The sequence below is a fragment of the Microtus pennsylvanicus genome, chromosome 4, assembly GCF_037038515.1.
Source record: "Microtus pennsylvanicus isolate mMicPen1 chromosome 4, mMicPen1.hap1, whole genome shotgun sequence".
Taxonomy (NCBI): Eukaryota; Metazoa; Chordata; class Mammalia; order Rodentia; family Cricetidae; genus Microtus; species Microtus pennsylvanicus.
This window is the reverse complement of record NC_134582.1, coordinates 121,889,233-122,019,999: the sequence shown is the minus strand read 5'-3', so window position 1 is coordinate 122,019,999 and position 130,767 is coordinate 121,889,233. Positions and strand designations below refer to the sequence as shown.

Genomic DNA, 130,767 nt, shown 5'->3' with positions numbered 1-130,767 from the left:
GTCAAGATGTAGGACTTTTTTTTTTGACTCTTTCTTTATCACCATATCTACCTGCATGCCACCATATCTACCTGCATGACACCATGTCTGCTAGCATGCTACCATGTCTGCCTGCATGACACCATGTCTACCTGCATGCCACCATATCTACCTGCACGCCACCATATCTACCTGCATGACACCATGTCTACCTGCATGACACCATGTCTACCTGCATGACACCATGTCTACCTGCATGACACCATATCTACCTGCACGCCACCATGTCTGCCTGCATGACACCATGTCTACCTGCATGACACCATATCTACCTGCATGACACCATATCTACCTGCATGCCACCATATCTACCTGCATGCCACCATATCTACCTGCATGACACCATATCTACCTGCATGACACCATATCTACCTGCATGACACCATGTCTACCTGCATGACACCATATCTACCTGCACGCCACCATATCTACCTGCATGACACCATGTCTACCTGCATGCCACCATATCTACCTGCATGACACCATATCTACCTGCATGACACCATGTCTACCTGCATGACACCATGTCTACCTGCATGACACCATATCTACCTGCACGCCACCATATCTACCTGCATGACACCATATCTACCTGCACGCCACCATGTCTGCCTGCATGACACCATGTCTACCTGCATGACACCATATCTACCTGCATGACACCATGTCTGCCAGCATGACACCATATCTACCTGCATGACACCATATCTACCTGCATGACACCATGTCTGCCTGCATGACACCATATCTACCTGCATGACACCATATCTACCTGCATGACACCATGTCTGCCTGCACGCCACCATATCTACCTGCATGACACCATGTCTGCCTGCACGCCACCATATCTACCTGCATGACACCATATCTACCTGCATGACACCATGTCTGCCTGCACGCCACCATGTCTGCCTGCACGCCACCATATCTACCTGCATGACACCATGTCTGCCTGCACGCCACCATGTCTGCCTGCACGCCACCATATCTACCTGCATGACACCATGTCTGCCTGCACGCCACCATATCTACCTGCATGACACCATGTCTGCCTGCACGCCACCATGTCTGCCTGCATGCCACCATATCTACCTGCACGCCACCATGTCTGCCTGCACGCCACCATGTCTGCCTGCACGCCACCATATCTACCTGCACGCCACCATATCTACCTGCACGCCACCATATCTACCTGCACGCCACCATGTCTGCCTGCACGCCACCATATCTACCTGCACGCCACCATATCTACCTGCACGCCACCATGTCTGCCTGCACGCCACCATGTCTGCCTGCACGCCACCATATCTACCTGCACGCCACCATGTCTGCCTGCACGCCACCATGTCTGCCAGCATGACACCATGTCTACCTGCATGACACCATATCTACCTGCATGACACCATATCTACCTGCATGACACCATATCTACCTGCATGACACCATGTCTACCTGCATGACACCATGTCTACCTGCATGACACCATGTCTGCCAGCACGCCACCATGTCTGCCTGCATGACACCATATCTACCTGCACGCCACCATATCTACCTGCACGCCACCATGTCTGCCTGCATGACACCATATCTACCTGCATGACACCATATCTACCTGCATGACACCATATCTACCTGCATGACACCATATCTACCTGCATGACACCATATCTACCTGTATGCCACCATATCTACCTGCATGACACCATATCTACCTGCATGACACCATATCTACCTGCATGCCACCATATCTACCTGCATGACACCATATCTACCTGCACGCCACCATATCTACCTGCACGACACCATATCTACCTGCATGACACTATATCTACCTGCACGCCACCATGTCTGCCTGCATGACACCATATCTACCTGCATGACACCATGTCTGCCTGCACGCCACCATGTCTGCCTGCACGCCACCATATCTACCTGCATGACACCATGTCTGCCTGCACGCCACCATATCTACCTGCATGACACCATGTCTGCCTGCACGCCACCATGTCTGCCTGCATGCCACCATATCTACCTGCACGCCACCATGTCTGCCTGCACGCCACCATGTCTGCCTGCACGCCACCATATCTACCTGCACGCCACCATATCTACCTGCACGCCACCATATCTACCTGCACGCCACCATGTCTGCCTGCACGCCACCATATCTACCTGCACGCCACCATATCTACCTGCACGCCACCATGTCTGCCTGCACGCCACCATGTCTGCCTGCACGCCACCATATCTACCTGCACGCCACCATATCTACCTGCACGCCACCATATCTACCTGCACGCCACCATGTCTGCCTGCACGCCACCATATCTACCTGCACGCCACCATATCTACCTGCACGCCACCATGTCTGCCTGCACGCCACCATGTCTGCCTGCACGCCACCATATCTACCTGCACGCCACCATATCTACCTGCACGCCACCATATCTACCTGCACGCCACCATGTCTGCCTGCACGCCACCATGTCTGCCTGCACGCCACCATATCTACCTGCACGCCACCATGTCTGCCTGCACGCCACCATGTCTGCCAGCATGACACCATGTCTACCTGCATGACACCATGTCTACCTGCATGACACCATATCTACCTGCATGACACCATATCTACCTGCATGACACCATATCTACCTGCATGACACCATGTCTACCTGCATGACACCATGTCTACCTGCATGACACCATGTCTGCCAGCACGCCACCATGTCTGCCTGCATGACACCATATCTACCTGCACGCCACCATATCTACCTGCACGCCACCATGTCTGCCTGCATGACACCATATCTACCTGCATGACACCATATCTACCTGCATGACACCATATCTACCTGCATGACACCATATCTACCTGTATGCCACCATATCTACCTGCATGACACCATATCTACCTGCACGCCACCATATCTACCTGCACGACACCATATCTACCTGCATGACACCATATCTACCTGCACGCCACCATGTCTGCCTGCACGCCACCATGTCTGCCTGCACGCCACCATGTCTGCCTGCACGCCACCATATCTACCTGCATGACACCATATCTACCTGCACGCCACCATATCTACCTGCATGACACCATATCTACCTGCATGCCACCATATCTACCTGCATGACACCATATCTACCTGCACGCCACCATATCTACCTGCACGACACCATATCTACCTGCATGACACCATATCTACCTGCACGCCACCATGTCTGCCTGCATGACACCATATCTACCTGCATGACACCATATCTACCTGCATGACACCATATCTACCTGCATGACACCATATCTACCTGCATGCCACCATATCTACCTGCATGACACCATATCTACCTGCACGCCACCATATCTACCTGCATGACACCATATCTACCTGCATGACACCATGTCTGCCAGCATGCCACCATGTCTGCCTGCACGCCACCATGTCTGCCTGCACGCCACCATGTCTGCCTGCACGCCACCATGTCTGCCTGCACGCCACCATGTCTGCCTGCACATCATGATGATAATGGATTAAATCTTTTTAAAATGTAAACCACCCCAATTAAATGTTTTTCCTTTATCAGAGTTGCTGTGGTCATGGTGTCTACTCACAGCAATAGAAACCCTAACTAGGATTAACTCTGTTATATTGTTATTACTGGTCACTTTTATACAGATCTATAGTAAAAAGAAGCAAGCAGAGAAAGAAAGATTACAAAACAAACAACTTGTGGAGAAAGGGAGCACCAGGAGTGGGATGGAGCTAAATGTTTAGCATTTTCACAATTACCACACTTAGTGGGCTAGCCAGTTTCTCAAGGCTGTGACAAAATATATAATAAAAGCAATGTAAGAGGAAGATTCATTTTAGGTCCATAGTCTCTTGGTTCTTCTGCTTTTGTTTTGGAATGTGATGAGGCAGAGCATCATGGCTACTGGGAGTACGCAAGAGAGGCAACTGATCACCATATGGCCCTCAGAAAGTAGAGAGAGGTTGAGAGGGGATAGGAATAAATAACTTGAAAGGAGTAAGATTTATTTTGGTTCATGACTTAAGAGATTTAAACCCATAGTTGCTTGGTCCTTTTGTCTCATGGTAAGGAATAACATCATGGAACATGTAACAGAGGAACATTAATCACCTCATAACATCCAGAAAATGGAGAAAGAGCTTGATTTTATATATATCAAAAACTCCCTCCCCTAAATACATTAAAGTATGAATCCATACATGAATTAATCTTCACACGAGGGCAGAGCTCTCGTTATCCAGTTACTGCCTGTTACAGTTTCATGCCTCTTGCTGTGCTAAAACACCCTGACCAAAAGCAACATAGGGAGGAAAGGATTTACTCATCTTATAATTCCAAGTCCTGATCCACCATTGAGAAATCAAGGAAGGCACCTGAAGGCAGTTTGCTTCCTATTTCACACAGTATTATCTCTGACGAAGAACTTACTTCACAGTCAATAAGAACAGCAAGAACCGTGGAAGATGCTTGTACTTCGATAGCTTTCTTACACAGTTCAAGATTTCTTGCTTATGGGATGGTGCCACCAACAGTAAGCTGTATCCTAATACATCAGTTAACAATCAAGACAATCCCCCACAGACATACCCACAGGTCCATCTAATCTAGGCAATATATTCTTCCTTTGCCCCAAATCAACAAAAGTAAAGAGTGTGGTTTCAATATAGAAAACATTCAGAGTCTTAAATAGATATGATGAGAAAAAAAACTTCTCCGTGTCACACTAGCATTAAAATACCAAGAGTACGGGGCAAATGAAGACTATATTATATAAAGCTACAAGAGAGAAGTAGCAACTTACTTATAAAGTCAGGCTTATCATAATCACATCAGACCTCTAAGCAGAAACCCTAAAATCAAGGAAAGTATGGAATTGTATACTTCAATTCCAGAAAAAAACTGGAAGTAAAAATAAAGACCTTTGAAGATAAGCACAAACTAAAACAATTCATGATCGCTTGACTAATATTGAAGAAGATCATTAAAACTTCCATACATAAATAAAAGAAAGAAAGTCGCAATCCTGAGAGCTCAAAAAAAAAAACTTCACAAGAGATGGATGAACAAATGAGCATTAGGAAAAAAATGGATCATATTCAATTCAGTAAACCAATAATTCTAGAAAATGGGTAAGGGAGAAGGAACAAATCAACCAGGAAAAACATTACAGGAATCAGTGCATACCTCTCAGTGATAACTATGAAATAAATGGCTTCAACTTTTTAATTTAAAATCATGCATAAAAGACATTACACCTATAATCCCAGAATTTGGAGGCTGACCCAGGAGAACTGCTATGAGTTTGAAGTCATCTCAGCTATACAATGAGTTCCAGGTCAACTTGAGCTGCAAAGTGAGACTCTGTAGTTAAAAGGGAAAAAAAATGAAATAGACTGGCTGGTTGTTGTCTGTAAGAAACAAATCTCATTGTCAAAGATACACATAGGCTAAAAAGGAAAAGATGGCTAGAGCAGGTATATAGGTGTCTGACAAAGTGGACTGTAAGTCCAAGTTGGTCAGTCAAAATGAAGGTCAACACATACAATTAACAGGAAAGGTAATAATACATTAAACCATAAAGAGTATAGATAGCTCATGGCCAGAACTGCAGCCAGAATGGTGGCCAGGCACCAGACCAAGTTGTCAAAGGATTTGGTATACTTGAAGCTCATAAAAAAAAAGGCCTGAACTTTGAAACCAAGAACCAACTAGAAGAGGAAGAAAAGATCACTCTTGAAAAGCACTGAAACTTAGATTTTCTAGATGTTAATGAAAAAGAGTTTGATCATGAAAGAGCAAAGTTTCCTATTAGGTGAAGATCTTCTCTGTGGAAGAATGCTATTCTAGTTTGGTTTCTGTTGCTGTGATAAACACCATGATTGAGAACAACTTGGGGAAGAAAGGGTTTATTGAGTCTTAAAGCTTATAGTTCACCATGAAGGGAAGTCAGAGCAAGGACTCAAGGCAAGAACTGATGGAAAGACCATGGATAAGGCTGCTTACCAGTTTGCTCCCCATGGATCTATCAGCCTAGTTTCTTACAGCACCCAGGACTACCTGTGTGGGATGCTGCTGCTGCTCACAGTGAGCTGGGCCCTCCCACATCAATCATCAATCAAGAGAATGCTTCACAGACTGTCGCTTCTTCACAGACTGAATCTTACTAAATGATTCCAGCTTGTGTCAAACTGACACAGAAAAGAACTAGCACAAAGTTATTCAGATAATATTAGACCTTGGTGAGAACAATAGGAAAATAGTTTGCTAAGCAGGTGACATTGCCAATTATGAAGAAGAAAATGGAAACAAAATTAATTTGAGCAAGGACATTCTGAAGGCTCCATGATTAAGAGAGATGTCTTAATATGTGGTTTGAAGATGCCTTCAAGTACAGCACAATTCGGAACTCATCCTGATAGTGCCTCAGTAGTAGCTTATACTCTTCTTATTTGTAAAGAAATGTATAATTTTAAAAAATACCACTGACTCATGGGTAGCCTCTCAGGACTCATATCCCTTAAAGAGGGGACAGAGGTGGGACTTCATGAGCTCCCATCCATGCTGGTATTGTGGCTGCCTTGATTTTTCACAGGACTTGTGCATTCAGTTTCTGCAATTGTGAGTTCATGTGTGCAACTGTACTATCATGTCCATGAAATACTGTTTCTCTGCAGATGTCTAGTCCCTCTAGCTCTTAAAACAATTCCATCTTCCCTTCTCTGATGATCCCTGAGCCTTGGGGGAGAGGTGTGATGAAGATGCCCCATTTAGAACTGAGCACTATATAATAGTCTCTTATTCTCTGCACATTGGCCAATTGTGAACTCTGTATTAATTGCTACCTACTGCAAAAAGAAACTTCTCTGACGAGGGTTGAAAAATGCTCTAATCTCCATGTATAAAGAATAGAACTTAGAAGATGGTCTATTACTATGTACATTTATCAGAATAAGTACTAGATTCTCCCCCCAGGTCCTATGATCAAACCAAACTATGAATTTTGGCCCGTAAATGGTACCAAGCATGGATTTCATATTGTGGAGTAGGCTTTAAATCCAATCAGAAAATAGTTGATTGCTTCTATAACATTTATGCTGTTTTTACACCAGTGGGCTTTGGGACTATTATATCCAGAAAAACTATCTATTAAAATTGAAGGAGAAATAAAAAGTTCCAATTATAAAAAACATTAAATAAATTTAAGACCACCAATCCAGCCTTACAGAGAATACTGGAAGGAATACTTTGGTCTGAAGATGAAAGTAAACACACTCAAGAGATCACAGGTAATAAAGGATTTCAGAACAGTTAATCAAAAGAGGTCAAAAAAGAGGCATGTAGCTGAGCAAGATGCCCTGGGCCATGGATCACTGATACCTTGTGTGGACTAGCTGGGGCCTCTCCATCTTCCCTGTGTGGATCCCTACCTATCCTACTCTTCCATTCAGGCCCCTATGTAACACCTATGCAAAGAAACACATTGAAAGTAACAATAAAACTAATTGTACCCACAGTATGTGTCTTCCAAGCCACTTGCTACTCTCTTGTTTGCACCCAGCGGCCAGAATCAGGGATGAGTTAAGAAGTTGAAAGACTACAGCACCATCTAAACCTACCAGCAAGACAAGCGGATCTGCTCCCACATTATCTTTAGTGGAACTGGAGCAAGGAGACTATTTTAAAATGTAAGCCATTGTTTGCCTCTGATTTTCTAAGCAGACCAAGTGAGCAGCTTAGATTCCATGAAACAAATAAAAGTCCTTGTAAAATGGAAAAGAAGGTATAAGCAAACACCACAAAAATAACAATATGACACAAATTAATATGCAGTGTTTGATCACTTAGCATTCTTTAAGTCACTGTCTACTCCTACCGAAAGTCAACTGTAGGACAAACAAACACACACACACACACCTTTCTAACTTCCTTTCCTGGCCCTCCTTCTGTCCTATAATGATCCAGCTTGCTAGTGAACTGTGAGCCCTGGTTCCTACAAAGACTGTCTCTGTAGCTTTTCTTCCAAAGAAAACCTGGCTCTGTCTTATGTCACCCATTCCCCTTCCTGCCTGTCCCTCTCACCGACCTTTTACAAACACAAAATATCTTTATCTGTACAGGCAGAGGGGTGGTCACTGATAAAAGACCAAAATATGAAACTGGTTCCCATGAGGAATTTACACAAGCTAGGATCAAGAGTCTCAGCCTGTTAGCCCTGGAATGCTGTACCCTGGCATCACAGAGTTGTAGCCCTATACCCCGTTGACAACTACCGGTCCACTAGGACCTGCCCTTACTGTGTGACTCAGGTCTGCATGGCAGAGAGTGCACGGAATTATAGTCACCCACACAAACCTTTCAGAAGTGCACATCATCCACCCAGAACTGTATCTGCAGGTGGTGCTTGCCATTCCCTTACAATGTATTCAATAAACCTCTTTCCTTACTGTGATCTAAAGGACACTTTTATGCATTATCTATCAGCTACTAACATCGATTTTTGTTTTTGTTTTGTGACAAGGTTTCTGTGTATTTCAGCTCTGGCTGTCCTAGAAATCACTTTGTAGACCAGGCTGGCCTGGTACTCATCAAGATCCACCTGCCGCTGCCTCCTCCCGAGTGCTGGGATTACAGGTGTGTACCGCTACTGTTGGGCTCAACTTTTTCTTAGTTCTCCAGTGAATGAGTTTGATTGACTCCTATTAATAAATGATGTTTTTTAGATTATTCTTATATTTACTTATATTGTAGTTCAAGTTATAAAGTTATAAAATCATGTCAGGCCATGTTTGCTAAAATAATTTAGTATGTGTGTCTTAGGGTTTCTATTGCTGTAAAGAGACACCATGATCATGGCAACTCTTATAAAGGGAAGCATTTAATTGAGGATGCCTTACAGTTCAGAGATTTAATACATTATTATCATGGCTGAAATCCTGGTGGTATGCAAGCAGAAACTGGAGAAGGAAGGGAGAGTTCTACATTTAGATAGGCAGGCAGCAGGAAGAGAGAGACCCTGGGCCTGGATTGAGCACTTGAAACTTCAAAGTCCACCCCTGTTGCACTCTTCCTCCCACAAGGCCACACCTCCTCCCATAAGGCCACACCTCTTCCCACAAGACCACACCTTCTAATAGTTCCACTGCCTCTGAGCCTATGGGGGCCATTTTCATTCAAACCACCACACTTTGTAAATTAATAAAAAACGAGCCTGTTTTCTTCGATCTGAAGTATTTGCATGCTGCCAGGTCATTGGCAGTTTATAGCAGCATGGGATTTTTATTTGCTTGTTAAAGGTGGTTACTTTGCGCTTTCTTTTTAATGCTTTACAATAAACATTTGTTTTCATGTAAAAAGGTCCAGTGATTGTAAATACACATGGTCCGAACATTCGTGCATCCAAGTATAAAATCAACACTACTGGACGTAAAGGAACAGATAGCGCCAGATACTACAGGAATAGTAAATTTTAATACCCTACTCTTTTTGGCATATTATCTAGACATAAAACTAGTGAATAAACATCAGGACTAAACTACATCATAGAGCAAACGGGCTTCACTGACATCTGCACAATATTCTATCTAGAAGCCATCATCTTAGACACCTCTGGAACTTTTTCTAAGCTAGATCACGTTTTGGGTCATACAACAAGTCAACAAATACACAAAGAAAATATAATAAAGTAATAATTTGTATCTCATCAGATTATAACGAACTAAAACCAAAATCAAATACCCAAGAAATTATGCAGACATTTCGAGCCAGAGCGATATACTTTTGAGTGATTCTCAAGTCATTGAAGAAATTGGGGATTAATTTGTTTGTATGCTTGTTTGTTCCAGCAGTACAGGGGATAGAATCCGGGCTCTTGCGTGTGCTAGTGAAGTGTTCTACCGCTGGTCTATAGTCTTCAGCCCAAAGGCCAAGTTCAATAAATTTAAATGTTTGTGGACTTGCTCACAACTGTACTCTGCCCACTGGGATCTACAGAAGAAAATTAAGTCTAAACAACCTTAAATTCATGATGGTGGTTTGTACAAAGACACTTATTAAGGGTTTTGTGTGTGTGTGTGTGTGTGTGTGTGTGTGTGTGTGTGTGTGTGTGTGTGCATACGCATGCGTGCTTGCATCTGCTTGTGTGCATGTGTCAGAGGTTGACACTGGGATGTCCTCTCTCAATCTCTCTTCCATTTTATTTATTTGAGATAGGGTCCCTCACGGACCTAGAACTCACCATTTCAGCTAGACAAGCTTGTCAGCCTGCCCCTGAGATCCATCTCTCTCTCTGTTTCCCAGTGCTGGCTTTGCAGGCATGTCCCATCATGCCTAGCTGTTACCTGGGCTCTAGGGATCTGAACACTGGTCCCCATGCTTGTGTACCAAGCACATGACCCAGTGAGCTGTCTCCCTAGTCCTAATGTATTATTTTTAATGATGAAATGACGGAAAAGTGGCAATTAAACCATGATAACTCAGTCCTACTAAACCTTGATTTTGGACTTTTCGTCTCTAAAACAGAAGCAATATGTTTCTCTTGCTTTAAGCCATGAAATATTTCAAACCTGAGAGCCCAATATACATACAAGAGCATGGAATTTACAAAGCGTTTGTCACAATACTCAGGACTTAAGTCACAGTAACAGGCTTCTAGTCACTGGGGAGGGACTTCCCTTTCAAAGTAAAATTTCAGGCTCTTAAGGAAGTTTAAGGAGTAGTATAGGGGCTGGAGAGATGGCTCAGCGGTTAAGGTCCTGAGCTCAATTCCCAGCAACCACATGGTGGCTCACAACCACCTATAATAAGATCTGGTGCCCTCTTCTGGCCTACAAGCAGGATACTGTATAAATAAATAAATTAATTTTAAAAAAAGTAGTATAAAAAGTCAGGCAGTGGTGGCAAACGCCTTTAATCCCAGCACTTGGGAGGAGGAGGCAGGCAGATCTCAGTGAGTTCGAGGCCAGCCTGGTCTACAAAGTGAGTTCTAGGACAGCCAGGGCTGTCACACACACACAAAAAAATTCTGTCTCATAAAAACAACAACAAAAATACCCAGAAAACAGAAAACACCAACAAGGAAAGTAGTCTAAAGCTGCATGTCACCACGGTGGTCTCTGATCATTGCTCACATTCACCCTCTGAGTGTGTGTCTCTTCCTCTTTGCCCATTGTCTGCTCTCACCCTGCGAGAGTGCTTTTCTCCAAAAGTGTCTTTGGTAGCTGTCCACTCTTATCCTTGAGAGTCACTCATACTATTCTGTAATAATTCTACCTGATTTCTATACTGTGTTGTGTCTCCTCTGAATTCATATTCCACAAGTATCACAAAATTCTGAAAACAGTAATAGGAAAAATCTCTACTTCATAGACTATCGAAAGAAGACTTTTTGCATGATAGGATCTCGTGTATCCCACGTTTAGCCTCAAACTCACTACATAGCTGAGGCTGTGAACTCTGGCTTCTCCTGCCCCCATCCCCAAGTGCTAGAATTACAGGCACGTACCTCTACACTCAGCTCAGAGTGATTATATTTTTTTCTCATCCATTCAATAAAACCTGAATGTACTTGATATTACTAAGAAATACTGTTAATTTTTCATTTTACCTTTTCATCCCTACACACTTGCTTACACATTTAGGGAGGAAATGACATCCAGGTGGGCCTCAAAGGGAGGGGTTGCTCCTGCTGGGATGAAATAGTAGACTTCTGGGGATGGAGAGATGACTCAGTGGTTAGGAGCACTGACTTGTCTTCTGGGAGTCCTAAGTTCAATTTCCAGCAGCTATATGGTGGCTCATAACCATCCACAATGAGATCTGGTGCCCTCTCCTGGCCTTCATGTATACATGCAGATAGGATACTGTATACATAATAAATAGTTTTAAAGAAGAGAAATCATAGACTTCCTGTGGCCACCATCTGTATGGGCGATGAGTGGATGGGTTTAATTGTGGTACCCTGCTTGTTTTGTTTTGTCTCATGAAACCCAGGCTGGCCTCCAACTCTCGACGTAGCTGAAGATGACCTTGAACTCCTGATTCTCCCACCGCCTGTCCCCAGTGCTAAGACTGTGAGCATGTGCCACCATGCCAGGTTTATGCAGTATGGAGGACAGAAACTCAGGGACCCATCCATGTTAGGCAAGCGCTCATCCAACTGAACTACACCCTCTGCCTTTTTGTTTTGATTTTGGCTTTTAGATTCTTTTAGAAAGAGGTTTGAGAGACAGGCTAGAAAGACAAAAGAAAATTAGGGGACCATAAGAAGGAGAAGGTGCTCCTCACTGGTTAAAGCTTTTACCATCTAAGAAACATGAATTCCAACACAACTGATATTTTCTGTAAACGTTGCCAACATAGAAATATCATTCCTTTCGTGTTAGATATTTTATATTAAAAGAGCAGTGAACCTGGCTTAAAGCGTGAGTGTGTGTGATCTGGGCTCCGGTCTCATTCCTCCTGGACATGGCGGCAGAATCTCAGGAAGACTGTTGGCTTTGTGCAGCCAAGGTCTCCTGCCTTTCTAAACCTCTAGAATCTAAACCTCGACTTTTCAATAGGTTCCTCAGCTTCTCTTTGAAGAAAAAAGCTTCAACATCCAACACAAAATTCCCTGTGTGGCTACTGTAAAGACAGCTCCCTTTTAGAGAACCCCACACCTATGTTCTGGGGCGAGCTTTTTACCTTTCTGAGCACCTCTTTCTTTGAAACTCTGCACCATATTGCCCAGGCGCGGCACTCTTCTCTGCACTGAAGCCGCAGATCCCAGGTTGGTTCTAAAAGATTAAGGGTACTGATCAGGTTGCTGAGGGTGACACTAGGGTGTTCCTGTCCCCCCCATCACTAACAGACTCTCATGTGACCACCCAAGCTGGCAGTGAAGCTGCTGTGTGGTGAGGCTGGCTTCTGATCCTGCCTCCAGGTGTGCGTACCACGGTGCCTGGCTACTTCTTGCTTTTGATATTTGAAAATGCCCATCATAAAAGAAGTGTGTGTAAGTTTTGAAGCACATAAATGCCAGCATTCATTATACTTAAATTGTTTCATTTTATTCCATGTGCATGAGTGTTTCGACTATATGTACACATCTTGTGTATACAAGGCCTGGAGGCCAGGAGAGAGAACTGGATGCCCTGAGACTGTAATTACGGATAGTGGCAAGCCCCGTGTGGGTGCGGGAACTGAACTCAGGTCCTCTGGAAGATTCCAATACTCTTACTCACCCGAGCCAACTCTCCGACTCTTTCATTGGTTATAAGAGATTGGAAGGTGTGGTTTCTGATCCTCTTTCTGAATTTTTATTGAACATATTTCATACTTACTGTGCCAACCTTAAAACTTTGTAAGGAAGAGGGAGCAGGTTTAGAGTGTTCACCTTTTCCTATCATGCCTAGAAGATGGGTTACTTCAATCACACATCACTACATTTTTTTCAAACAAAATTTACATGCATTCTTTCAATTGCCTCAAATGGTGTCAGATTTTATTTAGGGACCTGCAGACTAAAACTCGGGTGTGTCTGTCTCCCTGACATCACATCTACATCTAGATAGGGGCATTTCTGACTGAGCTGCTCTCCCACGTGTGTTTCCCAGGGCCTGATCCGGACCTCCACAGCATGGGGCTTGACTTCAAATTCCAAGAAAGTTGTGAGTGCGCGCGCACGCACGTGTACACACACACACACACACACACACACACACACACACACACACACACACACAGGTTTTCTTAGTCTCTGAACAGTTGTCTATTGCCTAAAGAAATTGAATGTGAAATAGAAAGATGACTAACTTGCCTTCCTTGCTCCTTCTCCTCTCCCCTCCTCCTCCCTCTTCCTTCTTCTCTACACATTTCTTCCTCCTCCCTATTCGTCTCCCTTCCCCTTTCCTCCTCCTCCTTCTCCTTCTTTTCCTACCCCTTTTCCTCCTCCCTTTCCTTCTACGCTTCTTCTCCCAGCTCAAACACTTGGCATATTCTTGAGTTGGAATGGTGCAGCCGGAATAAGGCAAAGTGTCCCGGGCCTGGGCAGGCGTTAGTCACTGCCAGCGCCACAAGGCAGGTAGCCAGGACTGTGCTCCTTTCTTGGGGCCATAGGGCACCAGGAAAGTGACCTGGGTGTAGAATTCGCCGTCTGCCCAGAACCGCCGCACTGGGGCGACACCTCCGCAGTCGCCCAGAGAAGCAAAGCGCGGACAGTCAGTCTCGGGGCTACCTGGAGATTGACTTCTGAAAGTTGCAATCGGAATAACAGAGGGCCAGCAGCCAGGGCAAGTGACAAGCGGACAAGGTTGAAGTTAGGTGTGCGCAAAAAGCTGCAGAGCAGACCAGAAGAAGTTTGCCGGCGCAGTGAAGACAACATTAAGGAGAGAGAAGGGAGATCGCCGGCTTGTCCAGGTGAGGGCCCCGCGCTGCGGGGGACAGGAGCAGCCTCCCTGAGGAGGGGGTGTCACTGCGGGCCGCCGGGGCTTCTTCCAAAGCAGGGGTGGGGATGCTGAGTCACAGATCTGTCACCACTTCGCACCTCTTTGCAACCCCGGGGGCTAAAGCAAAAGCGAAAGCGAATGCTCCTGGCTGCCGGCTGGTCCTGGAGCTGAGCTCGCTACCTCCCAGAGACCCCAGCCTTGCGTCCCGGTGGGGCACCGCGAGGGACGTTCGGCCATGACTTCGCTGCAGCTCTCGGGCTGTGGAGTCCACGCCCTCCAGGTGTTGCTGCTGCTACTGCTGCTGCTGCTGCTCCCGCTGCGGGTGACACCGGGTAGGGAGCGTCTTGAGTCCACACAGGGGAATAGAGGGGGACCTGAACACCCGGCTGAATTTGACCCGTGGGGGTCACGACTTCACAGGACTCAAGTCCAGCTGGAGAGGATCACGGGAGGGGCGTGGGGGTTGTGGGGTTCAGGACACGTGGAGGCAGCCGCGGAGAGCGGAAAAAAAAAAAAAGATGAGAGCCCCTTGTCTTGCTCCAGGCTGGCTGCCGAGTCGCTTGTTCAAAGGAGTCGAGCGACCCCACTGACGATTCGGAGACTTAGGGAGGAGAGCAGGTCTGACAAGCTCGGCTAGAGCTTGGAACTTGGAGACGTGTGAGAGTGCCTCTGCCAGCCCACACGCGCTGCTATGGGGTGTCGCGCCGATGTGTGGGGTTCCAGGAGGGGCTCGAGGAAAAACTAACGATTTTCAGGTCAAAGTAAATTAGATGAAAGGCACCGGGCAAAGGGCTGCATTGCGGGTGGAAGAAAATGTGTGGGGTAGGTTGCATATCTGAACGCTGGGAAACAACTCCCCGTTCTCAAGTGTGCGGAAAGCTTGGGATGGTTGGAGAGGCGAGCAGACTGTGCTCCCAGGAAAGAGGGGGTGTTATATGTTCCAGAACGTGTCATCTAAGTCTAATCTCATCGGGAAAAAGGAGTGAGACCCTAGTTTTGTTCCTGTAAGTCTATAAGGAAAGAGAAAGAACAGATGGATCTAGTCATGTCCCATCACGGGACTCTTCATCTTCTTATAATCATGAAATTCTTAAGAGTCTGATAAAAATCTATGTACTCTCTGTACAGAAATGTACGTGAAAGCACATACTTGCAAAATGTGTGTCTGACTGGGGGGGGGGGGGGCGGGGGCGAGAACTCACTGAAGGTCATCCATGGACTTCCCAGTGAGTTAGCAACTACTTATCCCCAAGGGTGTTTTAAAGCGAGACTTCTTGGTTTGGGGCATCCAATCCAGTCTCCTTGGGGGGTCCACTCACACTTGCTCCTGGGGCTGGCTCTGTAGGGGTGTTATGGGGTTTCATTTTCCCAAGGCTATTATTCTAGGGTCCCCACCCTCCATCTGGGTTTTGTTGGTAAATTCCCTTGAACTGGATAGAAAGGAGTGATCCTGAATGGCCAGAAATAGCCTGCAGCTATTTCAGTCTGAAAGTGAATGTAGTTTTAGTCTTGCTCAGCCTGGCTCAGCCTAGAGGAAGCACCTCTCTGTTGCCTGAGGGAAGACTCAGGTGCTCTTTGACCTTAAGGCGCTTTTGCCATCAGCTGGCACCTGAATCTTGGTTTTAAGAATAGCCATATTGGGTCATAACTGACCATAGACTGCATATATTTATGCAAGATAAAAGTATACACTCTTTAAACCGTCACCATAATCAACACAGGGACATGGTCATTACTGCCAAGTTCCCTATGTCCTCACAATCCTTATCTCCTGCCCCACTGTGCAATGTCTTGTCCTTTTCCTGTAGATTTGTTGCACTTTCTAGAATTTTATATAAATGGAGTTATACTGCATGTACTCTTTCTTATGTGGCTTCTGTAGCTCACTAATTCTTCTGAGTCTTCATTCATGTTTTAATTTGAATCAATAGTAAATTCCCACCAAATCTGGTGGAGAATGCTTGCTTATAATCCCAGCACTCTGAGGCAGAAGGATCTCTAGTTTAAGGACAAGCTGTGTTATATGGCAAGATCCAAAACCAAAAATAAATAGAAGGGTAACCACTGAGGAGATGGCTTAGTGGGTAAAAACACTTGCCACCCAGATTGGAGGACCTGAACTCATATGAACAAGATGCATAGCACATAGAGTGGAATGAGAGGCAGGGATGGCAGAATCCCAGAAGATCAGAGGTGGGAGAACAAGGAGAGAGAGAGAGAGAGAGAGAGAGAGAGAGAGAGAGAGAGAGAGAGACTGAGACTCAAGCAAGGCGGAAGGTGAGGAATGACTCACTACACTCCTGTCTCAGCATCCAGGTGCTGGGATTGCAGGAGGGTGTGAGCAACCATACCCAGTTAAACAATTGTTCATTGTTAAAGATATGATTGAGCTTCAGTTGCCTCCTGATTGTTGGGTATTTAGGTTGCCTCAGCATGGGTAATGGTCTCTAAAAGCTCAAAAATAGCAATATCTGAGAGGTAAGATGTTGAGAAATACTATATTCTCTTTTTCTTCCTCTTCTTCTCCTTTCCTTGAGACAGGGTATGACTGTGTAGCACTGGCTGCTCTAGAACTCTCCAAGTAGACCAGGCTAGCCTTGCCAGAGATCTGCCTCCCGCGTGCTGGGATTAAAGTCATGTACCACAAAGCAGGCCTGGCTCTGGTGATTCCCTTTCTTCAAATGTGTCCTAGGAATCACTTTGGCTCCATTCATCACATATGGTGGTAGACGTTAGCGGACGCCTTTCTCGCAGGGGACTGCGGGGTCTGTGGAGGACAGGTGCTCTAAGAGGGTGGGAACAAACTGTAGTGAGAGCCTGGAGGCTGCAAGTGAGACTGGAGTTTCTGCAATAGTTCGGTGTGCGGTGAAGAAATCCTGAAACAGAGTGGTATCCATGAGATTGGAGCAAGTGACTTCCTCTTGAGTCCAAACTGTAAGGAACAGGTTTCAATCTACAACTGGTAGCCATCCTGGCTTCTAACCCTCGAAGGGGATTAGGGATCCTAGTTAAATGCAACTGAGGGACGAAGAAGAGCAGATGAGTTTGGGGCAATGAGCTGAGTACAGCCTGTACTTATTGCACCATGAGGAAGTATGCTGGGTTGGCTGGCACTTCAGACAGGAAGAAAAATAGGTTACTGGAAGCCTAGATGCCCTGACTGTTTGGGCACATCTGATTCAGAGTCAGCTTCCAGAGGGCAAGAGCCATGCTTTCATTTCATGGTGCCTCCGTGCCTGTCACAGGGACTAAGGGGAAGGAAATGCTGTGACGGATTCTGACCCCGCTTAAAGGATGGAAGACACAAGCTTACCTGACAACTCTTGAACTCCAGATACAAGAGTAGGTCAGGGCTCCTTGCCCATCTTAGACTCTGCAAACCAACTTGATAAAGAAGCCTGATCCACAGGTTCTGGGAACCAGAAAGAGGTGTAGTCCTTTGCTACAAATGCAAATGATCTTTAGGACTGACTGTGTGAGAACTTTGAAAGTAGCACAACTGTAAGTTAGCTCCGGGTTCCATAACTTCATCCACTGTAAGTATTCATAAGTTACCAACTTAAATACCTACCCTTATCGGGGTTTAGAAGTGGGAAAGGAGTTCCAGGGATCTGTGAAATACATGTACCATCTTCATGAAGCTTATGATCCAACAGACAAGATGAAACTTGCTTATAATGGATGTCTCCCATCCAAGTACCAACCAGACTTGACCCTGCTTAGCCTCCAAGACCAGACAAGTCCCATCAAGTTCAGTATGGTATGGCTGACATTGGATATCTAAGATATATATTGAGGGGGGGATTGTAGTATCATTGTAGTATTAAACTATGTAATTAAGGCTGAGGGAAATGAAAATTTATCATTACATTAAAATATATTGCTTCTAATGCAATTGAGAGACCATCTAGCTTTGTAAATTAAATAACTCACCGCCACTTGGCTGTTTGGCTGTTTGGGTTTGCTGCAGCATTTTGATATTCTTGTGCATTCAAAAATCAGCTATTCCTAGGTTTATCTCTGAGGACCATTCACCCGGAAAGACCCAAGATAGACTTCCTTTTTCAGAAAAAAAAAAAAAAGACAAAGTAGATAAGGCAAAGCGCTCTTGATACAAATACCCAGAAATTATTAGCGTTAAAGTCCTCTTTCAACTGATGGTTGGTAAAGGATAATTTTGTTGTACAAAGCAAAAGTAATAATTCATTGGTTATGGAAAAGTAAAATGCACAATGACGATAACACAAAGGTTGGGAATGATATATGGACAGTAATCTTTAAGGCTTTCTGGGGGTGGGGGAGAGGAGTAGTGTGCATGTGTTCACTAAAGGGGAACATTTCATGTCCTATTCTATAACTGTGCCTTATTCCTTTGTGATAGGATCTCTCACTGAGCCTGGAGCTAGGCTAGCAGAGATCCCTTGTCTCCCTGTCCCCAGCACATGCACAATCACATCTAACTTTCCTACTTGAGGACAGAGGATTTAAAATCAGATCTTCACACTTGGACATCAAGAGTTCTACTGTCTGAGCCATCTCTCCGGCCTTGTTGAAGGTTCTTATGTGTGAGGTGATACAATATCACTCAGAGATAAACACTGATATCCTAAATGAACCTCTAGAATAAAGCAATAGCGAAACTGGGTACAGTGGTTCATGATTGTAATCTCAGCAATTGCAAGACTGAGGAGGATAATTGCTGGGAGTCTGAGGGAAGGCTGGGCCACGTAGATAATTCTAGGATAGCCTGGGCTACATAGTGAGATCACGTCCAAAACTAAACCCCAATCAATAAAAAACTAATTAAAAATATAATGCAATAACTATTTCATTAGTAAGACAATAAAGGAGATGAAATAGAATTATGAAATAGTTCAAGTAAGTCATGGCCTGATCATGGCCAGAGGAAATCGCACAGGACCTAGAGAATGTTATTAAGATGAGTGAGTGACTTCAGAGAGATGGCACTATATATATATTTGCAATTAATATAGTTTTGTAAATAAACATGCAAAATGTTAACAAAAAACACTAAGAAATAAAAATTTAAATATATTATTTTCTTTGGCATCAAAAATACTCCAGAAGCCATGAGGCCCACCTGAAGCTGAATAGTCAGCAGCTAACAGCCATCAGGAGATGGAGACTCGCTTCTCTTCACTGGCACGGCCACTGGTAGGCTGTTCATTCTCCAGGAAAGAACCCCACACCCGTGTCCATGTAGGCACCTGTACAAAACTGTGTGTCATGGCTCAGCAGATAAAAGCACAGGCTGCTCTTCCAGAAGACTCAGGTTCACAACCACTGTAACCCCAGTTCTAGGGTATCTGGCACCCTCTTCTGTCCCAGCAGGCACTGGGCTTGCATGTGGTGAGCAGACATTCAAGCAAGCAAAACACCAGACACATCATCATCATCATCATCATCATCATCATCATAATAATAATAATAATAATAACACATACTTTTTTTAAAAAATTATGTATGTCTTAGTTAGTGTTACTATTGCTGTGATGAGACACCATGACCAAAAAGCGAGCTGGGTGGGGAGGAAAGGGTTTATTCATCTTATGCTTCCATATCATAGTTCATTATCAAAGGAAATCAGGACCAAATCTCAAGCAGGGCAGGAATCTTGAGGCAGGAACTGGTGCGGAGGCCATGGACGGGTACTGCTTACTGGTGTGCTCCTCATGGCTTGCTCTACCTGCTTTCTTATGGAACCCAGGCCCACCAAACCAGGGATGGCACCACCCACAATGGGCTGGGCCCACCCCCATCAATCATTAATTAAGAAAATGCCCTACAGTCTTGCCTCCAGCCTAATCTTGCGGAGGCATCTTCTCAACTGAGACCCCCTCCTCTCAGAGGACTCTAGCTTGTGTCGAGCTGACATCAAAGTAACCAGCCCAGTATGAACCTTAGAACAACATGGACATAAAAGGAAGTCTTGTTGGAAAGAAAAGATGGAGGGGGTATGACGGAGATAAGTGGAGAAATTGGGGAACAGATTATCAAAACATTATATATATGCAAGAAATTAACAAAGAATAAATTAAAAATATTTTTTTTAATTAATCCCTTAGTACATCTGACAAAGGATGCACAAGGCTGAAAAGCTCAAGGTGAGATCGCTCATCTGGGAGAGGTGCTTGGTGCTAAGTCTGATGACCTTTGACTCTCAAAATTCCCACAGTGGAGGGGAAGAACTCCTGCATGTTGTTTTCTGAGTTACACACACACACACACACACACACACTAAATACAATAGAAATTTTGAAGTACTATAAAACACTTTTTATAGAAATCACAAAAGTCTTTCAAGATCTCCTGAGTAAATTGGGAGCATGGGGACCTTGGGAGAGGGTTGAAGGGGGGAGCAGAGAAAAATGTAGAGCCCAATAAAAAATCAATAAAAAAAATATATGTTAAGAAATCACAAAAGTCTGAAATAAGGGGAGATACTGCGTTTGAGTTCGGGAAGACTTGGCATCCCTTAGCAAGCAATTGTTTCCTGAGCTGACCTACAGCCTTGCAGTGGAGATTGTGGCAGGAAACTGGTGTGCTGACTCCACAATTCGGGGGAGAGGGGGAAGGCACTGAATTGAAGAGCCTACTTTGAAATTAATTAACAAAGATTTACACACAGGTACATGGTTCAAGGCTTGTTATAAGGAGGGAATGACATTTGATAAACAGATGAAAGCAATAGAGTAACAGGTGGGAGCACACACAAGCACACACACATAGGTCCCAGGATCCTATGAAAATATCATTGGATAGCTACCCGTGCTGAGAAGGGGGAAAAAAACCCACTAAAGATACATGTGAGAGGTTAAAGGTCGAGGTGACAAAGCACACCCGATTTTGATCCCGAGGGCCCATGCGATGGAAGGACAGAACTGATTTCTGCAGGTTGTCCTCTGGCCACACAAATGCCATGGCATGAATGCAGATATATATCACTATAAAAAAACAAATAAATGAAAAAAATCTTTTTTAGCAAAAAAGAAGGATTGAAAATGTCGGTTTAGACTTAGGGAGGGATATATTGAGAAATAAATAGCACCTACTCAGGGAACTACAGTAGTGAGCTCTTGTGGGGGTAAATTGAGACAGTCCCATGTAGCCCAGGCCACCTTCCAAATGGCTATGTCGCTGAGGATGCCCTTGAATTTCTGGTTCTCCTCTTTCTTCCTCCTGAGTGCTGGCATCACAGGCATGCATCACCATACCCGGCTTTAATAGAGGACGTCCATAACGGGGGCAGAGGAAAGGATGCTGGAGCTTCATCAGACTTCGACGAGCAGACTCGCTCCGCCTTCACTCCTCTTCCTAGTAGCTGTTCTGTTTCCGTCACTCGCTCAGTTCTTTACCTTTTTAAAGATTTCTTTTTTATTTTTGTGCATGCATATGTCCGTGTGAGTGGCTGCCGTGTACTGTGAAGGTACCCAAGGGGGCCCGAGGATGTGGCAGATCCTCTGGCCCTGGAGGTGCAGGTAGTCGTGAGCCACCTAATGTGGGTGGGTGCTAGGAACTACACTCAGCAGTATGTTCTCTTAAACACTGAGCCGTCTTTTCAGGTCCAAGCATTTTTTTTTTAACTCCCAGCACATTGGGCAGGTCTTCAGAAGGTTCTCACAGCGGGAGGAGATGCCCCACTTGCCAGCAATGAGCGTGTTCTGCGGGGCCACAGTGACCCAGTCTTCTCCCAGGAACAACTGGAAAATGCACTGGTCCTTGTTGACGAGATGGGACCACTGGCCCTGCTTGTCCCTTACTCATCTGGCTCATCCTTGAACTTTTTCATGATGGCCTTTTTCAGCAGTTGCGATTAGACAGCAATGTCTATCAATCCCAGCTGTATCCATCTGGTTCATTTACCACACTCTGTACACCATGTTCCAGGAGCAGAAAGGCTCCAGATGTGAGGAAGGACCAAGCAGAACTTACAGCAGTATCAGCCTTTGGGAAAAGGGTGTTCCATGCCAAATCCGTTACCTCTGCGATTGCAAAGGCAGGAAACGTCCTGTGCAAGGCATGGGTTCTTAGACTCCTCTGCCCCCAAGGCTTCAGAATGACCCATGGTAGGGCCTGCCCGTTCTCTGGAGAGGAAAACAGACAATGTGATCTCATAGCCCAAGACAAGATAATGACATTAAGGAGAATACTTGAGGCAAATAAGAGAAGGGGTAGTTCAGCTAGATGCCTTTTCTCTGGCATTCTTCCCTGGGGACCTCTCAAGTCTCTGGAGATATCAATCTATGGCTGGAGACTGTCCATCCACAAATTATGTAATAGCTCTCCCAGAGGTCCAAAGGTCCCAGCATAGTTCAGGCTTTCTCAGAAGGAGGGAATATTTTACCAAAGATCAGGGCTAGTATTTTTTTTACTGAACTCTCCATTCTGATCTGCTGCCAAGTGTTCTAAAAGTTCTTTGAATTGGTTTTTATGATTGTTCCTTCCCACCCCACACCATTATTCCATCCCCAAGTACTTTCTGAGCAATGCAGTGTATAGCAGAGTACCACAGATGCAGATTTAAACATTTGGAAACATTGAGTTAAACACATGGAATTAACAAGTTTCTCTCTCTCTCTCTCTCTCTCTCTCTCTCTCTCTCTCTCTCTCACACACACACACACACACACACAGTGGGGTGTATACTTTAGAGATTGAAGTGAGAAAACAAGATCTACTTAAAAGCACAGCCATTGGGATAGATCAGTGGGTAAAGGCACTTGCTGGCACACCTGATGACGCGCCTCTCAGCACCCACTTCATAGAAAGAGACAACTGACTCTACACATGGGTGCTGTGGTATGAGTGTAACACATGCACGCAAGCATGCGCACGCGCGCACACACACACACACAATATAAAGGTTCATTTTTAATCAATGCCATGGTCTGAAAATGGTATGAGCTGGCTGCTGTTCACACCACTGGGTTGTAAACCAAGTGCCATCTGCTCTGCTGCACTTGTAGACAGAGCAGCAGTTCCCAAAGTATGGGTCCTGGACCTCCAGGACCTGTACCATCTGACACTTGAAATACAGACTCCTGGGCTTTGCCTCTGACCCACTAGCTCTGTAGCTCTGGGTTGGAGCCAGCTTGTTTTAACAAGCCCTTCAGGTGGGTCTAAGACACATAACTCCTAAGCAGCACTGCCAAAAAGGACCCGAGGTGACAAGAGGCAGAAAACAGCGGAGCAGCCATTCCACGTGGCAGAGGGGAGCTTGCCCTGGGAAACAAAGCTACAGCTAAAATACCAAATACAGAACGAGTGGAACGAACAGCACTGGACCCTGGTCATGGAAGAAGGAACTGTAAAGGTGTGAAGAGGTGGTTAATAAGAAAAGGGGGTGGCAAGCCAGCATTATGAAAACCACAACTAGAGAAATAGTTAAAGGAAAATGTTCTCACCAACTGATAATATTGGCTTGAACTATCATTGGCTCTTAGAGTTTGCTTCAAGAAGAATCCCTACACTTAACTATCATGAGCAAAGCCCTGAGTTTGACCCATAACACTAAAGAAGAGGAAGAAGAAGAGGAGGAAGAGGGTTAGGAGTCCTCAGAGGTCCTAGTCATTTTCTGTCACTATCATAGAACACCCGAGTCTCACTGGTTTATAGAGGGTCAAAATTTATTTAGTTTGTCATTCTGTAACCTGAAAAGTTCTGGCAAGGGCTATCACCACTTATCCTGAACTATATAATGCATTTGTAATTATCTGTGGGATAATTGTATAATGTTAAGTGGAATTATGATCTAGTTATTGTTTTCATTTGGAAATTAAGCTTGATGTAAGGGAATGTGATTGTGGGTCCAGTTGACAAGATGTGGGCTTGTGATGGGTAATCTTCATTATCAATTGATTATATCTGTAATCAACTAGAATCCAAGCAACTAAGCACACCCAGGAAGGATTTTCTTGATTGGATCATCTGAGCCACACCTGGTGGCAGTCCACACAAAACGACACGGAAGAAGGAAGCATTTGCTTTTTGTCTGTTTGCCCTCACTTTGACTGCCAAGTTTGTCTATTCTGTTCCTGGGGCATTCCTTTGCTTTGAACCCAGTTCTTCAGGATGCCAGTGTAGACTGAAGACCCGCAACTCTCCAGGACTTCCCTGGAACTCTCGCACTAGAATGGGATGCTGAGACAGTCTTTGTGGGTGAACAACTACCTTTCTGTCAGGAGACAGCCACTGATGACTACATTATAATTACTGCTAACCCGTTCTCCATTTTAAAGCCTCTGGAGTGATCAGTCCTAAATGTCTCGTCTCTGTGTGTGCAATGAATGTGAAGAGTTGAAAGAATCCTAGAGGAGAATACTTCAAGGCTTAGATGTGAAACAGCTTGTTGATAACAGTCCCCTGTCTGAAAAGAGCAGAGAAAGCAGTGGTCAAAAACAAACAAACAAACAAACTGGCAGATTCACAGTCAAGCCATTTCAAATTAAAATCACTTGAACTTAAGTAAAAAGTGTTCTAAAAGGAAGTTGGGCAACCACTGTGCCAACAGAGTCCAGGGGAGAGAAAGAGGGAAGGAAATACAAAATGGGGCTGGAACAATAATGGCTCAGCAGGTAGCAGCACTTGTTGCTCTTGGAGTAGACCCTGGTTCAGTTCCCAGCATCCATGGAGTGGCTCACAACCATCTCTAACAACTCCCAAGTTTCAGGGGATCCAACATCCTCTTCTGACCTTCATGGGCATAATGCACACATGTATTACACACAAAAACATTCAGGTAAAACATGTAAACACAGAAACCTAAATAAATAAGTCTAAAAAGAAAAACAGTACAAGAAATCAAACATATGGAGGTGGAGAAATGCCTCAGTGGTTAAGAACACTGGTTGCTTGTCTGTAGAACCTAGGTTTGATTCCCAGCTTCCACAGTGGTTAAAAACCATTGTAGCTCTAGTTCTAGGGGATCTGACAACCATCTCTGGACTCCCTGGGCACCAAGGACACATGTGGTTCACATATATTCAGGCAAAACACCCATATACATAAAATAATTTTTGAGACAGGGTTTGTACATAGTCCTGGCTGTCCTGGAGCTTGCTATGTGGACCAGGCTGGCCTTGAACTCAGAACTCCTTTTTCCTTCGCCTCCCAAGTGCTGGGATTAAAAAGAAGTCAAATGCAAGTATGAAATTCCCAACTAGAAATGGCCAACATTTTGGACCCTCCAATTGTTTCTAGGACCAGATATCATCTTCTAAAACCTTCATTTAGACAACACAGAACCCCCACCACAGCCAGTTTTAGCAGGAGCTTTGCAGTGTGAGTCCAGTTGCAGCTACCATGAGAGTAGACCCATCTGGAACTGTCTATCTTTGGAACAGTTTATCGTGTTCCAGTTTCTTCTGAAAATGGACTAGCAATCAGAGTGTATAGTAGCTGACTATACACTTAGAATTAAAACCAACTGAACTAAATTTCAGGAGGTCTGACTCCAGCTTGTTATTGAAAAAAAGTGTTTATCCACCACTCTTTTGTTTGTTTGTTTTAGACAAGAGTTCAGTGTGTAGCCTTAGCTGGCCTTGAACTCACTCTGTAGACTAGATTGGCCTCAAACTCACAGAGCTCTGCCTGCCTCTGTCTCCTAAATTCTGCCTCTGTACTAAACCTACTCATTATTCTTTAACCTGTACCTGAGCACCTAGTATTTCCAGGTACTGTACTAGGGACCAGGAATACAATGTTGAGCAAAGTAGACTTAGCCTCCACCCTCACATAGCTCAGACTGCAGATGGTGAGATACGCACTAATTCTATAACATCAACATTCTAAGTGCAAACTGCCCAGGAAGCTGTAGAGCGTAAAGAGAACGATCAAAGAACCTTAGGAAGCAGGTCACCAGCTAAGCAAATAAAGGCTTTTCTGGCAGGTAACATGGCAGTTGGCAAGAAAGGGTGGTGGGAGGTAGTCAGCTGCATGCGTGGTGCATTGTGAAGAAGGAGGGGCTATGGTGAGTGTCAAGAGGGGGAATCATCAAAGGGGAAGGCATTTGAAGGGCAGATAGGGCAGGTGCTGACGAGCCTTATAGACTTCTTCAGCATTTTGGGCTTTACTGCGAGAGTAGCCGGCTGCCTAGGAAGAGGAAAGTTGTTAAGGATGCACAGCTAACGATTAGGCTGGTTGCTTGCAGTGGGGCACAAGGACACCAATTAAGAGACTCTTCCTATTGATCAAAAACAACCATGTGACATCCCTCAAACAATCTTGATCGAGAACGGAGAAAGATGTGTCGGTGACTAGCGAGTATCTAGCTACACTGAGCAGCTGGCATTTAAAGGAGACTCCTGGAAGATTTCTGAATGATAGGTGTTCTTTCTCATCACATCTGTGTGCTTGGGTCTTGCATCTATCCTATGGGCCCTGGGAGAAGCTCAACCCTAGCTACAAAGCTGTTTCTTGTGCTCCCATGAAGACCCCCACAAATACACCCAGTCTTCTCATCTCTCTCCCCTCTCGTGCACTTTCCAGGTACCACATGTCCAACCCCCATATCTGTTGAGCATGCAGACATCCGGGTCAAGAACTACAGTGTGAATTCCAGGGAGAGGTATGTCTGCAATTCTGGTTTCAAACGGAAAGCCGGCACATCCACGCTGACCGAGTGTGTGATTAACAAGAACACAAACACTGCCCACTGGACAACTCCTAACCTCAAGTGCATCAGTAAGTAGCTGACCTCACACTGTTCCCCTGCCTCCTGCCAAGGCTGAACAGAGCATAAGGCTGAAGGATGGGAGCTGTGGGAGGCAAAAAAAAAAATCCGTGCTGTGGTCTGGGGCTAACTACGCCAGTGGGACACGAAGCAACCCCTCCTGGGATAGGAACGCATGGACAATGGGCTCTGTCACCCAATCTTGGTTCAAATCCTAGTTCTGCCACTTAGCTATTGTGTGTCCTTGGGCAAATCCCTTAGCTTCTTGCTTGGTGACCCAGAAAATGACCGTGATGTCAACTGTGGTTTGTAGAGATATGTGGAACCTGATAAATGTTAACTCTCATGTCCATCAGTGTTTGTTCTGGCAGAGGATGAGCTATGGTCTAGGGTGTGTACTCAAGCTGCCCAGAGAGCTTTATGGAGCTCTCACAAGGCAGAGGGCTTCAGGAAAACATACAGTGTTCTTGTTTTCCAGAACCTGAAAGTTGGGTAGAGCTACCAAACAGAAAATCCCTGTCTTACTCACCAGGGCAGTTAATGCTCAAGAGTGAAGATGAGGGCTGTGAAAACCAACTTTTTAAAAAAAAACTCAGCCACAGTTGGATGAAAGCCAACATTCTTGGAGTAGAAGCCACTTGGTGGTGCTTCCAGGAATACTAATCCCCATTCTGCTCCCTAAAAAAATAAATAAATAAAAACTGATCCATAGTCTCCCAGGAGAGAACTGTTTAAACAGGCACACTGCATATCTAGGACACGGATAGCCCCAGCTAGTGCCAGTCATTCGGAACTTACATGGAAATGCCCAGCTCCATCTTCTGGGAACTCCCGGGAGGGTTGGTACCACATATATCATTCCATGCAAGAACTACTTGATGACTGACCTGGGGAAAATTCTAGAAAATCAGTTTACAGTCTGTGCATTTGGGTTGGGAGACTGATATTCACTTCCTGTACTTCTAGCCTTGTCCAAGGAAGCCAGAAATGGATGTGCACTTGTAGCATAATTAATAAAAAACCTAGAGATAGATATTGGGGTTCAACATGAAGGTCAGAAAAGCAAGACAGCCAACCACTGGCTCTTTTCTCTACCTCAGTCTGAAATGGCAATCCTGTCTCCAGGAATCCTCAGAATGAGATTGTGTGTGAGAGCTGTCTCCTCCCATCTTACATTCCTCTCTAGGGCTGGGATTCAAGGCGTGCACCACTGTCGCCTGGTTTCTATGGCAAACTAGTGTGGTTATTGGGATTCAAGGTGTGTGTCACCACTGTCTGATCTGTAAGGCTGATCAGTGGGGCTGTTTTGTTTTTTTCTGACCTTCAGGCAAGCTTTATTTATTAAAATACAAATGAAATGTCGCTACATGCACTGGTGTATTGATTATTTTTATTTGTAACTAGTTCTTAAACCGCCCCAGATTCTGCCCTCAAAATCATAAATGCCATGTGACTCTCCTCTCTCTAGGAGACCCCTCCCTGGCTCACCAGAGTCCAGTGCTACCTTCCACAGTAGTGACGCCAAAGGTGACCCCACAGACAGAGAGCCCCTCCCCTCCCGAAAAAGGTAGGAATACTGGGAAAATATAAAGAACTATCATGTAGGATCCATTTCCCTCTCATAGATACCATGACCCCCTGCTGATGATCGCTGCAAACCCAGGCAACAGAACTTTATGTTGACGTCAAGATTCAGAACTTATAGTGGTTTAGGTTTTTCACAGTTATTTGATATCCAGAATTCACATGTACATGATTCATAGTGGCTTAGAATCTACCATTAACACATTAGACCATAGTTAGCTGGAAAAGTACATGATTCATAGTGGCTAACCATTAACATATTAAACCATAGTTAACTGGAGACATTAGCTGTAGACACCCTTATCAAGAGTTTCTCTGTGTAGCCTTGGCTGTCCTGGAACTCAGAGAGCCACCTGCCTCTGCCTCTGCCTCCCGAGTGCTGGGATTAAAGGCAGGCACCACCATCGCCTGGTTCTCACTTGTTTCTGAACCTGTATCAACATTATTAAAGGGCTTTCCCACGTGGCCCTGTGAAGCAGAAATATCAACTCATCATCTCTCAGGCCCATGGGGCAGCAGGCTAAGCCAGAATACACCCCTGTATGTGTAGCAGGCTGCACTGGGCCAAGGAAGCCTGGGCTCATAGAACCTGAATGTCTTATAATTGGCAACTAACATGCCTGGTCTTTGCTCCAGAGGTAGGTTCTGTCTATCTTCCAAAGCACTTGTTATTATACAGGTCCTTGGCAAGACAGTCCAAAGAAAGAGGGAAGATGGGCCCTCCTTTGGCAAAATGTAAAACAATGTGAGGGACTCATTGAAGACTTTTGCTTTGGCCGAGGTGGAGGTGGGGTGGGGGACATGGGGTGGGTTGAGGCAGGCCTCACTTTGTAGCTCTGACTGTCCCAGAACTCACTATATAGACCCGGGTGGCCTCAAAATCACAGGGATATGCCTACTTCTGTCTTTTGAGTGCTAGGATTAAAGGTGTGCGCCATTGCGCCCAGCTTCTCAGTCTTCATCATTAGCAATTTAGTTTGGATGTTTGTTCTAGTTTCTTTTCTGTTGCTGGGTTAGAAATTCCTAACACAAAGCACCTTAGGACCTTGAGATTTCAGTCCGGTGCTCCAATGTGGGTCTCTGTCTCTGTCTCCTTTCATCACCTGATGAAGGTTAATATTCAGGAGGATGCCTATATGTTTGTCTTTGGGTTCACCTTCTTATTTAGCTTCTCTAGGATTGCAAATTATAGGCTCAATGTCCTTTATTTATGGCTAGAAACCAAATATGAGTGAGTACATCCCATGTTCCTTCTTTTGGGTCTGGCTTACCTCACTCAGGATAGTGTTTTCTATTTCCATCCATTTGTATGCAAAATTCAGGAAGTCCTTGTTTTTTACTGCTGAGTAGTATTCTAATATGTATATATTCCATACTTTCTTCATCCATTCTTCCATTGAAGGGCATCTAGGTTGTTTTCAGGTTCTGGCTATTACAAACAATGCTGCTATGAACATAGTTGAGCATATACTTTTGTTGTATGATAGGGCCTCTCTTGGGTATATTCCCAAGAGTGGTATTGCTGGGTCCAGGGGTAGGTTGATCCCGAATTTCCTGAGAAACAAGGTCCAAATCAGGAGCAGATGGAGAGAGAGCACGAGCAAGGAACTCAGGACCGCGAGGGGTGCACCCACACACTGAGACAATAAGGATGTTCTATCGGGAACCCACCAAGGCCAGCTGGCCTGGGTCTGAAAAAGCATGGGATAAATCCGGACTTGCTGAACATAGTGGACAATGAGGACTACTGAGAACTCAAGAACAATGGCAATGGGTTTTTGATCCTACTGCACATACTGGCTTTGGGGGAGCCTAGGCAGTTTGGATGCTCACCTTACTAGACCTGGATGGAGGTGGGCGGTCCTTGGACTTCCCACACTTCAGGGAACCCTGATTGCTCTTCGAGCTGATGAGGGAGGGGGGCTTGCTCGGGGGAGGGGGAGGGAAATGGGAGGCGGTGGTGGGGAGGAAGCAGAAATCTTTAATAAATAAATAAATTTAAAAAAAAGCAACTTAGGGAACAAAGAGTTTCTTTTAGCTTACATTTCCAGGTTATGGCCATCACTGGGAAAGTCACGGTGGCAGGAGCTGGAAGCAGGCAGTCACATCACATCCACAGTCAAGAGCAGAGAGACAGGAATACATGCGTGTTCACTGGCATGTGCTCTGTTCAACACCTCCACTCTTAAGACAATACATTCCTTTGGAAAGGAGCTGCCCACGGTGGGATGAGTCTCCCACTTCAATTCATTTAATCAAGGCAACTCCTGACAGACATGCTCACAAGCCAACCCGGTGTAGACAATTCCTTACGGAGATTCCCTTTCCTCGTGTCAAGTTATAGCTAACCATCATAATACAGAAATATCGCATGAACGTCACCCTTCTCTCCATCCCTGCCTTCCTTCTTTCTTCCTTCCTTTCTGGCAGGGTCTCACTATACATCCTCGGCTGACTTCAGACTCACAGGCATCCTACCTTAGCCTTCAGAGGACTCGGTTTATAGGCCTGTGCCGCTGAACCCAACTCGGTGTTTTGTACTTCACTTGAGTGTTATGCAAATCTAGTTTAATGTCCTCAGCATTTGTCTCATTGCTAAGAACATTTGAAACCTATGCTCCCCACCTTTCTAGACTCTCATTTTCTAATAAGTTTTACTGTCACATCATCCAGCTTGTGGTTTCCCCTCGTTTCCTCCTTCCACTCCCAATTATGGCAATCTCTGTTTTCAATCATCCTGAATTGCTCAATTGGTCACAACTTCCAGTGTGCTGGGTCTTAGCCTTCCGATACACAAGGAACTTGCTGAAGAACTCCAGTTGGTCTGGGGATAGATACGAGAATCGACAGCTTTGGATACTTCCCGGATGGTTCTTAGGTATCCCAGGGTGGAGACTCCTCTCCTAAGGAGGAGAGAGGATTCTGAATTTCATGCCACTGTGTAGTGAATAGGGCTGGGGCTGTAACTCATTGGTAGAATGCTTGCCTAGCATGAATAAGGCTATAGGTTCAACTTCCAGTACTATTAGGGAAAAACAATAAAATAAGATAAAGGAGTGTCCCTTCTGGTGAATTCTGTAAACAGAAGAAAGTGGTAGGTACTTGACCCATTTAAGATAGAAGTGTTTCCCAAGTTCCTTTGGTATGACTCACACAGTATTTACTCAAGAGACAAGAAAGATCAACTAGTCTCTCTCAGCCTTGTCTCTGTGTCCCAAATGCTTGGTCAGATGTTCCTCATTGAGACAAAAATGTGCAGGCACAGCCTTGGACACTAACTGGTCATGGGTTATGGGTGTGAATGCTCTGTAAGGCTGGTAGTTTGCAGACGAAGGGATACATCCCAGTAATACCAGTGGACTGAAGGGTGCGGGCACATCTCTCATGGTGGATGGCTAAGAGAGCATGGGGCCAGGGCACCACACCATGCCTCAGAGCACCAAGATGTCCAGCCTCCCAGCATGCTTTCCTCAGCCTGCATTTCCCAGGCTTGCCACAGTGGAAGACTCATTTTCACCTGGAAGGGAACAGAGACTAGGGAACGGGTTGGCCACTTTAGAGTTTAGGAGCATCTGTCTACCAATGATGAACAAGGAAGACAGGAACTAAAACACAGGCATCCTCCATGCTAGCAGGAACTAAATCAGAATCCTCTCCTCAGAATCTGCCTAGGGCATTCTGGAGAGCTGGATGTAAGCTTCCTCTTATTTCAAAATGTCAGGACAACGTGTGAAAGCAATTCGGGGTGTGATGGTGGTACACACCTTTAGTCCCAACACTCAGAGAGGAGGCGGAGGCAGGGAGCTCTCTATGAGTTTGAGGTTAGCCTGGTCTACACAAGTTCCAGGCCAGCCAGGGATACATGCCAGACCCTGTCTCAAGAAAGAACAAAACTGAAAAGGAAAACTAGCATCGCAGCTGTCTTTCACAAACACAGCCCCGTTCCACTTGTGTTTTGGCATCAAGTCTTTGAGAATATAACACACTTTCTCCAGCAAGCAGGCCGATCTGCTCAATCTCTCGGGAATTTTGTTTTGTTTTGTTTTGAATGCTCATAATAACTATAGTCTTTAGAGTTATCAGGAGTCCCATAGAACAGTGGATAGCTATACCACCTACTTAGGAGTAGGCTGGCCAAGACAGGCTCCCTAAAGTGGGACCTTGGGTTCCAGACACTAGTCTGAATTTTTATGTCTCTGTCTTGGAATTTCCTGCAGAGCCAGAAGCTGTATCTCCCAAATCATCTGATATCACATTGACCACCCAGACAGCTATTGTGCCAGGCTCCGGGCTGACACCATCCCAACCAGCTTCTGCAGGAACTACAGGGACAGGCAGTCATGAGTCCTCCCGAGCCCCATCTCTTGCAACAACAACGACCTTGGAGCCTACTGCTTCCCCTTCCCTTGGGATACCAGGTCAGCCCTAGCTTTGAACAAAGACAGGCCAGTTCCCCACATACTGCTTCGGAGACCTAGATTGGGATCTTGCAGGAGGGTTGTCTGCATTAGCTTTGGACCACTTGGGGCTCAAGTCAGAACTGACTGAGTGGCCCAGTCGACTGCTGCCCACTATCATGCTTGAATGGTGTGTGCAGTCCCCACTGTAAGGATAGCCAGGAAGGAAACCCCACTTCTCAGATAGGACACGGCTTGCTGATGAGCACGTCAGAGAACGGAAAGAGCATTTGGTGTGGAACTGTGGTCTGCGGGTAGAGAAGCCACTGGCAATTGCTCCTGTTAGTGTTCAGGCATCTGTACTGGCCTGCTCTTGGGGTCCTGACAGGATACGTCCACAGCCGCAGCCACTAAGAGCACCTCCGGTGCACATTCGCTATGTTCCCTTTTAAAAGGCGGGCCACATCCCATCTCTTTCTCTCTCTCTTTCTTTTTCCCTCTTCCTCTCTCTTTCCTGCCACTCTTATCCCCAGGGACTGGTCTCTGCCCCCTCTGTTCTTCTCTTTGCCCCCTTTGTCCCCTTCTCTTGCCTCTTCTAATCAACCTCCATGTGAGCCCTGTTGTACAGCATGACTCTCCCTTCCCGCCATTTTCTTTTGTTTAATTACAACAGTTCCTCTCTGAGGCATAGCCAATGCTTAGGGGTAACCGAGCACCTCACCAAATTATCCTCTTCACTTTTGCTAAGACCAGTTTGGTTATGTCAGCTCCATGTCTCTTACGGTTTTAAGATGGTAGCTAACCTCTCCAGCTTGGCGAGAACTTAGTGCTCTTGGGACTCCAATCCTGACTCAGCTTTCCTCTCTCCTCTGCAGAGATTTCTCCAAACACCTCCAAAGTGACCAAAGGTGAGTATTTTCTTTTGTCTGATGTGTTTATAACCAGGGACTATAAAACAGGCACAGCGTGTTCATCAGCCTGGTCCAGTATTCCTTAGGTCGCCATCAGAGAATAACTTGGTAAAACCCTATTTATGGAGTTTGTCATTGGACATGATTACTTGTCTTAAGATCGGCAGCTTCTAACTGTCACACTTGTGGTGTACAAAGCAGGGAATTAGCACACCACAAAACAGCTTGATGGATGAGCTACTCACAGGTCAGCCCCATCAAGAGGTTCCACCTAGATCCAGAGCATGTTAGGAAAAGCAGGAGCCAGCAGCTGCCACTAAGAGAATGCCATTCTGCCGAGAGAGAGACAGAGAGAGAGAGAGAGAGAGAGAGAGAGAGAGAGAGAGAGAGAGAGAGACAGAGAGAGAGACAGAGAGACAGAGAGACAGAATAAGAGGGAGGGAGGGAGAGAGGAAGGAAGGAAGAGAGAGAGAGAGAGAGAGAGAGAGAGAGAGAGAGAGAGAGAGAGAGAGAGGAGGGAGAGAGAGGAGAGAATTCAGACTGCTCTGTCTAAATGTTTCTGTTGATGAAAGACCTGGAGCACTACAGTTAGAAGAAAAAGAAAGAGGTTATGCAATCAGCGCAGAAGGAAAACAGAAATGTGTTTGTGAAAAGGAGGAAGAGAGATCTTGGAGAAGAACGAAGAGAGCAGGAGAGAAGGGAGGGCAGGGGTGCAGCTCTGACCAAGAGCTCCCTTGTCAAGGCCAAGGCCCAGCTTGCTCTCCAGTACCATAAAAAAGGGTGTGGGGTGCAGAGAGTAGGAACCTTATACTTTAGTCTGACAAGCTCTAGAAGGAACAGAAGGCCCTAGAGGGATGGTGCAGTGGTAAAGTGCTCTTGCAGAGGGCCAGAGTTCAGTTCCCATCACCCCAGATGGGTAGCTCACAACCACTTGTAACTCCAGCTCCAGGGGATACAACATCCTTTTCTGGCCTGTGGGCACCTGCATACTTACGTGTATGTACATACAAGTGTATGTATACACACACACACACACACACACTCTCTCTCTCTCTCTCTCTCTCTCTCTCTCTCAAACACACACACACATAAATGTTTTTTAAAGGGATAAAATATTCTATCTCTTTTCTTTCTTTCTCTTTTTGTTTTTTTTTTTTTGGCTTTTTGTTTGTGTTTTTGTTTTTGTTTTTGAAACAGGGTTTCTCCATGTAACAGCCCTGGCTATTCTGGAACTCACAGAGATCCACCAGCCTCTGCCTCCCAAGTGCAGGGATGAAAGGTGTGTGCCAACACTGCCCGGCTCTATTTTCTATTCATAAGTTTTCCTGCTGGAGAATGACTCACTGGCTTTTGATCCTGTTTATCTGCACTAAGTGACATCAGGAAATCAGATGTCACTTTAGATATATTAGCAGTTTATTGGTTACAGTGGTTTTGTAAATGATCAAATGAAGACAGGCCTGGTGGTAAAGGTCTGTATTTTCAGCTACTTGGAAAGCTGAGGCAGGAGGATTGCAAGATCAAGGTCAGCCTGGACAACTCAGTGAAATCCTATAGCAAAATTAAATATATAAAGAGGACTGGGGATATAACAGTTCATTAGTAAAGTTCTTGCTCAATCCCCAGCTCTGCAAAAAGGAAAAAAGGAGATAGAAAGAGAGTAGATAGATAGGCAGATGGATAGATGAGTAGATAGATAGATAGATAGATAGATAGATAGATAGATAGATAGATGAAAGCAACACATTTAGGAAGGTTCTTTGAAGAATAATTTATTGAAAAACTCACTTAATGACAAGGGCATATAAACAAAAACATACTCATGATTTAAGAGAACAACATATAAGAATTAGGCAAGCTGTTTTTTCTCTATGACACATAGCACATTAATCTTTCCACATAGTTTTTAATTTTTTGTTTTTCAAATACTTAATGGTTTGCACATGGTCTGAAAATCAAAAATTAAATAGCATGGAAGCATATGTCTGTAATCCCAGCACTCAGAAGGCTAAGGCAGGAGGATTACTTTGAGTTTAAGATCTGCCTGGGTTACATAGTGAGTATCAAGGCCATTGTGATACATAGCAACACCACACCTCAAGAAATTAAAAAAAAAAATCAAAAGTCAGCAAGGAATAAACAGAATGAAAGTTTGCCTCTGACTTGTGCTCCTGGAGACAGAGAGCAATTTTCTTTGCCTCCTTCTGGTTGGCTGTGGAAACACAAGCACATGAATAGCTCAAAATAGCTATTTTGTGTCTTTTCACTGACCAGCTGGCCTGATTTCCTTTCTGTTGCTGTGATAAAACACTAAAATCAAAACACCTTGGGGAGGAAAGGACTTATTGACTTAGACATCCAGGTCACAGTCCATCCCTGAGGGAAGTCCGGCGGAAACTCTAGCAGGAGCTTGAAGCAGAAGCCAAGTAGGAGTGCTGCGTGCTCATTCACTCTCTGGCTCTGCTCAGCCAGCTTTCTTATATAGCCAGGACGACCTGGCCAGGGAATGGGGCTTTCCAAGTGGGCTGGACACGCTAAATCAGTTAACGATCAAAGAGATTCCCCCATAGACACGCAAACCGGCCAACCTGATCTAGAGAATTTCTCAATTGCGACTTCTCCTCTCAGATGACTCTAGGCTGGATCAAGTTGACAATGAGCGTTCCCCAAGGCACTGACATATCTTAGCAATCCTCCATATCCACACATGAAAGCCACCTTACTCTCTTTAATGGCTACAGCATATTCTACCCCCATATAGACCTGAGCACAATTTACTTAGCCAATCTCAGCTTTGGACATACGATTATTTACTGTCTTAAGTTATATTACCAACAATGACTACTTGGAAACTCTGGTGCAATCCTACTTAGTGGGTGACAATCTATTTGTAAAATTTTCTATATAGGGCTTCAAACAATTTAGGATCTAATACTCACTTTTCCAGTGCATGGCTTTTGTGACAAAGGTAATTCTGTGCAAGGGATTGTGGGAAGCATAAAGGCTTTTAAATTTTAAAAATTGCTTTATGTATAAATAAGGTGTTCTTCCTTAAATATAGACATGAAGATACCTAATTATGACAGAAGTCAAATTATTAGCAAAGAAATGAAAAGGCGACATTGGAAGTTTTTAGTGTCTGTTAATAAAGTGTAAATTGAAATTATAACCGGTCTAGTTTTGTAAAAGCGTTTGTGACAGTGTCTTTCGAAGTTTTGCACTTACGTGCCATCGGTCCCAGCCACCCAAGATCTGCAAGGACCCCACCAGCAGTTGCATACTGTAGATGTTCAGTTGCTCCTCGGACACGGGGTGAGGCAATCAGCTCAGCACGTCTCTGTAAGGCAATATTAACAATGTTCAACCACAGTCATTGCTTGGTCAGTTAACGGATGATCAATCTTCTGATATTTTGTTTTATTGTTTTTGTAGTTTTATGATAAGGATGGAACAAAGGGCATGCCAGACAAGTGCTCTTCACTGAGCTATAGCCTCAGTCTATAATGTTTAAAATAAGTTATGCACATGGTTCTCACTTTTATTTTCTTTTAAAAATGTTTGTGTTTATGTTATGTATGTATGTACCTGCATAGATGTATGGAAGAGCACTTGGTGCATACAGGGACCTGCAGAGGTCAAAAGAGGGCATCAGATCCCCCCTGGAGTGGATTTTAAAAGATATGGGGGTTGGGAAGATGACTCAACGGGTAAAGGCAATTGCCGTGCAAGCGTGAGGACCTGAACTGCTATGCGGGGTCTATGAACGGGACCCAGATCCTCGCTAGAGCAGTATGTACTCCCACCCACTCAGCACCTCTCCAACCCCGGTTATCACTATTTTTAAAAGTTGTTCTTATTTGTTTGTTTGTTTTTTGAGACAGGGTTTCTCTGACTAGTCTTGGCTGTCCTGGAACTTACTCTGTAGATCAGGCTGGCCTCAAACTTACATAGATACACCTACCTCTGCCCACAAGTGCTGGGATTAAAGGCGTGCACCACCACCGCCACATTAAAAGCTGTTCCTTTTCATTCAATAGAAAACAGCCAATAGCTGATGCTCAGTAAACGAGCACCAGAACTTAAAGACCTTAGCATTTTAATAGTAATAAAATATGGTTTCTATTTTCACTGTCTTGTTTATCAACTGGTTCACTTAACAGCCTTTCCTGCCAATAACTTATTCAGTTATCCCAGTATCTTCTCTCTGATCTTCAGCTAGGCTCCTACTGAAGACTCCTGAATTTATTTTTAAAAATCTTCATTATTGTGTGTGTGTGTGTGTGCGTGTGTGTGTGTCACTTGTAGGAGTGGGTTCTCTCCTTCCACCACGTAGTTTCCAGGTATTGAACACAGGCTGTTGGACTTGGGGGCAGGTACCTTTATCCAGTGAACTAGTTTACCAGTCCAAGACTCCTGATTTCAAAATCCAAGCCTAGCATGCCAACTGCAATAGCACATACGCTGCTGAACTTAGTTCACGAGAATGAAAAGGATCTTTTCCAGAGTGGTGCTGTGCCTTGCGTCTCTTCCACATGTGATGTGAGTCTGTTGTAGTCGATGTGTTCTGCATTTGATGGGGACTGCCCCCACCATGTCTGTCATTCATCTACTTGACCGGTGAAAACTGAAATCTTTACCAGGGAGAGTCCTAAGTGGCCATGAAATACTGATTTCTGATCTTAAAAGATATCAGGATTGGGAAGATGGCCCAGTGAGTAAAAACAGTTGCCATGCATGTGTGAGGGCCCAGGTTCAATTCTTAGAACCCTTGCAAAAGTGGGGATGGCAGCTCATGTCTGTGATCCCAGTGCTCCTAAGGGGGATTAGGAGGCAGGGATGAGAGACCCCCTACAAGATCTTGAGCCCGCCAGCCTGATTTCCCAGTAGAGAACAACAAAGAGACCCTGTCTCCAAAAATGGTGGACAGAGGGCCTGAATTTGGTGTGGGAGAATTGTCTGTATTCTGTCAATCATGTTTTAAATAAACGCTGATTGCCCAGGCAGGAAGTATAGGTGGGAAAACCAGACAGGAAGTAGAAATGATACAAGGAGAATAGGAGAATTCTGGGAAGGAGGAAGTTGATTCCGTCCAGTCCTGTGCAGACCATTGAGGAAGCAGGATGTGATCTGCCAGCTGAAAAAGGTACTGAGCCATATGGCAAAAATAGATCAGAAAAATGGGTTAATATAAGCTACAAGAGCTAATAGGAAGAATGAGCTAATGAGCCAATCAGCCTTATAACTTATAGAGATCTCTGTGTGATTTTCTTTGGGGCTTGCCAGCTGCGGGGTACTGGGTGGGACAGAAACTCCAACAAGCCAGCCCCATTCATGTTACATGAGTTGTATTCTGACCTCTTCACATGTGCCCTCTGGCCTCTCACTGTGGTCCAACCATGCCCATGTTCAAAAGAATGTATACACACACACACACACACACACACACAGAGAGAGAGAGAGAGAGAGAGAGAGAGAGAGAGAGAGAGAGAGAATCACCTTAAATTTAATTTATGAAATTTTAAAAGCTGAGATAAAGCAATCATTTTTTGAATATCTGGTTTGAATATAACATCTCTTTTATTTATTTAGTTTTTACTAGGATAGAACCTAGGGTCTCAGGGCATGGTAGACAAGTATTCTAACTACATCCTCTAGTACTGAGCTCAACTCTTCTTATGAACCTAGGGCTGTAAGAGACACAAAGAAACCCAGCCCAGGAGTAAGGAGAAGATGCTTTACCTTCAACACCCAATGCAGACTCACAGTTCTGTTTCCCTGCAGGGCTGGCTGGTTTGCCTGGGTCCTGCCAGGGAATCTGTTCCCTCTGTGTTCACACACAGCAACTTCATCCTCCCCCACGGATGCTGGCTCTCGCTGGCTCTGGCTGGCTCTCCTGCCTGCTCCATTCTAGTCCCGAGAGGAAGGGGGCCCAAGAAGAAGGGGGCAGTGGCTCTGGCGGCCTCCCGTACCATAGTCATCTGCTCTGCTCCATCATTCCTTCCTCCCTTCTCCTTCCTCATATCAAATCTCTTTCTTTCTTTTCCCTCCAGAAAGGGTGGAGAGCTTGCCAGATGATTTGCTAATTCCTTGTCTTTGGAAGTCTGGTTTCAATTTCTTGTCCAACCTGGCATGGGCATAGTTGAAAAGGAAACTGGAGTTAAGTCACTAGTTTTGTGACCTCACTAGGCTGGAGACTCCAAATCTGATGATCCTGCAGTAGCTTGTTCTCATTCAAAAGGCATCAGGAAGAACACGGTGAAAGTAAAACTAGCTCTTGCTACCACTAATTCCTCTTTTCCAGTAAGTCACTGCTTGGCAGTAAATGGGTGCTAATCCTACCAGCCAGTGTGGAGACAGTTTATGTGCAGCGCACACACACACACACACACGCACACACACACACACAGAGTTCAGTCTGAGGCTTCAAGACATCTTTCATTAATTGATCATGTTTCCTAACATTTTTGCAAAAAATTTGCCATGCTGGCTTTATTTACTCCCTGTACAGATGTCTTCTATCTGTGATTTTACTACGTCTTCAGACTACAGTGTCATTCCAAAACTCTGAGGGCAACAAAAAAAGAAATAATTCTAGTGAAAGGAGAGATTACCCATAGTCTCATCATGACTTGATACTTTGTACCCAGCAGCCATTAGACTCTAGAGTTCTCTATGTGCCTTTGAAACTACTTTGAGTGTATTTTCAGCCAGCTTTCCCTATAGTTTAGACTTTATAGATTTATTTTTGGTCGTTTCTAATGATATGGAGGGGAGCATGTGCACGTGAGTGCAGGTGCCCGCAGAAGCCAGAAGAGGGCCTTGAATCCCCTCCAGCTGGGGTTACAGGCAGATGTGAGCAGCCTGGTGTGGTTGGTGGGAGCCAAACTTCGTTCTTCTGTAAAAGCAGTATGTGCTCTTGATTGCTGAGCGTCCCTCCGGCCTCAAGAAGTGTTAATAATGGCAAGTGGGCTAGCAGGGCATCTGTCCTAGACGAGAATGGAAATTACCAAGTTTACTGATTCTTGACAACAAATGCCTTGGTAGGATTTCAAGTGGTTCCAGCTCAGCTCTGTTCTTTTTCAGTGGCTGTCTCCACATCGGTCCTGGTCCTCCTGGTTGGTGCAGGACTTGTGGTTTTTCTCGCCAGGTACATCAGATCAAGGTGAGTGGTACAGGACTGCAGGACCAAATTCTTCCTTTCCACCAGAAAAGCTTGACCATAAAGATTCCAAGAGGCCCTCTCAAAAGATGAGTCCCTTTCCTGACTATAAACCCTCAGCCCCTCTGCAGCAGCTAGAAGGAGCTGTGTAAGTCCAGGCTGGCCCCGCAGAAGGCTACCTGGTGAGAAAAATAGAAAGTTATTTTAAAGCATTTTCAAAATATTTCTATAACTGAGTAATTTTACCCTAATATCTTGAATTTAGAGTTATATTCTTGAGAGATAATAATTACTTAATGTGTGCAGAAATGTACATACTATGTTTTTAATGAATAAACATTATATTCTTAAATAAATTGGTAAATTTGGTGTATATATAGTCAATAAATAGTATAAGAAAACATCAGCATTAGTAACAATATTTTAAAATGCATCTAGGTGCATTTTAAAAGCAGTAATTATATTGACTTTGTCACCTGGTGAACCAATTTTTTCTATTAACTGATTTTTTTTTTAAAAAAAACTGGTTGATGGGTAGATTTGCCATTCAACAAATTGGCTTTTAGTAGGCTGACCTAGATTTCTTGATTTCTAGTTTCTGTCTCACACAAAACCGCCTATTTAGTTATGGCTTGAAAAGCTGTTTATCTTTAGAAGACATTATAAGAACCATGGAAGACAATACTGACCAAGGTACTTAAGGCCTAAAACTCAAGAGACCGCTAAGACAAGTAGACACACAGACTACAGAGCCTCTCTCTGCTCTTGCTAGCCACGAGCTCAACTGTATTTGTTTTTGTTTGCTTGCTTGCTTTGTTTGTTTTTTGTGACAGGATTTATCTGGTTAACAGCTCTAACTGTCCTAGAACTCACTCAGTAGACCAGGCTGGCCTTGAACTCACAGAGATCCATCTGCCTCTGCCTCTGCCTCCCGAGTGCTGGGATTAAAGGCGTATGCCACCACTGCCTGGCTCTTTATTTCTTTTCTTTTTTTTCCTCAACTGTATTTGTTTAATGGTGAATATTAGGACTGCTTTTAAGGCCTCGTGAATATCCAGCTACTTTCAGCAATGTCATCCATCAGGTCTGGTCTAGCCAAGGTCCGGTCTCCTGTCCCCCTTCCTTGTTATCTGTGCTGGGTTTTAGCAGAGGATTGGCAGCGTTAGGTATGAGGATGGCGTGGCATGATTTGTTCCAGCAACACTGGAAAACCTCTGGTGGATGGAGGGTGAGGTTGAAAATTCCCAAATAGGATTAAGTTCTTGCTATCTGCACATCTGGGCATTCTAAGTTTTCCTAATCCCTAAGCAACAGAAATCTCTGAGAGCCGGGCTGGTGTCTGCTAATGTAACCCACTCAGTACAGAGCATGCATGTTCATTAAGAAGTATGTTAACCCAAGAGCCACCCTGACCTCTTTTCAAAACCTGTGAATAAACTATTTTGCAGGCAAGCTTCTCAGCCACGTGATGTTGCAATGGAAACCATGGAATCAGTGCCAATGACTGGGGACGAGCAGCAATGAGGATGACACAGGAGCCTAACCTCACAACCGCCGAAACTCAAGGAAACCTGCCCAGCTGAGTCTAATGAGAAGATGTAAAGGCAGCTCCATGTTAGCTAAGGAGTACCAGGACACAGGGAGCTGGGCACCAGGAGGAAGTGCACCGTGGTAATACAAGGTCTCCAGAACAAGCCGCTTTACTGTGTCTGGATGTCTGGCATCTGGAAGGACACCACCCTTCTACCTGGCTCAGCAGAGAGACCGGCTTCCCACAGTGCCAGCAGCTTGAACTCTCCTGGGAGACTCTCATGGTCTCCATAAAAGCCACTGCTTTCACTCCTACATCGACTCAAAATAGCTTATTAGCTAGGCCAGTGGTTCTCAATCTATGGGTTGTGACCCCTTTGGGGGGGAGGGGCATCAAACAACCCTTTCACATGGGTCATATATCAGACGTCCTGCGTATCAGATATTTATATTATGATTCATAACAGTAGCAAGATTACAGTTATGAAGTTGTAACAAACAATTTTATGGTTGGGGGTCACCATAACATGAGGGATTACATTACAGGGACACAGCTTTTGGAAGGTTGAGAGCCGCTGTGCTAGACTCTCTTTTCTGTCCCTACCCTGATTTACAGTTTACAGGGCTTAGCCATACACCAGAGGCTCCCACTCCACTCCAAGGCTCCCCTGACACAGAGGAGTCTTGTCAAGAAGACAGCAGCACTTGAACTCCTGAAGACTTGGCTATTGCTGCTTTGCACCTATTGAAAAAGAGGAGAGGAAGGTGGAAGAGATATTGAGCCAATGAATCCTTTGCATAGGATTTATGACAAAAACTGAACTCAGTGACTTTTTACATATATATGTGTGTGTTTATATTTATGCTTCCTTTTCTATTATATCTACATGTAATGTATGATTTATATTTGAAGGTGCCTTGTATAGACAAAATAAAATATCTATTTTCAGTACAAAAACACATTAAAACTATCAACAAAGAGAAATGTTCCGCAAAAGAAAAGAGGAGAAAGAGGAGTAATAAGATATCAAATGTAATTAAACTCAGGTTTTCTTTCAAAAGAAGAGAGGAGAGAGAGAGAGAGAGAGAGAGAGAGAGAGAGAGAGAGAGAGAAATGGGGAAAGCCCTTGCTTAGAGCTGACACAGATCAATAGCGTTGCAGGATTTCTAAGCAAATCTCACGGTTAGTAGAATCAATATAAACAACTCTGAGCTCAACTAGCACAGGATACTGCATATTCCTGCTCTCCCCACTCTTCATCTATTTATTATTTTTTTATTAATTAGTATTATTATTATGAATCTATTGCAGAGCAATGGATAAAAAGAGGGCCTCATCCTTGTTAAGCAAGTACTCTACCACTGAGTCATATCACCAATTTCCTAACTCCTAAATTTGCGGATAAAAAAATATTGTAGCCTGGAGAAATTGACCTGCCCAAAGTCACTTAGTTCAGCTACTGCCACCACTTGGACAGAACTGGGGTGGGAAATGGATGGGAGAGGAGGCCTGGTTGTGAGGCAGCTGCTAACTGGTCCCCCTCCATCCCTCGGTAAAGGAGAACCACCAGAAACATTCAGGAGGTGGGTTAGGCACCTCACTGACTTCTGCCGTTCGTGAATTTATATGATTTTCTTCATCAGAACTTAAGGAAGGTTTGCCCCATTGCTCACTTGGGCTTCCTCGTAGCACGGTGGTCTCTGTCCCGTCGGGCTGTTTACATGGTGACCAAAATGAAACTGTCAGGCCCTTCAAGGAGGTAGTCCAGAAACAGACCTGTTTAACTTTTGCTACCTATCTATGACCTTTGCTATGTATTGGTCAAAGCAAATCACAAACCAGCCCAGATTCAAGGGCAAGGAAGTGACAAACAGGAAAGAAAGCATCCACAGAATCTATCTTTGGTAGCCAGGTGCCATACTTTTAAAGACAGTCAGGGAAGTATAATTTTCCTTGAGTTCTCAGCTCTCAGTTAATGCCAATAAGTACAAGAGGAACGGGTGAGACTATAATGATCTGGTATTGAGCTAAGCATTGAGACGTCCATTTTTTTGTTTGCTTGGTTTTGGGTTTTTTTGTTTGTTTGTTTGTTTTTTGAGACAGGGTTTCTCTGTGTAGCTTTGGCTGTCCTGGAGCTCCCTCTGTAGACCAGGCTGGTCTTGAATGCTCAAAGATCCACCTGCCTCTGCCTCCCAAGTGCTGGGATTAAAGGCGTGCACCACCACTGTCCAGCTGAGATGTTCATTTTTAATATTTAGTTTGGAATGGAAAGGTAGACAGAATTCTGAAGGACTTGAAAATTTTATAGCTATTATACAACCTTCACCCCGGGTGACCTTCGCTGGCTACAGATCTAATTTAAAGTTCCCTCTTCCCACATTACTTGCTCTCCACTGTATTAGCCATAAAAAAAAATTGATGTTTGACAGGACACGGGATGCCTTTCCAGCCACACCTCTCGCTGAGTGTGGACCCACAAACACCTAGCTCTTCCCTTCTTCACATGGCCCTATGCCCGCAGGAAGAAGCCAGACTTGAGTCAATGCCCCTTTTTCCTAAGAGAGCCTAAATGTTAGTCAAAATATCACCTCAGCTTCCTCTTATCCCTTATACAAACAGTCTGGAATGTAAGCTCCGGTCTTTGGTCTCCATCTTTGGAGGCCCCATCCCTATGCCCGCTAAGTCTTGACCCTCCTCCTTGGAGGAGAAAGTTTCCTCTTGATCTCTTTTCCTTCCCCCTGGTGGTCGTGTTAGCCACCTCCTGGTTCCCCCTCTGGGCCACCTGAGAGCACAGGAATCCCATCAAACCTGGATATTTTTTAATTTGGCTTGTTGTGATTTGGCCTAATTGGAATTTTACGTCGGCAGAGAGCTTGCGTTAGGAAAAAATCCTAACAATGTCCATCACTTCTATTTTACATTGATCTAAGAATTAAAGTCTTTTGTGTATTTTCTAGCTCCCTTTTAGATGCTACAGAGTAGTGAGAGCAAGAAACAAAAGACACACTATTTTAGATTTATTTTTATATGAATGAGTATTTTGTCTGTGTGTATTTCATACACCATATGTGTTCCTGGTAACAGAAATCAGAAGAGGGTATCAGATCCCTGAACTGGAATTACTGAGAGTTGTGAGCTGCCTTGTGTGTCCTGGGCATTGAATTCATCTCCTCTGCAAGAGCAGAGCTTTACTGCTGAGCCACCTCATCCACTCCACAAAAAATACATAAGGACTTCAGTGTTCTAATTGCCTATTCCACTTTTCCATTATGGATCTTTTATTATCACCTAAGATTGCCCTATTCTGGCCTGCAAATGTCAAAGAAAGTAGCTTAGATATTCGAGTCTATGTGTTTGCTGTTCCTCGGGTCTGTGCACCTTCAAGGCAGGAAAGGTTCAGTCCGAACCAACCTCTCACACTTCCTGGCCTGTGCAGAATTCATTGTGTACATACCGTTCTAATATTTTAACTCATACAGTGCTGTCTTTTGGAAGAATCTATTATGGGTCTGGGGTCATTCAGAGGTTCTCCAGTCTAACTATGAATATGTTTTAATAATGATGAGGCTTATATTCAGATACTGGTACCAGGGCTACCCCTGGGACTTGGGATTCCCAAATGTAGCACAGTGCCCCACTAGTCAGGGATTTAAAAAGGAAAAAAACAGCCAGGATGTGGTGGTATGTGCCTTAAATCCCAGCACTCAGGAGGCAGACACAGGTAACTCTCTGAGTTCAAGGCCAACCTCGTCTATAGAGTGAGTTTCAGGACAGTCAGGGCTATGTAGAGAAACCCTGTCTCAAAAAATATTAATTGGTTAATTGTTGTGATGAATGGCGGGCTGCATTCCACCACCCGGCTAGCTTTATACCCGAAATAATTACACGGAAACTGTATTCTTTTAAACACTGCCTGGCCCATTAGTTCCAGCCTCTTATTGGCTAGCTCTTACATATTGATCTAACCCATTTCTAGTAATCTGTGTAGCCCACGAGGTGGCTTACCAGGGAAGATCTTAACCTGCGTCTGTGTTGGGTGGGAGAATCATGGTGACTGACTGACTCGGCTTCTTTCTCCCTGCATTCTGTCTACTACACCTACCTAATTTTCTGTCCTATCAGGGCCAAAGCAGTCTCTTTATTTAACCAATAAAATTAACACAAAACAGAAGACTCTCCCCCATCATTTCCCCTTTTTCTGTTTAAACAAAAAAGGCTTACACTTTAACATAGTAAGATTACATATAACAAAACAGTTATCAAGCAAGAATTACAGTTACAATATTTATATCTATTTTATCTTTTATCATAACTAACGAAAACTATAACTACAACTAACCATTCTTCAACTCCATCAAAGACTCCAGAAGGATATAATATTACCTAAGCAAACAAAAAATAAGTAACTTCTAAAATTCTAGAAATGACAGAGACATCTTGCTGCCTGTACAGTCACCCAAAGTTCCTTTGTACCGTTGGGGCATCCATCTTCGGCCTACAGGCCCATAGTCATGAAGCATGGAATTCCAAAGACAGTTCAGTTACTGTCTGCTGTGTCCTGCAGAATGTCTCGCAGACTCTTTCATGAATCAGGAACCCCAAAAGACCATCTCACCTTTAGGAAAGTTCAGCAGTCCTCTCTCTGCGGGTTCTTTGTGTCCAGTTTATGCAACAGTCCAGGCAAGAACAGTTTCTTGCCCAAATGGCTATCAAACTCCATAAGGATCCTCTTCGATGCCCATCTTCCTCTCGAAGTAGATTGGTGCTGCCAGGAGCAGACGTGTCTCATTGTCATGAAAAGCCCTAAGTTATTAAAACATTTAAAATGCTATATTCTGTAGTCTTTGAAAGATATGAAGAATGTCTATCTAACAAATATATCTCTATATATCTAGAAAATCTAACTAACATGACTACAAGCTTGACTATTATTGATGATTATCCATCAACAACCTATATTTCCTAATTATACATTACATTTTAAAAATGAACTATACAATCACAATACCTTAATCAAGAGCAGAAATACATATACATATAACAAAATTGATCTTAAAATCCATACCAATGCAAATTATTCATATCTATATCAGATCCCCTTTTAAATGTAAAAGAACATTTATAAACTATATTTGGGAATATGGGCGTAGTTATTTCTCTCCAAACTGCTTCATGCTGAATGGGGGTGCTATTATTTAGGTCTTTCATGGTATAACCTGTTGCTAGGTTCATCTCAGTAGGCAGTTGAGCAAAGAAATTTTTTGAGGGTATTCACAGCAACCTTTCAGGAGGGCGTGGTCTATCATACCATATTGGGATAGAAACAATCCACAGGGTCTCATCCTCTGTGAAAACAAAACAAGAAACTCCTTTCCAAAGCATCATATCCTTAGACCCAAATTCTGAAGTCATAATACCCTTATGAAATCCATTCTGGCTCAGCTTGGCAGCCCACACAATAAAATGTCTCTCTGTACTTAGCTTCTTTACAGTCAAACGATTCAAAGAAAACACAATAATACAAAGAGTCCAGACACTCTGTGAATTTTCCATTTTTAAGTGGCTTATTTTTACTCTATCAGTTTACTTTTCTTTCTCTTTAAAGACTTTACCCTTTTAACTTTATTCTCTCTATATTTTTTCTCTCTCTCAAGTCTACGTACACTCATCCAACAGTGTGATCCATTTAGTGGTCTTCTATGTCTGAAATCTGTCCTATTGTGAATCTGTAATTTTTTACTATCCAGGAGCACTTTGTTTTGAGCTTTTAAATTGTTAAGCACTTAAGAATCTAAGCTGTGACATTCCTAGGTCAAAAACAGGTACTGCCTGCTTGCCCTGCCCGGTCCAACATGGCAGAGCCGCTTGTGCCTCTGATCCTTGCACATTACACCAGTAGCATGGTGGAACTGCTTGTGCCTCTGAGCCACAGCACACAATGACTTCCTTTTAGGCACACAGTGAGTCTAGTTGCCATCAAACAAATCATAGCACTTTACTCAAAATGCTCCATTCAAAGACTCTGTCTCCCGCAGGAGCCAAACAGAGATAGCAATGGTGGCACAGCCCAGAAAGCCGGCATTTTAAAACAGCCAGTTTTTTCCTGCTGCTGAGTCAGGACAATTTCTTTGCTGCAAGCCACCCACAAACAGCCAAAATCTGTGTTAAACTCTCTCTCTCCCTTTTTATTTTAAAGCCCTCTCAGGTTTTTAAGTGGATTTAGTCCATCACGTTGGAGCGCCACTCTGTTGTGATGAATGGCGGGCTGCATTCCGCCACCCAGCTAGCTTTACACCTGAAATAATTACACGGAAACTGTATTCTTTTTAAGATTAGTTCCAGCCTCTTATTGGCTAGCTCTTACATATTGATCTAACCCATTTCTAATAATCTGTGTAGCCCACAAGGTGGCTTACCAGGGAAGATCTTAACCTGCGTCTGTGCTGGGTGGGAGAATCATGGTGACTCGGCTTCTTTCTCCCGGCATTCTGTCTGTCTACTCCACCTACCTAATTTTCTGTCCTATCAGGGCCAGGGCAGTCTCTTTATTTAACCAATGAAATTAACACAAAACAGAAGACTCTCACTAATTTAATTAAAATATAAATAATAAAGGGAAAAACCCATAAGGTTATGTTCTATTTACATACAGGTGCACATCTTGCAATCAAGGGCTCAGTTTAGCAAACAGACATCTTGTAGGTGTCTTGTTTATCTCAAGCAAGCAAGCTTTGTTTACAGAAGCAGAGGCAGTAGTCCTGTGACCATTGTCTTGTACAAACAAGGACAGGCAATTACAAAAATGGCTCCCAGCATTCCAGGAAGTTATCTGTGCTTGGACAAGTGGGAATTACAGGTTAGAGGCAATTTTGTTTTATAGGCCTCTTAAGCACAGTTACTAAACTTAACACATAGTGTTAGCTGTCACAGAATCCACTTTACTCTTTCCTGAAGTGCCTGACTATAAATCCTCACCTTCTACTTGTGTTTACAGTCAAGACATAATACCCCCTCCTCACCAATTCTGGGTGAATTTGAGCAGCCCAGTAAAGAAAACAAAATTACTGCTCAGAGGATGAGAAAGGAAAAAGTTTATTCCAAATTGTCAAGGTTGTCTCTCAGAAAAGCATAGGGAAGCAAGAGGGGGAGGAATCTTGGGAGTTATAAGGAAAATGGATTTCTGTGTGAAAGGGAACCTATGAGCTAAAGGGGGAGCCTGGAGGCTAGCCTGGGCCGACTTGATATTGAGACAAGTACCATAGACATATATTAATAGGAGAGCCATAGGTATCAGAGATAAGGGAAATTACTTTTTTTCACATGGGTACCAATTTCACAGAATCCCAAAGAATGCTGGCTTTTACCTAACAGTCAGAAATCCTCCTCATATAGTCAAGGTTGAGATCACTTCTTGATATTTGAACTGCCTTTTTGAGTTTGAAGAATTGGAATTTCCTTTTTACCTGACACTGGGGAGCCTCCACATTGTTGAATACCTCATTGTCCACTAGCAGCCAGCTGCTCCCTGGTCTAGGGCATCTGGACTAGGCCCTATCAGAGCATCTCACCTAGTATCCTAGGTTATTGAATACGGAATGAATGAAAGATAGCAGAATATGTCCATCAAGGCCCTGCCACCAATGAATTGGCTGGGGCTGTTTCCCTCTATCCGATGTATGTGATTTCAATGACAATGACCCTTATAGGGCTATATATTTGAAGATAGTACCAAGAGTGGGATATTGCTGTGATACACCTAGCGATGTTTTTGTTGTTGTTGTTTGGTTTGTTTGGTTTGTTCATTGAGGAATGTGGGAGACTCTGGGACTTTGAACTAGGAGAGAACACTGTAAGTGGGGCTTCATGGGCCATTATAGAAGGATTTGAGAAGACAGTAGTACTGAAAACAACATCCATTTAGAAGTCCAGCTCAGGGTTACAGAGGGGCACAATATTAGCAACTGGGCTAGAACCCATTCTTGTGACGTTTTGGCAAAGAATGTGGTTGCTTTTTGCCCTTGTCCTATCAATATACCTGAGATTGAATTGAAGAGTTTTAGACTAATTTCATTGTCAGAGGAGATTTCTTTTAATATTGACTCTGTCACTGGGTTATTAGTAATCTCTCTTACGTAGCTCTACAATGAAAAGGAGCAAGCAGGAGAATAAAAGCACAAAATACAGCTTGAGGAGAAAAAGGAGTACCAGGAAATTCAGTGCTGGAGCCATGGCCTGTGCTGGAAGATGTAAGAAAAAGTGAGATAAAGGGTGTGGTGTCTTTAGGGTGAGTGCCCATTCAGCTAATCCTGCAATTTGGGGAAAGAATAGGCCTAAGGGATTACCTGTTTCTAAAGAGCAGGTAAAACAAAAACAACAAAAACCAAAGTTCATGCAAATGTATTTCAAGGGTGGGGACAGGCTCTAACTCAAGCAGGCATCAAAACCAGGCAGCCTTGGCTGTGTTTCAGAGTCAGGAAGAACAAAGGAGCAAAGGGGCTATGGAATCTTCTTCCAAGGTTAAGGAGACCTCTTGAGACCAGGCATGAAAGGCGGGGGGGGGGGGGGGGGGGGGGGGCATTTCACGAAGCTGTGAAAGTAAAACCTGAATTGTGTAGGAGACACCCATGATGTTGGAGGTGCCAGAGCTATGGGAAACCTACTAAGGAGAGCTGTAGACAGTGAGAGGAAGCAGCCCAGGTGAGAGAAGGGTGTTGCAGGCGGCAAAGCTGGGAAGGTGGAGCTACTTAAGCCCTTTAACAACACACAGGGAGTTGCAGGACTGATAGGTTTAGGTGGTGTTTTTGTCCAGTATTTCCTCACTACGTCTCCATTCCTCCCTTTTGAAATAGATGTCCATTCTGTGCTATTGTATGTTGGAAGTAAGTAACTTGCCTTTTGATTCTTACAAGGGATTACAATTAAGAGATTGCCTCAAGTCTCAGAAGGGACTCTGGACTTTGAAACTGTTAAGAATGTAAAAGGCTGTGGGGACTTATAAAGATGGACTCACTGTGTTTTGCACTATTACATGGCTACAAACCTATGGGGACTATAAAGTGAAATGTGGTGGCTTGAATGAGAATAGCCCCCAAATGCTCATGTATTTGAATAGTTGGTCCCTAGTTGATATAACTGATTGGGAAGGATTAGGAGGCATGGCTGTAATGGTCTATCCTGTCCCTTTAAGAGACAAGCCCCACTCACTCCCTTCCCCCCTCCTCTCCTATCCCATCCACAAGGCAAGGCTCTTCCTTCTGCTTCCAGCCTGAGCTCCTTCCTTTCAGCCTCTTTCCAGAGGATATAGCTTCTGCTCTCCCCCACTTTCTCTTTCTTTCTCTCTCTTGTCCCCCTTCTCCTTCCCTCTCCCCTCTCCCCTTTCCTTCCATAACCCACTAAATAAATATCCACTTTCTCTGCATAGTATACCTATCCACCTTGGGTCACCTGCTGTAGCTCCACTGCTGCAATCTCGGGTCACCCACAGGGGCCTGCTGTGTGCCACAGCTCCCCACCTGGGACTTGCAGCCCCTCGTGGCCTGCTGCAGGCCCTAGGGGAACTGTGCCCTGCCTGCTGCTTTATCTAAACCATTACAATGGCCTTGTTGGAGGAGGTGTGTCACTGGGGGTGGACTTTGAGGTTTCAAATGCTCAAGTCAGGCCCAGTGTGTCCCTCTTTCTTCCTGTTGCCAGTTGATCTGGACATAGAACTCCCAGCTTCTATTCTAGTACCATGTCTACTTGTGTGGCCACCATGCTTCCTACATGAAGACAACAGACTAAACCTCTGAACCTGAAAGCAAGCCCCAATTAAATGTTTTTCTTTCATAAGAGTTGCCATGGTCATGGTGTCTCTACACAGCAACAGAACATTGACTAAGACACCACCCCATTCCCAGCTGCTTCTCTCTCTGCCCTGTGTTTATGGATCAGATGTGAGCTCTCAGATACTGTTCCAACACCATGTCCACCTACCTGCTGCCATACTTCCCACCATTATGGTGATGGGCTCACTCTCTGAAACTGTAATCCCCAATAAATAATGTTTTCTAGAAGTTGCTTCGATCATGTTCTATTGCCTTCCAGCAATTGAAAAGTAAATACATCAAACTAGAGATCATGAGAGATAAGTAGAAACTTTTCCAGCACTGGGTTTTATGATTTTAAAAATACTGGTCTGCCCCTGGCGGGCTTGCAGAGCAGCCACTAGCCTGGCAGAGACGGTTGTGGGTCCCTGCAAGATCCCCGGGGGGTTTATGAGCAGTGGCCAATCCAGGGCGGGCGGCCCTGTCATGCAGCCCGGAGAGTCATCCAAGCAGGTGGGTGAGCAGGCAGTGGGTAAAAGGCTTACAAGACACAGTAAATAGGCATAAAACTGAACATTTATTACTTAGAGGAGAGAGAGAGAGAGAGAGAGAGAGAGAGAGAGAGAGAGAGAGAGAGAGAGAAAGAGAGAAGGAGAAGAGAAAGAAGAGAGATAGAGAGGGACAGAGTGACAGAGAGACACGCGTGCACACACCAAGAGGGGACAGCAAGAGAGATTCAAGATGATTCAAGAGGTCAGAAGTCACTGGGAGTGGGCGTGGCTTGTCCCTTAAAGGGACCAAAAGAATAACACTGGGAGTCCTGGGCTCTTGTGTGTCCAGAGCCTAGGAAATGGTCTATGCATACAAGCTCACAGCCAAAAGTTAGAAGCCAGAGTCTCATGGTTTTAGTACTCAGGGTGGAAGCTTATTGCTCTGGGCATTAACTAGCAGTGGTCCCTGAACGTGCAGCTATGAATCTTTGTCTTTCAGCAGCAGTGGGTAGTGGTATCAGACAGCAGCAAGAAACAGCAGGTGACACCTTCTGGAGCAGTGGTTTGTAACCTGTGCTTCACAACCGTCCCTTTGGGGTCACATATCAGATATCTGCATATCAGATATTGACATTATGATTTATAACTATAATAAAATCAAAGTTATGAAATAGCAACTTCACAATTTTATGGTTGGGAGTCACCACAACATGAGGAACTGTTAAAGGGCCACAGCATTCGGAAGGTTGAGAACTGCTGGTCTGGAGTTACAGCTCCTATCCAGGCCTTGGATTCTGTGAGTCTCAGCCCCTCAGCCACAAGTGTTCAAATTCTCAAACCTAGGGTGCCAGGATCCCTAACTTTTAACAGCATCTAGTGTTACAGGTCTCGGGATCAAAGTGTCAGAGTCCCTTGTAAATTAAAATCTCAGTAAGAATCTAGAGAGTGTGGAGCAGATACACCATTGCATATACCTGAAATGGTAACAAGGGAACATGCCTCTCACCAAAGAGGCATTTGGTTTTTGTTGTTGTTTTCTAATTGCTTTTATTGAGCAATTTTTATTTTTCTCCGGTCCCTTCCTTCCTCCCCTCTCTCCTTCTTCCCTCTTCTATGATCCCCACACTCCCAATTTACTCGGGAGATCTTGTCTTTTTCTACTTCCCATGTAGATTAGATCCATGCATGTCTCTCTTAGGGTCCTCTTTGTTGTCTAGGTCCAATGAGGCATTTGTAAACTCAGGTCACTCACGTGTCACACAGGTTTTAGAGTCTCTGTTGTGTGGCCAGCATATTTGTCACTGGTTTCTGAGATTCTCCATATCAGCACCTTCAGGGTCAGAGTGGTAAGATTGTATCTTAGAGCTCTTGCTGTTAGTCTAAAGGAGAAACTGCCAGGGTTTCTCAACACTGCGGCAAGGGTTTGGGTTTCAACTACTACTCAATCTGAAGTCAAAACAGTGAAATTCAAATTTTTACAGTCTGGCTTTTATTCATGGAGGTTACCTGATAAAAGTAATCCTCCACTGTGCTATTGAGTTGATGGAGGAGGGTCATCTGTCTATGTGTTACTCTCATTGGTTAATAAAGAAACTGCCTTGGCTTTTTGATAGGGCAGGATTTAGATAGGTGTAGACAGAACAGCATGCTAGGAGAAAGAAAGCATAGTAGGTCAGATGCCATGGAGCCAGCCGCCAGGTCAGACATGCTGAATCTTTCCCAGTAAGCCACCACCTCGTGGTGCTACACAGATTATTAGAAATGGGTTAATCAAGATATGAGAGTTAGCCAAGAAGAGGCTGGATATAATGGGCCAGGCAGTGTTTAAAAGAATACAATTTGTGTGTTGTTATTTCAGGGACTAAGCTAGCTGTGCGGGAGCCGGGCAGGATGAAAAGCAGGCCTGCTCACCTCATCACTACATTGAGTTGTGTTTATTTTTTCCATTTTAATCAGCTGCATTACTTGATTAAAACAATGTTAAATAAAATTACACCCCCCCCCCAAAAATAGGAGTAATGGAAGTGGTTCACACCTGTGCTCTCAGCACTGAGGGAGGAGAATTGAGAGCTCAAGGCCAATCTGGGCTACAAAAGAAGGCCTGTGTCGCACACACATACAATCAGGAACAGATAAAGCAGAAGTAGTCTGTGACTTAAGCTTCATTTTAGCAGGCTACTGGCACGATTGCTCAATAACTATTAAGTAAAACTGAAACAAAAGTCATAAAGGTCAAAGGTTTTGCAAGAACTATACACAATTAGCAGAACCTTGGGAACCCAGCCCCAAGTCTCTGGCTCCCTGTGGCCAGCTGCTCCCTCTGGTAGATGGCCTTACAATGAGCGTGGGTGCTTCTGGGTAATTTATCCATGTCTCTGGGCAAAAAGGTAAAGGCACTAATTACAAAACAAATATGCCATCTTCCAAACCCTCTTTAAAATAACCACCATGGATACTCAACTGTGCTAAGACAAAGTGGTTTCTGCATATGGCTGCTGGTGTTTTCGCTGTTCTAAGAAGTCTTAAAGATTATATAGGCAGAGATCCTGATGATCGTCCACACTGATTTCCATAGTGGCTACACTAGTTTACATTCCTATCATCCAGACTGTGATGGTTAATGTGAACTTGACAGGATTTACGATCACCTAGGAGACATCAGGCACATTTATAAGGGGTAATCTAGATCACCTCTGGGCATGCCTGTGAAGGATTATCTAGATCAGGATAGCCTCTGGGCATGCCTGTGGAGGATTATCTAGGTCAGGATAGCCTCTGGGCATGCCTGTAAAGGATCATCTAGAATCAGTTAACAATGGAAAGACTCCCTGGCCCCCCTCACACACTCCAGTCTTGGATCCTGCACTGCACAAAAGGAGAAAGCAAGGCCAGCACCATCAAGCATTCACTGAACTCTTCTTCCTGGCTGTAGATGCAACAAAACCAGGTGCTTCAAGCCCATGCCACTCTGACTTCCCTTCTGAGGAGGACTGTACCTCAACCTGTTTGCCTTCTTTCTGAAGTCACCTGGGTCAGGTATTTTGCCACAGCAAAGAGACCATTACTGAAGACAGGCACATAAAGGCTATGTCCCTCCACCATTTGTATGCCCAACAGTATTTGTTACTCTCTTAATGATAGCCATTCTCACTGAGATGAGATGGAAGCTTAATGTTTTATTTTTCATTTCCTAAATAGCTAAAGACGTTGCCTATCTGTAATTTGATAACTGTCTATTCTATTTATCTACCCATGAATTTCAGGGCATTGAAGATTCCTGGACTCACAAGCTCCAGGAAAGGTCATGATTGTAAGCAATTCCTCCTTGCTTGTGTTTGCTTCAGGAATGGGGAGGTGACCCAGGTCTGGTCAATGAGATGCAAGGTCACCTAAGGAAAGCTTCAGTAAAAGCTTTTGTTTGCCTGATATGGTCATGTCTGAACACAGTGCCTCAAACGCTGTAGCTGGTTACAGCCGGAAGGAAAGCTGGCATGAACAATGATGGGGAAAACCTTAAGACTTGTACTGGTGATGCAAATGGCCAGATGGGTGCCATTGCTCCCCATCCTCCTCTGCGCTCCTGAGTGAAACCGTCACATTTATGTCTGATGGTCTTGAGTTTGATTCTTGGTTAATCACAGAACACAATACCCTGATGTTGAATTTGGAATTGTTATAACAGATCCTGAGATGGATCTTCAGTGTCCCAAGTAGACAAAATGTTCAGTTCTCCAAGGCAGAAAGAGCTTCGGGAGCAGTCAGCAGAGCTGCAGACAGGACAGCGAAGATCAACAGATTCCTCGAGCTAAACGCCCACCCTTCACAGTGAAAAGGAACCCTGGGGAAGCTGGTAGAGGACAAAACTTGGTCCCTGCTTCTGCTGACCCTCAATTTTGAGGATTCTGACCTGCCTCAAGAACACAGACCACACACCACCCTCAAATGGAGAGCGCTTCCCACAATTCTCAGGAAAGAGGTCCTGACAGCTGCTGCAGCTGCCCCCTCCTCCAGCTTCAAGGAAGTCCTCTTTGCTTCTGTCTGATGCGGTCTCCTCCAGCACACTCCCAACCGCCGAGGTTGAATTGCAGTCTATCTGTTATAATAAAGATATTCAGGCTTCTTAACTCCTTCATGCTGTGTGTGTTGTATTAGTAAAGCAATTTTTATATGTAAAAGAAAAAATGTGGCGAGGGAAACAAACATTTTCAACCCCTTTCAGTGGCAATCCTAGCCTTGCTTCCTTTCTATCTTGTATCCTGGCCCCGCCCACTCGCCATCAGTCACTCTCCCTGTACCAGTCTGACCATTTTCACACAGTATGTAAACCTGCTGAATCGCTTGAATTTGAAAAGCAACAACTTCTTCCCAAGGTCCCATCCCTCCCTGTTTACCTTCTCTTCTCAGCCTTGTTTCTTGAGATGTAGAGGTGATGTTTCTTTGCTGCCCAGTCAGATTTGAACATAAAGTTACGTAGTTAGTCGTAATTAAGGCACCTTACAACAACAAATCACCCTACCTCCTCGCGACGTCTGCTCCAAACAAACTTTTTTAAGTTTTGTTGTTCTCGTTTTCTGTGACAGGGTTTCATGTTCCAGGCTGGCCTCAAACTTGCTATATAGCTGAGGCTAGCCTTAAACTCCTGATCCTTCTGCTTGCACCTGAAGAGAACATTTAAAAATCTTTTTGCTGCTTTTTTTTGTTTGTTTGTATTTTGTTTATTTTTGGCTATGTTTCTCCTCACATCTACATAAGCTCACATTGGCTTCTACTTCTGTTTTTTAGTTTTTAGACACTGTAACCAGCCTATTACAAAAACCAATTCAGTTCATTCTCTCCCAAGTTCATACATTCTCCACCTCCAGTACACATGGAGACAACTGTTAAGGTTCCAGAAACACGGCAGGTGGAGGGGGAGGAGCATGGTGGTGCAGCCAACAGTCTTAGTACTGGGGAAATGGAGGCAGGATCAGGAGTTCAAGGTCATCCTCAGTTGAGTTCAGGCTCAGACCATGACTCATGGGATCCCCTCACACAAACAAAGAAACCCACAAAGCCATTGTGATATAGAGCTGAGCTGTGTCACTTCTCTCCTGCATGATCTGGTGTCTTCCCAAGTATTAAGAACTGCTAAAGAGTCACCTGACGTGATTGCAGCCACCTTGGCTATAACAGCCATTTTGCTGACCAGGTGACTCCTAGCATGCTTCCTAAACTCCACTAGACACCAGTCATTAAAGCATGAGAGTCTGTCTAAGCCACTGGGCCCAGACTGCTTCTTAGCTGATCTTTGAACATATTAGTTTATGAGAAAGGCCAGGCAGTTTCCAGTTGGTCACCACCTACCTTTCCCCTGCTTGAGCAGATAACCATTTGTCTTCTGGTACTCAAGAATTGCTTCTGTTTGGAAGTCACCAACAAAGTGATCTTTATGTAGTCCTTGATTTCCCTGTCTGTTTTTGGGTTCACAGCACTGTGCTGGTTAGTCTTATGTCAGCTTGAACAAGCTAGAGTTACCTGAAAGGAGAGAACGTCAATTGAAAAGACCCAACCTTAGGGCATTTTTTAAATTAGTGATTGATGGGGGAGAACCCAGTCAATTGTGGATGATGCCATCCCTGTGCTGGTGGTCCTGGGTTCTATAAGAAAGCAGGCTGAGCAAGCCACAATGAGCAAGCCAGTAAGCAGCACCCCTCCATGGTCTCTGCATCAGCTCTTGACTCCAACGTCTTTCCCTGCTTGAGTTCCTGCCCTCACTGCTTTTGTTGGTGAACTGTTATGTGGAACTGTGAGTGAAATAATCCCTTTCCTCCCCAGGTTGCTTTTGGTCACGGTGTTTCATCACAGCAATAGTAGCCCTAGCTGTAATACAGTATTCTCCACCTTTGGTGGCTGTAGAGGTTTGAATGAGCAATGTTCCCCCACAGGCTCAGGTATTTGGACACTTGGTCCTGAGTTGGTGGTGCTGTTTGGGGAGGTTATGGAAGGTTTTAGGAGATGAAAGACTTGCTGGAGGAAGCCAATCCCTGGACTTTGAGAGTTTGTTTATATAGCCTTACTGCACTTCCAACTCACTCACTCTGTGTACTCAGTGTGGATGGAAATGTTTCCAGCCAGCTTTCTGCTGTAGCTGCCTGTTGCCATGCCTTCTCCACAATTATGGACTCTCCCTCTGGAACCAGAAGCCAATAAACTTCCTTCTATAAGTCACTTTTGGTCATGGTGTTTTATCACTGTGACAAAAAGTAACTAATACAGTGGCCTTATTCTGATACTCTGGGACCTGTCTTTTTGAAGCACTTGCCTCTTTAAAGACTGTTTCCCCAGACTCTAGCAATGTCTTCTTACTCTGTTTAAGAATGTCTGTAATCAAGAGGATGCCCCCTCACCCTGAGCCTTCTGACCTATTCCGAGGTGTCCTGGCACCCTTCTCCCATGCTGTACCTTGATACCCTCTCCTTTGTGTAAGTGTCCTAGGGGATGCTTTCCCCAACCCTGGCTTGTCCCTCACACAACTATATCTTCTATACTGTGAGGGTGATATGGGATTCCCCTTTGTATGCTGCATATTCAGTTGGTTAATTAATAAAACTGGCTTGGCCTGATAGGGCAAAACAATAGAGGTAGGCAGGAAAAACTAAACTGAATGCTGGGAGAAAGAAGGTAGAGTCAGAGAAGCCATGTAGCCCTGCTAAAGACAGATGCCAGAACTTTAGCCAGTAAGCCACAACCACGTGGCGATACACAGATTAATAGAAATGGGTTAAATTAACATGTAAAAGTTAGCCAGTAAAAAGCTAGAGCTAATGGGCCAAGCAGTGATTTAAATAATACAGTTTCTGTGTGATTATTTTGGGGCTGAGCAGCCAGGAACCAACAAGCAGCCTCCTGCTACAAATTGGCACCAACATGGTTGACTAAAATCCACTTAAAACCTGAGAGGGCTTAAAAAGGAATTTTAGACACAAAAATACAGAGTTTAACACGGCTTTTTGTTGTTTGCTGGCAGCATGCTGCAGCTCTTTTAAGAGAACCCAAAGTTCTTCTGTGACTGTTCAGGCAGCAAGATGTCTCTTAATTCTAGAGCTTTGGAAGTTGCTTACCATGAACTTCCTATTTACTTTGATAATATATCCTTCTGGAGTCTTTGATGAAGTTGAAGAATAGATAGTTATAATTATAGTTTTCCTTAGTTATGATAAAAGATAAAGAAGATATAAATATTGTAACTGTAATTCTTTCTTGATATCTGTTTTGTTATATGTAATTTTACTATGTTAAAGTTAAAACCTTCCTTTTTTTATTTAAACAGAAAACGGGAGATGATATGGAATTCCCCTTTGTATGCCGTGAATACGATTGGTTCATTAATAAAGAAAACTGGCTTGAACTAATAGGGCAAAAGAATAGAGGCAGGCAAGGAAAACTAAACTGAATGCTGCGAGAAAGGAGGTGGAGTCAGAGAGAAGCCATGTAGCCCTGCCGGAGACAGACGCCAGAACTTTAGCCAGTAAGCCAGTCACACGGCAATACACAGATTAATAGAAATGGGTTAACTAATATGTAAGAGTTAGTGAATAAGAAGCTAGAGCTAATGAACCAAGCAGTGATTTAATTAATATAGTTTCTATGTGATTATTCCAGGGCTGAGCAGCTGGGAACCAACAAATGGCCTCCTCCAACAGTAAGGGTGTTTATATAAACAATTTCTTTGCTAGCTTTGGAATACTATGGTCCCACTGTCATAGTTTCAGAAGACATTTAGGTTTTGGGCTCAGATAAATTTTTTCCTTTTTAGGAACCTGTGACCTGTCTCTGTTGTCCTGGAAATCTCACTATACACTCAGTTCTTTACATTGTGCACTCAAGAATTCCTGACACAACATACTCACAAATTTGCATATGGTAGGCTATTTGACACTATAACAATGGTTCTCAACCCGTGGGTTGTGAACCCTTTCACGGGGGTCACATATCAGATATTCTGCATTACAACAGTATCAAAATTAGTTATGAAGTAGCAATGAAATAATTTTATAGTGTGGGGGGTCACCACAATATGAGCGACAGTATTAAAGGGTCGCGGCACTAGGAAGACTGAAAACCACGGTTATGGAAACTAACATCCTCAATTCAGAGTTATTTTCATTTTTGACAGGGTTTCCTGTATCTCAGGCAGGTCTTGAATTCACTGATGGAGTGGTGGATGATCTTGAACTTCCGATTCTTCTGTCTCATCTCTGGAGTGCTGGGGTTGCAAGTGTGCATCAGCATTCCTGGTGCTGGGGACAAAAGCCCAGGCTTGGTTCATATTCAAGGCAAGCACTCTACAACTGAGCTACATTCTCAGGTCTAATTTCCTTTTTTAATTTCATAGCTTGTTTTCTATACTTCCTAAAAATCCCTTTCAAATTTGGTTTCCTGTTTTTTTAAATTTTTTTATTTACTTATTCTTTTTTTAAAATATTTATTTATTTATTTATTATGTATACAATATTCTGTGTGTATGTCTGCAGGCCAGAAGAGGGCACAAGACTTCATTACAGATGGTTGTGAGCTACCATGTGGTTGCCGGGAATTGAACTCAGGACCTTTGGAAGAACAGGCAATGCTCTTAACCACTGAGCCATCACTACTATCCTTTATTCTTCTAGTATTAAAGATACACAGACATTCTCTTTTCCCTACACAGACCCTCCAGGCTGACCCGTTTTGGCATTCAGTGTTCAGGGAGGTGCTCTTTGGTTCATGGCTCACAGGCATTGAAGCCCAGCGTGACCATTGGCACCTGGGTGGGGTTTTGTGCCTCCAGGTTTGTTCACTGGGTGATATGGCTGGTCTGCTTTCTACACTTTAACGTCCCTGTCCCCACTGAAGGTGGATGGACTCTGTAGAGAAGGAAACCATCAGTGTTCCCCCATGCGGTTATCTATTTTCTTTGCTATTATAGTCTGACGGGGAAAATCTTTCAGTCATCATTTTAGTATAGCTTTGGGGAGAAAACAAAGCAAACACATGTAATTCATCAAACCTCCAGAAGTTCCTCACGCACACTCTGGCCTACTGCAGTTTAGCTCCTAGCATGAAAAGCTACAGAGAAACCCTGTCTCAAAAAACAAAATAACAACAACAACAACAAAAGAATCTAAATTACACCTGAAATGACCCAAGATCTGATGCCAGAAGACCTCGGACACTGCTTGGCCTGACTTGAGGCTACCGTGGTAAATTCTGGGTGATGCCACATGTTTTTACCCACCATCCATTAGCATCAGAAAGCTGCTAACCGGCAAAATTCTCAAATACTAAGAATGATGTACATCGACAAGACACAGGCTTCATTTTTGCTGGTGGTTTCTGTAAGAACTGACGCTTTATCATGAGCCCCTCCACACCCATCTCTCCCTTATCGACTCCCTAGTCTCTCCACAGTGACTGCTGACCTTACGTTTCCTACAAGTGTGTTTGATCTCCAGCTGTGCCAGCCGGAAACTGGGGACGTCTACTACTGTCACCTTGTGCATGTCTTCTGAACATAATGCCACTTTCTTGTTTATCCCAAATGACAAAGACCCAGTACGGCTTACTCATGTGTCACTCCTCATCATGAAAACCATATGAACAGTGACAAGATACTGAAAGAGATAACGGGAAACAGACAGTAGGAAAAAGCTTAGAAATGACAATACTGAAGCTAGACTTCACGGTGGCATGCCAATGGGCAACGCCTATTTAATTGAAACCTTGTAATAAAAGTTTAAATACATAAAATGATTTTTTTTTATCAAAAGGACTTTCCCCACTCCCTGAACTGATGCATATAGAGGACAGGCAAGTGGGAACTGGCTATCTGTAAGGAATGGAGAAATGGCAGGTCCAACTCTAGTTGGTATCTTCTTCCTCAAAAATGCTCTGTGATTGAGCAGGAATGCAGTCCAGCATGGCTCCTTCAGTATGTGGAGTCAGCCTCAGAAGACAAGGAAGAGCAGGGCCTCGTGCCTGGGTAGTACTATGTCTTCCACGGTGCGTTCCATGGCGCGCACCTGCTCTGGGGAGGCTGTCAGGAAAGCCAAAGGCCCAATCCGCTGCTCCGCGCACGAGTGGCAGAGGTAGCCACCCTTGTTTTCCTTCCTGTTGCTCTATAGGGACAGATAAGGAAAAATGGTAAGGGGACCATCTAAGGACAAGAATTTTCCACCAAAAAGTACAGAATCACTGTCCCGGCTGCCACCATTCTAATGCACTATGGCTGTGACGTCCTCACTCCTGTGGACACCCAGAGATAATCCCAACACAGCATTTTCATCTAGATTCAACTCTATCAAAGCCCTTTAGAGGATCAGCCACACGTATCCAGTAAAGAGACAGAGAATAGGTCTAGCGCTGCTGCTGAGTGCTGGAATGCAGGATTAACATGTTCGACCCCATGGGTTCAATCTCTAGCACCAAAGAATTAAGAAAGTGACAAAGAACCAAGAAAAACTCAACCAGGCTCTCCAGGTAAATAGCTCTCCCCTGGAGTGTCTGGCCACAGCTGTACCTCCCAGACTGAAAGGCCTAGCACACCCAGACAGTGTCATTCAACTTGATTATCCCATCTCTGACATAAAGGCAGCCCTCACATCTGCCAGGCATCCATATCAAAGCTCTTAGAAAAGCATTACATAGATTTCTCTATTACCCCCCTCACCCAGAACCTAGACAGGTACCAAGCCCACAGGCAATTAGATGGGTGTGAGTGAATTAACCCGACAGCCAGTGAACGCACATAGGTGATGGGCAGTTTCTTCATGGTGAGGATGGTGTCCACGGGGATGGTGTTGCTGCACTGCCCCACACAGCAGTGGACCACTCCTGTTTTCAAGACGTTACTTGTCAGCTCTGCTTGCAAGAAATACTCCTGCAAAGGAGAAAGGCAGAAGAGATGCATGGCAGTACTGCTACCTTCTACTTGAAAACTCCAACAGCCAAGGACCTGCTTCACGCTTCAGACAGCCAGAAGCAGAGAGTCACTGTCTTGTTTTCTCATTTTCTAATGTTCCTAACTCCAGGGCTATTGCCAAGAAGGAACACTCAAGACAGTCCAATTGGTTCTTTTGGTAAAATTGTTAGATTTTTAAAAAACAGATGGATAAACCTAAATGTATCATTTAAATGACGTTTCAGGACTATTTATGGATTCAAAGTCCCTATCCCCAATTGCAAACAGTTATTAAACAGTTATTATTGTTGTCATCATCATCATCATTACTTTGAGAGTCCTGCTATACAGTCCAGAGTAGGCCTAAACTCTCAATCCTCCTGCCTCTGCCTTCCAAGGACTGAAACTGCAGGCACACTTACACTTGAGCCAGAGAATTACTGCATGAATTACAATCCAGGGAAGCTGAGACTCAGACCTGTGAGAAGCAGCGTCCCCAGTGGACACAGCTCAGTGACAGCACTTTCCTACTGAGTGCAGGGCTGGTTCAACCCACAGTACCACAGTCCAAACCGACCACACAGCCCTGCATAACTGACTCCCAGCTGCTCACTGTCCAGCAGGGAAGGCTCTTGCAAAATTTTGTTGTTATTTTTAAATTTTTTAGTTTTTCAAGACAAGGTTTCTCTGTGTGGCCATGGCTGTCCTGGAACTCTCTCTGTAGAGCAGGTTGGACTCAAACTCATGGAGATCTACCTGCCTCTGCCTCCCAAGTAGTGGGCCATGAGGCCCGGCTTCTTGTAGCCTTTTTTTTTTTTAAATCTGCATCCATTTCACATTGTCTTATAAAGCAAACACCACAGCACACTCTGGTATTAGTGCCTGGCACACAGCGAATAAGCACCCAAACAGAACTTTAAAGACCTCAACTATAGGGACCACTGGGTCAGGGCCCTTCACCTCAGCTCCTGAGGACTCTATACAATATGGACACTTTAGCAGGGTGCACGTATTTGCTGACTACTAAAGTATAACTTCACATTTGCTGGACAACAACTAGCTACTTACTGAATTTTTCACTATCTATATGACCCCTGTTTTGATTCATTTGGTAGCTATAGGAGCCCACATGTGACTTGGTTTCCATCTGGAATCAATCTTAAAACTTATTTGAGTTAAAGCTAGCCTGCTCTGCTTGCTCCAGTATCCTTGAGGACTGTGAAAAAGTTTTAATTAAGCCCAAGACAAAGAACATTTTGCCCACAAAAAAAAAAAACAAAAAGAACCCATTATCTATTAAGATGCAGGCTAGTAAATGCCAACCTTAGGCACATTGAGATAAAAATTAAAACTGCTTATGATTAGCAAGCACATAATAGACAGAAAACTGCTTACTCAAGGACAGAAGCAGTCTTGTGGTTAGACACTAACTGTCTATGCTGTGCTTTGTTCTGCTTTTATAGATAAGCAGGCTCTAAAATAATCTTGGGGCTGGTGACCTCCCAGATCTATCTTGTGTTTTCTGTCTCATTTTCAGGCTCCAACATGTAGCTGATTTCAAACTCCATAGGAAGACTACCTCAGAGGCTTCAAGGAAAATGCTAATGGGGAATAGAAGGTAAAAGTCTAAATAAAATGCAAGCTAATTGGTCCTGTGCCAGAGGGCTTTTGCATACCTGTTCTGCTGTTTCAGACAGGGTCTCACTATGCTCTCCAGGCTGATGCCAAGCATCCTCCTACTTCAGTTTTCTGAGCAGAGGAACTGCGGACAAACATTACTGCATCCAGCATAAAACTTTGTTGTGATGTCATATAAAAGATTTACTTGCGAAGGCTCTCCTTTTAAGATCTGACACTATCTTTCCCCAAACACATGAAAAGAATTCCTTTTCATTATTGTCCACCTCTTAATCTAGATGCAGAGTATGCACATAGGGATTTACCTTATGCACCAATGTAATTCTAGTCCTTAGAAGATGACTGACACATACGGGAGACACAGACACTATTCAACAATGAGTATCAAGGTCTTTCTCTCACTACTTAAGAACTCTAGGACATGGAATGTCCCTCACTAGAATCTAGTAACCGTCTCATCTAGTTTGAGCCTCTGCAGAATCAGACAACTATGTTGTCTCCTTGAGAAAAGACATGGTACAGGTACAGGTAAATGGCCTTTCTGTACAGTCTTACACTGTGCGATAGGTAAGTGTCCCAGTTAGTCTTATGCTAATTGGATACAATCTAGAGTCATTTTAAAAGACAGAACCTCAATTGAGAACATGCCTCTCCTAGGTGGGCTTTTGGTGCATTTTCTTCATTGATAATTGATGTGCAAAGGCACAGTTCGTTATGGGTGATGCCACCCCTGGGCAGAGTTCTGGATGCTATAAGCAGGAAGCCAGGAAGCAGCACTCCTCCATGGCCTCTGCATCAGCTCCTGCCTCCATGCTCCTGTCCTGACTTCCCTCCATGATGGACTGTACTGTGGGAGTAGGGGCTAAAATAAACAAACCTGTTCCACCCCAAATTGATTTTGGTCATGGTGTTTTATCACAGCAATCGAAAATCTGACTGAGACACTAAAGAAAGAAGCACTTCCATCAGTTTTTACATTTATGGTTTAGATTTTGGACTTAAGCAAATTTGGTTGCTTCAGGGAAAGAAGCACATTAGTGGCTGTTAATGCAAACTCAAGGCTGGTAAGACTAAACTGTTTACATCTATGCCTGTGAAAAAGCAGGACAGAAAGTGATAAGGCACGGATGGAGAGCAAGTCGTTTGTGGAGGGCGAAGGTTGAGAGCTGCAATAGAAGACTAAATATAAGTGAGCTCATTTTCTTGCATCTCCTCAGAAGAATTGGCCCAGATACCTAGAGACTCATGTCCCCTAGAAGCAGGTGCCATTTCTTTCTTTTTTTTTAAAAAAAACATATTTATTTATTATGTATACAATATTCTGTCTGTGTGTCTGCCTGCAGGCCAGGAGACGGCATTACAGATGGTTGTGAGCCACCATGTGGTTGCCGGGAATTGAACTCAGGACCTTTGGAAGAGCAGGCAATGCTCTAAAACTCTGAACCATCTCTCCAGCCCCAGCAGGTGCCATTTCAAAAGGAGCAGGCGGTGTGTGTGTGGGGGGGGGGGGGTTTACAAAACATGAATTTGCCAATTTTCCCCCAGGAAAGGTGAATTGGCTGAACAAATGCAGAATTAAGAAATATATAAAAAACCACTGATATTTTAAACAGACCTGTGCAGTCTGGCATGAATGCACTTGCTCATTTCATTGGTTAGAATACTACTGCTCTAGTGACCTTGTCTCTGTGCACTTATGAGGTTACCCTGCACCCTCATCTTAAGGCTCAGGCTGATCCCGCAAACAGTAGGAAAGTAACTCCAATTACCCACTTCCCTTACCCCAGCCAGAGTCAGAATGTTCTCCAGTGATTTGGTCATTATGAGGCGCTTCTTGGCACGAGTGACAGCAACATACAGCAAATTCCATTCATCCTCAGAAAATGACTCTAAGAAAGGAGAACAAACAATTCAAAAGCCTACCTGCAAAAACTCATTTTCTCATCTAAATGCTTGGAACTTCTCACTGATGCCTTACAAGCCTCTCAACATTTGCTAGTTATATATACACAAAATTTTCCTACAAATCCCACATGAAAACAAACAAAAACCTCAATAACTAATTACACAAAGTACTTATTTCTTTTTAGTCTTGCTACACAGTAAATCTTAGAACAAACTACTCAACATCTGCAATGAACCCACTGGATACTAATATGTACAATGGACCCAGCAGATACTAATGTGTGCAATGGACCCAGCGGATACTAATGTGTGCAATGGACCCAGCGGATACTAATGTGTGCAATGGACCCAGCGGATACTAATGTGTACAATGGACCCAGTGGATACTAATGTGTGCAATGGACCCAGCGGATACTAATGTGTGCAATGGACCCAGCAGATACTAATGTGTGCAATGGACCCAGAGGATACTAATGTGTGCAATGGACCCAGCAGATACTAATGTGTGCAATGGACCCAGCGGATACTAATGTGTACAATGGACCCAGCAGATACTAATGTGTGCAAAGGACTCAGTGGATACTAATGTGTGCAATGGACCCAGCAGATACTAATGTGTGCAATGGACCCAGCGGATACTAATGTGTGCAATGGACCCAGCAGATACTAATGTGTGCAATGGACTCAGTGGATACTAATGCGTGCAATGGACTCAGTGGATACTAATGTGTGCAATGGACCCAGCGGATACTAATGTGTGCAATGGACCCAGCAGATACTAATGTGTGCAATGGACTCAGTGGATACTAATGTATTTTGCCCCACTGTTTTTTGGTCAGTGAGGCAGGCAGTGAGACTGTGGTGTACAGAGGATACCTCATTCACAAATGAGCCTACCACTAATTAAGGGGCAGATATGAACCAAGGCCTGTGCTCCTCCCAGTTTCCTATAGTGTCTATCTGGATTAGTCCACTCTAATCTGGAACTGCCTCACATCATCACAAGGAAGATGACACACTTCTTTCTCTTTTTTTCTTTTTTTAAATTGCTGTTATTGAGCTATATATTTTTCTCTGCTACCCTCCTTCCTCTCCCTCCCCTTCTACCTTCTCCCATAATTTCCCACACTTCCAATTAGGAGATCTTGCCTTTTTCTGCTTCCCATGTAATTAGATCGATATATGGCTGTCTTAGGGTCCTCTTTGTTGTCTAGGTTCTCTGAAACTGTGAATTGCAGGCTGTTTTTTCTTTGCTTTATGAAGATAACACATTTCTAAGCCCGCCTCACATCTATCATCTTGCAGGCTCAATACCTAGCAGTCTACAAATAGACTGGCAGCCAGTGAATCATACACACAATCTGAATGGATGGGCTATGCAATGTGTAAGTCATATCTTAATGGAAGAGGTGTCCAAAAAAAGTATTAAGTATTAAAAGAACTTATTTGGTTTGGAAACTTCAAATGCTTTAATTCTGAGATTTTTTTTTCAGTCTCTCATGTGATTTTATTTTCTCTCTTCAACAATAATAATATGATATCCAGATTCTGTTTTAACTGGTGGGTCTGTAAACACAGGCTTAATCATCCCACTTATAGGTGAGGCAAATGCTGCTTCTTGAAATGGTCTTACCATGGACCCTCTGTTCATCCAACCCAGGTCACCCCCTTGCCTGGCTTTATCTTTTCTGTATTGTGTGGTCACGTCTCTGAACTCATTCCAGACTTTAACTTTCCCATGGCTTCCACGATTCGGTCATGTTTTTCACGTAGAATGTGTCTGACCTTCACTGCACCGCCACCACCTTTAAGGCCTTGAGCCTTCTTATTAATGCTGTTACTCCCAGAGGCTGCACCTCCTCTCCTCTCCTTTCCAGAACCACTTTTCTTTCCCCTGAAGCACCATCTCCTAAGCTTTTATTCTGAGATTTAAAGTCAAAACAAAAGCACTAATGGGCAGACTTCAACAATGATCCTGGAGAACCCCTGATGAAGCGGCAATGGACAGACAGGCGGGGGATGGGATCCAGCACCGGAACCTGCAGGGCTCTCTTTTCAACCTCTAGCACTACAAATAATGTTTCTCTTGCTGAGTAAGCATACTGATGTTTGGGAATTGCATGAGGCTGGGACATATCATTTGTGTCTGATGATGCAAAGCCCAAAGCTGATGGGGCGTTCTGTTCACAGGGACATCATGATAATATCCTATCAGCCACCTGAGAAAGACCCCATGGAAGCCTGGCTTCCCTAAAACCACAGAATCAGAAGTGTAGGCCTAGGTGTGACTAGAACAGGAGGCTATCCTATCCCATCCAAACCAAAGGAGTCAACTCCAGCTACAAAACAGGAGCACCCCAAGAGCTCCTGTGCCCCGACCCAGTGTCCTTACCAACTCTGAAGTGAGGAAGCTGGGCAAGATTATGCCTGGCACAAGGCACTTTCACGAAATCATCCAAAACATGCACAGTGTCAAACTCTAAGCCTTTGGCCTTGTGCACAGTGCCCAGAATGTACTCTAGAACAGAAATGTAGCAAGTTAGATGGGGGCGCCACCGGGAAAGAAACAAAGCATCCTTGCAGGTGTGCTCCTGCATGGGAAAAGGGAGCAGGTAGAAATAAGGGCAAGAAAGTAAAATAACCAGTCACAGGAATACCTCAAAGGAGCCCATCCAAGAGGCCAGAGAGACTCTGACCATGTCCCACACTCACTTTAGACACAGAGGGACAGGGCCCAGAAGGCAGTTTTGCAGCTTACCCAAAGTTACACATGGCAGAGCTAGGTCTAGAAAATCCTATTCCAGTGGATTGAAAGTGGAACAGAAATAAAGAAATCCTGTGGGGAAACAGCCGCTCTGCTTCCGTATTTCTTTAGTATTTAACATGGTGCTAGGATCCACACCAGGCCCTGTCCCCTCTTTCTTAATGAGCACAGTCACTGGTAGCCACAAACGCGGAGGTACTTCAAGAGACCATCCGCTCCTCCTCTTGAAGGGAAGGTAACAGCTGCTTTCCTTACCTGCAAAGTCCAGATCTTCTATGTGGCATCTCTCTATCCTTTCTACTAGTTCCGGAATCCTGATATTGTATTTTTCAACTACCGCGATCTTCGCTTCCAGCTCCTTGTCCTCAGCAGCAGTAACGTACCTCTTGAAGCCACTAAAGCCTTCTTTGTGCACCCATCTTCTGATGAACCTGTCCTTAATGATAAGGTTGCCTAAGGAAGAGACATACCCAGGTGAAAATGAGAGAGACTGTCCAACATAGCAGAGCACAACCGTGGACGGGCTTAGAGCTGGGAGACTCAGGGCAGCAGTCCTGACTGGGTTACTAACTCACTGTGTCCCTGAGCAAGTCAGTACAGTGGCCTCGAAGTCTCCAACTTAAGCATTACAAGATGCTCAAGAACCTCATCTACTTCACAGAGATTTGAAATAGTATAATCAAGGAGAAAAAGTACCCCAGAAACACTAGGGGTTTTAATCTGCGGTCCAGAGAAGAAATGGTGTATAGCTGCCCAGCTGGCAGAAGAATGCAGGAGAAGGTGGCTTAGAGCACCAACGCTGGCAATTACTGAGACTACTGAGAAGGATCTGGAAAAACCTGCCAGTAGTTCTAAAAACAGGTCCCAGATATCCCCCCTCTAGGGAGAAGAGCCAACTAGTTCCTCAGAGGAAGAACAAGAATCCTGCCTCTGGGCAGTGATGGTGCATGCCTTCAATCCAGCACTTGGGAGGCAGAGACAGACGGATCTCTGCGAGTCTGAGACCAGCCTGGTCTCCAGAGCAAGTTCCAGGACAGGCTCCAAATCTACAGTGAAACCCTGTCTCAAAAAAAAAAAATCAAAACAAAAGCAAACAAAAAGAACCCTGACTCAGGACCAGCCCCCCTTCCCAACCCCAGCTGATGGCTGGTTTCCACACTCTGAAGCCAGGCCTGTACTCACGTTTCCTCCGTTCTTCCTCTGGCTGAAGAAGGGTCCAAATGTCAATGATTCTGTCCAATCCAAATGATTTAATTCCCTGAAAAATTTTCAGTGGAATTTTTGTTTTGTTTTGCCTTTTTTAATCAAAACAAAACAAATCCAGAGATGGAATTTTGAAAGGAGATGGTTTCTTAGAAACAGATCACAAATATTGCTAAAGCACACACACAGGAAACAGAAAGCACTGAGCTACTGCCTCAAAATCTACCTACGCTTTAGAAAGGAAAGCCCCAGCCACACACTGCTTTGTCTTGGATAAGAAGGCACGCTCAGTTGCCTTCCATAGATACGGCAGTGGCGGAACACGGACACAAATGATAACTAAGCACAGCTGGCAGGCAACACGCTCACCACGGTTTCTCACGGTGAACAACTAGAGGGTGTCTCCTGGTCCAGTTATCCTGTAATCCAGAACCAGCTCTTGGTGGAAAGGCCCTGACTGTGCCATGGGTTTGGCCCTTTTCTATCCTAGAAGTGCCTGACGGGTACTGTCTGTGACTCCAGCATCCGTATGGAACCAGACCTAGCACAGGAGACAGCCGTGACAAGGACTCCACCTCTAACAAGTTCTCGTCCTTTGGTGACGGTCACAACTGTAACACTTGGCAGTGTACACTTCCACCAAGTGTATGATTAAGCACCATAACACATGTCACAGGTACAAGTGAATGTAGAAGAGGGAGAACAAGACACTTCATATCTAATGATATTCCAAAATTACTATCTTCTTTCAATAATGAAAATGATTATAAGTACTAGATGAAATATTAGAGATAGCAATACAATGATCAAATAAACTGTTGATATGTTGAGTGAAAATAACAGTTCTTTTATGTATACCATTAACAGTAATTATGTAAAAATATGCATTTATAAGGACAAAGACAAAAATAATCAGCAAAAATGAGACTTCTAGGAAATACTAGAGTTAAATGTGATTTTCCCTTTTGGTGCCAAAATTTCTATATAATATTTATGTTAAACAAAAGAAAGAAATATTTTATGATTTAATATTTTACTGACTGCCCAACATATCCATAAATGCCCTTTATTCATATAACTTCCACAAACACATCTCTGCCCGAGAAATAGGCAAACGGCACTGCTGCGTCTTTGGGTGGAGAATGAGGTACACAGTGATGATGACTTGCCCCCAGCCACACAAGTTAGTGACAGAACCAGAGTGAGAGCCCAGGTGCTCCTTCTTTCTACCTTCTTTCAGGGAACCGGGTGCTACCCGATGTCATCAGCTTAACTGTGCTTCTACTAATGTCAACATGCAGTCAAACCAGGAGCCAAGAGCCTTCCATCACAGTCAAATGTAAGAAGAGCGCTCATTCACTCCCTGGGGCTGACTCCACAGGACGGCTTCACTAGCACGGAGTGTCCAGTCATAGTGAGGCCCAGGGAGAATCTAAAATTCAAAGGCTTTTCTGCACAAGATCCTAAGGACACTAGTGCTTTCCTGGGTCTGACCTGTTTCTATGCATGAAGCAGTCAACAATTTACTCTTACCCCAATCAAATGTATCCTTGAAGGTGACTCTCCTTCTGTGACCCGGACAGCCTCATCAAACACATTGGCATTGGTCCTGGACAGCAGAGCCACCTGTCCCTTTATGTCACCTCTGATGCCACCTGAAGGAGAAAGTGCAGACTCCATGCAAATCAACATGTAGAACACAACCAATCCGGTTAAAAACAAACCAAGATAAAAACCAGAAAGCCTTACTCTGATGGTTCCCTCCAACCAGGGTCTTTTTCCTGACTCTCTTGCAGACATCCAAGATGGTAGCTCCCACATAAGCTATTTCCACACCAAATCTAAAACTCTGTTGTAAAAGAATACAGCAAATGCAGTTAGCAACCTGCTCAGAGACGTGAGCTCTCGTCTGTCACTGCCAAGGCCTGACTCACCCTACACGGGAAGGACATGGAACTTCACTAAGTAAAATCATTTAGACACAAAAAGGAGTCCAATGATTGAAAAATTACTGATTCTATAAACAACAGCACTTTCTCCTTTTAAAGATTTATCATTTTTAATTAGGTGTATGTTTGGGTTAACTCAATGTTGTCCACACACATCAAAGGCAAAAGATCCTTCTAGAGCTGGGGGTATGGGTGGTTGTCTAACATGGGTACAAGGAACTGAACTGGGGTTCTCTGCAAGAGCACTAAGCACTATTAACCTGTGAGCCATCTTTCCAGCCCCAATAATGCCACTTTCCACCCTGAGACCCTGAAGTGATCCATCACCCAGTGTCCCACACACACAATCAACACCCCTTTTCTTACCACTGTCTTCAGCTTCACTCGGCTCAAACTTCTCGGCTCACCTATTTGACCCTTACTTCAGATCTCACACTCACACAGTTCTGTGCCCTCTGACAGAGTAATCTTTCCTAAACACTTTAACTGAGCTCTTCTCTTGCTTTGAAAAGAGAAGCATAAGACATACAGAGAGAGAAATGCGCCCCTCCCAGGATCCTCCACTCTCTGGACAGCCTATCTCTACAACTGTCCACCAACTGTAAACTTCTTCCAAGCAAATCTCCCCTCGCCCTTTCTCAAGTCTCATCTTGTGGAGTTTAAATTACACAAAGGTGAAGAGAGGGCAGAGGTTTTTGCCCTTGGCTCTAAGACCTTTTTCAACATCAACTTATTGACTGTTACGTGGGCATTTTTAGGATTGGGATATAGAACACTCATAGAGAGCTTTCTTGACAAGCACAGGCCTTGGTTTCAACCCCCAATACCATAAAGAAAAAGAAAAGAAAAAAAACTCAATTAGGTGTGGTGGTGTATGACCATAATCCCTAGAACTCAAGAGGCTGAGGCTGGAGGACAGTGAGTGAGGTCAAGGCCAGTTTGAGCTAGATGTACAGTGAGTTCTTCTCTGAAAAAACAAAAGCCAACATGAGCAATCTCCCTATGTCTTGGCCCACGCTGTTCCTACCACCCTTTTACCTTTCTAAATAGGTTCCTATCCTTCAACACTCGGCCCAAGACCCTATTTTCTGACCACATCTTCTGGAAAGATTCCAGCATTCCCAAACTTCACTGCCTTTCCCCCACGCATCCATAATAAAATAAAGTAAGGCACACTTTGGCGAATAGTAATCATGTTGTCTATTTCATGAACTATGTCTATATCTACATCATGAATTATGTCATATAATTGCAACCAATAAGAGCAAAACACAACTTTAAACAGGACTTTCTTGCTATAAAACTATTCAGAGCAAATCATGATCAAATTATTTGTAAAATAGACATTCATACATGACTCAAAACAAAACAAAAAACTCCCAGCCTTATGCTATCCTGTAATGGAAGAGGAAAAAAAAAGAATCTCTTTTGCATAACTTCAGATAATTTATACAGATGCTCCAACACTCACTCCTGTGTGAGCCATTGCAGTGGAGGAACCTGAGTGCATCTAAGTTAGCATCAATAGTCACATCCCATGTTGATAATATATACCCTTGAAACCATGAGAGAGATGGCATTTCAACCCTGTGATTCTTCCAAAACTATAACCCTTGTCAAACTTTGAAAAAAGGCACCTGAGAAGTTTCAGCACACAGTCATACTAAAACTACTTGGTTAGTACAGAAAACTATCAATGTCATCAGAATCAAGGTTAAGTCTGATAAGATATCATTTCAAAGAAAACTAGAAGCAGGCATGACTGTCCATAATGTACAATTCTAAAACAGCAAACACTAAAGAAATATGATGAACCATGGACTTTGGCTTTAACAATAAACTGGTTTGTTATTTGTGGAAAATAAAATATCTCTTCCACAGTGCTGGTACATTCAAAAAACTAAGAGGGAAAGCAGACTGCTTGCTTATATGTGCTAGGGCCTGAGGACAAGTACAAGCTCTTACCTGTGTTAGATAAAAGACGTGGGTGTGGGGGACTGTGAACAGAGCGTTCACTGCACCTCGGAAGGTATAGATCTGTTGGTGGGGGTCCCCCACAAAGATCTTCCCACATGGCTGAGACAGAACTATGTTCATGATAGCTGTAACCAGCAAGGGGAAAAGTGAGAAATCTGAAGGGCAACAATCCACATAGCACAAAGAAGCCATATTTAAGAAAGAAAACAAACCAAAACTAAACCAGCCCAAGACAAACAACAAAACTTTCTTTCCCTACAGGGCAGGCATTCTATAAAAGGGCTCGATTTAATCTTGGGCATAGTATCTGGCAATAGGAATGTAGATTATTTTTAGTCCTGGGTGAATTGATTATAAGAAAATATACAGACAAATGTAATTTTCTATTCTAAAATTATCATACCTCCAAATTACCTAGAAAGTCAATTTTTTAATACTGTCTATTTTCTTCTAGTCGTGCAACACAAAATTTCACTCTAAATCAACTACCTTTTCTCACTCAGCATGAGGCTAGGTCCCTATATGCTGAGGATGTAGTCACTCAGCATCTTAGGAGCAACTTCAGTAAAACATATAGAGGAAGACAAATCTACTTCAGGTGTGGGGAACAGACAACCATGAAAATCGTAAGTCTAATTTCTGAAAGACTAAGAATCATTTGCTCCTCTTCTTTAATACAAATAAGAACAACAACTTATTCCATGTATGGGTCCTCTTACATAATCATGATGCTCTTTCTAGGTATTTGAGACACATATGTCCTACTGATGTCCTGAATAGTTTATCACCTGGGGTACAGTCCTGGGCCTCATCCACAAAGATGGCGTCAAAAGAGGCAAGCAAAGGCTTGCTCAGCTGCCAGAGTTTCAAATAGCCTAGAAGAGAGTGGGAACCAAGAGTCACAAGTCATAAGCAAAGCAGCTCCATCTAATAGACAGCCATGCTAGGAAAGCTGCCTACCATCATGTGTCATTTGGTATGCCTCTTCTTTGCATTCCCCCAGCTTCCGCATGTTGTCCCAAAGTCGGCTTGCTTCATGGACACCATTCTAAAAAGTAAGTGACACAGGAACCCAAAGTTTAAGACCCTGGAAGAGACAGTACCCTGAATCATACTTCTGCTTCCACACAGTGCAGTGGGAGCAAAGATAGCACCCCAGAACATAGTAGGGCCCACCCTTTCAGGGCCCCAAAGAGTCTTAACACTGAGATAACAAGTGTTTAGAAGGGTACAAACAGGTGCCACAGCAGAGCAAAGATCAAAGACCTCAACAGCTGATGAACCAAAGAGCCAACTGTTTTTGTAGACTCACTATTTGACAATTAATTTTTAAAAATCCACTAGGGAACAGCTTTTTTACAAGCAAAATGTGTGTAGAGCCATAACAAACGAAAGGAAAGAAGGAAAGGAAAGGAAAGGAAAGGAAAGGAAAGGAAAGGAAAGGAAAGGAAAGGAAAGGAAAGGAAAGGAAAAAGAAAAGGAGATTCCCAATGACTGAATAAGAGCTGAGCTCTTACAAACTATGACAAGTCCTTCTGCATCTGTTCTTACCTAGTATACGGGACATGGGGAAAACCGTGGCAGGTAATAAAAAACACTTTTCTGTGATCCTAGCATTAGGGAAGCTGACGCAGGAGAATCTTGAGTTTGATTTTAGCCTGGGTCACAGAGACCCTTCACGCTCCCGAAAACAAAGACAGTCAAAAACCCAGTAGGACTACTATGACAGCTAAGGGGATGCCTGTGAGCGCTCCCTACAGGAGAAGACAACGCGTGGTTCCCAGCTGTCATGACAGGCATTCGTTTCGCCTGTCAATTTTCAACTTTTAGAAGTGGTTCTGAGAAAATGACCAAGACATTTTTCAACTTTTAGAAGTGGTTCTGAGAAAATGACCACGTTCCTCATTCTGAACACACCGGAGACTCACCAGTTTCTCACTCTGCTCAACCATGACTCTCTGTCCTTGGCTATTCTTGCACCATATGGGCACGTGATCGATAGTCAGCTCTTCATCAGCTGACGCAAAGAAGTTTTCTAAAGTCTTACACACTAACTTGGCCCTTATGAATCCACCTTTCCCTTCAGCAAGGACGGAGTTAACCATGAAGGGCGTTAACTTGAAGAGATTCAACTTCTTCTTCAGCTGGTACCTGTAACACATACCACAGTGAATGGCATTGACCTTCACAGGCACTGTGTGTTTACCGTATCCCCAGTTCTCATCACCAACAAGGCAATTCTAGGTATCAGACACAGGAGAGGTTTTAGGAACCACAAAACCACATCTGAACAGCTTGCCCTAAACTTTCATGAACTTGCAAATGACAACCAGATAGCTGTACAAACCAGCTCACAGCAGATGCTACTATGTGGTTCGTGCTCCAAATAGTCCCTCCCCTACCCAATAAGATACCTACAGTTCCTTAAGCCTTTGTGTCCACAAAGCCTCAGGCATATGAGGGTTTCCCCATTCGCCCTCCCCAGAAGCATCTGAAACTCTTCAGAATTTGTGACATATTGAACTTCAATGCCACAATTCCAGGGAAACACAAACTCCTTCTCAGTGAGATAGCTATTTGTAAACAAATTATTTTAAAGTGTAAAAGTATGATTGTCCAAGCTCTTTTTGTCTCGTGTGTACACGGAGAGAAGAGCATGACACTTCCTCAGTGCTGTAGAGAATGATGACAGTGACCAACACATGAGAACCGGCGCCAGCACTGGTGACACTCACTTTCGCCCCACGTGACTGTACGCCATGGAGTGGAACGTTTTGCAGATGACATTGCTGGGGAAGACAAGCTCCGCCTGCTTTGCGATGCTCTTGTTGAATGTGACGTACAGAAACCTGCTCTGAGACCACTTCTCAGCATACTTGACCAGGGTAGAAGTTTTCCCAGTGCCTGTTGAAGCCAAAGGAAAGAATGTGACCCTCTGACAAGGAAAATCATGCACCAGGATCCCCACTCAGGTGTTTCTCAGGCTTATCCATCCTCTGATTTAATACTGGCATCGATATTGATAAAAAGTGGTGCTGTGAATGGAGCAGGCGCCCTCCCTCATAGAAGGTTAAAGTGGCGGGGACCTTGGCTCTGGCCAAGCAGGAAAGGGAAAGCCACTGACCTCACTGACTTATTATTTGAGTCTGTGAAGACATGGGTCCCCAGAAGCAAGGACTCAGTAACAGCTGGCTGTTGCCGCACTCGGAGTCATCCATGTCATCCATGAACGTACACAGGGAGACAAGGACCCTCTGATTCTCTCTGCTGCACCCGTTCTACCTGTCTACCATTCATCCAATTATCCACCTAATCAATCCACATTTCATTTAACAAATATTTACTGAATACTTATTACATGGTCACCTATGGGCCAAACACAGAGACATAATAAAAAAGACAATAATCTAGTTAGAAACAAACACCAACACAGGGTGAAACCAGATAACAAAATGAGACTATAAAGCTAGCACAGGGTAGGAAAGAGAAGAGTGAGAACTAGAAACAAAACTGGTCTCACCTCTAAGGTAAGACTGGGAACACGACTCCTCCTTCCCAGACTAAAAAGGCTGCTCTGAAGATGCTCTTGAACTGAGCAGACATATTACAGAATAATGCATGTGCTGGCTACTTTTACTGTATGGTAATCAGGTACGATCAATTAGCAAAACAGTAACATTGAGTTCAGTAATCAGATGTTCAGGATTCAAAAAGGTTTTCACCAGGAAGAGACAGAAATGATAAGAGTGAACACAGCATGATAGAAAAAAAAGAGAGAGAAATGGGGTTGGGGGAAGAGAGGGAAAGAAGGCGTCCTGGAGAGGTAGATCCCACTGATTCTGGCTCTGCTACTTGCTTATTTAAACTAAATTAAGTCTCTCTGAACTTCAATGTCTTCATAAAATAACGCTATCAAACCAATCTCACAGAATGCTGCTGGGACCAGCACCATGGCAGGCCACTGCAGGTGTTTAATAAATGTGGCCAGCAGGATATCAAAGTAGAAAAGAGCAGGAAGGATTACAGATAGCAAAAACTGTGAGCCAAAGTTCAGACAAGACTCTCCAGGTATTTCAGGAGACTCTAACTAAGATAAGATGACAAGAGACAATATATTTAGGAAAGCAGACTGAAGCAAGAAAGGCCCTTGAAGACATCCCCCTGTAAGACCAGGAGGCTCCTGCACCCTGTTAAGCAGATTAATATGACCTGCCTCTCCAGAAGGAATTGCTGACTGAGAACACAGGTGAGGGACTCACCCTACCTCACTGACAGACTTCACAGAACAACGCCTAGGAACTATCGATCCAAGCAGGAATCCAATGTAAATATTCTAAACAGAGAAAACCAGTCCTTCTTGGCTGGCTGCTTTGGGGATTAACTAAAGTAATTCAATAAAAAAGGTGCTCCAGAAGGTGGTGGAAAGGGGATACAGCGATTAGCAGGCAGAAGCAACCACACGAACCTCCAGGCACCTGACAGGAGCTCCCTTACCTGCAAATGCCATAATTTTTACCACCTGGAGAGGCTCCATCTTATGGTTCAGAATCAGCTGTTGTTCATGTGTTAGTTGGATAGATGTTTTCTTGCTATAATCATTACAGAAGAGAAATTAGAAAAACAGAAAGGAATTAAAAAGCCCAAGGGATGGACAGTCCAAAAACCAAACAAGCAAACTGGATACACAACAGTAGACCCCCAATATGTCTCCCCTGGTGGGGGTGGGCTGAATGTTCTGAAACTAGAATAAAATGCTACTGTACAGCTCCATAAATCCACTAGAAACCAGCGAACTCCCAATGGGTGAAATTTACACAATGCAAATCATGCCTCAATAAAGTGATCAAGACAAAACGCCTCTTGTCCGCACACAGGAAAAGCCAAGGAAGGAAGTAAAGCAGAATTGTGGTTCGTGTCTGCAATCCTAGCGCTCAGGAGGCTGAGGCAGGAGGAGTGTGGAGTTTTGGAGTTCAAGACCAGCCTGGGCTGCACACTGAGACTTTGTCTCAAAAAGGAACAGAAGACCAAGCACACACCTGCATATAATGCATACATACCCTGGCCAGACAGATGGCTCCTCTTTAACTTTGGTGGCCTGAGTACAGGAATTCTCCTGAAGGTACAGGCAATAGAAGATGTTGTAGTGAATCCTAATGGGGGAAAAAGCAGATTTAGAGATTTCCAAATTTAAGTCATAATCTATCTCATTTTTTCTTGTATGTATTTCAACTCCTTACCATTTCCAAAAAGAATATTCCTATTACATTTCATTTTTTTAAAAATGGAAAGAAAAGACTGCAGTCTCTGCAGCTTACAAAAGCACTTCTGGGAATCCCAGCTCTGAGAATCAGGCACTGTGTCTTCTCTGTGTAGCATCACACTAAGGAGACCAGGACAAGCTCTTGAGGAAACAAGAGTACTATCCATGATCTTAAAAGATAAGCAGTCAACAGAGCAGGCATCCACTAGAATGCAGGCATAAACAGCACTTCCAGCAACGTGAACCCTGCTTAAGCAACCCAACCTCACTGCCAAACTTGGTCATCTTTCTGAACCTCAGTTGCTCTTCTGCCTGGTGACATTGGCTTAGAAGCATGAGTAACATTCCCCTTTAAAAGTTTCTAAGGAAAGGTGCTTCATGGATAGTAAGACAAGAACACCAAAGACAAGATGTCAGAACAGCTAAAGGGGACCAAAGATGACAAAACTAAGTCAATAGATGAACGAGACATAATAAACTCAGGTTACCAACAGCAGCTCCAAACCCTCTCATGTCCCCACATTCAGCTCCTGGAACACTAATTCCCCAGTCAAGTGCTCCACTCCGCTCCAGAGTGAGGGGAGCTGATCTCAGAGCATCACTCTTTTTGATGGAAGGTATGTTTAATAACATTTTGTAGGCTGGACATACAACCAGATCAACATACCAGACTACTATGGTCTAAACTGTGCCCCCTGAAATTCAAAAGCTGAAGCCCTAATACCAAAAGTGACTACTGGAAGAAAGGAAGGAAAGAGAGAATTAAGATTCAGTGCAGAGACAAAGCTATGGCTGTGGGCCACTACAACTATCATTTTTATCAGAAGAGACACAATGTCAGTGCTCTGTCTCCCCTGCCCCCAACTCTCTCTTGCTGGGATACAGAGAAGACGTAGGAACCCAATCTTCCCACTTTGTTCTTAGATCTCCAGCCTCCAAAAGGGCAGGAAAGCAAATGTCTGTGGCTTAAGTAACCTGGTCTATGGGACTATTACAGTGTCCACATACACACAGAATATAAGTGTACACTGTAAGTATACATTTGCTTAAGAGGACACTGGTCTTCATCTGATCATTTGTCTTGGTGGACTCTTACAGAACTTCTTGCTCCAGGCCTCAATGCCATGGAGTGGGCTAACAAACTGAACATAACTTGGGACTAAAGTGACAGGGCACTGCTGGAGAACAATCTGCACTATCTTACCAGGACGACAGGAAACTGCTGGAGAACAATCTGAACTATCTTACCGGGACGACGGGAAACTGCTGGAGAACAATCTGAACTATCTTACCAGGATGACAGGAAACTGCTGGAGAACAATCTGCACTATCTTACCAGGATGACAGGGCACTGCTGTGCTTCTCTCGAGGCTCACTAGTCCCAGGGGCCAGTCTTTTCCTACAGGAGAAACCCTTCGGGTTTCTGCTTCTCTAGATCTGGTTGCATGATGGCTGCCTGTCTTCACCACTTCAGATGAGAGGGCAGGTCATTCCATATATAACACCCATACTCAGGATTTTAAAGATCTTCCCTCCCCTAGTCCCCAGACATCTCTCCTAATCTTGTACAAGTTTCTCCCATATTCAATGCACTACTGCCACACTGGACTTCCCTGGTATTTATCAAATTCATTCCAACTTTGGGCCGTTAAATTACCTATTCTTCCTCAAACTACAAATGGAGGTTCCCCCTTGACATTCGGCCTTCCTCAGAGAAGTGTTTGCTCATGCTACCCGACACAAGGCTCCCCCCTCACAGCGCTCTGCTCACCTCCTTTATAGCACACACCAACCCTCAAGCGCCTCCTACTGTGTGCAAACTCGTAGGAAGTACCTTCACTGCAGACTCTCTGGTGCCTCGACAAGCTTGCTACTTATCTTTGCATATTTTATCACTGTCAAGATAGCACTGACAAACCAACACTTTCGCCCATTAAGAAGATACAGTCACTAATTCCCATGGTCTGCAGGGAAGAAAGAAATGCTAACGTTTTCCTAGGAAAATGTAGCCAGGTGTGAATACAGCGAGGCATCTCACCTTCACCTACAGCTTCAACACTCAAGAACATGGAAACTGTGAAGAAATCTTAGTTGACAGGCACATGGTATTCACGAAGCACTAGGAATTGCATTTCCACAGCCCAGTCCCCTTCTACTCTTTGCAGGGAGAAAGGAGGAGCCAGGGTAAGCCCAGGGCCCTGCACTTCATCAAGGCATCCCCCTCCTCCAGGGTGGTACCTATTGCTGATGTTGATCCCCTTCTCCCTCATGGCGTAAAGGAGCACAGCTATGCAGTATAAGGTCTCGGTGACATCGGGCATGGTCACTGTGGACCTGGGTCTCCTGAGGCAGAACAGCAGGGACTGGATGTCGTTCACACAGCTGGAGAGGAGCACCACGGCAGCCACCAAAGCCCAGACATTAATGCCCTTCAAAGAGAGGTATACAGGACAGGAAGAGAAGGCAGACCCAGTCACAAACTGGGAACTAGTGAGGAAACTGATAGACATTTCCAGCTCCTTATTTTACCGTGTATCTATAGTAAGGCCTTCAATCTCTCTGCCCCTTTCAAATTACCCAATGTGTCAACAAAGGAAGAGCCACCTTAAGGGCTAGAGAAATGGCTGTTCTTGTAGAGGACCCAGGGTCAGTTCCCAGCACCTACATGGCAGCTCACAATTGCCTGTAACTCAGTTCACGGGCTCTCTTCAGACCCCCACAAGCTTCTGCGCACATGTGCAGACCTACCCTTAGGCACACATCCACATAAAAAAATATAAATACATATATTGGGTTGTGTTTTTTTGGGGGGGGGGGGAGCTGTTGTTTTGGTTTTTGAGACAGGGTTTCTCTATGTAGTCTTGGTTGTCCTGGAACTTGCTCTAAAAACCAGGCTGGCCTCAAAATCAGAGATCACGTGCCTCTGCTGGGATTAAAGACGTGTGCCACCACTGTCTAGCTTATATTACTTGTAACACTCCAAGTGTTCACAGAAACTAACTAGCATTCAGGAATACTTCAAAGGACTCCTCAACAGAACAGACCAAATATTTTGTAAACTTCTCTCCAAATGCAAGAGGCTGCAAACAGGCCTTTTATTTCTCAAAGAGACCATAAACAGGATTAATGCTACTCAGAGATTCAATTGAAAATTTGAAAATACACAAATCTTCAACTAATCTTAATTACTAACATGCTTCCAGGGAGAAATGATGTCACCGTCCCTCACAGTACCCGCACAGCCTCTTACTCACATACCCCAGTAGCTGCATAGAGGTCAGGTAGTTGTTGCCGCAAGCACGCCTCAGCCTCCAAAAGCAGAGGGTGATCCCTCAGGCTCCACAGCACCCTCTCAGGGTCTACACTCGGGGAGCATTTGGTGGTGGCTATGTATCTGTAAAAAACTCAGGAAATGAGTCCGGAAGGAAGACAACCATGAGCAAAGACATATGAGGAAGGACTTTGAAAACTGTCTCCCAAACAGGAGGAAAGACACTCACCGTATGAGGTTCAGCACACACAAGTCTGAGTCCTTTTCTATGCCATGGCTCAAGAGAATGCCATCCACTTTGCTGACAGCCTGCTCTTCGTTTATCAAGTATCGATGATACAGCTTTTTCCAAGGAATGAACTATGTAGTTGAAAAACAAAATGAAATAACATCACGGCCATGATTCTTACGAAGACAGGGCCACCAACAAAGAAAACCTTCTCCCAAGTGCCAAACAAGTATAGCTCCCGATCTGAAGCTGGGCAGGCCAGGGAGAAACACTGTATGAGCCTGAGTCTTGGCTCTGACACAAATGTCACAGGACCTGGGAAAGCTAGCACTGAGGTTTTCTTATCTGCAGCATCAGGTGAGCAGCACTGCCAAGTTCCAAAAGCCATCCTGACCTTAGATCAGCAGCTGCCGCATGACACAAAGGAAGGCGTTATGGAATGCGAATGCTACACAGTGACATCTTCACCAAGACGTGGTGACAGAGAGAGGAACTCCATGTGCTAGAGTGCACAGATGTGAGGCAAACACCGACAGAACTGAAGGAAGAAGCAGATGGCAGAGACGTGCAAGGAGATGCTGGATTTGAACAGCACCAAGACTACTGAACCTAACAGATCCATACATATGTTCCATCCAACAGGAGTAAAATCCATACTCGTCCCAAGCTACATGAACATTCTTCATGTTGGATCACATTCTGGGTCATAAAGCCAGTCAATCAATAAAAATGGCTGAAGTTAAACCATGAATCTTTACAGTAACAACACGAGGACACAATAAATCAAGGCATCAGGAAAACCACACTACCTACAACTTAAACCAGGCATTCCTATTCTTGAAATGAAGTGTCACCATGTAGTGGAGGCTGGTCTTGAACACATGGTCCTCCTACCACCATCTCCCTAGTGCTGGGATACAGGCATGTATAAGTGCATCTGGCTACACTGGCTACCTTGGAATAACCAATGGGTCAAAGAATAAATCACAAAGAAAGTACCCTAAGACAGGGGAAAACAAAGACAGAGCAGAGCAAAACTTACGAGACACTCTGAAAATAGTGCTGGTCAGCAAGTTTACAGCTAAAATGCTTCTTTTTACAACAGAGAAGGATTGAGCATTTGGTAGAACATCAATGGTAGCAAATCCTAGAATGTGCAAGGTAGGTTCAATCCTTAGCACTGAAAAAGATCTGAAAAGAGTAAACTACCTTCATAGTAAAACAAAAAAGGAGCTAAACTCAAAACCAGCAGAAGAAAGAAATTACAAAGAGTCGGGCAGAAGAACTGGGCACAGCAGTGCACATCTGTACCAGGGCTGGGGAGATGGAGGCAGGAGGATAAAGAGTTTGAAGGTAATCTGGAATACACAAAGAGACTGCCTGAAAACAGCAGGAGCAACAGCAATGATACTAATAACAATCCTTAGCTAGATCAACTAAGAAAAATGAAAGGAACATTAAAATTAATGCCATAGAAGTAAAATACTACAAGGGGAAAAATAGATAAGTTCCTAGAAACACTCATTCTACCAAGTCTGAATAATAGAAACAGAAATTTTGAAAGAATGATAAGTAAAGAAATAGAATCAAAAATCAAACCTTCCATCACAAAGAACCAGATGGCTTCACTAAGGAATCCTACAGAACATTTAACGAACAATCAACACCAGCAGGCCTCACACTCTGCCAAAAAGAGTGACAAGAGGGAAAAAGTGCCAGATTCCTTTGGTGAGGCCAATACTGCCATAACATGAGAGCCAGACATAGACGCTATGAGAATTTGCAAGCCATTGCAGACTACTGAAAATAAAGACATTGAACTGCTGTTGCCGATGATCAGAATGGCATTGCTATAACAATTTAGGAGAGAAGTGCAAGCTTGGATATGGTCCCAAAAAATCTTTGCAAACAAAAAGCCCTTACTTATCCCCACCACCAGTACTAAGCCATACAAGAGAGCTGGCCATTTAGTTAACAGAAATAGTATAAGCAAACAGGGTTCACATCTAAAATCATAAAAACACTTCTCAGAAATCAAGAACTAAGTAAAACCCCACAGTAGAATGCTAAAATGACAAGATACAAGATACTTCTCCCAATATCTTTTGTACTCAGAAGAAAAATTTAGCTTTCTTGTTTCGGACTGTACGAAATTCAGCTCAGGGGTCTCTGAGATCTAAAACTGTGAGGCTTAGTATGAAGGTTGCACTTAGCAGCTGGACAGCTGTCACTATGCTACAAGTAACATGATGAACTGTACCATAAATGCTATTGATCATGTTTGGGTCACCACAAGAAAAAGAGAAAGAAAATCAAGAGTGTCATGAACGTTCAAAGAAAGCATTCAACGGATGCTCTGAAGACTAAGCTTACCATAAACATCATGTTGAAAAAATACAAACAAAAAAGATTATCAATATCCAGGAAAAACAAAAGACTAAAAGAATAATAACATCTCTACAGGGAGCAGCTCCCCACCTCCCTGATGGAAAGAGGAGAGTCTGAAAGTCCTTTTTCCAGCACGACTGTACAAAAAAGTAGAGAAGTCAGAAAGACAGGCAATCTGTGCCCAGAAAATAGAAATGTCAACTGATTCAAACAGAGAAGAGAAAAAGGCATGGAAGAGAATGGGTTACTAAGATCGATTACAAGAGCAGGATTACACTGCCAGGTGCACAAACTGCTGTAACGGCAGAAGGAAGTGATGACTTCAATGGGACAGGATGGGAAGGCAGAGTCTGTCCAGTTGATAAGCCTTGAAGAAGTACGATGGCAACAAGTCAGGTATGGTGACCTTACTCTAAATGGGATTACACTGCATGGTGGGCCAAATGCACAGTCTATTGTTAGGACACAGCAAACCATGTGCTTCAGAGAGAACAGAACTGTGAGAAGAAATAAGGGTTCTAGAAGATTCAGCAGGATAAGCCTAGATGGCCCCTAGAAGCCTGGGAAGTTAGCACGGTATTCATGAAGCCAATGGAAATGACCAATTTGGGAAGGTCGTCTCCACAGACACCTGCACTATGAGGCTAATCTGTACGCTGCTCGAGGGAGCGCCTCACTCACCAGTGGGTCACTGATGATCTCCCTCCAGAGGTGGCACACCAAGCTGAGGTTCCAGTAGAGGTCCTCCACTGGGAGGAAGGCAAAGATGTGCCTCAGGACTTCACTAGGCAGCCTACAAATGTGGCTGGGTGCTTCTTGGCAAGGCAAAGTTCCCAGGAGGCCATAGCATGAGTCGGGAAAAGGATCAGGACCAATGTCCTCAATGTCCTGGCCAGGTTCTCTAGACACCGTAGAGCACTGTGACAAACCATCCTCTGCTTCCTGCCTGACCTCCCTAAGCCTTGTGCATGATGAGTAGAAACGATGACGTGGAGTCTTCTTAGTAACTCCATCCCACTGGCTGGCCTCTGCCGTTTTATTACTCTCTTCCTCAAAGGAACGAGACCGTTTCCTGGCAGGAAGAGCAGCCCCTGAAGAGCCCAGCCTCTCTTCTCCATTATCGTGCTGAGGCAAAGCACAGCTGCTCTCGGCAGGAAAAATCATATCACCCTTAGAGTCCTGACAGCTGTCCCGGTCAACAGAATTGCTTTTGGCCATGTCATTGGTACAGTGCTGGTATTCAGCTAGGAAGAACTCAGTAATTAATCTCTGAGGTCCTCGACCTGTAGAGAGAACCCAAACAGAACAAGAAAAAACAAATCAGTGGCTGCTGACCCACAGTAGACACAAATAAGATTATTTAATTACCTGTGTTAACAAAAAAGGGATACTGATGTGCTTATAGGTCAGGAAGTCAAATAAATAGCTAATATAAAAAAATCAGACAAGTATTTAGCAAGAGACAACTGCTGTGTACTGACCAACACTACCGTAAGCATATATATGAATAAGGTCAGATGCTGTACACTGGACACCTGGGTGGGCAGACAGGTAAGAAGTGACTCCAGACAGAATGCAGCTTCCAGGTTTGCTCCCACCACAGCAAGTCCACACTAACCCTAGCAGAAAGAAATAGCCTTCATCAACACTCTACTATGAATCTGTCATTTTTAAAACAAGGAGCTGGAATTTTCTCATTTTATTAGCATGACACCCAGTCTCTTCTTCACATGGACTCACTCAGAATTCCTAAGTGCATCTATTTTTGAGAGGACTATGAAGTAACCGTCCCTGAGCTTACCACCTTTCAAGAGAGAGCCCAAACAACAGTAATCTCAGACATCACTACAGCTTTCTCTAAATGAAGTATCAGTGTCGAGCAATATATATGGTTCCTTCCTAAATAGTAAAGCAAAATTCTTACTTTGGAAACACAGAGAATGGATTGAAACCAGACTAGCCTTTAAATGAATTAACAGACTTGAAATATATGTCATATTTGGGAGAGGGACATCAATTATAATTGCTTCCAGAACAATATAAAAGACCAGAGTGTAAGGGCAGGCTAAATCCAGATACTTCTTTTTTAAATTCATTTATTTTTATTTTATGTGCATTGATATTTTTGCCTGCATGAATGTCTGTGAGGCTGTCAGATTCCCTGGAACTAGAGTTACAGACAGTTGTGAGCTGCCGTGTGGGTACTGGGAATTGAACTTGGGTCCTCTGGAAGAGCAACAGTGCTGTAAACCTCTGAGCCATCTCTCCAGCTCCCCAGAGACTTCTTAAGTCTCCAAAGTCAGTCACTGCACTAGTAAAAACTGCTACCCACTCAGCAACAAAGGCCTGAACGAATTAACAAGACAGGTGAGAGGTTGCCTATCCACACAAAGCAAACTAAACTTCAGAATGTAAAATTAAGTCTGAAACTGCTTCACAGAATTGGTTATAGCAGTCCACAAATTGAAAATTATGGATTATTTAAACTAGATTGGATTCTGAAATTAGGAAAAGCGATCTAAAGATTTTAAAACAGGTATTAACAAAAGTAAGAATTTGTCTGATATAAGGAGGATGACAAGAAAAATCAAATTGCTAGAAGTCGACTTTCATGTATTAATATTATCAAAATTAAAGAGATTAATTAGTGACCCATATTTGATCATTATGTATTACACACTGTATCAAATAACACACTGTACACCATTAAAAAAGGATAAACATCGCAAGCCAATCAAAAAAAAACCCTAAAGTTTTTAAATTAACAAAAGAAACAAAACCCAAAATCAAACGAACAGATCTGTGAGGTGTGGTGTGAATCCACTGTAGTGACAGGGAGACAACTCAACAGGCTCTTAGGAATCACTATGGCAGGACAGAAGAGCATCATGTCTGAGGTATTAGGCTTACTGGACAGACCAGGTACCAAGAGGCAAGGGCACAACTGGAGAAGCACTGGGGGAAGCGCAGGCCAGTGATCCAGCTGCTCTGGAGGCTGAGAAGCTTAGTGAGCAGAAAGAGTGGGGATGTAGCTCCTGGTAGAGCACATGGGACCCTGGGTTTAATACCCAGTCCTACGTACAACAACCAAAAGAAAAGCCACTGCCACAGGCAGGAGCACTCTAAAGGAAAACAGTGAAGCTTGCGGCCTGGAGGACTGGAGGAACAGTGACAGCGGTCCAAGTCTTTTATTACTTTATAATTAGGTACACTGACAGGGTCTCTTGGGCTCTAACATTATAGAAGGACAGAACTTCCATGGAAAACACAAAAAAAATGAATGTTAAGTGTCAATTCATTCTACCAGGTTTGTAAAATCAAGCAGCAACATTTACAAACACTTGCATGAACTGGAAGGCATTCAAAGGTCACAGCAACTACAGATTTTGAAACAGAAGATACTTTTCTGAAGACATACCTCTATCGCCTCCTTTTCTTCTGGGTCTAGGATAGAGGCCATGGTTCGGGTCTCTGCTTGTCCATCTCTGACTGAAGGGCTGAGTCGCGGCTAAATGTTTCCGGGCCAAATGCTGGCAGTCAGCTGCTGTGAGATGCTTCCGCTTGAATCGTCTCACTGTTTCGGAACGAGCAGAAGACATGGGATACTTGTTAGTTACCCCAAACACAGACGCTTGCCAGTGAATTATAGAGTGAGCATCACACCACAACCAGCCTTTCTCTTCTCTATGAGTTCCATGACTAAGCATAAGTTTCTTAGAATTTAAGAACATTTATGGCCTCCACCTCCTTGAAGACACCCAATCTTCAAGCCTGTTTAGTGTTGAGATAGAAGAGTGTAAAGTAGCACTCATAAAAGACATTTTGTGATCCTAAAGTGACATTTTCTTTTATTTAACTACTTAAAAAGTGTAGCATATTTTATAGAAAATTTAGTCGTGAAACATTCAAAAAGAAGTTGTCACAGCCTAAAGACAAACACTGCACACTGACTCTCAAATTGTGGATCCTCACTTTGAACTTTTAGATTTATGTCTCTAATTTGGAGTCTGTAGAGGTCAGGAAACTAGAAAGCTCCATGAGAGAGAAGAGGGAAAAGGCCTTAAGGGGTGAGGGGATATGATACAAAAGAAGTCACCATTAACATAATAGACTAGCGGGGGCTGGAGAGATGGCTCAGTGGTTAAGAGCATTGCCTGCTCTTCCAAAGGTCCTGAGTTCAATTCCCAGCAACCACATGGTGGCTCACAACCATCTGTAATGAGGTCTGGCGCCCTCTTCTGGCCTGCAGGCATACAGACAGAACATTGTATAAATAAATAAATAAATATTTAAAAAAAAAACATAATAGACTAGCAACTTCCCCAACCTTCATTTAAGCCCCATTTCTACAATAATAAAAAGTTGGCTATATCTTTTATTTTAAAAATAGAAGTTTGTACCATGTTGCCTTGGGTGGCCTGGAACTCAGAGATCCTCCTGTCTATCAAAGTAAAAAATTTTAGCCGGGCGGTGGTGGTGCACACCTTTAATCCCAGCACTCGGGAGGCAGAGGCAGGCGGATCTCTGTGAGCTCGAGGTCTACAAGAGCTAGTTCCAGAACAAGAACCAAAAGCTACAGAGAAACCCTGTCTCGAAAACTCCAAAAAAAAAAAAAATCGAGACCAGCCTGGTCTACAAGAGTTAGCTCCAGGACAGGCTCCAAAACCACAGAGAAACCCTGTCTCGAAAAAAAAAAAAAAAAGAAAGAAAAGTGAAAAATTTTATAGTTTACTTTCTACCAAAGCAATGGAATAAATTAAAGTACTTCTTTAAAATTGCAACTTTTAAAAAAGACACGTATGAGGACCTGGGTTCATATCCCTAGAACCCGTGCTTTAAAAAACAAAAACAAAAAAAAACAAAAAAAAAAAAATGGGTACGGCAACTTAGGGCTGTGGTCCTAACTGGGGGAGGCTAAGACAGAAGAATCCCCAGAGCTCAATGGCAAGCCTACCCAGCCAAGTCTGCCAACTCTAGGTTCAGTGAAAGACAATGTATCACAAAGTAAGGTAAAGTGTGAGGAGTGAGACACACCTGATATCAACTTCTGGTTGCTGTGATTCGTGTGCATGTGCACCAGGAGACAGACAGACAGATACACAGACAGACACAGACACACACACACACACACACACGTGCATGCTCCGGAGAAATATATACTGAGGTCCTGAGCTTCAAAATATATAATACTAAGTATAACTACAATAACTACAGATCATGCTCGCTATGACTGCTCCTGCTCAGTACCCAGCGAGCTGAGAAATCACCCTTCCTAACTGCAGTTAACTCTTTGAAGTTTTAATACATCTTTAAAAATTAAACTCGATGAATACTGTAAGACGTCTAAAAAATTATTTCTGTATACACTATAGTTGTATAGAACTACCTAAAAGAATGCTGAAGACTTTACGACTACCTCAGTTCGGATGACAGCACTACCGTGCTGGGCACCAAAGCAGAATGCACAGCTGGCTCTGATGAAGGAAGCACTGGGTAGTTCTGACTTAGGTCAGTAACTCTTATATCAGAAGGGCCTTGATTGATGAGGAAATACACAGAGAAATGTCAGAATCATATGCAAAGTTACTACCTACTTCTTTTATTTAGCAAAGCTTATCTAATTTGAAGAAAATGTGGGAAGATCAAAACTGGAAGTGCGTGGAAGCCCAACTGCAGCCAATCTTGTGTTCCTGTGTTCCTAGAAATACCTCCAACATCAAGCAAAAAGTCTCAGCCCCATAGTTACAAACAGAAAACCACATATCTAATCCTAGTACTGGGGAAGCAGAGGCTGGTGGGGTTTGATGGGCTCAAGGACATCCTAGTCTACATAGTGAGTGTCAGGCCAGTCAGGGTTACGGAGTGCGACCCTATCTCAAAAAAAGAAACAAAAATGAAACAAAGAAAATAAAATATCATTTCAACTTCTAGTTTTGTAAAAACCTCTGTTCACTAAACACCACGTTGTATTCACCTGTAAGGTAGAAAAAAACGTTAATTCTTTTCTATATCAAAAAAGTTTCTATTTGAGAGTAATAATAAATGTAAATTCTGATTGTTATTTTTAAAATAAGACTTGACGGCAGGCAAGATTACTGGGTGGATAAAAACGCTTGCCTTGTAAGCCTGAAAAACTGGAATTCTATCCCAGCACCCATGGCAGAAGAGAACTACTTCACACCTGTGCTTTGACCTCCGCATGCACTCTGCGCACACCCGACAAGTGACATGCACATTCACATTTACACAAACACACACAATACTAGCTTTGTTTTTCTGGGTTTTTTTAAATAATTTATTTAACTTCATTTCATGTTTCTGATATAAAGTGTCAGATTGCCTGAAACTGAAGTTACAGACGGTTGTTAGCTGCCACGTGGGTACTGGGAATTGAACCCAAGTCCTCTGGAAGAACAGCCAGTGCTCTAAACCGCTGAGCCATCTCTCCAGCCCTAGTTTCATTTTTTTAGTGAGACTTGAAATCTTACAATTTTACCTTTCCTGTTCAGACCCTTGCATATTATACACAAAACCTAATTGCTATTTTGGCTGCAAAAAGAAACCCACCAGAGGCTTTCCCAAGTACAAGCACATGTGGGTCCTGGTCACTCCAGGGATGCTGCTACCTTCTAACCTGCAAGTCAGCTGACCCTGAGATCCAAAACAGGAATCTCCGCTTAACTCTCAAAACATCTAACTGCTTCAGAGCTGACATGCACAGTGCACATAATTGTAATGGATGCTATCAGAGAATAGCTACCACTAGCCAGAAGATACTCACATCAACTGGCCTGGGCAGGAGACACTTTCATGAAAATCACCAAGAAGACAAACATTACTCTATTTATATGATCTAGCACCATGGGGCCAGTCACATGCTTCGCTGAGTGGAATAAGTCACATAATAGAAAGCTTCTGAGAATCAATGAAGAGAAACATAACCAGTTACCACACTCATCAGTTAAGAATTCCAATGCTTACCCAAATCTCCAATACAATCTCTGATTCCTAGACTAACGTGAGAAATACAAAACAGAGACTAACGAAGTCCTCTACATCTGCATACATGCACATCTAGCAGCAACCTTGGGGCATTTCTGTAAAGCAGGTAAAAATGGCTTCATCCCAACCACTAATTAACAACACCCTAATCAAAAGAGAAAGCTAAGGCATTGATAGTGACCATGAACTAGATATATGTCTTAATCATATGTCTAGGAATCAAAACGCATTGCCTTTTTCACTCTACCCTCTACATGGAGCACAGTGGCAGAAACTTAGTACATTCCTGGGCACTGAATGCTTGTGTGTTCCCCAAGTTGTTACACTGAGATCCTAACCACCAACGTGATGCTACCAAGAATCAGGACTAGCCAGGTGTGGTGGTGCATGTTTGGAATCCCAGCATTTGGGAGGTAGAGACAGGAGGCCAGCCTTGGCCTTAAAGAGAGCTCAATTTTGTCTTGAGCTACATGAGACTCTGTCAAGAAAGGGGAGAAGGGACACCTGAATGATTAAGTAATAAGGGTAGAGCCCATGAATGGGATTAAGAACCTATGAAAGAAAATCCAAGGGTCACAGATGCAACTTAGAAGTAAAAGTAAAATAATTGCCCACCGTGTGCAAAGCCTTAAATTCAATCCCCAAACCACAAAAGCAAAAGCTTGTTTAGAAGATTAAATGTTTACAGATAACAAAGGCACAAGAATGACGGCGCTAATGAGAATGTTAGAACAGTGTTTGCCTCCCACGTGTTCTGGTACGTCCTCGTATGTTCTGGCATGAAGCCATCATAGGAAGGAGCTAAAGTTAATAGTTAAGGGGGGGAGGCACACTTAGAAGAGATCTGGCTTCTGTATGCAGGAAGTTTTCTCTATTATACTTTAGGTGTGGTGGGAAATGACATGACTGGCAAGGCAGAGGCGAATTTCCATTGGATTTATATATCTCTGTAAAATAACCCCTAGCTGCAGCTAGTGGTCAGAAGGCTAAGTTGTATCCCAAGTCTCTGAGGTAAGTGTTGTGATGCACTGACAGGGAACCAGAAGTCCTGAGTCTACATCCTCTGGAGTGAAGTCACTTAACACCTCCTCCAAGCCCATCAGAGTCTGCCCTAGCAAGATGTATGTATTACTACAGCCTATGAGCACAGACTCCAACAACATGCTGCTCTGAATTCACAAAATGTGATAATGCATGTATGTGTAAGAACTGCTAATACCCACCTCTCTACATATGTGTCAAAGAGTGTCTCCTTAAACGTATATAAACCTTATTTTAGAAGCATCAGTGTTCTGGGTAATTTAAATACACTAAAATTCTAATTTTCTTAGTACGATTTTGAAGAAACAATTCAAATAGAGTATTAAACCCATCCAATTGCATAAAATTTTCAAAGTTACCAGAATAATTCCTACTTCCTTACACAGCAAGTGCACTCTACACGTCTTTGAAGGGGTATTTGTTGTTACAAGCTGCCTGGGAGTCCATAAAAAGAAACATTAGAATGCTTCATGATGGAGACCACTGGGGTTTCTCCACTCACCAGGATGGAGAGATATTAGAATAGCTTCTGAAGCCTTTCAAAGCACAGGCACCCCAAGTGTGCAAACCAGCCCCTCGTTACCTGTGTGCATCTGTACCCCTCTTCCCAAAGCACCAGTACACTGACTAATAGGAATGTGGCAAACCCCTCAGGTGTGAGGACAGGGGGAAACGAGAATATATATAAAAAAATCGTGTCAAATACAATTTTGTTCAGGCTTAAGTATACCCATTTTCATATTCCTTTTTATGGGGTGGCTTTTGTTTGGTATCTTTGTTCTGTCTCCACCCTAGTTCCTTCTATCTCTGCTAGATGGCATTTAGCCCTGGGTCTGTGGACCACTGGTAACTCAATTTCCTGGTCTTTGTTAATCTGACTCTAATATGGGGTCATTCCTTGGAGTCTGGCCTTTCCCCCAAATCATCAGAGCTCTGCATTTTGACCATGGTTGTATGGTTAGTTTTTACTGTCAACTTGACCCAACCAAGAGTCACCTGGAAAGAGGAACCCTAAGTTAAAGGACTGCCTCTATCAGACTGGCTGGTAGGCAGGTCCGTGGGCCATTTGCTTGATTGCTAATTGATGCGGAATGGCCTACAACCAACCATGGGTGGTTCCATCTTCAGTATAAAAAAGGTAGCTGCCACTGAGCAAGTCAAAAGGCAGGGTCCCTCTGGTCTCTGCTTCAGTTCCTGCCTTGAGATCCCGCCCTGCTTCCCTTGATGATAAACTCTGAAGTGTAACATGAAATAAAGCCTTTCCTTTTGGTCATGTTGTTACCATAGCAACAGTAAAATAACCAGAACAATGGTCTAAGGCATCCCACCCCACTCCGGCCCAATTTCTTTCCTTAAGCAGGTCCCCTGCTGGAGATTAGACTGCTGTCAGCCTGCCCTGAACTATGCTCATCACCAAGACTCTGCTACTGGACAAAGACTAGGTCTCACTGTCATTTAACCCTAAAGTACACAGCACAGCACTACAACAGCAGACATTCACTCATCTGTTGAACAAACAGGATTTTTTTTTACTGTAACCAACGATTAGACTTTCATTTATCTGACTTCATTTTTTACTTTTTTATTGAAAATCAATTTATAAAACAAGTCACAAAAAGAGAAATTTAAGGATTTTGTGGCCCAGGCTACTTATTGCTCCTTTTCCTTTGCACAACCCTCTGCCCGTTTTGCTTCTGATGCAGCTGACCTCGCTGTAAGCCTGGGCCCTTATCAATGCCAGGCACATAAAAGGGTGTGTGCCCCTTCAAGTTCTGCCCCTATTTTTCCCACACCAAGTTAAACAGGCTGATTCCTCTGGATGCCATTAGGACACTCTAGAACACATATGGCTTTTTGTTCAAAGAACACCCTGGGGAAGAATTCTCCTAGCAGCCTGGGTTCTTAAGATTATTGCTTTAAAAAGAACCTCCTCCACCAGACACCCATGAGCTACCACCACCTGGAACCATTTTAGATTGCTATGTGATTTAAAAATAAAGTTTTACCATGAGGTCATTTCCTGTTTGGAGCTGTTTGTTATTGCAACAAATTTTATGCTAATAATTCCAGGATTACTTGAAACCAACACCAAATAATCCTGTTGTCCCTCTGTCTTTAATATTCATACTTAAAAACTCTCTAGAATTTACAGACTATAGATATAAATGGACAAGATGTAAAGTTAACTTCTCATTGTTAAATACCTGATTTTAGGGCTGGAGAGATGGCTCAGTGATTAAGAGCATTGCCTGCTCTTCCAAAGGTCCTGAGTTCAATTCCCGTCAACCACATGGTGGCTCACAACCATCTGTAATGAGGTCTGATGCCCTCTTCTGGCCAGCAGACATAAACACAGACAGAATATTGTATACATAGCAAATAAATAAATATTAAAAAAAAATACCTGCTTTTAGAATTAAAAATCAAAACCAACCAAGCAAAACAAGCCAACTCCATAGTACAAGGTTCCTAACCGGAGAGAACACTGCTCCGGACACCAGATCTAACTTTGCTAATTGGAGAACAGTGCCAACCTACCTCACCCTGGTACCTTTCCTCGTGCCCTGCTCAATTCTCTGATGGATGTGCTCTGAAGATGTTTAGGTAGACAGAAACCTGACCTTGGTGTCGTCTGTGGAGGTAACACAGGTGCGGTGCAACAGAGTCCATTATTATCATGATTCTGGTATTTGAAAAGTCCAATGACAGCCAGTAAAACTGAGTCCAAATAAATATGGTTAACTGTGTTATCCCTCAACTCTAAGGAGCCTCTTAAGACAGGAAGTACTTAGCAATAACACAACTACTCTGTACATTTCTGAGATGCTTATAATGCTTTCATAAATATTTATTAAAGTATACCTTATAGAGATTATTGTTCTTATATATCTTCATTGTATTATGTTTTAGCAATTATTTATGTAATGACAGTTTAATGTTTCCACTCTGAAGCTAAATGTTTTCTGTAAGATTTAGCAGGAAGGGGGAATGAGGAATTTATTAATACCCAGGACCCTCCATATGTAACACCATAAATAACTGTTAAGTGAATGAAGACCTGCACAGCTATAGGCCTGCCTTCTATAGTTGGGGCTGTGCTGGCCTCCACCATCTTACAGCTCCTTAAGGCTTTATAGGATTTGCAGTTCCTTCCCTATGCTCTCACGTCATCTGCAAAATAATCACAAGATTCTTCAATGGAATTGGGGCTCAGCAAAGACCTGCTCCAAGTCACAGCTGAGCAAGGGCACCAGGGGCTGGAGATGGCTCAGTGGTAAAGAGCCCTGGCTGCTCTGGGAGATGACCAGAATTCAGTTCCCAGCATCCATGTTGGGCAGCTCACAATGGCTTGTAATTCCAGCTCCAGGGTGATCAATGCCCTCTTTGGCCTCTACAAGCACCTGCACAAGCTGATGTGTACAGACACACACACACACACACACACACACACACACACACTTCGTATTTTTTCCTAACTAATAACACCAGCACCAGAACTTGGCTTTTCTGACTCCTTGGTCTGTTGTGCTTTCCACTCTACCATTCTCCTCATCTAGGTCCAGAAAATTTTACAGGAGGTTGGAAAAATGTTAAGTTAGTGGGACATAAAGATATATAACAAAAGACAAATATCATATGTACTCACTCGTAAGTGACTTTTAGACATAAAGCAAAGAAAAATCAGCCTAGAATTCACAACCCCAAAGAACCTAGACAACAAAGAGGACCCTAAGAGAGACATACATGGATCTAATCCACGTGGGAAATAGAAAAAGACAAAATCTCCTGAGTAAATTGGGAGTGTGGTAATCATGGAAGAGGGTAGAAGGAAGGAGGGGAGGAAGGGAAAGAACTGGAAAAAAAATCATACAGCTCAATAAAAACAATTTAAAAAAAAGGATTCATAACGAATCCTAGTACTCAAGAACTGAAGGCTAGACTGAACTATGCAATAAGACTTCACTAAAAACAAAACAAATACCCTCAAGTTGAAGTCTTATACCATTAAGACAACAACACTGTCACAACCAAAGATAGCTGATATATTCTAAAAACATTAACTGCAAGAGAAATGTCACTAAACAAAAACAGAGCAAAAAGAAAAAACACACACACACACACACAAAAGAAAACATAACAGAAACAGAAACAAACCAGCAAACACAGGAAGAGGAAGACATCACAGTCCGTTCTCATTCCCCTTCCTGGCTTTCAGTGTTCCTGTAAAGACAGAACCTACCAGCCACCACATCCTGTTCCTCTAAACACAAAGATCCACATCAGCTGGCCCAGTCTTTGCTAGACTGGCTGGCTAGCAAGCCCGTGGTGCCTGTCTTGTCTCCCCAGTGCTGAGATTACAAGGCATACATGGGAATGCACGGCTTTTTGTGTGGTACTGAGGATCCACTTTAGGTCCTCATGCTTGACTGGCCAGCACTTTACCAATTGAGCCATCCATCTTCCCAGCTCAGAAGCCGCAATCTTCTGCAGTCACCTCATACCCTGAAGTACCTACTACTTCCTTAAGAACAGCTTCCATTTATTACAGCAAGAAAGGATGGGCTCGGCTGTTCATTCTGTGTTCCTCAGAAGGAATGACAGAAAACAAACAAAAAGAAAGTTCACTATTTTCTGTCCACAATATGCTTTTATATATTTGAAAACCTTTTTCGACTATGCATTTCCTCCTCAATCTCTTCATGTGTCTACCACATCTCAGATTTACTATGAACTTCATGAGAGCATGCCTTATGGTATCCTTGTTGCTAATGCTATTTTAGACATTGGAGAGCATACGAAAATAAGCAAGCCTGACCATAAGGCAGCCAACAAAACAAACACAAATTGCTAAACACACAGCAATCCAAGCACTACATAAATACACGCATAAGGGTCTATGGTAGTAAATATAATTAGGATCATTGGAAGAGACTCCATGGAGAGTCAAGTCGTAATGATGAATGGGATTCAGTCAGGCATAAGAAAACAATATGAGAAAAAACAAAGGCATAGCAAAGCACTGTGTGACAGAAAAGTCTCATTTCTTCAGAATAAAAAGCTAACTAATAGGAAATGATAGATAACAAGGCTGGAAAATGAACTTGGAGCCAGAGACTACAAAGGTCCTCTTATATACTTCTATAGAAATTGGGAAGCAGAGGCAGGCAGATCTCAGTAAGTTTGAGGCCAGCCTGGTCTACAGGAGCTAGTTCCAGGACAGGCACCAAAGCTACAAAGAAACCCTGTCTCAAAAAACCACACACACACAAAAGCAAAGGAGAAATAGCTGGTTTAATCATTTTTCCCAGAGAGAATTTTCGATTTTAAAAATAATTTTTCACCAGGCATAGTGGCACACGCCTTTAATCCCAGCACTCCGGAGGCAGAGGCAGGAGGATCTCTGTGGGTTTAAGGCCAGCTTGGTCTGCAGAGCAAGTTCCAGGACAGTCAGAGCTATTACACACAGAAATCCTGTCTCAAACAACAATACCAACAAATAATAATAATAATAACTAAAAATAAAAAACAATTTTTCAGGGTTTTTTCTTGTGTGTTTTGTTTTGGTTGTTGGTTGGTTTGCTTTGCTCTGCTGAGGTAGGGTCTTAGAACAAAGTCCAGTTCAGTGCTGGGAGGACAAGTGTGTGCATCATGTCCAGATTATCGTTTTTAAAGGTTCTGTTTTTGTTTTAATATTTATTTATTTATTATGTATACAATATTCTGTCTGTATGCCTGAAGGCCAGAAGAGGGCGCCAGACCTCTTTACAGATGGTTGTGAGCCACCATGTGGTTGCTGGGAATTGAACTCAGGACCTTTGGAAGAGCAGGCAATGCTCTTAACCACTGAGCCATCTCTCCAGCCCTCTGTTTTTGTTTTTAAGGGAATATTCAGGTAAGCTCCAGAAAAGGTCTATGAAACATAAGAGCAGTCTTCAAGAAGCATGTGACTGGCCAATGACAATACAAGAGCTGGCTTTGGTGATAAGTCCTAGAAGTTACTTCACAGCCAGAAGAGCAAAGACAGAATCTAAATTTGTCTCTGAACTAAAGTCAGCCTGGAAAAATAGAAGAAAAAAAAAGATAGTAACACATTTGAAATTAGAATCCAAACAGTTTTATATGTTCACAAGTCAGGAAACATGTTAAGGAATGGGTTCTTCAAGGGCAACACCCAAGTGCCACAGATCCATGAAATACAACAAAAGTCAGGTAGAAAAATCCCAATTCCAATGAGAGCAAATGGAAATTGAGACCGTAAAGGCCAGGCCACAGACTCCAAAGTACTTCACTAAAGAAACGGGCAGCTCGACCAGACAGAGAGAGCAGCAATAGCCCTATTCACAAGCTTGATGCACAAACACCCACTCCTCTCCAGAAGATCTCTAGGACTGTGGAGCAGGTTCACAGATTCTGCCCCCATCCCCGCAACGAAAAACACATACCTCAGCAAATTCATAACACAGAGGAGGGCCAGAATCTTATTTGGAACATCAATTAAATAATCAATTGCCCTGGATTTCAAATATTTCATCCTTTTGTGAACCACGGGTCTCAGTTTTGTTTAAAGGATGGGAAACTTGAGATAGGAGGCAAAAACCCATCATTTATACGGAAGGAGTAGGTAGTCCAGGCTAGCCTCAAACTCAAGGTCCTCCTGCTTCAGTTTCCCCTGTGTTGGAACTTATAACCACATAGCATGCAAAGCGGCAAAATGTTTGAAACTACCAGATGCCTCAACTTCCCAAAACGTGGTTTAAAAAAAAAAATCATCCCCATTGTCTCAGTGTGTGGGTGCACCCCTCGCGGTCCTGAGTTCCTTGCTCGTGCTCCGTCTCCTTCTGCTCCTGATTTGGACCTTGAGATTTCTGTCCGGTGCTCCAATGTGGGTCTCTGTCTCTGTCTCCTTTCATCCCCTGATGAAGGTTAATATTCATGAGGATGCCTATGTGTTTGTCTTTGGATTCACCTTCTTATTTAGCCCTGGGTCTGAAAAAGCATGGGATAAATCCGGACTTGCTGAACATAGCGGACAATGAGGACTACTGAGAACTCAAGAACAACCGCAGTGGGTTTTTGATCCTACTGCACAGTACTGGCTTTGGGGGAGCCTAGGCAGTTTGGATGCTCACCTTACGAGACCTGGATAGAGGTGGGCGGTCCTTGGGCTTCCCACAGGTCAGGGAACCCTGATTGCTCTTCGAGCAGATGAGGGAGGGGACCTTGATTGGGGGAGGGGGAGGGAAATGGGAGGCGGTTGCGGGGAGGAGGCAGAAATCCTTAATAAATAAATAAATAAATTTTAAAAAAAAGAAAAAAATCACTAACTTCATTAGCCCTTAATGTCCTCGCCTCTAAATCCAGGCTGCCTATGAGCTGTTTAAGGAACAGACAATGGCAGGCACTTTGTGAACCAGAGTGCAGTGCCAAATGCAGAGAACTTGCTTTTAGGCTTGACAGTAGCAACTTCCATTTTATCATTAGGTTACACGTCCAGTTCCTCGAAAGGAATCCAACAAAGCTTGCTCAGATCTCAATGAGTCCTCCAAAGCCCCCCCCCCCGCCCCCAGGCCTTCTTTCGTCCCCTGAATCATCGCCTGTTCAGGTTGTGGCAGGTGAAGGGGTGGCAGACTACCAAGGCAAACACAAACGTCGGGAGCAGAACACAATGACTCGCCCAAGGTCAAAAACAACATTACAGTGTAGCCAAGCCAGGCATGCCAGCAGCAGAGGCTACTTCTCGAGTGCTGCCCCTTCCGGAGCCTCAGGGAGCGGCGTAGGTGCACCGGTCTGCAGAGAGCCCCGGGCCTCCACCAGCAGGCCCACACCTGACCATCGCGGGCGCGGCCACCTCCTACACCCACCCTCAGCTCGGGCCCCACCCCCGAGGCCGAGACCCCAGCGCTGGGCTCCACAAGGTGAAGTTTGCCCGGCTCGCACCCCACGCCACGTCCAAGATCTCACTCACTATGGTGGCTCGGCCCAGGACCTCGCCGCCGACACCACCCGGCCGGTGCCGCTGGACATCCAGCCTTCCCCCGACCAGCAAACCCCTCCTTCGGCTCAGACAGCGAGCAGAGACGCCTGCAGACTTCCTCCGCGAGCTCCGCCCCTTCTCTGCCAAGATGCACCCTCCGCCGGAGACGACGGAAGAACCCGTGAACCAGTCGAAACTCGGAACTGGAGGGTCGAGCGGACAGACGGCTTCTAGAGCCAATCCGTACGCGAGGCGGAGGGGGCGTGGCTCAAGGAACCGGGCCACGCCCCGTCGGTGCTTCCGCTGGCGCGGAGGAGGCGAAGGAAACTTTCCCAGAGTTCCTTCGAGCTCTCTGGATTCCCGCGGGGGCCGAGGCGACAGCAGCGGGGAGGGGGCTGGGGTCCGCTGCGGATTGGGTGAGGAGCGGGCGGAGCACGGGGGACACTGTTTCCACCTCCGAGAGGCCCCAGAAACCCTGCTGTTGGGAGCCTGGGCTGCCCGAGATCCCTGCTGTGCAGCCCAAAGATGAGGCTGTGCAGCCCGGCAGACATACCCACAACACACCTGAGCTGGGTAGGCAGTGTGCTCTCGGCACGCTCCGGTCCTGTTGCCTTTGCTTTTACCACCGGAGTAGCCCGAGACCCCGGCTGTGCAGCCCGGCAGACATCCCCGTAGGCTGTACGGTGTAGTGCCGTACGGTGCGAGATCAGGCTGCAAAGCCCTTCTGTTCCACTTCAGGGCTTCGTGGTACATCGGCACACTCCATTCTGTTAGGTCTTTCGCCCCCAATCACTCGTGTGCAAGGGACAGCTCTAAGATGTCAGATGCATGCCCTTACCCCAAGCTGCACGGGCTCCAGAAACCCAAGGACCCACCCTGACGAGTCTGCATGTTTGGAGCGCGGTTACCAGAAAGAGCTATGAACGTGCTTGTTGTCGGTCCGGTCTCCCGAGGAGACACCATTCCACGTTGGAAATTTTGTCTTCCAAACCAGGGCTGGAGTCATAAAAAAAAAAAAGAAGCTTGCTGACAGCATCCCGCTGGGGGGGCGGAGCGTCCGGGAGAACGGTCACGTGGAGGAAACGGAAGCCCTAGCCATCTCATCTTCGCTGAACCTGTCGTCGCACTGTGTCTGTGTTTTGGACTGGAGCACTATCTTCCCCCTACTTTTGTCACACCTGGTCCAGGGTGATGGCTCCGCCTCGGGATCCACGGCGCCTCTGCAGGCTGGTGCAAGAGGGCCAACTGCGCGCCCTGCAGGAAGAGCTGGAGGCGGCCGGAGGCTGCCAGGGGCCCGCTAGGGACACCCTTCTTCACTGTGCGGCCCGCCACGGGCGCCAGAACATTCTGGCTTATCTAGTGGAGGCTTGGAGTATGGACATCGAGGCTGCCAACCGAGACTACAAGCGGCCTCTACACGAAGCTGCCTCAATGGGCCACCGGAACTGCGTGCGCTACCTCCTGGACCGAGGGGCAGCTGTGGACTCCTTGAAGAAGGCGGACTGGTAGGTGCCCAGGGTTCAGAAAAGCTACATCGCCACTTCCCGAAGAATCGCAGATTTTTGTGCATTTCTCAGTGTGTCCACTTTTCCCAGCTTCTAATTCTCAGTCCTACCTTCCTCTCTCTGTAGGTTTGGCTCTTTCGTTAGAACAATTGTCCTAACTAATAGGACAAAAAGGACTCTTCCCGTTGAGAGAGTATAGAAACGTAATCAACTAGTTAACGGATGAATTGTATTACTCATGTGCCCAGGATGTGCTCTTCTGGAGACATCTTGCTAAATTACTTTTTCACAATTGCATTATTTTAATTGACATGCTGCAGTGGATAGCTTTCTGTTGCACGTGCATTGAATGTTGAGCTGTATGCAATTTCGTCACATCTAGCCTTGCAGAGCCACCACCATGGTGGTGATACTCTTCCACCACACAAATCAGTTTCATTTGTTGCTAGGTTGACATCTTTGTGTGTGTGTGTGTGTGTGTGTGCGTGCGTGCGTGCGTGCGTGCGTGCGTGCGTGCGCGCGCGCGCACTATGTCTGGTTCCTGGGAGCCTGTTAACTTTTTTAGGCTCCTAACTTAATGAAGCTCCTGCCTTCCAAGTTATTTCAAATCTGTCAAAGCATAGTGGGTGGGAAATATATCAGAGGTGGTGATGCCTCCTAGCGTGCACGAGCCCCTGAATTTGATCTCAGCACATCAAGGACAGGAAAGCACCATGTAATTAAAAGCACATCTCCGTCGATATTGTAAAATTGTTCCACTATATCTTAAGGGTTATCTGGGGTTTTTATCAGTTCTCGGCTTGGCTCACAGTTTTTGCCTCTCAGATAGCCTGCTCCAATAGAAACATGTGAGTCAGTTTCCCCTTGTTATGTCTCCACAGTCCTCAGAGAAGTCAGAGGTTGATGATCTAAGTTGTTTTCCTGCCCCTCCCGCACCCCCAGGTTTTCCATCTCAACCAAAGACGTACATTCCCTGAAGGCCTGGCTTCTTCCAAATGCCTCAGCTCCTTTCCATCCTGGTTGACCTTAGGACTCCTCTGATGATGGCTTGTACAAGGAAGAACCTTGAAGTGATCCAGGACCTTGTGGAACACGGTGCCAACCCACTCCTGAAGAACAAGGATGGTTGGAACAGTTTCCACATTGCCAGTCGAGAAGGCGACCCTGTGATCCTCCGGTACTTGCTCACGGTCTGCCCGGATGCTTGGAAAACAGAGAGCAAGATTAGAAGAACTCCTTTACATACTGCAGGTATAGCCTGCAATCGCTGCTTTCTGCACTTGGCTTCTCCCCAGCACTGCTTACACCTTGTAGTTCAAGTCATCTGCAAGGGGAATGGAGGATTTGGAAAACCAGAGAAGGCAAGGCATCAGAGCACCTTGGGATTCTCGGAAGACTATAAGTTTGTAAAGTGATGGAGCCCTGGGCTCTCGGGTCACTGTGTTAGTTCAGCTTTCCTATGTGTCTGTCTTACCCTTCCTGGTCAGTTAGATGGCAGGCTGGTTCTGTACCTTCCAAAGTCTGTGGCCCTGGATAAAGAACTTGGTCTGTGTTTGAGCAAATGTCCTTCTGAACTTTTCACAGTGGTGATGATACCATGCCGTAGAGTCTTGGCAAAAAGCAAAATTAGCGTGGAACATGTGGATAATGGGCTCAAAAGTCTAAAACAAGAAAGTTGGGAAATAAGCCTGGCAGCATGGTGCATGCCTCTCTAGTTCTAGCACTCAGGAGGTTGAGGTGTCAGAAGCCATTAAGTCTAAGGCCAGCTGAGCAATGTTGAGAGACCCTATCTCAAGTCCCCCAGTACCCCTCCCCCTAAGGCAGAAATTTGGAAAATAATTCTTAGTCTAAGAGGCAGTTCACTGAATTAACATACTGAGCTTGTACTATCTCTGAAGATCAATGCCTGAGATATGATCCAGTCCATACTGTCTGGGAACAAGCACCCAGTTGTTCTCTGGCCATAGCTGGCACTTACGGACCAAGGAATCCTTCCTGAAACTTTTGAGTAAGTAGGAAAAGTCCGCCTACTTCATAAAATACTTGGCTAGCTCCCATCATACACACTCCCCAGAATATCACCGGTCACCAATCTGTCACCCAAAATAAATGGAGACCAGGTAGAATCTTTTCTATTGGGAACAGGTATCTTCAGTCAGAGGAGTAAATTTCTAGATAATTTTCATAGATTACTATTAAATAGGTTACCTTCAAAATGTCTTTGCAGTTTTCTGGTGAGAGGCTACACCAGCCTTTGAAAATCACAGCACTAAAGTGAGGAGGTAGGCTTAAAACTGGAAGTTTGCCATGAAAGTGCTCTAAGGATGAAATGATCAAGTGCTTAAAGTGAAAACATCATTCTTTGCCATTTATTTGCTTGGGTTTTCTCGGGGGGAGGGGATAGAACAGTAATATTACCTATTTTAGGTTTTTCTTCTGTGAGAAGAGCAGGGCCGATGTGACTGAAGAGATGACTCAACAGCTAAGAACACTTGTTGGTCTTCTAAAGGACCCGGGTTCAGTTCCCAGCACCCACATGGTAGCTCACAACCATCTCTTCTCTAGATCCCTATTTTCAAGGGATCCATCACCAGAATGCAAACAAAACAGTTATACACAGAAAATAGAATAAATAAATCTAAAGCAAAAAAAAAATTTTTTTAGAGCCAGGAGAAAGATGTTTGTCCAATGAGTTACCTCCCCAGCTGGCTTAGTTACGGTTTCTACTGCTGTGAAGAGATACCATGACCATGCAACTCTTATAAAGGAAACACACTTAATTGAGGACTTACGGTTTCAGTGGTTAGTCCATTATCATCATGGCAAGACGTGGTGCTGGCTACATCTTGGTCAGAAGGCAGCAGGTCTGTGACACTGGGAGTAGTTTGAGCATAGAAGAACTCAAGCCCACCCTCACAGTGACACACTTACTCCAACAAGCTCACACCTCCTGATAGTGCCACTCCCTTTGGGCCATTTTCTTTCAAACCACCACACCAGCCAAGAAAGTTTCGCTACAAAGTTATACACTAAAGTTAGACAAAAAGTTATACAGTTAAAAGTTCTGATTGCCTCTGTTTTTTCCCCCGCAGCAATGCATGGCTGTTTCGAAGCAGTACAGGAGCTTCTTGATAGGTAAGAACAAGAACAACATGGTAAATTGGCGGAAAGTATTTCTTAGTTACAGAGAGCTCAGTGTCCACAAACAACAGGGCCATGTACCAATGGGCATTGCAAGGAATTCAGGGTTCCTATAGGAGTGTGAGAGGAAGACCCTGTGTAAATTAGGAAAGACTGAAGAAATAAATGTCTCAGCACCAGCACAGCCAAAGCTGTGAGTAGGGGCAAGGGAGTTTTTTGCACCAAGAAAAAGAATAGCACATTTGGGAAACAGGAAGTAGTTTGGGCTATGCTAAAGTCTAAACAGTAGAGAGTATGGATGCTGTAGACCATTGCGTTCATTTTATGTATCTGAATGTTTAACTTGTGTGCATGTCTGTATACTATATGCATGCCTGGTGCCTGTGGTGGCCAGAAGAGGATGTCAGAGGAAATCAAACCCAGATCCCCTGGGAGAGCAACAAGTCCTTACCACTGCTGAACTACTTCTCCAGGCTCCTTGTTGAAGGGTTTTTAAGCCAAGGGTCATAAGAAATCATCAAGGTTGCAGCATCACCTGACTACAAAATGTAAATGAGCCTGGGATGAGAGCAGGTTTCTGTGAAATGGTCTCTTCGGTTGATGAAGTGAAATGGGAGATACCAGTGATGGTATCTGGGCTGAAAAGATGAGTGTAGAGAGTGTGGTGGTTTGACTATGAATGCTCCCATATATTGAAATGCTTAGTTACCAGGGAGAGAGGATTATAAGGATTCGGAGGTGTGACCTTGTTGGAGGAAGTGTGTCACTGAGAGTGGGCTTTGAGATTTCAAAATCCTATGCCAGGCCTAGGCTCTCTCTGCCTAGGGACCAGGGTGTAACTCTTAGCTACTGTTCCAGTGCTTGCCTGAATCCCACCATACTCCCTATCGTGATGATGATGAGCTGAACCTCTGAAAGTGTTCAGGCCCTCAATTAAATCTTTCTTTCATAAAGAGTTGTCTTTACAGCAGTAGAACAGTGACTAGGGCGAGAAGAAAGAAGTGGGTTGAGGGGTATCTTCAAAAAGTTGAATTAATAGGAATAGGCAGATAATTTGATGAAAAGGATCTGAGAGAGTCTGGAGATGTAGCTCAGTGGGAAAATGCTTGCCTAGCATATTCAAGGCCTTGGGTTTCATCTCCAGCACCACAGAAAATAAAGAAGGGGCAAGGGAACAAGACTTTCACAGTGTGGCACCTGCTGAGACATTGGACACTGGAAGAGGAGCAGGGTTGGGGCTGGAAGCATAAAAAATTTCACTTTGGAACAAGTGGAGTAGTTGCATCTCTGTAGAGATCAAAGCAGAGTTCAAGTGAGTAGAGACAAGATGGGCCAGAAAGAGGTGTGAAGCTTGGCAACATATGAATGGTGACGTGATGTAGACATGGAAAGATCATAGGTGAAAAAGAGCCGTGAACCCTGGATCCTAAAAGCACATGTCAAGCACTTGGAACCACAGATGGGACATATTTGCTTTTCTGCAAATTTATAAAATACTCTTCACTGAAGAAAACACTTTTCAGTAACCTTTGTGTGTTAGGTCTGGGTAATGAAATAAACATAGCTCTTCTCTAGTGGCCTTCATAGGCTAATGAAGAAGACACTGTATTAATAATGCCATTCAAGATGGCTGATGACTAGTTGCCATGGAGAATGGGTGCAGGGGAAGGTGAGGTGAGGATCATGATAAGAAGAGCATTAGAAGCTGCATCAGTTGACCTGTGCATAGGGTGAAAGCAGCGACGGAGAGGAGCATATAGATGTTTTAAGTAGCCTGGCTGCAGAATTATATATAGGTAATTGGTCAGGGAGAAAAGAGGAAGATAGTAAGGGTGACTACAAAGCGTCCAAGCTTCGCGAAGCTGAAGAAATGAAGGCTCCAGCTGTCCTAATAGAGAAGGTTAAAAGGTTAATAGAGAAGGTCCTGAAGATGCGGGACTCAGTTCAGGTGCTGTGGTGGTCATGGGAAAGATAGCTCCAGATGGTCACAGATCATCTGTAAGGCACACAGCCTGCATGCAGGCCACCCTGTCACCTTTTTAGGTTGGAAATGGTGAATATTCACGTTTGTGTCATTTTGGATTTGACTCTAGGTGTGACTATGCGCCAGACTGTAGAGACAACTGTGGCGTCACACCCTTCATGGATGCAATTCAATGTGGCCATGTTCATATAGCCATGCTGCTCCTTGAAAAACACAAGGTATGAAGTGCTTCTGCTTATTCCTTTAGTTCTTCCTTAGAAATGTTAGATCTGGGGATTAACAGTACATCATTATTCAGTCGCTGCCTTCACATCCTGCCTCCTGTGTTTCTCCATCTTTGACCCCTGTAAACATACATGCATAAGTGTTCCCATCTCTAAAATTGTGACAAAATGTGATTTCTTCAGAAGGTTCCTACATGAATTTAGTGATCCTAGGGTTGGAGCTCAAAGTAAAGTGCTTGGGTAGCATGCTCAGAACCTTGGAGTTGAGCTAGGGATGATCCAATAATCCAACATACACAGAGCAGTTAGAAAATTAAGGATTCAGTTCTTATTGTCACTTTAACTGTAATAACAACAAACCATCCTGACAGAGCTTAAGACACACTAGACAGAGCATTGACTCAGCTACATTTTAGTTCAAGCACTTTGAGAACGGAAGAAATTATGTGCTCTGCCCAGAAGAGCACAGACAGCTGCACCAAAACATCTGTAGGCCCGTGAACCCAGCTTCCTCCGCTTTTTGCTTTGCCCATCTTTCCTGTCTACTAGGCTTGCCCTTCAGCTGAAGATAGCCTGGGGGCCCAGGCTCTACACCGAGCAGCAGTCACTGGGCAGGATGAAGCCGTTCGGTTCCTGGTGTCTGGACTTGGCATTGATGTAGATGTGAGAGCCAAGTCCACCCAGCTCACAGCACTTCTTTATGCAGCCAAGGTCAGTTGCTTCTCCTGACAGCATTTCTTCCTTCTGCTTGGTTTGCTCCAATGACAGACAGCTCTGCAGTCTTGGCATCTTCGGCTCCATCTGTATTCTATATTCTTGAGATATTTGTGATTCTGAATTTCCTTAAATTTCCTTAAATAGAAACATGACATTTTTGGTTTCTAGGCAAAAATGGAGAGAGGAGTATTTTTAATTCTATATAATACTTGGGTTTTATGTACCCCTTCCCACCCTTATTTTCAGGAATGTTATTTAAACCCGTGAAGATGCTGAAGGGTGATGGAGGCCTTTTCAGTCGTCTCTTAAGTGTTTAAAAGCAAACTGTGGAACTCACTTTAGTATAGTAATGTTAATTTTTTTACATTGTAAATAAATAAATAAATAAGGGGCTGGAGAGATAGCTCAATGTTATGTGTGCTGGCTGCTCTTGCCGAATTCCCAAGCACCCACATATGGCAGAGCTCACAGTTGTTTGTAACTCCAGCTCCAAGGGATCTGACTGACTTCCCCTTCTGGCCTCAGCAGGCACCTGCATATATGTGTTAACACACACACATGAAAATAAAATGATTTACTAAAAAATAACAAATAAACAAAGAATCATTATATGAAATTTGTAGTTCTTATATTGAAATGAGAATTTAAAATCTCTTTAACTAACACAAAGAAATTGCATCTACTGGTCTCTCCAATGTATAAAACATTAAAGATGTCCATAAATATTTCACTAAGGAAAAAGCTATTTTCAGAGCCTTGCTTATTATATATTGTTTAGAAGCTACGTGCCTTTATTTGGTTTTCTAGAAGCAAGAGTACATGTTTTCTGACCAATGATGCCCACCACACTCCCCCAGAATACAAGGAATATAGATTCACAAATGGACTGAGGGCCTAGTCCACAAATATTTCCCCCATAAAAAGACTGAATCTGAAATCTTTGTTTTTTTAATTTTATGTATTTTTATTTCATGTGCATTGGTGTTTTGCCTACATGTATGTCTGTATGTAGGAGGCTGTCAGATCCCCTGGAACTAGTCACAGACAGCTGTGAGCTGCCATGTGGGTACTGGGGATTGAACCTGGGTCCCCTAGGAAGAGCAGCCAGTGCTCTTAACCACTGAGCCATTCTTACAATTCCCAGCAAACAAAGAGTTTGTATGCTTGGGAAATTTGGGGATTTTTAAGATCTATATAAACCACAAGGTTTTGTACTGCTGAACTTGATGGAACCCTAATCATATTATCCATCCTGATAACTGAATGTTACAAATATTTAACAATTTGTGTGAGAATCATGGCTGATATAAATCATCTTTAAAACAGGAGGTTTCCGTATTTGCAGTTGGCTGCATCAAGAGACTGGGGTTTTGTTTTTTTTTTTGTAATATTTATTTATTATGTATACCATATTCTGTCTGTATGTCGGCCAGAAGAGGGCACTAGACCTCATTACAGATAGTTGTGAGCCACCATGTGGTTGCCGGGAATTGAACTCAGGACCTTTGGAAGAGCAGGCAATGCTCTTAACCACTGAGCCATCTCTCCAGCCCTCTAGAGACTGTTTTTAAAGGGTTGTTTTTGCCCTCATCACAGCAGTAATGAGTTCATTTCCACACTCAGGAGGGACAGACAAGCACCGTTCAAACACTGTTATCCCTGGGTGCCAACATCAACTCTAAAGATGAAAGAAATCGCTCAGGTACGGAATCCTAGTGACTCGGGTACTTTTTAGTTGAAAGCATTGATGTAGGTTGAACCCCTCAGTGGTGGGCTCTTGCCTAATGTGCACGCTGCCCTACATCCAGTCCCTAGCCCTGAAAACCAAACACTCTTCCTTAAAATAGCTTTTCCTTTGTAAAAGCTATTGGAGCTATTGATACTGACATCACGGTTTTTGGTTTAGCTTTTTTGTTGTTATTAAAATTTTACATATATATTATGTGTATTGGTGTTTTGCCTTTACATGTGTAAGCACCATGTGCATGCCTGGTGCCTATGGAGGTTGGATCCCCTTGAACTAGATTTACAGAGACTATGAGCCACCTTGTGGATGCTGGGAATTGGACCTGGGTCCTCTGGAAGAACAGCCAGTGCTCTTAACTGCTCAGCCCTACCTCCAGCCCCTTATTTGTAGACCTGGCTGTCCTTAGACTCACAGAGATCCACGTCCCTCTGCTTGTCGAATGCTGGAATTAAAGGTGTATGCCACCATACCTTGCAGGTTTATCTTCTTTAGAAATATTTTCATCCCAGTCAGGTTTAAATTGTGATCCACTATAGGCCATCATGGGTAGGTTACGAAAGTGTACAATCTGTATAAGTGGGTAGCGGACAAGATGGCTCGGTGGGTGAGAGCTCTTGTAGCCAAGCCTGGCCATCTGTGTTTTATCCCCCAGGATCCATCTAGTGAAAGAGAGCCAGCTTCTGCATGGTGTCCTCTGACCTCCCTCTACACATGCACTGTGACAGTGAGCGCACACACACAGTCACACTCTCTGCATAACTGAATAATCCAGTGGGTTCTGAATGCAGTACATGTTCTCACATGGACCGATGTTGTCTCCCTTTAGCCCTGCATCTGGCCTGTGCAGGTCAGCACGTGGCTTGCACCAAGTTCCTGCTGCAGTCGGGACTAAAGGATTCTGCAGACTTAACAGGCACCCTGGCCCAGCAGCTCACAGAGAGTAGAGATATACTTCGGGACTTTGACCACACTGTGAAGTCATAGGATGTTTGAAGAAGGAGGCTATAAAGTTCATGGGAACTGACATCCTGCGTTTTCAGTTAGACCAGTGAGTGAGTTATTTCTCAGCCAGTGTTTTCTTCTCCTTCTGCCCTCCCGTCATTTTCCTCTGCTGGAAGACTTGCCACATGACCAAGACTCTGGATTCCTGGCATGTTGTATGATCTTGAAGACAGCCATTTATTTTTTCTTTTTTAAACCATACTGGGGGTTGAAATCAGAGCCTTGCAAATGCTGACTAAGCCAGTGCTCTGCCTCTGAGCTCGAGGGTCAGCCCATATTTTGGTTTTTCTACCTTTCAAGTAGAATGAGATTAAATATTGAGTCCTGGGAATCCCTGGGAAGTACATAATGTGGATGAATGTAATATATATGTATGAAAATATAATAAAACTTGAAATATGAATTGCTGTTTACTCAAGCTGTAAAACATAATTGGCCTATTTAATTTTTTTCCTTCACGGGTTTTATGTGGTCATTTGGTTTCATAGCCAGGGATGGTGTGCATACTTCACCCACAACGTCTACAGGGAATTGACAGACACCTTTTTATATTCTCATTACTGCTGGTTGGGCTAACTTTGTTGTGTTTTTTTTTTTAATGCCTGTGGATATTTTGCCTGCATGTATTTCTGTGTGCCACATACATGCCTGATGCCTTTCGAAGCCAAAAGAGGCTGTCAGATCCCCTAGAAATGGAGTTACAGCTAGTTGTAGATGTTGGGAATCATGCTTCGAGCCTGGGGAAACAGCCAGCACTGAGCTGAACCATCTCTCCAGCCCCAGCTGTAAGATTTTAATCTTCAAGGGTTTCTGTTTCAGTCACGAGCAAGATGTAATCCTCACTAGTTTAGCAGGTACTGTTACACACCTACCTCACTCCAGAATTGTGCTTGCCTTGGCAAATAGCAAAGACTTCCAGCTCCTCTTGATTATTCTCTTATGGAGTTCATACATCCCTGCTTCAAACCACCAAATAAATGTCCCTGTAAAAATACACAGTCCTGTCTTGTAATCTCTCCACCATACACTACACATCACATATGCTCATCTGAGATGGGATTGCCACGCTCCCTTGTGTCAGCGATCCCTTTGTTTCAGTACCCTTTGGGCCTGAAGATGACCGTGGTGATATTCCATGCACGCATGTTGGGGCAGAAGATCCGCCTTAGCACACACACAAAACATTCTGTTCTTTCACGTTCATAATCTCTCCCCCCTCTCTCCACTCTTTCCCTCCTCGGATTTGTAACTTTTCTAAGCTCTCAGTGCGGAGATCGGAGACCTGAGCTGTAATACCTGGTATCTCTTGTTTGCTGTTCTGAACACACAATTCTCGCGTGTCACGTTGCTTCTGCCCTTCCTGATACTAGATTCCATAAACCTTGACAACTACAGCCACTGCTAAAGTGACCCAGCAGCCAGAGATGACCGACAGTGATTATCACAACATTAATTGTAGCAAAGAAAGCTGTAATAATATGTGATAACAATACACTTTCGCTGTAATACTCTATTAGAGATGGCTAATAGCAATGCAAATGACAGTAATTATTCCCTCCTAATTATAGTTGCTTTCTTTATTTCCTTTGGGTCTCTCCCTAAGAGTTACCTTCTCAGGCTTCCCAACCTAAAATTATTCCTTTCTTCAGCACTTAATACTTCCTTCTCTGTGATGGTTAGCTCTGTGATTGTCTGCTTAGGTGTTAACAGAGCCTAGAGTCACCTTTAAAGGGAGTCTGGATGATTGATTGTTCTCATTGGGTTGGCAGGGGGTATGTCAGTAAGAAATTGTCTTAAAATTAAGTTAATTGATACGGGAGAAGCCAGTCCACTGTGGGCAGCACCATTCCCTTTAGAGGGGGTGGTGTCCTAAACTGTAATGAGAGGGGAGAATTGAATGGAGCATAAACAAGCCATTAAGTGGGCACGATAGTTCTTTCTCTCTGCTTTTAATTCTGGGTATGAGCTGATAGCTGTTTGAAGTTCCTCCCTTGATTGTAACCGGGACTTTGTAAGCAGAAATAAACTTTTCTCCTGAGTTGTTTTTTGTCAGAGTTTTTAATCATAGCAACAAAATAAAACTGGAAAGAACCCCCTACCTTTTTTCTTTTTAATGTTTACTGCTAGCAAATACATCGTTACATTTGAGTAACTTTTTTCATTGCCTCTGTCCTCCATTGATGTTTAACGAGCCTGGGTTGGGACTGAGGCCCAGAGCAGCCCTGGTGCAGAGTGAGTCTCTTATAGTGCGTTAGTGAATGCGTAGTAGTAGTGACTTGTATTTATGGTGCTTACTGTATGCTAGCTGTTGCGCCAAACAGCTCGCCTGGGTTGGCTAGTTTTGTTCTCTGGCTTTTATACTTTATGGATTTTTATTACTCCGTCTCAAGCAGCCTTTTTTACACACACTCCCTTGGAGAGTCTACATTTGGAACCTGCCCCAAATTCCAACTTCATTGCTGCTCCTCTGTGCAGAGTGTGAAATCATCAGGGATTTCCCAACTGCCAGGTTAAGTAATCCTTTGTTAAAGACAGGGTCTCACTATGTAGTGTAGCTCTGGCTGTCCAGGCACTCACTCTGTAGACCAAGCTGGTGCCGACTCAGATTCTCCTGCTGCCTCCTAGGTGTGGGATTAAAGTTGTGCAGTGCCGGCCACTACCACCTGGCTATGTATTCTCCCCTGTTTTCTGGACTCTTGTACCTATGATCACTTCCAGTTTGTTCTTTTTCTTCTCTTTTCTCTCCCCCAGTCCCCTTTTCTTTCTTTCTTTTTTTCTTCCTTCCTTCCTTCCTTCCTTCTTCTTTTTTTCTTTCTTCAAAGACAGGATCTCAGTGTGTGGCCTTGAATCTGTGATCTTCCTGCTTTCGCCTTCGCCTTTGTAGTGTCAGGATTGAAGGAATGGGCTACCATGCCTTGCTTCTGAGGTTTCCTTTGTTCAGGCTTGTAGGCAGAGACTGCTCATTTGTTCCTGGCTGTTGAGACCCGAAATAATCTCACAGAAACGATATTAATTGCAACACTGCTTGGCCAATGGTTGTGGCATGTTCCTAGCTAACTCTTACATCTTGAATTAACCCATTTTACCACCAGGCTCATGGTTTACCGGTAAGGTTCCCAGGCATCTGTCTCCTTGATTCCGCCTTCTTTCTCCCAGTATTTAGTTTAGTTTTCCCGCCTAGCTCTATTCTGCCCTGCCATAGGCCAAAGCAACTTTATTTCTTAATCAATAAAAGCAACACATATACAGGACTTCCCACATCATAGACGGTTCTCTGCCTCCTTTCTGCACTTCTCTTTTAGGTCTGCCCGTTGAATACCAGTGTACCTAGTTTCACTCCCAGTCACTCCTCTTTATTCCTCACTGGCTACTGAATTAATCGCCTTTGATTCTCTGGCTTTACCTACAGTGGCAGCCACCCACTCTGTCCAACCTTATTTTCAACTGCCCGCTGGACAGATTTTGCATGGCTTTATGAAGGCTGTCTTACAAACTATTCCACACTTCTCCATACCCTGCTCACCTCCGTCTTATTCTTGCTGCCTAGTTGAGGGCTTCTCAACACACCAGGCCAGTCACGCTGGAAACCTGAGGTCACTTGTAAGTAACTCCCTCCTGGAGAAGCCCTGATGTGCTCCAGCTGTTAGATAGCGCTGTCTCCTCAGGCTCTCATGGATACACTCCTCTGACAGCACATCTCATGTATGTGCTCACGTGTGCAGCAGCCTTGCAATCACTACTCCTACTTCTACCTGCGTTCCCAAGTCTGCCCTTCATGTAGCTGCCAGAGAGCTCTCCCTGGTTCAGATAAGGACACTGATTGCCAGTGGCAGCTCCTTGTCCTCCCAGAGACTAGAGGCTTTGTTAAGAGGTCCCTTCTTGCAGCATGTGACTGTTACTATTGATTGTCACCTTGCAAGGATCTCGAATCACCTGAGACACACCTCTGGGCACGTCTGTGAGGGAATTTCTAGATTCCGTTCATTGAGGTAGGCGAGCTCAATAGCTGGACTGAGGAGAAGGAGAAAGTGAGAAATGGGCTGAGCAGCAGCATTGTCTCCCTGCTTTGACCGAGGGTGGAGTATGACTAAACTAATTGCCTCCAGTTCCTACCGCCGTGCTCTTCCTGCCTTGATGGCCCGTGCCCTCGAACTGAAAGCCTAAATAAGCCTTGCCCTCCTTAGCTCTATTTCATCAGGCATTTTGTTACAGCAACAAGATGACACCAAACCCAGAGAAACCAGACGACACTGAGGACCCTCAGAGAGACATACATGGATCTAATCTACATGGGAAGTAGAAAAAGACAAGATCTCCTGAGTAAATTGGGAGCATGGGGACCATGGGAGAAGGTTGAAGAAGAGGGGAGAGTTAGGGAGGGGAGCAGAGAAAAATGTGGAGCTCAATAAAAAATCAATAAGAAAAAATACACTGATGACACAAGGTCTTATTACAGAGCTGAGGCTATGATGTGTAGCCCAGGCTGGCCTCAAGTTTGTGATCCTCCGCTTCACCCTCTTGAGTGCTGGCATTACAGTCAGAGCCACTTTGCCTAGCTGACTAGGGCTTCTGACCCTTCCCTTAAGACCTGTTCCCACAAGGGCTGTCTGGGTCTGGAGAGTAAACTCTCTTTGTGTTAAGCGCATCTTAATTAAGCTCAATCAAGATAGAGCTGTCAGGGAGGGAATGGATTAAAAACTGCTAGATTTAAAATATGACTTCCGTACAAAAGGAATTCTCTGAGACAGTAGTTACAGAACAGAATGAAAACAGACCTCGAGACAGGAAAGGTATTTTCATTTCTTAAGCCAGAAATGAAAAGCTTGCAAAGAGAGAGGCGGCTAGTGAAAGGAAGAGGAAGAGAGCGGAGGCTGCTTTTAATCTACCCTGAACTGTTCCTGTTCACCAGCAGGTGGCGGGCCAGAAAAATGCCTTTTATTCTCGCAGACCTCAAGACACAGAAAAGGATGAAGGAGGAAACCAAAATCATCAGTAATTCCCTGCTCGGTTATAGTTCCTCTTTTCTTAAATACTCTTTTCATTTGTTGTTACGGTGTATGGAGTGCACATCCAGGCACGCATGAGCAGCGGGCAAAGAACAGCTCTGAGGAATAGCGTTTTCTCCTTCGGTGGTGGGATGCAGGGATCTGACTCAGTTCCTCAGGCTTCTAGGGTGTGTAGCTTGCTTTCCTGACACTGTGAGAAATACCAAAGCCAGAGCTCAAGGCAGGAGCTTGACGCGGAAACCACGGTGCTTCGCTACTTGTCTTGCTCCGAGGTGCACATGCAGCTACATCCTGGGCCCACCCTCCTCAGGATGGCATCACCCACAGTGGGCTGGACCCTCTTACGTCAATTAGCAGTCAATTAGCGATCAGTAAAATGTTCCTACATCTATGACCACAGGTCCATCGGATCTGACCAATTCTTCAGTTGAGGTCGCTTTTGTTCCCAGGCGACTCTAGGTTTGTATCAAGTTGACAGCTGAAGCTAACTGTCACATGCGAAGAGCTTATACCACTGAGGCACCTCACAGGCACAGTAGCTCACTCTTCTCTTTTTTTCTTTTTGTATTTATTTTTTATTTGTTTGTTTTTCAGGACAGAGTTTCTCTGTGTAACAGCCCTGACTGTCCTGGAACTCACTTTGTAAACCAGGCTGTCCTCGAACTCACAGAGATCCACTTGCCTCTGCTTCCCGAGTACTAGGATTAAAGGCGTGCACCACCACTGCATGGCTTATTCTTCTCTTTCTGTCAATGTGAGTGTGGTTGAGACAATGCAGTATATGTATTTTGCCCCTAACTTTATACTAAGAAGATTGCATACTCTGCTTTTAAGTCTGTCAAGTACTTCATCTTGGTATTGTCTGTATTATTTTATATAAACTTTCATTTGTTTGTTTTGCTGCATTCAGGGTCAAACTCAGGGCCTTGGACATACTAGACCACCACTTTGTCACTGAGATACATCCTGAGTGTTGGTAAAGACAGGATAATCAATAAACTTGTCAGATTCCAGTGAAGAAATGAATTGGAGACTAGAAAAAGTCTGCTAGATTTGTTCACCAGCAGGGTAGAGACTGGGTGAATGACTGAAAAACAATGAAGTCACACAGGGCTTAAGCACACCCAAACTTCTTTGGATATGGTGAGCGCTAAGGAAAAAAAGAAATGGGGAGATAACTCAGGGGGTAGGAACACTGGATGCTGTTCCAGAGGAACCTAGTTCGATTCCAAACACCCACGTGGTGGTTCACAACCGTCTGTAACTCCGGTTCTAGGAGATCTGATTCCCTCTCTGGCCTCTGCTGGCCTCAGGCACACATATGATGATGCACAGTCATACGTACAGGCAAAGCATTTATACACATAACATTTTTTTAAGTTTTAAAAATACTGAGCAAGAATCTAAGTTACTGTTAAGAGTATTTGTCTATCCCAGGTGATACCCTGGGTTTGCTCTTCACGCTGCAAACAAGTAAATAATGAAATAGTTGAATTAGACACCAAACAAGTTTTTTTGAAGAGCACAGTGTGTTTATCAACTGAGGAAAACAGGAACAATGAGAGAATTAAGCTGATGGGAGCAAAGACCTTAGCAAGTCAGGAGAAACAGGGTCAGGGAAGCTCAGTGTGTCTGTCAAACGTGGAAGTATTTTCTGCTTGGAGGCATTGAAAAGGAAAGGAATGCCGGGAGAAAAGGAGAAAGTGTAAAGCAGAATGGGTAACCGTAGCTTGTTGCTATGTCGGTGTCTTAGGAGATGGGAGGCAGGTGGGTAGGGGTGGAGGTTGGGGCAACTAGTGATGCTTATGTCACATCTTCTACAATGCTGAGGAAGGTGACTTTACATCCCATAGTCTGTATACTTTGAAAAGTTGCTTTCAGCCAGGCCTGGGAACACAGGTGACTGAGGCAGAAGGATTCCAAGTTCAAAGCTTGTCAGGGTCACCGAGTCAGCATTCAAGGCCTTGAGGATACAGGATACAGTGTGTACCCAGTCAGCCTGGGTAACTTAGATTCCATGTGCTGGTTAGCCTGACAAGCAACTTGACAGGATTTAGACTTCCGTGGTCATCATCTATGAAGGTGTTGGCAGGCAGGTTCAGCTAAGGAGGGAAAACCCTCCAAGAATGTGGGCGGCACCACCTTATGGGCAGGGGTCCTGAACTGAAGAAAAAGGAGACAGCTAGGTGAGCATCTTCATCCCTGGAAGCAGATGCAGTGTAATCAGTCTGCATCCTGGTCTGGTCAGCACACCTCTCCAGCGACCATACCTTCTGCATGGCTATGACTCCTAAAATGTGAGCCCAAGTAGACCCTTCTTTAAGTATTGTCCAGTAATTTTCACAGCAATGAGAAGAATAACTAATACATCCTATCTCATTTTTTCTTTTCTTCTTTTTTTGATTTTTGCTTGTTGTTGTTGTTCTTTTTTATTTTTCAAGAAAGGGTTTATCTGTGTAGTCCTGGCCTATCTCAATTTTTTCAAATAATGAAAGGCCAATAAAATAAAATAAAATAAAATAAAAAAATGGTGTGCTAATGCTGGGCGGTGGTGGCACAAGCTTTTAGCCCCAGCACTCAGGAGGCAGGCAGATCTCTGAGTTCAAAGCCAGCCTAGTCTAGCTCAAATTCCAGAACAGCCAGGGATACACAGAGAAATTCTGTCTCAAGGGAAAAAAAAGAATAGAGCTGAGGACAGAGTGCTTGCTTATGGTGTAGAGGACATAGACTCCATTTCCACCTTCCAACTCCCAAAACAACATTGCTTTCATAACCCAGAAACAGGTCTGAGGTCAAGATCCAAGTGTAAACGGTGATGTGACTTTTTACGCAAAGAAAACAAGGTAAAGGTGAGAGGACTGGCCTCCTGCTGCAGCAGGGACAGCAAGTAAGGATTGAATGGTGTATTGCCTGTCACTCAGCAATTACAGGCTCCTAATTCCTCTCTCCAGACCTGAGAAAGGTAATTGACTTAATAACAGGGCTGCCCCTAGGCATTCCTGAGAAAAACAGAGGGGAGTAATTACTCTTATCAGTTCCCAGCTTCTGTCTGCAGGTTCTCCCACAGCCTGGGAATCACAGCAGGCATCTTGACAGCAATGCTTGCTGGGAGTCTCCTCCCTCTGCTCTGTAAGAGGTATTGAAACAATGTTTCAAAAAATAGCAATGGTAATTCAGTTTCACACAGAGTTTTTACTGTTTCAGAGATTTTTTTCCCCCTGAGAGTTTCGCAACTAAACCACCAGTCTGAGCTCTGGATTTAAACCACAGCCTCTTCACTTGCTGTGTGACCTTGAAAGAGACACGCCACCTCTAAGCCTCGGCTTCCTTGAGAACAATTGGTCTCAGCACTCAGGAGGGGCTTTATTTCTGAGTTAGCCTGAGCTACATAACAAGACCCCACAAACTGCATACATACAAACATGCCTGCCATAAGGACTGAAGGGGATCATCAGAGTTCACTTAAGCAACAAGATCTGAACACTTTATTTATTTATTCGGATGGGGGGGGCAGGTGTCTTTCTACAAAGTCTAGAGCTCACTATATAGACCTGCTGGCCTTGAACTCACAGTGATCATCTTCCTGGGATTAAAGACGTGGACCTCCACACTTGGCCACTTTAGTCTGTGCCAGGCACACTCAGTACTACACAACCTAGAAAAGCATTTCTGGTTGAAGGGTTTTTCTTGCCCCGATGGAGATCAAACGTTGGAAGGCAAGATCTCTACCAGTGAGCTGCGAACCCCTCCCACAGAGTGCGTGCGTGCGTGCGTGCGTGCGTGCGTGTGTGCGTGCGTGTGTGTGTGTGTGTGTGTGTGTGTGTGTGTGTGTGTGTGTGTGTAAGTGGAGGTGCAAGTGAAAGTGCGTATGTGCTGTGGTGGAAATCAAAAGTTGTCTTGTAGGGAAGTCTGTTTTTCCTTCCATCATGTAGGACCCAGAGACTGAACTCAGGCTGTCAAGCTTACCCAGTGAAACATCCGTTGTTGCAGGGGGAAGCCGCTTGTTCATCCTGGCCGCCCGACTAGCTTAGCCCTGAAATAATCACACAGAAACCATATTAATTAAATCACTGCTTGGCCCATTAGCTCTAACTTCTTATTGGCTAACTCTTACGTCTTAGTTTAACCCATTTCTAGTAATCTGTGTATTGCCACGTAGCAGTGGCTTACCGGGTAAAATTCCCAGAGTCTGTCTCTGGCGGCTCCATGGCATTCCTCTCTCACTCAGCCCTCCTTTCTCTCAGCATTCAGTCCAGTCCCTCTGCCTACCTAAGTTCTGCCCTATCAACAGACCAAAGCAGTGTCTTTATTCATTAATGTTAATCACAGGACACAGAGGGGACTCCCACATCACTTCCCTTTTTCTGTTTAAATAAAAAAGAAGGTTTTAAATTTAACATAGTAAAATTACATATAACAAAACAGATATCAAGCAAGAATTACAGTTACAATATTTTTATTTATCTTTTATCATAACTAAGGAAAACTATAACTATCTATTCTTCAACTCCATCAAAGACTCCAGAAGGATATAATATTACCTAAGTAAACAGGAAGTGCATTGTAAGCAACTTCCAAAACACGGCCCCCCTCCTGTTACACACTGTGTGGCCTTCAAGCTTCTGGGATCAGCCTGACACCTTTTCCCCAGAGCCAGGGTTACAGGAGTTTATCACCTTGTCCTTGTGTCCTTGTTTAACACCTTGTGTTTTGGGACTTCAAACTGAGGTTACAATGCCCTTCCCCCATGAACATTCTTTTTTTTTTTTAATATAGACTCTCATAGATTCTCCCAGATGGGCCATAAACATGGTGATCCTAACTGTCTCAGCTATCCCAATAGCTAGGAATATAGGCCTATGCAGTAGGCCTGGATCTTGATAAACATTTTAGACTCACTGTAGTGGGGGAGACAGCTTGTTAACCAAAAATTTATGAAATCCGGAGTATATGAGATGGCTGAAGTCCTAGGAAGAATTTAAAATAGTGAGGGGGACCCGAAGGGTAAATTTGTCAGCAGACAGAGGCAGCAATGCCAGCCTAGGTCCCGAGGAGGCTGTGGTTTTGCTGCGTTAGAGGACAGGGCAGGAAGCCAGTGTGGCAGAAATGAGTAAGAAGGCAAAGAGAAGTAGCAGATGAGGTCAGAGCTAGTCACAGAGGTCCCTGGGGACCATCTTCTCTAGCGAGATGGAGGAAGCCTGGGGGTTCTTTCTGAGCAGAAGACTGATTCAGTCTGACCTGATTTTTAGCAGGGTGGTCTGAGCATTGGGAGGAAGGCCATGCAATAACTCTTGAGAGACAGGATAGTAGTGTGGACCCTGGTGACTGGTGGAGGATCAGTTTTCTGAGATGCTTTAAACTGACAGTTGAATGTGGGAAGCGGGAATAGAAAGTTTCTCCCAATCACTGAGTCAGGGAAGACTGGCGTGCAGGGTGGTGAGTTTGGACATGTATCTAATGTTCAGTGCCCCATGTATGTCCAAGTGGAGGAGTCAAACAGGCAGCTAGAGAGAAGGGGAACCCTGGGATGACCTGGTGGAAGGGCAGCACACAGGTGGCATGGAATGATGCCATCACTTAAAGAGAAGCAGCCCCAGAACTGAGCCCTGGGTACCACAGGACACAGGCTGGAAAATTAGCAAGAACTACCAGAGACCTAGCAGCAGGGAGTCAGCAGGCAACTAGAAGCTGGAACTGGCCTTATTCTAAGTATAAGAAGTGTCCAGTGAGACCGGTGCTATGCAGATCAGTGAGTGGGCTAAGGCCCACTGATCTCCCAGCACTCAGACTTGGTGGGAAGGGGGAATCCCCACGGGGTGCTTCGGTGAAATGATGAGCAAAGATTGTGATTGGGACAGATTCAGGGAAGAATGGTAGGCTGGGCAGATGACTTAGGATAGGGATCTGAGAAAGCCCTGAAACAGGCTGTTGACATTGGGCACAGCCATGCCAAGGATTCCATGGCCTTAGAACCATAGAAAAATGGCAAGACACCCACCCACCCACAAGAGTGAATCTCAAGGAACTGGCAAAGCCTTCAGGGTAAGGGTGAGTATGGATGTTGATAGAAAATGTCCACCATAGCTTTCTCTCCCAAGATGTTTACAGTTTCCCTACAGAGACTGTCCCTACTGAGATGAGTCAAGCCTGTCCCCTTGATCCAGCTGTGCACCATAAACCAGCACTACCTCCTTGTTCAGCTGTATGCAATAAATAACCCTGCCTCTCAGTTCAACTCTGTACGATAAACAGCCTGCATTTCCAAGGTGCTGAGGTTTCCACATCTGAGAACCCGGGCCACCAGACCCCATATTTTCTGGCCCTGTGTTGTACTCCAGTCTGGTTCAAGTCCTTGGAGCTGTGCTAGATGGGGATGTCCAGGAAGTAAGAATGTTTGTTCTGAAAGCAAGACCTGAGTTCAAATCTCCAGCACCTACATAATATCCAAACATGCAGTGGGAGGGGGGGGGAGTTAGGCAGATCCCAGGAACTGACTAGCAGAAATGGTGGGCTTCAGGTTCAGTGAGAGACCACTGGCTGCTCTTCCAGAGATTCTAGTTCAATTCCCAGCACCTACACGACAGCTCACAAATGTCTGTAACTCCAGTTCCAGGAGAGCTAATAGCCTCATACAGACATACATGCAGGTAAACACCAATGCACATAAAAATAAATAAATAAATCATTTAAAAAACACAATCACACTCACAGGCATGAACACTTGCCTGTGTGCGCATACATACAAACACACCCATGCGTGCACACACACACACACAAATGGATAGAAGCTCTGGAGCCAATAAATAAATAAATAAACAACTCTGCAGGCATATTTTTCTTAATAGAGAAACTTACATTCACAGTTTGAATGACGAGAAAAAGGATCCACCAAAGTGTAAATGTGTTGAAAAATAAGAGATAACCATTGTGGTGGGGTGAGATCCCCAAGGAGAACAGCATCTGCATGCATAAAGCACCTGGACTTGTTAAATATAGATTCTAATTTGAGGGCCCTAATTTCCAACAAGTTCCCAAGAGATGCCACCACACTTGTGGACATTTCCATAGACTATGCTTGGAGTAGCTTGCTGATACAGAAGGAAAATTAACGCCAGCATCAACAAATCCTGCCCAGCAATAAGAGGGGGAAACAGCAGAGCCTGGGGAGGTGCACTGGAAGAAAGAGGAGGGGTCTTCTGGTTGCTTCTTTTTTTCTCAGTGACAAACAGACTGAAGATCCCATGTGGACAAAAGGGGGAAAGATGTGTTAGAGCAGAAGCATGACCAGAGGCTTGCAGACTCACACTGGAGGCCTATCAGGCCTGGAAGGAGTCTATAACTTGTATTTCTTTTTCTATTTGTTTATTTCATTTATCTAGGTGTGTGTGTGTGTGTGTGTGTGTGTGTGTGTGTGTGTGTGTGTAGGTGCAAATGCATATGGATGTCCACAGAAGCCAGCAAAGAGGATAAGATTCCCTGGAGCTGGAGATACAAGCAATTGTGAGTCACCCAGTGCTGGAGCTGGGAACTAAACTCAGGGCCCTCTGGAATAGCGGCAAATGCTTTTCACCACTGAGTCTTCTCTCCAGCCCCTTTCTTCTTTTTCAACAACTTTACTGAGCAAGCCTGATAAACCAAAAACCACACACACCTGCTGACATGAATGTTCCCAGCAGGTAGCCCACATTTTCAAAACCAATGGGACTCTATATCTCAAGGACTGTCTGAAGTTCACTATCCTGAGTTCTCCCCCATGGGATTCTCCAGTTCTGCCTTCCAAATATGGAAGAACATGAGGCCCCCACACCTACCTGGCAATTATCAAGGTACTTGGGATCCAAACGATTTTCACACTTGCTTGGCAAGTACTTCAGCCATTGAGCCAGCCCCTCATGTTTAACTCAGTAGGGTTCGTGGACTCAGACATACCACGATTGATCTGAACTGTTGCCATTTGTAAACACCAAGAATGCCTGTGGGGTTCTTAGAGATATAATGAACACATCTTTGTGTGGGCTGAACAACTGGAAGATAGTCCCTGGAAGCAGACCAGAGCTGTTTCTAAGGATCAGCTACTGTTACATTTTAGTTTGCAGAAACAACACACATTCCAGCCATTAGCAGAGGGAGCTTTGTTGCAGGCCCTAAATGGGACGCATAGTCACTGAGAGGGCTTAGGAGCAGATCTAGATTGAATTTTGAGAGACTCCAAAAGTCATATTGCAGGTCTCAGGAAGAACTGTTGCCTTTTCAATCAGGAAAACCCTTCCTCAGCTGGGGAGCTGGCTGCCTTGACTCCTGACTCCAGAAGGATGTTTTCTGTGCTCCAGTAGGAAAAATGGAGTAATCAGGAAATCTCCATGGAAGAAGCAGTTACTTTCATGACAGTATTTGCTAGTCAAAGCTCAGAAACATGGCTTCCTTGTCTGTCTTCTAAAGCTCAGTGTCCTTCACAGTGTTCTGGCATCTGTAGTATGTTATACAGTGTTCTGGCATCTGTAGTATGTTATACAGTGTCCTGGCATCTGTAGTATGTTATACAGTGTCCTGGCATCTGTAGTATATTATACAGTGTTCTGGCATCTGTAGTATGTTATACAGTGTCCTGGCATCTGTAGTATGTTATACAGTGTCCTGGCATCTGTAGTATGTTATACAGTGTCCTGGCATCTGTAGTATGTTATACAGTGTCCTGGCATCTGTAGTCTGTTACACAAACAGGAGATTGGAATGGACTGCCTCACACATCCGCCACACTGTGTGAGTGTTCCAGTGTCCCTTCCTAAACCTACGGTGTGTAACAGTGATTCAAACACTTTTTCTTTTCTGATGTTTGTGTAAATTCCATTGGCCAAAGAAAACCATGGGCCATGTCCATGATCAGTATAGGAGACACATCCCAATCAAAAAACAAACAAATCAAAAACAACCAACAAACAAAAGGAATAGAAATAATTCTTTAAAAAATTCTTAGAAGAGCATCAAACTTTATGCCTATAATTTTAGTACTAAGGAGGAAGAGGCAGGAGGATTACTGTAAATCCAAGGTTATACTACTAGTCTTTATCATGAATTCCAGGTCAACAACATACCTATAATATCAGCATTTGGGAGGCAGAGGCAGGAGGATGGCCACAAGTCTGAGGCCAACCTAGGCTATAGGGTCACCCAGACCCTTTCTCAAGCAAAACAAAGCAAGGGGCTGAAGAGATATAGTTAAGAGCACTGGGGCTTGGTTCTCAGCACCTACATGGTAGCACACATGTCTGTAACTACAGTTCCAGGTGATCCCACATGCTCTTCTGACCGCCACAGGTATCAGCCACATAGTTGGCACATGCAGGTAAAATACTCATACACGTAAATAAATAAGACAACAGCTCAAATGGACAACAGACATATACAGACTCTAATAAAAATCTTGGAATGGGAGAGCACATTAGATAACAACATTACTTAGGTAACACATCTCTATTCTGACTACAGTGAGTGGTGCCAAATCGGTGTTAGGCCTGGGTATGCATCCTCTTCATTTTTGCTAGTTTTCCTGAAGACATATCAACCAGGATGTAAGTAAATATAAAAATCATAGGAGCAAATTCCACTAATGGGTCTTCTGGCCTGTGTAGACAAATCTTCATTGTTAACTTGATGGCTTTAGAGTCATCTAGTAAATGAGTGTAGCGTTCTTCTGGTGGTCTGTGAGAATTTTTCCAAAGAAGATCAACTGGGGAAATGGGGAGAGCTACCCTGAATGTGGGGGATACCATCCCAGGAGACAGGGCTCAGACGGAATTAGAAAGGAAAAGGAAAAAGCCAGTCAGGTGTTGGCGTTCCCTGATCTTCTCTTAGGTGAACAACTTCTCTTTGCACAGTTGCCAATGCCATTGTGTTGTGCACAAGAACATGGGGCCAAGTGATGGGGGGGGGCTGAGCCTCCTGGAACCAAGAGCCAAATAAGTGATTCCTCCCCAGTGTTGTTTGTGTGGACCGTGTGGTCAGAGCGACAGCGGAGCAATCAGTACACTGCCTTTGGGGTACAGACCTCTGCATCTGGTTGATCTGCATCCTTTCTTCCAATGCAGACAAAGGCAATTCAGTGTTAAAAAGAAGTAAGAATTGCTCAGAGGTCTCCAGGTAAAGAAAATCCTGCTCTAGAAAGCAAAGAAAACTGATCAGCCACACCAAACATGAAAATTCCATTTCTCAAAACCCCCAACCTCCTTGACCTTATGTACACAGCAGTAGGCCCACAGAGGCACACAGGGTGAGGAGAGCTCACTAGAAGTATGCCATGTAGTATTCCCTCTTATCTTCTGCATACCCTCCACACCTCCTCCGTGGCTGACAGTAGCTGTACATTCCTTTGTTATTACTAAGCCCAGAAGCAGTAGTGACCAAAGCTCATTTTCTCTCCCATCAAAAAGCCAACAAGACCAACCAGGAATTAGCTTAGCAGATGTTGGTGTGTGAACCAGGTTCCTTCTACTGGTGGTTCTGCCTGCCTGAGTATGCTCCTCCCTTCTGTAGTCCCCAGGATTGTCCCCAGCCAGAAGAAGGGGATAAGAGCAAAAGGAGGCCATGTACCCCTCTGTACATCCGTAATTTCCAATCATCACTTTCTGCTGGCCGAAGATATGTCAGTAGAAGAGAACTGGAATTTGGCCATAATGGTAGTCTCTGGGAAAAAGCCTTTGTCAGAGCTGCCTTAATCAGGATTATTTGGGTGAAATTATCTTTGCCTCCCTTCTTTCCCTCATAACACTTCCTAACCTCTACTTTTAAAGCTCAGGAGAGCAGGGAACCATCCATTTGTTTATAGACTTGTAAGGAATATCATTCTCAGAAGGCAGTATTAGGAGCTGAGAAAGATACTGTGGATCCATAAGATCATGCCAACCGGGGGCTGGAGAGATGGCTTAGTGGTTAAGAGCACCAACTGCTGCTCTTCCAGAGGACCGGGTTCTGTTGCCAGCAGCCATATGGCAGCTAACAGCTGTCTCTGACTCCACAAACAGATAGACATGCAGGGAAAATACCAATGCAAATAAAATAAAATTATTTTTAAAAAGTCATGCCAACCCTCACCCCACTGCCATCCAAAAATGGGGACATTATACTTCCTGTCTCTGTTTCCTGGTTAACAACAGGCTAACAATGGGGCTTCCTTCCTCAACTCATTATAAAGATTAGCTGAGCTAACACGTGTGGTGCTGGGATATAGCAACAGCCCAACACACATGCCTGTTGCCCACAATGGATCCCAGAAACAGCAGTTGACTGACTCAGTGGATAAGTTTCCAAAGGCAAAACCATAGTGATTAACAGCAGCCCCAAATCAAGAGGATGGGTTCAACTACGGGGAGTAGCTTTGAAGATACTATTTGTACCTAGTGTTTCTAGTTTGGCTTTTTTCTTTCCACTCCAGGGATATCTCATTAGCTTACTTCCTTTATGCTTCTTGTCTTTTCTTTTGGGTATGTGTGGTGTCAGGATCAAATATTGTATCTTGTACTTGTTAGACAAACTCTCTCTCATTGAGCTATATCACCAACCTCTCCATCTTCTCGAAAAGTAAATGATTTCATTTTCAAATTCGTGCTAAGGTGTTAAGGCACAAAAATAAAATTAGTGAACAAATATCAAATTATTTTTTCTAAAAAATGAATAACTCTCTCAGGAGAAAAGGCATATATAATTAAAAAATATAAGAAAATACTTTTTCAAAAATTTATTCTAGGGCTAGAGAGATGGCTCAGTGGTTGAGAGCACTTGCTGCTCTTACAGAAAACCAGAGTTCAGTTCACAGCACTCACATAGCATCATCATGCAACCACCTATAACTCCTGTTCTAAAAGATCTGATGCCCTCTTCTGGCATGCACAGGTACTGCACACACACAGAGTATATATACTAACAAGTAGACATACATAAATTTAGAAATAAATAAAAATTTTAAAGTATTCTATCCTGTCCTTCTCTGGTATCTTTATAGTCAAGATGTTCTCTGTCCCTCTGCTGGCTACATCTTGTCAATCCCATGCAACATCTCTGATAGGTTCAAGTCCTCTGCCACCATGCTAGTCCCAGGTACTATCCTTGTTCCAGTCACAGCGGCTGCATAGAAAATCAACCCCTAAATCTGACAGCATGGAGCAGCTGTTTATCGTGGTCTTGGATGCTATGGATAAGGAATTCAAACAAAAGACAAGGATAGCTTGTCTCTGCTCCCTGGTGATGGGGCCTTAACTGGATCTGAAAGCCGATGTCACACAGGCACCTGGCAGGTGACACTGGCAATTGTTTGGCAGCTTCAGTTCCCTTTCTAGTGAACAGCTTCCTGGAATATCTTCACAGTGTGAGCTGCAGAAGAGGGAAATGCCACAATGTCTTTCATAACCTAGCTTTGACAGTCATGCAATAACACTTCCTCACATTCCACTTGTCAAGGCCATTGAGGGTTTCACCCAAGTTCAAGGAGAGGGAAACAGACTCTGCCCCTTGATGGGAAGAGGTGTTGTTCTGGCACAGGTGTCTTCCAGACTGCCTTGCAACTTCTGCTTTTGTACTTCCCTCCATGCCGTTCTCAAAGCAGCCTGGGAAACTTTATTTCATAAGTTTGTAAGGTGTGTGTGTGCGCGCGTGCATGCGTGTGTGTGTGCGTGTACATCTTCATTTGTGAGTGCTGGCATGCATATGGAGATCAGAGAACAACTTTGCTGTTGGTCCTTGCCTTCCATCTTGTTTGAGACAGGGCTGTTGCTCACTTCTGGGTACCTGAGGCTGGCTGGCTCTCTAGCCTGCAGAGATGCTGCTGTTTCCCATTCCCACCTCATTGTAGGAGATGTTGCTGTTT

The 130,767-nt window shown here is 44.2% G+C and overlaps 3 protein-coding genes and 1 pseudogene across 8 annotated transcripts; 2 read left to right on the top strand and 2 right to left on the bottom strand.

Annotated features, from left to right (window-relative positions):
* Window positions 1–14,668: 14,668 nt before the first annotated feature.
* Il15ra (interleukin 15 receptor subunit alpha) lies at window positions 14,669–43,721 on the top strand. Its single transcript, XM_075971096.1, is given in 8 exon segments — window positions 14,669–14,830; window positions 27,006–27,200; window positions 28,658–28,756; window positions 32,991–33,191; window positions 34,046–34,078; window positions 41,165–41,243; window positions 42,689–42,745; window positions 42,747–43,721. Coding segments are annotated over 8 exon segments (798 nt in total). The 5' UTR covers window positions 14,669–14,733; the 3' UTR covers window positions 42,784–43,721.
* A 19,041-nt stretch (window positions 43,722–62,762) lies between these two features.
* Fbh1 (F-box DNA helicase 1) lies at window positions 62,763–102,756 on the bottom strand. 2 transcript variants are annotated; one of them, XM_075970315.1, is made up of 21 exons: window positions 102,577–102,756; window positions 89,986–90,141; window positions 87,249–87,850; window positions 84,180–84,310; window positions 83,938–84,073; window positions 82,918–83,108; window positions 80,477–80,569; window positions 79,914–80,008; window positions 78,155–78,323; window positions 77,348–77,570; window positions 76,380–76,467; window positions 76,208–76,294; window positions 75,408–75,544; window positions 73,243–73,342; window positions 73,027–73,148; window positions 71,473–71,548; window positions 70,546–70,743; window positions 69,919–70,044; window positions 67,404–67,510; window positions 63,831–63,962; window positions 62,763–63,201 (listed from the first exon to the last, which is right to left on the bottom strand). In XM_075970315.1, coding segments are annotated over exons 1-21 (3,141 nt in total). In that variant the 5' UTR covers window positions 102,578–102,756; the 3' UTR covers window positions 62,763–63,030. The 2 variants fall into 2 exon arrangements, with proteins under 2 accessions (XP_075826430.1, XP_075826431.1); XM_075970316.1 differs by having other exon boundaries at window positions 102,206–102,673.
* LOC142848558 (peptidyl-prolyl cis-trans isomerase NIMA-interacting 4 pseudogene) lies at window positions 68,904–69,661 on the bottom strand (annotated as a pseudogene).
* Window positions 102,757–102,875: 119 nt separating the features above from the next.
* Ankrd16 (ankyrin repeat domain 16) lies at window positions 102,876–114,942 on the top strand. 5 transcript variants are annotated; one of them, XM_075970321.1, is made up of 7 exons: window positions 102,876–104,090; window positions 105,033–106,098; window positions 107,183–107,225; window positions 109,325–109,433; window positions 109,989–110,150; window positions 111,780–111,858; window positions 112,730–114,940. In XM_075970321.1, exons 3-7 carry the CDS (start codon window positions 107,185–107,187, stop codon window positions 112,885–112,887), a joined length of 549 nt encoding a protein of 182 aa, XP_075826436.1. In that variant the 5' UTR covers window positions 102,876–104,090; window positions 105,033–106,098; window positions 107,183–107,184; the 3' UTR covers window positions 112,888–114,940. The 5 variants fall into 5 exon arrangements, with proteins under 5 accessions (XP_075826436.1, XP_075826432.1, XP_075826437.1 ...); XM_075970317.1 differs by having other exon boundaries at window positions 102,931–104,090; window positions 105,121–105,341; window positions 112,730–114,942; XM_075970320.1 differs by having other exon boundaries at window positions 103,961–104,090; window positions 105,033–105,341.
* The last annotated feature ends 15,825 nt before the right edge of the window (window positions 114,943–130,767 follow it).

Excerpts from the sequence above, each read along its gene's own strand:
- Fbh1 (XM_075970315.1), bottom strand. Across the intron at positions 84,311-87,248 it reads AGATCATCAGTGACCCACTG|TTCATTCCTTGGAAAAAGCT; the intron begins GTGAGTGAGGCG and ends TCAACTACATAG. Across the intron at positions 76,468-77,347 it reads TTGAGCAGAGTGAGAAACTG|AATGGTGTCCATGAAGCAAG; the intron begins GTGAGTCTCCGG and ends CTTACTTTTTAG.
- Ankrd16 (XM_075970317.1), top strand. The coding sequence starts at position 103,777 with ATGGCTCCGCCTCGGGATCCACGGCGCCTCTGCAGGCTGGTGCAAGAG. Across the intron at positions 107,226-109,324 it reads GTACAGGAGCTTCTTGATAG|GTGTGACTATGCGCCAGACT; the intron begins GTAAGAACAAGA and ends ATTTGACTCTAG. Across the intron at positions 110,151-111,779 it reads CACTTCTTTATGCAGCCAAG|GAGGGACAGACAAGCACCGT; the intron begins GTCAGTTGCTTC and ends TTCCACACTCAG.